The sequence below is a fragment of the Agelaius phoeniceus genome, chromosome 1, assembly GCF_051311805.1.
Source record: "Agelaius phoeniceus isolate bAgePho1 chromosome 1, bAgePho1.hap1, whole genome shotgun sequence".
NCBI classification, from domain to species: Eukaryota; Metazoa; Chordata; class Aves; order Passeriformes; family Icteridae; genus Agelaius; species Agelaius phoeniceus.
This window is the reverse complement of record NC_135265.1, coordinates 36,374,170-36,518,348: the sequence shown is the minus strand read 5'-3', so window position 1 is coordinate 36,518,348 and position 144,179 is coordinate 36,374,170. Positions and strand designations below refer to the sequence as shown.

Here is a 144,179-nt window from a genome sequence, read left to right as displayed (position 1 = left end):
CTCAGCCGCATGGCCACGCTGTATCCGTGTTGCCCGAGACAATTAGCAGGATCTCCTCCGGCATCGTGGGTAGGGGTTGAACCGTTTGCCTTTGTACTTCTTGGTTATTGCTGTTTTCTCTTAGTAAACTGTAATTCTTTCACTTATGTCTCTGCGCATTTGTCTCCCCTCATTGGTAGAGGGGAGAGGTTAAAACTCCGGGGAGGTAGTTTATCTTGGAGTCTCCACCCCAAAAACTGTCTCAAACTAAGACAGTGAGCAAACAACGGAAGATTCCAGTGATGTTAACAATAACACAATACAGAACATATTTTCTCTCAGAATTGATAATTTTGTCATTAATTCTGCTGAGGTGTGAATCTGTAGTAATTACATTTAGATCAGCAAATACCTAATGATAAACGACATTTATCACGGTACCTAATGATGTAAACAACATTTTTCAGCTACTACTAAGTCAATTGTGAAACTCTACCGTTCAGATATGCAAAGAACTGGAGTTTTCCAAAGTGTGATGAGATGATTATATTGCTCATATTCGCATACTTCTTTCTGTCTATCAGCTCTACAGCAAAAAATAGCAAGTTAAATGCCTGTTAAAATTTAATTGCTTTTCATTATTTTTCTTCTTTCAAAGCTAAGGAAGGAATACACATTACAGGTATCAAGGTCCTTAAATCCCTCTCCCATCCTCCCTTCTTAAAACATTTTCTTAGTAACTTTGAATATATAGCATTTCCTTGAACAAATCAGAAGTGTCTAAGATTTCTCATGTTTCATAACCTTTTGTAGCTAGTCCTAAGTAAAATTCTGACATTCTTACTTGATTCAATGTCAAATCCACAATTCAGTGGCTTTTCACCACTTCTTGGGTTGAAGTATGTTATTTTCACCAGCCTGGACACTTTTCAGTGTATGCTTTTTGCAGCTCAATCTTCAATTTATGCTCGGCTCTGATGTTACAAGGAGCTATTTAAGAAAAAGGTGTCAAGCGCAGTACAATCAGTTTAGTTACACTGAATGGTTGCTCTCAGGCCTAAACACTTGAGTTATCTCAGCCTGGTACCAGCTAGTACTCGTTCCACTGCCCAAGGCGTTTTTCTTTCTCAGCACCTGTGGCTGTGCTAACCTCCACCTATTGTATAGTTCTGTTCAGTCTACTGTGGCAGCCATGAGGGGATCCATCCTTTGAAAAACTAAGCACAACAAAACTAAGAACACTCAGATTCTTACACAAAGTTCCTGATTTCAAGCAGATCGTTAACACAATTCCAATTACGAAGTCAAGGATTGCCTGTGCAATGGAGGACACAAAGGAAACAGTGTAAACTATAACTCAGATGATTCAAAAGTTTTAGACAAACAAGAATTTTCTGAGCTGGTAACTGATGCTTCCCCAAATAAAGAAATAAAAAATTCATTTTGGAAACAAGGTTATAAGAGTTTTGTTTCTTTCCTCCCCCTGACAAAAAGCATTTCTTAACATTTGCTAAGTCCACTGCCACACCAACAGGAGACACCAGTCACAAGGCCTAATATAAATATCCTTGACATCAGTCATATTCAGGAAAGAAAGAAAATATCAAAAGCAGACAATAAAATAGAGACTTTCTTTAGAGAAACATAATTAAATTGTGGGGACACTTTATATACAAAGGCACTCAGAAGTATTGGAAACCTCCTTTGTTCTCTGACAGTCATACAACTCCAACAATGTATCTATAAATATCTATTAACATACTAATCTATAAAATTACCTTACTAAAGAAATTTCATTGTAGCAATTAAAGCTGACGGTGAGAAAATTTACTTCAGAACATTCAATGTTACCTACAGTAACTTTGTTAATTAAAGCATGTAAGAGGTCTAAACTGCTATTTATTTTTAAAATAAAATCAAGAACCTAAACTTAGAAACAGGGAAGGGCTAGTCATGTGATGTAAAATCAGAAAGCACAACATACCGACTATTTTTTTTTTAATCTTGTTCTAATTTTGTTTTCCCACCAATATATTATAAGATTTTTGAAAGAAAAGGAAAAAAATCATAATTAGAACTTCTGGCAAAGACTCTGAATGAAACATGACCTGATTTACAAGTAGTTTTGTATCCTATATATACATCTAGATCCAAATATACATGCCAGCAAAGACACTGCAAATGAAACTCACTCAAAAGTTAATTAATGCTTTTATACACATAGAACTGTTCCTGATTAATTCCATATGGGCCATTCTTAATACAGAAATGCCTCATTCCATTTTGGTTAAAACAAACTGATTTGTTCAGGAATGAGTCACTCCTAAATGCCATAACTCAGAATAATTTCTACACTGTTTTAATTACTTGTGACCAAACGGGATGAAAATACCCCCAATCAGTAGGCTTTAATTTCTAAATGTAGAGGTCCATCTGTAGGGATCTCCTTTTAAGCTTGTCTTAAATTAAGAATCTTATAAAAATATTAATATTTTTACTTTTAAAAATAGATACAGAAAAAAAAAGAAAATACACACTTGTGCAAAGACACACATGCCTTAAGTTTCTGAAGAATAGCTTTTAGATTTCAGGCTTCGTAAATATATCCCTCCTCTCACTTCATAAACGATTTGATCTTCCTTGAGGGTCAGAACTGTTTCACAGTCCACACTTGCATGGCAAAGACCCATCAGAAAAGGAGACACAGACGTTTACTATTCCTCCTCTTTGTTTCCTTTGATTCAAACACTTTTGAATACTTGAGAAGTTTTTTTGGCTGCCTTCTCAAATGAGGGACCACCAAATAATACCGTAATGGAAGGAGCTGCAGTTTTATTTTTATAACCCCTTACCTATTAGCTTTGTGAGAAATACCTCACAATGATAATCTTTATGGAGTCAATACCCTGTATATTTCTTACATTATTTAAATTTATTATTTTCACCCGGTAGAGGGAAGATTGAGAAGGATTTGGAAAAGGATTTGGAGAAGGATTTGGACAGGGGCATCTGTCAAGTCAAGTGCATTTTGGAATGCAGGCGGTTACTCCTAGCTTAGTGAGTACAAAACCTGCAATGGGCAAACCGTCCTCCTGAAGTGCACCAGGACGGTTGGAGCACTCGTGCTGCAGTGAGATGCAAATGCAGCAATTAGCACTGATGTGAGGCACTGATGGCTGGGGAGTTGTATTGAGCAGTTCCTCAGAGGAACAAAGACGGCAAATGTCCACTGCTGGTTTTCTTGCTTCATGGTTTCAGCACACAGTATGGATCAAGCACTAACAAGATAGAGAAGAAGCCTGTGACTTTTAGCCATATATGAAAACAGTCCTAATATGACAAGGATTTGTCCAAGGTTCAAAAAACAAGCAGACATCTGCAGACTATATGTTTTCTTTTTAGGGTTTCCCCATTTCATACAGTAGTGTTAAGAGTCTGGATATAGGATTGCAGGTCATTATTTCAATCATGTTAAATGCCTATGTGATTTTTTATCTGTGGTCAGGAATAATCTTAAAAAGGTCAGACCATTTAAAACATATACTGTAAATATAATTTTGATTTAGGATTTTGTATAAGAAAAAGTTTTAAAATACCTTAATCCCGCTCTGTTAAAAATGCCAATCACTTGTTTTAAAAATTTTTAAAAGTTTAATAGTAATAAAATGGTTATAAAAATAGTAATACAATTAGAGTAATAATAAGTTAGACAAATTAAATTAGGACAATATGAGACAATAAATACAAAGAGTTACGGACGTCCGGGTACCTTTTTCTGGGCAGCACGAGCCCGAAAAAGGACACCCGTTAACAAAGGATTAACCCTTAAAAGCAATAACCTGTTGCATATTCATACACTTCATACACGATGCATAAATTCCATTCAAACACAGGATTCTGTCTGGTCATTGTCAACTTCTTCCTCCGAATCCTAACAGCGCCTTCGAGAGAGAGAGAGACACGGGAAGAAGTTCGTTTCTTCTGATAAGAGGGCCATAAATTCTTCTCTGAAAGATTTAGGTGTCCTGTGGCTGCTATCTCGCTGCGAGTCCTTTCTTTTAAAAAAAAGTATCCTACATAGCATCGTTTCTACTTTAACAATTTTTATAACCTAAAACTATATCTAACACAGTACTTAAGAGAATTATTACAGCATTGCTTTCTAACACAACACATGTAATATTCATTTTAATATTGCAAAAAGCCAATCATAAAATACATGCATTTTTCACACTCTCTCAGTTCTATCCGTTTCAGAGAATAATTTTTATAAAAATGGAAAATGAGAAAAAACAGATAGTTGGGGTTTATTTAATTGAGTATAAAATGGAGACTGTGAAAAGTTGTTGCTTTTTCAGAAGGAAACAACTGAGTGAAAGATGGACTAAATCAGGGGCAAAGCAGAGAGCTGAGAGGTTTCTCTAAGCCATGTTTCTGTAAAGGCTGGCAACCCGCTCAAGAGTATACAGAAAAGCAATAAAGGGTCCTGCTTTTTACTCCTTTTTTTTCTATAGCAGATGGAAGGGTCATTGTCAGAAATAGGTTAGAAATCTCACAAAACTTGTAAAATAGTTGATAATTGTTAAGCATGTACTGTTAGTTTGGTTATTATACTGTAAAAGGGGTTAAAAGGGTAGTTATAAGAAATACGGTACTCCACGTACCATATTACACCGAAGTAAAGTGCATCACAACCCCCCCCCACACACACACACACACACAAAGCAAAACGAGCCAGCCTGAACAGAACCGTCATGTGCCAATCAAGCGCCTTAAACCTTCACGTAAATGAAGGATCCAAACAGAAACCAGTCCAAAGGGACAAAAACCAGGATAAACAGGGGCATCTGACCCAGCGAATCCGTGCCGCTCCATCTGGGACATCGCTGCTCAAGAAAGAAACCAGCGCCGGCGCTGCAGCATCCTCGACGGGACCGCTCCTGCTCGGCCCGCGGGCCCCCATGCTTTAAGCCTTTATTTTTTTTTTTAATAATAAATGCTGAAATCACTTTTAGTACCGGGAGTGTGGTCCCGTTTTTAACAGTAATGCTCTGCAAGGAAGTGACCAATATCAGACAGTATTTATTCTATTCGTTCTGGCTTCTACATTCTGTTTTTTCAACACAAGACACTAAGATGAAACACCCTGAAGGAAGGGACGTGGCTCCTGTCATTGCAAGTAATTTGAACTTGTAGCATGGCGAGGGAAAAAAGTTTTCAGGGTCTGTAAGTTTAGAGAAAAGGTAGAACTGCTAACAAACGAATTGTAAAGCAGACAGATATTAAAACTCCCAGTGCAGTAAAAAAACTCTTTTATTTTGCAAAAATTTGTTGTAATTCAGAGCAGTCCTGGAAGCATAGGATAGCAAGGTGAAATTGTTCATAAACATATTTTACTTTTATTATTAGTGTTGAATGAATGACATGGCTCTAGTTATAATGAGAAAAGCTTAAGCAACCAAGTACTTTTTCCATACAGTACCTTTTTGTCCTCTGGCCCTCAGTGTTAAATGCTCTTGTGCATGTGTTAAACCCAAGTTCAAAAAGAGACCAGAGAACTTTACAGGGAAAATAACTGCGTACCATCAAATACAGTCATGAAAGGGGCTCAGGACATGCTTTGGAGTCTGGCAAGCACAGGGAGAAGCTAAAAGTAAGAAAAATCACTCTATACCCGCCCTGTCTTCACATCCTTTCTCTGGGCACTCCTGGCTACTCTGAACAAAGACACTGAGCTGGAGGTACTTTTGATCTGAATCACGCACAGCTGTCTTTACATATTCCTGTGTATTTGTAGGAGTCATTCTTGTAGAATGTTTGGATGAAGAATATTACATACCTCTGCAACACACTGAAATTTTTCAGTCATGCCATAGTACAAACTGGAGTGTGGACCAGCTTTGCTACAGTAGTTAAAATTTTTCAGGTTAAATTTAAAGAACTTGTCTGAATTTAAATGCCTAAAGGCTAATCATAATTATTGATAGTGCTAAACATAGCCTTGACAACCTTGTACAATAATTTCATCAGTGTCCTGACTTAGGTTATAGATAAATTATGTATGGTTTAGCTCTTAAGTTTTCACTTAGATATTGACTGTATGAGTTAAATTTATTATCAGATGAATTAAAGTGTTCTAAAATAATGTAACTTCTAGAAAAAATAAGCTCCCAAATTCTACTAGTGAAAATTAAATAATTAATGTTGAAAATAATATTCCAGTTTTCATCCAAATCAAGGGGGGGGGGAGAGTAATTTTATTGGCATATTATATATGCAGAAATTGTGGTTTTTTTAATAGAAGTTACTTGTGTTGCACTACTTAGAGTCAGGGGAGAATATAAGGAAAACCATTCAGCAAATCAGTCACTACATTTTGAAGGATTTTATGGTACTAGTGAAAACACAGATTGTGTTTTGATTATGGATACTCTAGTGGTTTCAGTGCAAATTATAACAGTGTATATTTAAAAAAAAAAGTTAGATGTTCATCAGAACATTATGATACATCCTCTTAAATAGCTACTCTAATGCAAAGAGCAGCAAAGGAAACATCCAAAGTTTAACCGGATATAGAATGACCCCTTCAGGGCTTTAAAGCCACTGTGAAATGTATGTGGCACTCTCTCAGTATGAAGTAGGAAACTCAGAAAACAGATATTCAAATCCTCTTTGGTTACCCAGCATCTTTTTCTTAGGCAAGTTTGCTGTCTAAACATTGGGACCTTCTTCTCTTGTTCTTAATCTAATAGCTTGAATATCTCTTTCATATTCTCCTTTTCATATTTATGAATCTCCTAAGAGTAGTAAGCTGTTTTAACTTTACAGAAAGAGTCAATATTATTCACAAGAAAAGATTCCAAAATTGCAGAAAAGTTACGATAAATGCTACAAAAATTCAAATGCTACATGATACCCTTGCTATCCACTTTTAGGTCTACTTCTAGGAAGACTAAATCTAACCTGACTTTTAAAGCATGTAGTCCTGTACTTAGGAGTATTAAATTTCAAGATGCAACCTCTACTATCTGTAATCAGACTGGTAATTTTTCAGGACATATTTTGTAGAATTCTCACCCACTGCAGTCTATCAGATCCCAAGCCAGAGGCTCTCCCTGAATTATTCTGATTTACTAAATTAATTGATTTATCAATGTTCTAATTAAAGACAAAAAATTAAACAAAAAAAATTGGTGTATTAAAGTGGTAAGTACTACATGGTGCAGCAGAATATAAAATCTTTCTTCTTCTGCTACTTAGTGCATTTAACAAATAAATCTATTGAGCAACAACCATTCTAATAGCTGTATTAATAAAACAAGCTAAGACAAAAATTTCCTACTCCACTTCCTCCACTCCTTTTGAAGTTTGTGTATTGGCAGCAGAAAATAAATTACTTTTTCCTTTGTTTTAAGCAACAGATCTTCTCCAGTTTTAGAAGCTAGTACCTAGATAACGAAAACAGGATACAAGCCTGACCCAAACCCAGTACAAAAAGCTCGGAACAGCCTCACTTGTTGCCACCCTTAAGGTCAAATATGAATCCATTACACCAAAGTAAATACTATGTATTACTTTCCCCTCGTTGTTGGGGCCCATTTTCAAAGTCTCAGCCATTTCAAATAAGATCTGATAAAGTATTGTACAGCATGCCTTTCACTTAAGTAAGTGGGCATTTGCTGCATGAAAGCCCAGGCATATGCTTATCTTTAGATAATATTGCAACCCCACTAGATTTAACAAAATCTCTTCTATAGGTAACATAAACACATCTATTTGATCAGGGCTTTGTTATTGGTATTACCTAAACCAGCTCTGGGTCCCATGTAAACCCAGTAGAGCAGTCTACTGGAAAAGGTAAACACTTGGTAAACCGATTAAAAAAAATCTTATCATTAGAAGACATAAAATTTGATTGGAAAAACCATCTTATGTGTTAAATACACTCCATCAGTTTTGCTTGCTACTTCAATTTTTCATCCCTAACAAGGATTACTTGTATGTCTTTGCTCTAAGAATAACCAAAACAGAAACAAATTAAAACCATAAAACAAAACCCCAAAACTCAAACAAACAAAAAAGCAAAAAACCCAAACCATAAATTAAACATCTTATTAACCTAACCCAGTCAGAGGTTGAGTTAATTTTGGTGAGATGTCCATAAGATTCTACTCTCCCTGGAACTTTCTAAAATCAGTATATGTTCTAAACATTTGATTCTAGTGGTAAACAGCTATTTAAAACTAATTTCCAAATCCAATCTTATTCCTGTAGAATCAGGAGGGGCTCCAGAGAGGTTTCCTTCTAGAAAGGCCTTGGGCCACTGGTGATCAGACAGAAAGCTGGAATTCAGCACAGGCGGTCACAGGATGGAGACCGAGCTTTTGCCTCAAGACGTGTAAAGCCTCTTCAATAACACACCATTCTCAAAACCTCCATAAGGGAAGCACCAGCTCTTGTCAAACCGGCAGAAGCTGCTGCTGCTGTGCCGTGCACTCAACAGCAGCTTCCTGTGCAAAGATGACACAAATGATAGTCGCAGCCTAATTCGCTCCCCCCTCAAAAAAAAAAAAATCCAGAAAAGCCACGGCATTTTCGATCCTTTGTCTTCTAAAAGTCAGACACGAAGGGACAGGCGCCATGTGGCAGGGGGGTGGGGGGCGCACGACGAGTGCGAAGAGCGGAGGGAGGGTGTGGCCTCTTCTGTGCCATCCCCCAATGGGGCTATTTAAGGAGAACGGGATTACTTACCGCCGGCTTTTATCGACGTCGGCAATTCAGCTTCGCGAACAAGGAAGAGCGACCGTCTGCGCTTAGTTTTCTCGAAAAAGTTCATACGGGTTTTGTTTGAAAATCCTTATATTTTTTAAGTGTGTGAGCGCAGCCCCGGCTCCAGTGAGTGATGGTGAGTGAACGCCGAAGGGGAGGTGCGCTAGGGCGGTGGAATAGGGGTTGTTTGAACGCCGAGCTCCCGGGCGGGTTTCTGCTGGGTGATGTAGTGCCTTGAGGGGGGACCCCAGCGGGCAGCGGAGCAGAGAGTGGAGTAGTAACTTCTTCGGGTTGTTCTTGGGGTGAGAAACGGGAATGCCCTCAGCTGGAGCAGTGTCCCATTGTAACGCGGTGACGGCGCTGAAGCCCTGAGGGCTACTAGCATTATAACTGTCTTGAAGGCTTAAACACCTTACAAGGTGAGCGGTTAAGGTGAAGGAGGGAGTACCGCAATTGAAAGGCCGGGGGCTTCTGCAGGGGAATCTCTGGCTCGTACCTGTTGCCGATACGGTGTTTGCGTGGGGGGCGGCTTGGCGTCGGAACACGCTTCACACCCTCAAGCGGCCATTTTGTGACGGCGCTATTTTAGCGCCGTCCCGCACGGCTGGGCGGGCGCCCCGCCGCCTGCCCGTGGCAGTGTACCCGCTGCGCGTAGGCTCCGGCAGGACCCTTTGTCTGGGGCTTGTGACTAGCTTTCATTGTCCTGTGGCGCCAAACCTTCCTGCCCACGCCCCGTCGGCGCTGGGTAGCCGAGGTGTGAGGTAAAATGGCGGCGGCACCACGAGCGGCGCCTCGCCTGGCCGAGGTCCTACGTCTCCCCCTGCCGGAGCAGAGGCCCGGCGTCGCCCGGAGTGCCGCGGGTTCCTCGGCCCGCACCGGCGTGCTGCTTGCTCTTTGTTCTATGTGAGAAACGTGATTTGCGACTGTAGCGCTGAGGCTTCAAACACTATACGAGTAAGGTAGTGGGGCTTTTTTTTTTTTTTTTTTGTTTTGGTTTTTTTAAATTTTTTTTTTTAATACAGGAGAGGTTGTGCCTACCGTGTAGTGCTGGGCCGAGGGCTCCACTTAGTGCCCAGCGGGAAGGCTGCGGCGCCGGCCGCCTTCTTCCCTCAGGCACCCGCGCTGTCATGGAGACTGCGCTCAGTGGCCGCGCGGCGGGACGTGGGTCACGGGGTTTAAATGTTTCAATTAAAAAAAAAAAAAACAAAATAAAACTAATGCTTACTTTAAACGAAAAATGTGCTGAGGCCAGGGAGAAGCCTGAAAAATCAAGGGCTTGTGTGGCCAAAAATAAGTGAACGTTTTTCTCTCCTGGATGAGCGTAAAACTGAGTGATGTTTGTAACACACGTGGGCGGGTAGATAGGTATTTCCTCCACGTAGCCCAACAATCGTCCTTTTCCACCTTTTCTTTTGCCAAAATTCTTAACTAGTCTCCCGACTGCTGTTATACCAGTTTCCCCTCATCAATTTTAAGGTTCATGCTTCTGCTCATCAGTTTAAACTTCAATAATAGAGAGCAAACAGATTAATTTTATATTTTGATGAGAGAAGAAAAAAAAACGCCTGTTAATTCTGATAAGCTGAAAAACTGAATAAACCCCAATATTCGTGGCGTCTGGAAATTTGATTTCAGAGCTACTTCATGAGATAGACAAATTAGACTTCTTTTAGAGTAATTTTAAAGGGGTGAGTCACTTCAGCTGATGCTGTAGTTCCGGTATCATGGGCAGAATTTTCCACTTCAGAACTTTGACTGATTTAGGCTTTGGACACTGATTCAGCAGCAGTGTGAGGTCTTTGTGCATCGTCTATGTAGAACAGTCATTTGTGTAGTGCTATGTTGACAAAATTATTTAGGTTTAGATAAGACAGTAGTTTTTTGCATCGGCAAGTGTTTTCCATCATCATACTGAGGACTTGAAAAGTAGCTTTGGAGGGAGATTTTCTTTCTTTTTGTTCTAGAAGACTTTTACCCCACTGCATTTTTGATCTCCTTTTCAAGTTCTAGGAAATACATGTATCAATAAATCTTATTTTTCATATTGCCCAGCTTGCTAGAATGCTTAAGTAGTCTGTTTATTCTTTCTTTCAGGTACATAATGTGTGAGAGTGTTGAATAAGTTATTTTCTTTGCAATTCTGCATTATTAGTGTGAGACACGAGCACTGCACTTCCATGGTGGCCAAGGCCGTGTGTGACAGGTGTATACCAGCAGTATCTGTGGTTACCAGCAGTGTCTGTGGTTACCAGCTTCCTTCAGCTGGTTCTGGCACTTGCTGGGCTCCTCCCCTGAGAGCCGTTTCCTGTTTTAGGGCTGCCAGAGAACTTGCACAGCAAAGTGAATACCACTTCTAGCTTGGTTCACTGACACATCCAGAAAGAAAGAAGTAGAAGCAGCAGTTAGGTCAGCTTGAGGAGTTGCCATCTCAGATTTCAGTTCAAATGCCCTTTAGCTGGGTATGCAGCCAAATAAAAGCAGAATACCAGGTGGGTGAAAAACTGCTCACTTCATGTTAATCTTCCTCCCAGATTTTATAGAGCCAGTTTCATTTGAACTGAGAAGTGTTGGAACCAATGAATGGTCCATTTGTGCTATTGAAATTCCTTGTCACCTGCTATATCTATAGGAAGATGCAGGCATTCTGGTGTCTTCAAATGTAATCTAATTGACTAAAATAAATATTTCTGTTTAAATTTTTTAGGCAGCACATGTGGAGGCCCAGCGTTCAAGCACCACAGATGGCAGTGCCTATTCAGCAACAGTCAGTCAGGGCTATGTTTTACCAGAAGGAAAAATCATGCCCAACACAGTCTTTGTTGGTGGAATTGACATAAGGGTATGTATACACTTTTGTTTAAAATGGGTATAGGGTACATCAGTGGAGAATAAGTGGAAATTTTGCTCCTGTTTTAGTGTGGATTTTTAAATTTTTTTGTGGTGGTGGGGTTGTTTTTTTTTTTTTTCTTTGTGTGTGCATTTGCCAATCTAGAAGATATTGAAATGTCATGGGAGAATTCTGGAACGTGTCTTCCAAAACAAACTTTTAGTTCTTATGGTAGTGGAAAATGGGTTTAAAAAATGGTACTGCCTGCTTTAAATCAGTTCTAAGCAGTTGAATGTTTTTGAAGATGTTTAAGACCTTGTTTTCTTTTAGATGAATGAAGCAGAAATTCGGAGTGTCTTTGAACAATATGGTACTGTGAAGGAGGTGAAGGTCATCACTGACAGGACTGGTGTTTCGAAGGGGTGGGTAGAATATGAGTAGTTGTTTTAAGTTGCTGCTTATGTGGACAGCATTCTGTAATAGGTGATATGAGCATATGCTTAGCAACACACTTGACATCCTTAAGCCTTAATACTAGCTGCAGTCTTTTGTTATGGTGAGTTAAGACTGAAACCAGTAAATCTATACTGCCCCAAATTAAATAGTATAATCTTACAAAGAATAGCATTAATTTTTTGACTTCAACCTCTCTGTTCAGGGAAAAGAAGCTCACTGTCACTCAATCATTGAAAACAAAGCCTGACTCTGTGATGCTTACACAGCCAATTCTTTTGTAGGACTCTTCTGCTGGCTAGAGTAGTTAAAAATCAGGGGACAGTTCAGGATGATGAGGAGAATTAAGATGGCTTATTCAGGGCAATGACTCTGCCCTCTCCTGACACTTGTGAGTAAGTTCTAGAGTAAAACAGCCCAAACTTTTTTTGGGTGAAGACTAAGTATGTGAACGAAGTTGAAACAAGGAAATTCCCTTTGAATATATTGAGGAGTTCTGGATTACCATGGTGAAACCCTTAAATAAGAAGATGAAGGACCTTACCCTGTTGAGTTCTGGGGAGGCCATCCCAGTTTTGAGGCTATTCCTCCTGATGAGAAGGAGACAGTACCCTCTTGAAGTTCCTTCCAGAGAGAGTTTTTCTTAGATTCTATGCTTAGCTCCTACAGTGTCACGTCTTTTTTCAGCATATATAGCAATGGAAGAGCTGGAAATAAAATTCATTTTCTCATATCCCTTCCTAGTCTGCAAAGTGAACCCTGCTGTGCAGTTAGTGTATGTTACAAGTATTGATAATCATTTGACTTATTCCATTAGTGGGACACAATTGTTACTAAAATGCTCTGAAATGATCTTAATTGTGTAGACCAGATAAACTAGGAATGCAGTGAAATAAACTGAAAAACCTCTTCAAGAATTGCTTCCCTCCCACTGGCGTTACTGTTCCTATAATGCCTGCTTTCATCCAGACCTCTGTAGTAAATGCAAAATTTAAAGATAAGTCAGATCTTATTTAAATTTTTAACTTTCTGAGTTGCTAATATTAATAGCTGTACTCATTTTGAGTAGTTAAAATGGAAAAATAGGCCTTATTTCATGTTATTCTAAAATCTGGCATTTAGTTTCTTGCATCTGGCCTCAGTCATAAATTAATGTCCTAGTTGATAATTTGGATGTGCAGTATATAATGTACCTGGCATGTTGTTAACTGGTCTTGTTTCAAATAATTTGGCTTATAATCAAATGATACCAATTACTGAGTAGTCTGGTTCTTCCTTTTTAGGTATGGATTTGTGTCTTTCCTGGACAATGTGGATGTTCAAAAGATAGTTGAGGTAAGCTCAACTTTGTCCAAATGACTCTAAGAAGTTGAGGTATGAAGGTTAGAGACAAGTTTGTGGAAGCCAAGTTATGTACCCTGTAGAGTAAGTTAGGACACAAAAAGTCTAGGGCTGCCCAAAAGGTAAACTTTCTAAAATGTGTACTGGTGGTAAAATCTTTCTGTATTTGCTTAAATAAGAAGCAAGATTAGTTTTCAGCAGGTTAGTTTTTAGCCTGGTGTGGTCAAACATCTAATGTAATTTTGTTTCTGATTGCTGTCATTTATTTATGTGCTTTAAAGCCTTGAGTTGTTTGGCTGCTTGCTTTTGGTAGTGGATGATTGTAATAGAACCCTTTTGCTTATGGCAGAAATGTAGACATTTAGTTATTGGGATGTCTTGGTCTAAGATAATTAAAATGGGATGCTCTAAAATGAGTCATCTCTCCTTTAGATTAACCAATCCCTTTCCACCAATAAGGAGAAACAAATATGGATAGATATAAGTGAAAAAATAACAGTTTACTAATAAAGAAGGAAGTAGCAAGGGGCAAAAAAATAACACTAATAGTCACTAGTTACAAAGTTGCTGAAATCTCCTGGACTCCCAGGGACCAAAGAGGAGCTTGAAATGTTAGGGCGACACCTCCCCAAAATAGTGGCCTCTGCAGCTGACCAACCTTGTAGTTCCAAAGCCAAGGGGAAAATGGTGACAACCCTCCCCCTTCTTACCTTTTCATTGATGAATGCAGCTGGCACTCTTCAGCAGCTGGTACTTGGTCAAGGGCTGGAACTCACAGGAGGGATTTGCCTTCCTTGGCAGCCAGGCAAGGCAGCTGGGCTGGGGTAGCCCTGCCTTCACTTCTGCAGGGCTGCTCTGTGCTGGCTGCAGTCGTGGGATTCACCTTGAGCCAGTCCAAGATGCAGGAGAGAAACAAAAGAGGGGGAGAAAAACCCAGAGCAAAGCATCTGCCTTGAGTAAAGACCATGAGGCAAGAGAGAATGCTGTCTCTGCTTGAACTTTGAAAAGACTGGGGCACTTGCCCCACTCTGCCCTATGGTTGTGTTTTCTGGCTCCAGGGTCTTAGGAGACAGTAACAGTTTTGGGCACAGATAGATGAAATACAATAACATTTTGGGTTCCTAGGGCATAGGAGTAACAGTATCATGGAAGACAGTATTAATTTTTTTATTTATGTCTCAGTAGTTGAAATGTTTCTCTTGCAATATTTGTGCATTTGGATGCTACTTGGAGTGCAAGTATTTTTTAAGCCTCCTAGATTGTCCTGTGGCTGTTCCTGTGTGTAGTGGGTCTAAGTGCTGGCCAAACACCAGTGCATCCACTAGAATTATTTACTAATTTTCTGCTGTGAGATAAGGATAAGGAGGAGAGCAAAGCAGGCTCAAAACTTTAAAGGATGTAAAGAAAACTTCTTTAACAGGACTAAAAACAAAACAGAAATCAGAATAAACCTTCATAACACTTTTCCTACCCCCAAGTCTTCTGTCTTTTCCTACTGACAATGCTAAGAGACAAATGTGGTATTTTCAGTCAGTTTACCGCTTTTAAAATAATCTTTTCTTCAGTTTATTTAGGGAGAGGAGCCTCTGCTGCCATGTAAAGCAGACCAGGCCTGCAGGTGGTCATGGGATCTCTGCTGGGCAGCGGCTGCTCTGGCTGCATGGCTGCAATGCCGTGGTCAATTCCAGCTGCAGGGCTGCCTTTGTTCTTAGCTGCTGCCAGCAGGATGGCTCAGCAGCTCACAGCCAGAGCAGGGCCAGGCTGTGGCTGGAACTCCAACCACAGAATCTCCACCAGCCTGCCTGTGCGGCAGAGCGGGGCCAGGCCTGGTCCAGCCAGCGTTCAAAGGCTGGAAGCAAGAGAGTTTTTCCCAGGCTTTGTTCATTTTTAAATGTGGTTTCACAGAGGCATGTTCAGCTTTTTTTAAGTGGTTTAACAGGGTGTCAGTATTGAAAACTAGCCAGCTGATTGGTTTTATCAGGTCTGAAGAAAGCTGCCAAGGTCCTTTTTTGCTTAACTAAAAACCAAACTGCGTTAAACCATAACACAGTCACCGTATAGTTTTCCTGTAGCAAACACAGGAGATGAAGGGGTAGAACTCTTACAGACAGTTCTGATCTTTGGAGTTTGGTATTGGAGAAATTATAAATCTCAGCGCTTATAACCAGATCAGGTACTTGGTTCTGATAGACTTGGGCAGGTCACAAACCACTGACAAACCTTTTTATTTTCCCTCTTTCTCCCCAGCCTGAATACAGTGACTGTGAGAATAACATGTATTGAAATACTTGCCTCTTTAAAGTCTTTGCATCAGAAAACTCCTGTGTCTCTGGAGGATGAACAGTGTCTCATTTGCTTCTGAAGCTCTTAGATAGGGAAGTAGATCAGAAAGACAAATCCAGATAGATGTGCCAGGCATAAATGTAGTGTTTTGTGGTGTGCAGATGTGTTTACTGGCCATCCAGCTGTGTAAGTGGGAAGAGAATATGTTTGAATAAAGTGGAGAGTAATGAAACCGCAGCAGGACATCCTTGATCCTCACCAAAAGATTTTAAAAGCTTGCTGTTACTTGATGTGGTATGATGACAAAAATATACAGCGACTGCTGCATTGAGCAACAGACTTCATCTGAGAACACCTTTTTCTTTTTACTATGTATTACATTTATTATGCTACATCAGTGTGGAATGCTTGCTCTGAGGTAACAATTTCTGTGGAGACCTCTTGAGTAGCGTTGACATTTGAGCCATGCAGAGTACTGATTTTCTGTGTGTGCTCCAAAACTGGAGCCTGCAGTGTTCCTCTGTTAATATAGTACTTACTGATCTGAGTTTGTATACCAGAGGTCTTGGAAGACCCAGAGGTATATTGTGGGTTTTCTTTTCAGTGCACATTTCAGGTCTGCAGGCAGTACAAATACCTGCCATCTCAGGAAGAATGTTCAGGTAGAACCTGTTGTCTTTTGGAGGGGATTAAAGAAAGGAAGAAATTAACATGGGTGTTGTAGAGCTCAAATTGTATGCAAAGGTTACTGCACTAAATCACTTAAAGCCTTATCTGCACTGAGTGCTCAGTGTTTTCTGTAAATAAGCATGATAGAGCCTCTAACTAAAATTGCTCTTGGTGCCTGTGTTCATCTGCCTGTTCAACAAGGCCTTGTAGCCTTGTTCAGCCTGACAGTGTTTTTCTTCTGCTTAGGTCTGTAACTGCACTCTGGTCCAGCATCAATCTGTTTGCAGTTCAGATTGGAAAGTTGTCTTTCTTTAAGTTGGGAGGCCTGTCTCCTAGGACCTCTCATTGTTGAGGTGGAAAAGGTAGTTGCATGATTTTGGGCACAACAGGATTCCAGAATTAATTTTAAAATACCCAAAATCACCCAAGACACTTTTCCCTGAGAAAAATAAAACCAAAAAAGTCCACCTGTCAAATTTGTCTATTTGGTGCAATAACTAGGTTATTGCACCTTTTTTCACCCTCATATGTCTGTTGAATCATCTTCTCATGCTGATAGAAATTAGAATGAGCAAGATTTTTGTGATCATTGTATTTCTTCTTATTTTACAGGCAACAATACAGTTGCTGTTGCCTGTTCAAAGCACTTCTTTAGCAGAAATGGGAGAAAATTGCAAAACCACGTATTTTCTTCTGAAGCAGGCATTTCTGTAGAGTTGCATGTGATAGAGAATCTAGACAGACTGTCTGCATCCAACACTGACTTTATTGCTTGGTACTAAAATTGTGCTAATGTGGCTAAACCAAAAATCTTTCACTAGAAACCTGAGACTGTGGTCACTTTCCAATAGTACTCTCACCGAGACAGGAATAGTTAAGGCCTGTGTGTGTAAAGCAGCAGGGCTGACAGTCAGTGATACATAGTTGCAAATTTTAGTAGTGCATGTTACTATTAGGGCCAGTGATACATAATTTTGGAGGGTTGGTGAGTAGGCAGCTGAGCTGAGGGCACTGCAGGACAACTGAGGTAAAAGGCGCATGGTGTTGAGACAGGAGACTGGAGGCTGTTGAGCCTTTGAGAGTTGATGTACTGTGATGTAGAAGCAGAGCCCAGTCTCTTTAAAATCCTACAAACCTCTCACCTTGCTGATTCCCAGCTAACAGAGAATAACCTGTCTTTCAGTCACAAATCAACTTCCATGGTAAAAAGCTGAAACTGGGGCCAGCAATCAGAAAACAACAAAACTTAAGTAAGTATATCTAAGTAAATTTGTTCATATTGCAGGTATTATAATATAACAAGATTTTTTCTTAATTATACATAATTATCCTTGCAAATACTTTTTATCTGATGCAGTATGTATATTTCAGTTAAACCTGGGTTCTGACTTCTGTGACCTCACTTGTATGGTGTTGTTTTAATAAGAGGGAGGTTGGTAGCACAATACAATATAGTTCATATTGAGTTAAATTTGTGACTCAAAACCTTTAAGATTTTTTCCAGCTTGAATTCAGATTCCTAATGAAATACATGTAGTAATGTCTTAATACTATTTTTATCTGTTTCAAAACAAGATTCCTGCATGCATCCCAGACAAATAGTTCTTGGTCCTCCTCCACCACAGTTCCAGAGCGTGTGGGGTAATCAGGGTATGGAGACATATGTGCAGCCTCCAGCTGTCATGAACCCAGTAACACCCTATGTTCAGGTAGGTCTGCTCCTGACACTGGTTTTGAATCATAATTAAATATTTTTTGAAGGTGCAAGCACATACGACTTTTGGAGTATGTATTGAGATTCCAATCTGATTTTACCCACCTGTTATCATATAGCTTTCCCCAGTAAGAAGGACCCAACTTCAAACCATTTCAAAGGAATGCCAGCAACCTTGAAAATTTGATTCAGTGATGTTAACTCGTTATAAAACAAAAAGGAGATACCCTTTAAGAATGAGAGCTGTTGAAAGTGGAGGGAAGATTGAGTTATTACTGCCTATCACAGATGCAGTTCACAAATGAAATGTATCCAGATATTTAATGTGTTGCTGTCCTGCTTCAGAATAAACAATGAAATTTAAAATGTATTTTTGTAGACTAAGAGTGGGATAAGAAGTTATCTCAGGTACTTTTCTCCTAGCCAAACATATGGTTTGGTTTTAAACTGCTGTTGTGTTATAAGAGCACTGTGTTCCAGCATCAGCTGTTAATAGCTGCGCCCAGAACAGTATTGCAGATGAGCATTCATTTTGAGGTGTGGGTACAGTGCTTCTGGCCTGGGTATGAGTCCTGTGCTGTGTGAGTGAACCAGATCAGGCTCTCTTACTGCATTACTGTATGATGGGGCAGTACTGACTACAATCTGACCCTGTCTTGTATATCTTAAACAAAGAGGAAGAACAAACTTGCAGAAATACTTTCTTGCAAGGCAGAGAGCTTGATAATAGTATTCTTGCTGATTCTCTTTAGTTTATTAATTTAAGAGCATTAATTCTCTTAAAGGCTGGAATGTGCCTTTAACTATTCCCTGAAGAATCTCGTAAAGTTCCACGTTCACAGTGTCAGAATACTTTCAGGAAAGAAATACTTGGAAATCGTCTTAATTTGAGTACTTAGCTTCCTTTTCTCCTGAAAACTGATCCTTCAGATTGTACTCCATTATTTCATAGATGTCAGTCTGCTTCAGATCTACTTCTCAAAGTTTATGGCATGACTTGCACTTCTGAAATTACATAAAAGATCAGTTACAAGTGGAAATGGGATTTTTGGATTTATAAGAGTTTGAATCTCACTTTATAGATGTTATTAGTGCCTGAAGTACTGAAGCAAGCCCTGTGGGAAATCTAAGGGTTGCTTTTAAAAAGTGAGTCTAGTCTGCACAGGAATTGAAATAACAGTGTAACTTCTAAAAGTGTGCTCCTGGCTAATACCTCTACAAATATCATATTTGTATCTTGCTTCAAACTTGCAGGGTTTTTTTAAAAAAAAAAACCTTTCTTTGCAGCCCTATCCATACAGTTCATCACCAGCTGTGCTGCTAAAGCAGCAAGTTCCCATAGGATATCAACCTGCTTACAACTATCAGGTATGTCAAGTTTTACTAGAAGCAGAAAGGCTGTTGGATACCTGACTAAGCTGGAATGAAGTGTTAACTGGAGTCTGATCTTTGTGCTTCTCATTCTTTGGAATCTATCTTCCTTCAGTTCTTCACAGCTACCAAAGCAAAAACAAAATAGTGATGAAAACTGTTGAGTAAATTAGCACACTCTTTTCTTTTTATCGTTTCATTACTATTTTCTTAATTATACTGTGATAAAACAACTTTGAAATTAGAAAAAAGTACGTGAATTAGTACTTGTGGGAGGGAGCTTTGCATTTGTACATGCTGCTGTAGTGTAGGATGTTAGGAACTTGGAATCAGAGTCTTACCAGATGATACCATGTTTGATGTATATGGGTGGGGATGTGCTCTTGCACTATGAAAATGTCAGAGAAAGTGCTTAGTTCATAGTGGGGTTTGAACTCACAAATGAAGTGGGTGGCTAAGTCCTGTTACTGATGCTAAACTAGGAGTAACTGGAAGCAGCTAGAGGCTTGAGATCTGTTTTCAATGTAGGTATTTGGTTTCCCTTATTTTCCTAATATTTAGAAATATTTTAGAATTTTACTTTAACTTGGAGTGAGAAGGCAATAGTTGAATAAAGTAAGGTATCTTGCTGGATGTAAGACTATATTAATTAATTGTTTTGTTCAAAATCCAGACATGAAATGCTATAAACAATGTCTCATACAGAGCAGTTACTTGTCTGTGTTGGAAATTAATGAGTAAAAGGTGGTTCTTGTCTAATTTTTGTTTAAGGCTCAACCACAGTGGCTTGCTGGGGAGCCAAGAAATTATGTGATACCTCCAACTCCGGTAAGTCTACAAAGTTAGACTTCTGAAACTGTCTTCTTAATTAGCACATTGTTTTTACAGCTTGATACTTCAAAAAAAAAAAGTCTCTTGTCTGGATCTGTGTAATCTGGTCTACAGAAATCTGTAATTGCAGATAAGATTGTATGTAGTCGTTCAGAATTTCTACTGATGTAGTGCTTTTTTGAGTTACCTGGTGGAAGAGATCTGCCTGTTTTTGACACCAGAACTACATGTTCTAGTTACAGAACTCTGGAATTCTAAGTAAAATGGAGTTGGTTTTTCAGGAAAAGTTGAAGGAAAAGTAAGTTGACCTGATGTACAATTTTTTTAAGTTTAAAAAGTCTCCATGTTCTTTGCAAATACTGATGAATTTTTTGGCTCCTTCCAATATGTTTTAAAAAATTTCTCAGGCTACTACAAACTGTAGATGGTGCTGCTGGCCTCTGAAAAAAATTCTTGGTTTCTGTGACTTAATGCGAGTAATGCCTGTAAGAAAAAAGAAAAAAACCCCTCTGTTTGTTTACAATGTCAGAATTTAAACTTGCCCTCTGGGTATTTTTGTATATTTAGGTGTATTTATTGACTACAGTTTTGATTAAGTGTTTAAAAGCTGTAGTAAGTAATTTTCTCGTGAATGGTATTCTCTTCCTGAAAGTTGTCAGAAGTCATTGAACTATTGCTTACACTATTGGCTTGAAATAGGGTTTTTTTTAATAACATGCATGAATGTAGATACATTATACAGCCATAATGTATCACTTTACAATTCAATGGTAGCAGGCCAAAATGTTTTTAGAGTAAGTGTGCATGGGGGTTTAGTTGTTAAATGCTACAAGCTTGATTGTAGGAGCAGACAAGTTGTTCTAGAACTATCTCATTTAAGCAACTTTAAGTATCATTCTTAACTGTCTTAGTAAAACAGGTCATGACACAATATTTCCCCTACTCATGAAACTTAACAAAACTGTGAAGATTAAACTTGGCACAGTTTATGGATAGATGAGGTGACACCATAACCGCATGTTTTTCCAGTGTTACTGAAACATTGTAATACTTAAAACTCTGTAGGTGTATACTTCAGTGAACTATCATGGCTCTGAGGATCCAGGATTTATACAGATGGAATGTGCTGTTCCAGAGCCCATGCAGTTGCCTAGCAGCCCACAGAAGGTAACCGCTTTCTCAAAACTTTTAATATTCTTTATCATAAATGCCATGCCCAGAAATTTGCACATGAGGGTTATGTAGCTTTGTCAAGGGCCTTGGACAGGTATCCTAGAAATCAGGGTTATAGTTGCTCCTTTCAGCCTCCTGTTAAGTCCCATGTATCTGATTTCTGTGTACAACTTCAGAAGTCTCACGTTTCCTTGAAACTGTTAGTGCTTGTTTGCAGTGCTGAGGGCTGGATAAAGTGTATGTACTACCTGATTAAGTCTACTGACAAGGCTTTGCCTAATATGTGGATATTACAGGTACTAAAAAAGCAGATTCAATAGCACTGCCTGCTGTCTTAGGTTGAAGCTTAGGATGAAAATTACCAACTTAATTTTATTTTAAGCTTCAAATATCTATTTTTCTTACTGTTTTGTGGAAGATGGCTTCAATTTAGTGAACAGTTGGCTTTGAATTCAGTTTTCTAAGGGAGATATTTCATTTCTCTGCTGTCAGCCTCATCCACAAGAGAACTGGCATGTCACTGATCAGAATTGTTATGCTGTAACACTGAATGGGGATAATGATTTTGTAATTTTAGAAGATTGGGGGGGGGGGGACAAAAAAATTACAGGTATCTCAGGGAACACAAGGCAGTTGAGGAATCCTGATTTCCAAGTAAACCCTGTGACACCCTGACATTGCTAGCTAGTAATGCTTTAACTAAGAAAATAACCTATAACTATAGATGCACCTATAACTGTATTTCAGAAGTCCGTGGACAGGGGCATGCAAACAGTACTATCCTGTCTGTCTAATCCTGAGAACCAGCTGACAAATGACTTTGTATCACAAGACAGCAATGTAAAGGTATGTAGTGGAAGTAAAATTATATCCCTGAAACATAGGTGACCTTCAATGTGTTCACCTACAGGATACTGTAAAGATGAAGCAATTCAAATCTGTGGATGCCACTTGAAGTTTTTCTTCCTTGTACATGCTGTGAGATGTGTGGGTTTGGCTCTCTGTTGTTTCATGATGGAAAGAAATGCTGAAATTGGATTCAGTGTGTTTAATCAGGACAGCATAAAAAATTGCGGAACAGTCAACTAATGAACAATTAGAGCATAAGTCTGGCTAGTCATTTCTCAGTGACATGGCTGAAAGACTAGTTTGGACAGAGGATGCTGGGTTTAAACCTTGATAGTCTGTACAGTGAAATAGCTACTGTGGATGGTGGCTAGTTATGCTTTGTCTCTGCTTTAACCAATAAATCATAGTCCAGGTTGGTAAGCTGGTTTGTGTGGGTTTTTTTTGTTTGTTTGTTTGGGTTTTTTTTTGCTGTATGTGTTCCATCTTTGTAGATTTGCAATCTCTGATTACATTCCAAGTCATGTAATTCCAGGTTAATTTCTAAGACCTCGCTTCCTTTTTGCAAAACAACAGATATGTGAACTAGACAGGTGTACTCTGAAACAGGAATGCAGGAGCTGTGTTTTGTCAGTTTTGGAGAGGGGTGAATAGAGGACAGGGTGTCTGGAGATAGTTTTCATGAGACTTTGGTTCCTTTATTCTGATTAATTGAATTTTTTTCTTGTCCTCTTTTCTATCCCATCCCAGGAGGGTAAGACATACCACTTCAGAAAAGGAAAGACAGTACACAAAGCCATTTGATCAACAGAGACTTCAAAGTATCTAAATTAATTAACTAGATGGTACTACAGTTCAATTTAGCAATACGGAATGTAACATTTCTCAAAAGTTACTTCAAGTTATGTTTGTACTCCTGTTCTACGTGTTTTGATACTGTTGTTGTTGCTTGAGTTGTTTGAAGTTCAAAGTTGTAAGAGTTGACAAACTTCAGTGTTACTGTTTGTGTGCTTCCCCTGATAACTGACTGGAATGTTGGAGAGTTTATATGTTTCCTTTAGGTGGATTTTTCTCTGAGCTTTAAGGTACAGTTTGCATATTACAGTTGTTTTTCATTAACACATGGTTTTTTGTTAACTACCATTTGACTCACATTGACCAGTTAACTCCTGCAGTTTAAAAATGGAAGTAGTTATTTGCCCAAGAGAATGTATTTTAAGACTGAGCTTTTAAATCAATGCAAAGGAAGATGAGAAGTTATAACTGAGCTGAAGCTCTGTAAGTCCTGCTTGGCTTTAGACAACATAATCGATGTGATTATGTTCATTGATGATAGTCTATGTACCTGCAGTCTTGAGCATCACTATTATTTTTGGGTAAGTAATGAAGAGAATCCTAAAATTCCTCTATGTAACTTAAAATGCAAGAATGTTATCTGTATTGGACGCTCAGTCAGCCAATACAAGGTTTTTTACTTGAAAAATCTTAGCAATACCTGTATTTTAAACTTCTGAGAAAATACTGCACTTATATAAACCTTTGTTATGTGATGCAAACTGTTAATCAAAGAATATGTGTATGACTGTTTTAATAATCATGTAGATTTTAGGTGTGTATTGTGAAACAGTGAAATAAATTTTTACTTTGCCTTGGTTTCCTAAATTTCTGGTGTGACAAATCTAAATAATAACTTGTTAAAGCTGTTAAAAACTTACTGCTCTATGTGAAATTTCCAGTTACTATAAATCTGTAGTAACAAACCTTCATTTTGTGTAGATACTAGCTGAAGCTTCCAAAAAGTAGAACTGAGAAAAGAGAACAGTCTTTTTATATGTCAGGTCCTAGCTTGCTTATTTTCTTCTACTCAAACACCTCAATCTCTCCAGATAATAAAAGAAAAATATGCCTCTCTTGTTAAGGATGTATATACAGGGCTGTTTAGGACTGCCTGTTCAGCTTCAAATTTCCAGGAGATTTAGAGATGGAAATGGCTAGGCAGAGACTTAGCCAGACATACATGTTAGTGAAATATGTAGAAGGGAACTGGATGTATAAGGGAATATGGCTAGAGCAGATGTCCAAGGACTGCTTCTCAGGAGTGTTGTGGATAAAACTTTATTAAAGGAGGGTGGGGGAGAATGATGATAAATTTTTTTTCAGCCACTTTATGCAGCTTTGTACCGATGTTCTGATAGCATAAATTAACCTGGAAAAAGCAAAGCCCATACCAGTTTCTCTACTCACTGTTTCATGTTACTGAAGATAGTATTAAGTGTTCCCATGATACTGATTTGCCATGTTTTTTTCAGATTGCTCTTTTAAAAATAGTGGCTTGATTGTGCTTAACTTCTATGTTAGCAGCTGTTTTGCAAAGGTTTTTTTAGTATTGAATCAGGACCCTGTCCTTTCCAACTTTCAGTATCTAAACAGCCTGCATGTGGTTTCAAAGCTGTGATGTCAGTTTATTGATAAAACGTAGTTGTTTCTTTGCAAATGCAGATTTCTTTTTGGCTTGATTTACATTGGCTTGGTTGCCCCAGACCTTAGTTGAAGCTTTCTGCTGTAGCCCTTAGAAAATGCCAAGGGCCCTGTGCATAGCTGTCTCATTGAAGAGTTCCACTACCAAAAGAGGAGATTAAACCAAGATGCCTACATAGAGTACACATCTTCTGTTTATTTGACTGAGTGTTATGCACAAGACCATCTGGTGAGCAAGTTAATTGTACTTGAAATGGTACTAGATTGTTACAGGCATGCTGAGAGGTTCTATCACAAGGGAATAGCCAAGGCCTTACAAATATAATTTGTTTTTTCTTCCATTAGATCATGTGCTGGTTCTGCTAGCTGTTTACCTGTAGAGCGACCCATGCATTTTTATTGTTCTTTTGAAGTACCCTATAGCATGTAACATAAAGCATAACACAAAACCAATAAGTACATCTCTTTCCTGTTTCATTCAGAAAGTTGAAGCATCTGTTTAATATTGCTGTGATGGAAGGCATTTCCAAAATCAGTGCATGGTTGGAGGCTTTACAAATTTGTACCTTGCATTTTTGCAAAATTGCAAAATTTACAAATTTTACCTTGCATTCTCAAATCAAGTGGACCATGTTAGCTGTGAGCTAGCAGGCAGTAGTCAGTCCACGTGCATCTGCATTTGCTTGCACACAGTATGTACATTTTGTGAGAGACTCAAAAGCTTTGGGTGTACTTTAAATATTAAGACAGCTTTTTGTCAAAAGAAACAATTGTTTAGACAAGATGGAAAAATACAATGCTTGCATTTAATTGCTATTCTAGAGCTATGACACTTGGTTTGTTTTACTTCCTGCCTTAAGTACCCCAGTTTGCTGTTTGATGGCCTTTTCATATCTTTTTACACACTTAGCCACCTGACAGAATTATTCTTGGAATGAGACAGCCAGACAGATGGTATTCTTGGATCTCCATTAGAGTGATTGTCTGGCACAGATGCTAATTCCCTGTCAAAATGGAAATATTTTTTTCCTTCTAGGTATTTGTGTGCAAAACTATCTTAATCTGAAGGTGATGTGATCCTTTATTGCTATAAAGAAACAAAAGTGTTTTCCCTTTTGTATTTCACAGGGTTTTCTTTTGTATGCCTTACTGAAAGAGATTTTTTAAAGTCATCTAACGTATCTACACTCTATATTCCTTCTAGGAATTAGTTTCTAGAATTAGTTTCTAGTACTTTAGAAAAGATAAATTTAAGAGTTTTAATGTCTGCCACTTCTAATATTGCTGAGAAAGTTAAAAAAAGGTGATTCCAAGCTATTAAAAAATTGAGGCTTCTTCAGGTAGAGCATGCATCTTAAAAATCACTTAACTAGCTTTACAACTCAGAATCTTACTTCCTGCTTTGTTTCTGCTCTAAAATTTGGGCTGAAGCTTTGGAGACAAACTCATACTGTAAGTTCTTTTAAAGAAAAAGGCCCCAGCTGAGTTTAAAAAGGCCTCTGTGTTGTCCCAGTGACTGTTCAAACTTCAACTTAGGGGCTTGTTTGTGGGGATTTTGTATTATGTGGGGGTTTCTGTTTTGTTTTGGGTATTTGGGCGGGTTTTTTTTTCCCCCGAGTAGTGTGAATTTGTGTAGTGGGTGCTCAAGACAAGCATGAAAAGGGTTTCCTACTCCTTCACCTTAAGGTTGTGAGACTGTAGAAAGTATAGAAATGAGGGCAGGGTTTATATTTAAAAACGTTCCTGTAGAATATTGATGCTGCTAGTCCAAAAGCAATTACTATATGGATATTTAAAATCAGAAAAAAACTGTCTCAAAATTTCTAAACATGTAGTCAAATAAAGGTGCATGCTGTACTTAATACATTGCTGATTTAGTGGAATATTAGAAGTACTGCTTATAAGACAGTACTGATGTGTCAGCAGTACTTCTCTTCTTGGGATGTGTGTATCATGCCCTTTAAGCTTCTGTTCACCTTTTCCTGTAAGTAGGTGTCCAAATTTCAGGGTATTGTTTCAACTCCTTGGTGTTTATACTAGATGACCTTAAAAGATCCTTTCCAACCCAAACTGCTCTATGATCCTGTCAAGGAGTCTGCTTTCCCCTATCCCATCCAGAATCACTCTGGATTTATTCTTTGGAGGCTGTCTTAAATTTAAAAGAATGTTTTGCTGTGTGAGGCCCTTTTTTGTCTAGAACAAACCTAACCAAATCTCTTTTCCCCCATTATTTTTGCTCCTCTATGAAAGACTCTTCAGTGAACTTTTAAACTTCTTGTAAAGTCTTTCTAGAACAATTTAGGATTACACTCACTGATTTAAATAGAGGTTGTCTTCTTTTCCTGGGAAAGAATTCGTGCTTAGAACTGTAAATTAAATTGTGGATCATTTCATGGGATGGCTTGGGTTGGACAGGACCTCTAAAGGTCATCTAGTGAACCCTCCTGCAATGAGCAGGGATATATCTAACTAGGTCAAGTAATTCAGAGCCCTCTCCACTCTTACCATTAATGTTCCCAGGGATAGGACATCACCACTCCTGGACAACCTGTTCTGGTGTCTCATAGACCTCATGGAAGACGATGTCTTCATTCTGTCCGATATAAATCTGCCATCCTAGTTTAAAACCATTACTCTTTCTATCACAGCTTGCCCTACTAAAATGTCTTCATCTTTCTTACAGGTTTCCTTTAGTGTTGGAAGGCTCCAGTAATGTCTCCCTGGAGCATGCTCTGCCTGTCTTCATAGGAGAGCTGCTCCAGCCCTCTGATCATCTTTATGGCCCTTCTCTGGACCTGTTCCAACACATCCATGTCTTTCCTGTGCCCAGTACTCCAGGTGGAGTTCCACCAGAGTGGCAGAATTGCTTCCCTTGGGAGGAAAGGGGACAAACAACCCAGTGTTTTGGCCTGTAGCAGTTAATAGGGTCATGCTGATGAGTTATGCAGCCATTCAGTTCTTAGCATAAGCTGATTTTATTATTCCTGAGTGTAAGGAAGCAGTTAAATTATTAAAATGGGATTAGTGGCTCCTGTATATCACAAAAAGGTAAGTGATGCCTTCTATAAGACATATAAAGAGGATCCTACATACACATGGTAAAGTAGCCATGTGGAAATGTGTTCTGAGCACACACACTTCAATTTCTAGCCTTTAGGAGGACAGTGAGGCAGGGAATAGAATATGAATTGGTCAGAGGCCATACATGAAATCAGAATCATTTAGATTGGAAAGGATGTTTGAGATCATTGAGTTCAATCTGTTAACCTAACACTGCTGAGCCAAACAAGTCTCCCCAAGTGCCACGCTTTCTCAATACCTCTAGGAATAGTGACTGCATCACTTTTTTGGGCAGCCTGCTCCAACACTTGACAGCTCTTTTTCTGAAGAAATTTCTACTGAACATCAAAGGTGACCCTCCCTTGGCAAAATCTGAGACCCATTTCTTCTTGTCCTGTAACTTGTTACTTGGGAGAAGGGGTGGACCTCCAACTTGCGGTGTTGAGTGACAAGGTCTGCTCCAAGCTTCCTTTTCTCAAGGCTAAACAGCCCCATCTTCCTCAGCTGTTCCTCATCAGACTGGTGCTTCAGACTCCTCACCAGCTTTGTTGCTCTTCTCTGGACATGCTCTGGTGCTTCCTTTTTCCTCCAGTGAGGGGTCCAAAAGAACACAGTATTCAAGATGTGGCCTTACCAGAGGAGGGAGTTACAATTGCTTCCTGGGAGACAGTTGTCTCCCAGGAAGAGAGTACAGGGACACAATTGCTTCCTGGATCTGGCTATCATATTTTGTGATACAAGCCAGGATGCGGTTTGCCACCTGGGAACACTGCAGGCTCATGTTCAGGCAATCCTGTCTCACTCAGAGCCTAGCAGCTATTTTGGGACTGCTGTGGACCAGGGGAATCTGACTGTTTAATTAAAACAAAGCATTACAAAGGCCTGGGGTGGGTGTTGATGCAATGTGATTTCATCCCAGTGCCCAGAATGTCAAAGTGAAGAAGTTCAGTGAAGTGCAGTAGATGGTGGGAGTGACTTAGGATTTTCTTAAGAAGAGATTGTGGTTGCTAGTGGGGCTCAGCTGCAGACATTGCAGCTCCCTGTGGTCCCACCTGATGTCCTTATGGGTAACCCAATTTGCCCAGTGGCATGTCTTGTTCAGCATGGTGTCCAGCTGTAGGCTCTGTGGCTCTGAACCCCAGGGGCATCTTGGGGTAGAGGTGACCAGCACTGGGGTTGCCCAGGTGGTCCTTTTCTGGCAGCACAGTTTTCCAGACACTCTTCACCAAGCCTGTAGTGTTTCATGCAGTTGTGACTCAAGTGCAGGACCTGGCACTTGGTCTTGTTGAGTCTCATCAAATTGGCTCATCAATCCAGCCTGTCCAGGTCCCTCTGCAGACCTCCTTCCTGCCCTCCTGCAGATTAACACTCCTGCTCAAATTTGTGTGTTCCACAAGCTGGAGAGTGTACACTTGATCTTGTCCAAATCAGTGATAAAGACACTAAACAGAATTGGTCTGAATACTGAGCCCTTGGGAGCCCCATAAGTGACCATCTAGATTCAATTCCTGTTTGCCAGTATTCTCTGGGCCTGGTAGTCTTGAAGATTTTTACCTAGCAAAGCATCCACTTCTCCAAGCTGTGAGCAGCTGGTTTGCCCAGGAGAATGCAGGGGAGAACTATCAAAAGTTCTGCTAAAGTTTACTGAAGTCAGGGTGCTGAGTACCCCAAGAACAACTGGTGGAAATCTGAAGGTAGCTTCTTAACTTACTAGGGGAAAACCAGCTTGTTTTACAGTGCCTCATGGAACTGAGCAGCTCACATGTGATTTTCAGGTAGGTTTCAAGTCTGCTGCAGGTGATGTTTTCATTACAGCCATCAGAGGGCTCTCACATCGAGGCCTACATAACAGACTCTGTTTGTAGCTATGAAATGCCAAAGAGCAATTGCACTGATCAAGACATGTGCTCACTGTATATAGACAAAAAGCTTACAGTCTGAATAAGACTTCCCTTAATGTTGTTTATTAAATTTGTTTTGAGCAATTGTGTAGAATTGATATGCCTAAGAATATTGGGGGAGGAGAAGGAGGGGTGTGAAAGGGCACCTCCCAAAGTAGGTATTTTCCTTTCTGTTAAATGTTTCAATTGTGCTGATAAAAATTACCAATACAGCACTAAATGTTAGGAACATTAACTGAGATTGCTTACTTGCTACTCCTGATTTTACTAGAGAAAAAACTTGGTACTCCTTACTTTCACTAGAGTAGAGATCTTTATACATAATTAAGCAACCTACTTACTGAATCTCTTCTAGAGAAAAGTTTTGCAATGATGAGTTGTGGCTTAACCCTAGCTAGCAACCAAGTACCACACTGCTGCTTGCTCTCCAGTGGGATCAGGGAGGTAATTATTAGAATGGTAGCTAGAAAAACTGTGGGTTGAGGTAAAGGCCCTTGTAATAGAAAAAGCAAAAGCTTCACACACAGGCAAAGCAGAAAAAGGAATTAACTCACTTCTTCACATAAACAGGCAGGTGTTCAGCTATTTCCAGGCCAACAGGGGCCCATCAGTGTAACCGTGACTAGAGAAGACAAATGCCACCACTTCAAATGTCCCCCACTTCCCCTTCACTCCACTTTATAGACTCAGCATGAAGTCCTGTGGTCTGTAACATCCCTAACTGACCACATGTTCCCACTGTGTCTCCTTCCAGTTTCCCATGCACACTCAGTCTCTTTGCTAGCATGGCAGTACAAGAAGCAGACAAGGCCTTGGCTCAGTGTAAGCACTGCTCAGCAATAACATCTCTGTATTACCAGCACACTGTTGAGCACAAAACCAAAACATCCTCATGGTAGCCATTGTGAAGAAAACTAACTGCACACAGATCTTTATTGGTAAGGCACTTCCTGTAAATGCTAGATTCCATGTGTTTTTGACAGTGAAGTAAGTGTGTGGTCTCTGTTACAGTATTCATAAAACCTAAATTGCCAGTTGTGATTATGAGTGTTGCATTGGTTATTCCCTGATTTAGGAGAAAGACAGACACTGAAATTACATATTTTCTTAGGGGATCTGTGATAGTTTCATTAATTAAAAGTGCAATTGTGTTAACAGGTTTTAAATGTAGATTTTTCAAAGTAAGCTAAAAATGATAAATGGTGGTGAAGTTTCCAAAACGGTATTTTAGTGCTGTTGTTGCCCATTAGTAGATTGTGAATGTAGGGCTGATGAGCTTTGTTCTGCTGTGGTGTCCTGAACTCAGAAAGGTGCCCAGCAAACCTCAGAATGCCAGGCTTTAGAAGATGGGCAGCTTCTGTGCTGTGTGACAGCTCACATCAAAGCCTGCTTTTTGCACTGAGACAGTACTAAATGTGGCTGCTGGGCCGAAGGAAGCCTGGAAAGGGATTTTTTTTTACTTCCCATGCTATATGTAGCTTGACTGTATCTCTTCAGCTTTTAACAACAGCCTTTTAGGCAGTTGATTCCATGAAGATATACCTGTAAGAGTTTAGGAGCCTTGAGCTCCTGGTGAGTCAGTAAATTGAAATAAAAAAATAATCCTGGAACTGACACGTTAGCGAGTCCTTCTGTGTCCAGGGAAAGAATATCTTCTACGTTCCTGTGTAAATTCAGGGCCACTGCAGAAACATTTCACGTTCATTTCAGTTTCTCTTAGCTTGGTGGGGAATTGAAGCACATCAAGTTCTGAAAGGGCTCTAATTCATGCTTTATCAAACTCATAAGCAGGCCTTAAAATCAGGCTGGCACTAACTGCAAGCAAGAGTTCCTCCAGGCAAGTAAGGTTTGGTTAAAAAAGTGAGAAGTAGACTGTATTCATTCTTTAAAATAAGCTTTAAAACTGCTCTTTCAAAGAGCATTCTCAGAGAAATGAGACTAAAACATTTTTTACATTTTAAGCCTTGACTTCAGCCTTTGGTACTAGACTATTTGATCCATTTTTGAGAAACTATGCCTGAATATAACATAGATCAGTATGGTGACTGAGCTGGGTATAGATGAAGGTGTAGGAATTCTTAGAAGTTAAAGATACATGAGGAGTTCACTGGTTTTGTATTATTTCTTGTTCGCATTCTGCTTTGTAATACTTCAGTGTGATCTGTCTGGCTTGTGTCTGGTTTATAACCATCTCGGTTCTATTTCTGCCTGCTAATCTTCACACTGTGGTGGACCCAGCTGTGCAGTCCATCTCGTACGCAGAATGGTAGCAGTTGCCATGACAGCATATAGCTACCTACTGGTGGCAGAATAATAGCCGTGTGACTTCTTTGGGAAGTGTCACCAATGTCATTTAGTCGTCAGCCAGCAGGTGGGGCGTTAAGCTAACAAACCTGCCAAATACTGTCATTTATAAAACCTTTCTCTTGGGGAACACTGCAGTTTGTCCTTTTGACAATAAAGGCTGTCCATTGCAAAATGTTGCAATTCTTATTGTGGGCTAATTCATTTTTTTTGTTAAAAATATAGCTATAAGAAATGCAATAGAAGGCTCTGTAGATTGCCAGAAACCGTGTTATGAGTTGTAGTGGCTTTGGAAGAAATGTGGGGTTTGTGAGCAGGTTTGACACTAGCTCAAGTACGTCATCAGGACAGAGCTGGGCATTCCATAGGGAAGTTTGAAACACTGATGTGTTCCTTAGCTGAAAAAATCCAGCAGCTTATTCATAACTCTTTTCACTTCTTCTCTTTATTGTACAGTGCTTACAGATCAAATCCTTAAATGAACACAACAGTATTTCAAAGGATTATAAGGCCAAAAGGGTTTTGGTTTTCTCTTCTGCTTTCAGGTAAATCTAGTTTATTCTATAATGCCAAGAATTTGACAAATACAAACCAACAAAAAGAAAAGTCTGTAGAGCTACCTAAACTCAGTATATTTTGAATCTACTTATTTATCCACCTTCATTGTTTCCTTTTTTACAGAGGTGGTGTTGAAATGAGTAAGAACATAGACCACTTCTTTAAACTGGATACTCATTCTTAATCTCTCTGTTCTTGTAAATGGAGCACAGTAATTGCCAGTGGGAGGGAACTCAGATATGTGGTTTACCCTTCCTACCAGTGCTTGGTGTTACCTGCTGTTTTCAGTGTTTCCTAGGACCAGATTCCTCTAGGTTGGTTGGAAAAAGGGAAGTGGTTATCTGACAGAAATTGTGGATAACTTAATTTTCAGTTGCTATGTTTGCTTCCCCTAGGGAACTATGAGCTCTATGAAATGTTTGCTTTCTTGGATGACATTTTCCAATATAAATGACACTTTATGATAGGGTATTATGAAGCCAACAGTGAACAGAGTAAGAAAAAAAGATTTAGGGTTCACTTACATATTTGCTTACCTTATTACAGAAACACCACTAAAGAAGTGAAAAAATAATAAAATATTATTTTGCTGAGTTCCTACATTTGATAGATATTCTTAAATAGTCTTAGTTAAGAACTACTGTGTGTGTGTGTCCAGATCAATGTTTTTCTAGTTCAGTATTGTATGTCATTGTCATTATTGGAAACCTGTCTATAAATGGGAGAGTAAAAAGGAAAAAATAGATCCTTGAGAACATGGCCCAGCTTCTAGTAGCTTGTGTCTGAGGTTTTCATCTTGTCTTTTATTCTTCCTTTTGGTATATATTGAAGAGAGTAGCAAGGCAGGCTGTACTAAACTATTTTGCCACAATCTCATAAAATGCATTTATAAATAAAAAGAATAATATTTGCTGTATGAGTGCAATGTGTTTTCATCATTGCCTTTAAGACTTAGTGATGTTTTAACCTAAATAACAATCCATTAAATTTTTTAAGTAACAAGCCTGTTACTTAAAAAAAATTCAAAAGATGAAGCTAACTTCTTTCATAGACCATTAGGATTCTTTAACAGATTTTTTTGCCATACCCAGTGTTCTGAAAAGGGCTTGAATTCTGTACAGAAAAACCCAATCCTGTGATGGAACTGCCTAAATAAAAGGCAGTCATTAGTAAGAATATGTATTTATACCTGCAGGTCTCCAGAAGTATTCTTTCTTTGTTGTGAATATGGTAGTTTCAAATTCTGTGTGCATGCTGCCTAAGCATCCAAAAATATCCTCTGTGAAGAATTAGAAGCAGCTCCTTAGGCCTCAGGACAAGTTAAGTCAGGAAGGTTCTAGTCTATCTGGTGAAGTATTGACTGAATAAGGTTTTTGTAACAAATGTAAGGGACATTTGTAGCTAATGTCTGATTGTGTCCTGAAGCTTTGAGTTTTGGTGACAGATCCTGTTACAAGCTACCAAGGTGTTCTCAATCCAAGTGGCAGGGGGTCTGTGTTTTGGTAGGAGGTGAGGTATTACCTCAAACCAGCCTGCTTGGCTTTTAATGTGCAGCTTCAGAAACTATGAAATTCATGTTTCTGTGTTTGTTCCCTCACATATGTATAAGCTAAGGATGAAACAGAATTGTGTTAGTTATTCTGGAAAGAATGCTTTTCAATTGCAAAGCAGATGTCTCATACTTAATTGGAAACAGAATTCTATCTTAGGTTAAGGACAAGGGCAGTTAAGGGAATTGGTCAGTTAAGTGCCCCTGGCAAAACTGTGTGGGGAAAAAGACAGAATCTGTCTTTCCTCATACAACAGCAAGGTTTTTTTTACTTTTGTCTGAATTAAGTAACATGGAGAATTAAAATTCCATTCTGTTGACCTGTTAGGAAATGGAAGTTTCCTAACTTGATTTTTTGATACTACATGTAAGAAATCTTATTAATTACTCTTTCAACCTTTGCGTGCACTTCATACCTAGTGACAAAGAGAAGGTGGAGCTGGTGGGGAAAATGCATTGCTGTGACTAGTCACAAATGTACTGTATATGTTTCTTACTGTATTTTTTACCTGTCACAACAAGGATATACTTATACTATATATATTTATAATTTTAAGATCAAGGTTGAAACTTAATGGTTTTGTTTTTCACTCTTCCCCAAGTGCACTGCATGGTGAAGTAAGGTTTCTGAAGACTTGCAGCACATTTTTTCACCTTACTACTCCAGAAAACTGGAATAGTGGAGGAAACACCAACCTTTGCAGTTACGGAAAGTTAGTCAACTAAATTATTTATTAGTACAAGCGCACAGGTTTGTTTTGTGTCTGTATGTAAATGCTAATGAATACAGAGTCCACATTTGTCTTGTTTGAATGCTACTACTTTGTTAATTCATCATGTGCTCAAGCAGCTTCTTGTCATCACCATTGGCTTTCTGTCTTTGGTGTCAGAAAGTTCTGCATGCTGAAATCACTTTGTTAATGGAACTGCCTAGAATGATATGATTTTACAGTTTTCAAAATCTGAAAGTAATCCATAAGTACCCTGCTTATGATTTTCTCTTGAAAATTGACTCTCTTGGGAGCAGGCTTTTCTCTCCTGCACTGTTACTTCTAGTTGGATCTAGAATAGAAAGTGGCCTTTGGTACTTATTATCTCCACTGCTTCTTAGGAGTCTGGGTTAGATCGTGGTCCTTGTTCATATTCTGTCTTGGCAAACTTTATCCTATTAGGTATAATTGATCCAGTTACACAGAGATATCTGGAAACATTTTACTGTGGAGGGTGAAACACTGTTTAAATAACTTTTGATCTGAGAAGTTCTAAGAGAACATAGAGGTAGGATAGTTGAGGCCACAGTGATACTTTTGGTGTATAAAACAATGCACTTGGAATGCACAGTTCATGTGCAACTTCTGTGACTTCCTAACTTTGCAGAAGGGACTAATTCATTATAACTTACTTTTTTATTCATTTTTCAGACTGTTTAATTAAGTATTGAATTTTCTAGGACTGTATCTATGTAGAGTTTAGTCAGACGGTAATGAAGCAAACTCTTCCCACAAGTTATTACCAATCAGGATAGAATCAATTGCTCAGAACTATAAGATAGTGACCCACTCTTGTATTTTGCCTTGTTTAGCCACTGTTTGTGCTACTGGAAGAGCTGGACTGCTACAAATACCCATCTACAACTTCCTCAGGAAGGGAATTGGTGATGCAGGCATTGATCTCTTTTTCTCTGATGACAGTGACAGGGCCTGAGGGAATGGCATGAGGCTGAGTCAGGGGAGGTTTAGGTTGGAAAAGGTTCTTCTCTCCAGGGGTGATTGGGCACTGAAACAGGCTTCCCAGAGAAGTCCCCCAGCACCAAGCCTTGTCTGAGTTCAAGAAGTTTGGACAACACCCTTGGGCACATGGTGTGATTGCTGGGCCTGTCCTGTGCAGGACCAGGAGTTGGATTTTGATGACCCTAATGGGTTTTTCCAACTCAGGATATTCTATGATTCTATGAAATTCATGGAACACTACTTTTCTGGGGCATATCTTACCTTTCCATTTACTAGAAAGGTAATAGACTATTTAACACTTAGTAAAAATTGCATGAATTTTTGCATTATTTAAAGTGCCTGGTTCTCCAGGCCTTTTTCATATTAGTGAAATCTCTCAAATGAGAATCTCAGCTGACCTCATTAATACAGTTAGGCACCAGGTATCGGGTAGGTGGAAATTTACAACTTGGGAAATTCTAATTACTTTCCTTTATATGTGATTTAGCTTAATGCAATGGTAGAAGGGGAAAATGCAATGATTTGTTCATAGTGCTCTGTTAAACTACTGGAATGTTCAGAAACAGAAATAAGTATGAGTATGTATCTAACTCCTTATTGATGGTACTAAGTAATGTTTAATCTGGATATCCATAGAAAGGGAAAGGCACATACTTCAGCTCCTTCAGTAGTTCAGTGCTTCTTGTTAGCACAAGTCTTAGCCTTCTGCACTGGCTTGTAACTAGCTATCCTTTTATAGAGGGCTTTCACTTGCAGGTTTTTTGAGTGCCTGTGCAAGACAACCAGTTTGTGTTCTGTAATCTGAACAGGTCATAGCTTCTCTCATGCTTGTTAAGAGTAGCCCTTCTGACAAGGAAAATTTGGCCACTGTTCTCATCACATTGAGCAGGGGCAGCTTTAGTGCCAACTTGATAGAGCAATAAACCTCTCTCTCCCTCTCTCTCTCTCTGGATAATGGTCTTCTATATGCAGCCATTTGGGGGCATATCTCTCCTGTTTCTGAAGTTTCTTCTACAGCCTAATTCTGGATTTAACCTAAATTATTAATTAGATGAGAATGTGAAATCTGTGGTATTTGCCAGATGTGTACTAAAACAGTCAAGAAAGGCAGAATAAATAGAGATGAATTAAATAAATTGTCAGAAATTCTTAAATGTAGCCACAATTTTCCTCTTGCTCCTACAGAGGCATATCTTGTCAGTAATGATCATGTGAAAAATTACATCCACACTATGTTATATAACTATGTATAGGATTCAGAAATTTATGTCCATAAATGCATTTTAGGTTTCAAGACTATAGAAAGCAGCTTTCAGAAAGAGCTTCCAAGCAGAAAACTGATTATTAATTAAATCTAGCTTCTGCAGCTCCCTAGTAGTTGCTTTCAAATTAACAATAGAAACATTTAATAATAATAATTTTTTTAAAAAATTGCCCCGTGCCATTAAAATGCTGTAGTGGTAGAACTCATATTCAAGGTAGTCTCCTTGGGAAATAAAATGTGAGTTTTTTCAATAATTGGGCTAAAATTGTGAGCCAGTCTGAGTTGTAGACTGCCTCCCTGCTCTGGAACCCTGGAAAATCAAAAATAGCTGCTGCTTCTGAGCAAGGGTCAGATTGTGTGCTGCTGTGGGACAGAAAGGGTTACACCACCATCACCATTAGCAGCTGGGGGCTGGTCTGATTCTCTCTCCACCAGCAGTATAGACCTGACTTCTGCAGAGTTTTCTAATCTGTCCCACTTCTTCAGGCTGGGAAGCAGTTTTCCTGGTATTTCTGAGAAGTTATGGCATAGTTCTAATAACACCCAATGGCATTACTTCTTTGCCATAAAAAAAGAGTTCATCAAAAACTGAAATTTTACATTTCCACTCAAGCTTATCATCACCTCTGTGTCTGGAGTGCTTCAGTCTGTGGAAGACTCCAACGTTGAAAGCTACAAGACATTCAAGTTCTTGTGAGTGCAAGAATCTTGGAAAAACAAACTGGAACCAGACACAGGCCAGACAGTTACAGAGCCTTTCCTGGAGCTAGCAGGTGGCAGCTTGCTTGGCACTAAGGAATTGGGCAACACTGAAGGAATGCTTTTCCCTATCAAGCACACCAATTCGTCGCAATTGAGGAGGAAATGCAAGTGAGGGAATGATATATTTAGCATTGGTAAGACAGAGGTACTTTCTGCTACAGGACCCAAATACGAACTAGAAATCAAAAATGTGGTTTTTTAGCAAATAAGGAAAAAAGTCTGATCATTGAGTTATATTAAGATGTTTCATAGCAGTTTGCACTGGTGATCTGAAACTAACAGTAACAATAAATGAGGAAGGTATGTCAAATGTCTTGTCTACCTCAAATGGAGCCTAGTTTTTTCTGATTTTGCATTTTCTTTCATATTTTGTCTTGTTAATTAAAAATTCAGTATATCTTAAACTTTATTTTGCAGAGTGGTAGACAAATAAAATTAATTTTCTTTACTGATATTTTAGTATCTCTTTCTGATTAACAGAAGTCAGTCAGAAGTAACTTAAGTTTTGCTGAATCCTGTTCAATGTGATGATGCAGGTGTCTGTTGCTTTTTGACAGAGGAAACAAATTTTATCCTAAATGAGCTTTAAGCCTTTTTCACACAAGTGTGAAAACTAGAAAAATGGGATGTGGTTATTTTGAATGCTGGAGTCTAAGTTTGTAGTAAAAATAACAGCAACTGGCATTGTATTGTCATGCAAAAAAACCCAAAAAGACTTTACTTAGACCAGTGTGGATCTTTCCTAATTAGTTGTTCAAATAGTCCTTGGAGTAGTGAAGCAAGGAGTTTCCTAGTGGCATAACTAGAAACACCTTGCACAAGACAGAAATGCTGTGCATGTGTTTTCATGCTGCTTTTGCCTAGGCCAAAATAAACACAGACATTTGGCCAAGCAGAATTCTTAAATAGCCCACCAGTATCAATTTACACCTATGCTGAACTTGCCTTACTCAGCTGCACCCAGGACTGCAAAGTGCAAATAGAAATCGTGATCACTCCTGCTTGTGGTACAGTAGGTTGTAGAGCTCTGCACTGCTAAATGTGTGGATTTACCAGAGAGATTACACTGACTAGACACAGAAATAAAACATTTTAAAGCTCTTCTTAACTCCCAGGGCAAACTAATATTCCCTAATGGAGTGTCTAGGGGCAACGTCTTACTGTTGATTAAAGCAATAAGGTCCTTCAGTTAAATAGATGTTAGAGTAGTATTTTATACTTAATTAAGTAAGTAAATTGCTACTGCTTTGTAGTAGTTTATTGCTCTGCAGGGAGATGTATGTGTATACATATAGATATATATATTTTCACCACAACTCTGAAATCTGTCTAGGATCCTTGTTTAGGATTTTTTCAAGCTGATTAGATTTCTCATGGAAAGACTGTTGGCTGTTTTTGGAGTACCACTCCAAAAATGAAATACCTATTACAGATTAAGTTCTAAATTGTATCTTAACAGGTCTTTATCAAAATGGCTCTTAAGGACACAAATAACCCCAAAATATGTCAAAAGTGCATACTTAAAAAAAATAATTGAACACTACCAAGCCAGAATTGAATTCTGAAATTCTCACAGTGGTAATCTAAAAAGAATAGTTTAGATGTATATCATCTTTTTAGATTTTATGCTATGTTTCAGTTTGCATGAATTACATAATTTCAATATTGGGACACCTAAATAGGTGATAACAGAGGCATCTCATTCAGGTAATCAATCTGCTGCTTCTCTAATATGCTTTTGTAGTCAGAGGAAAACATGTTAGCATCAAAACACCTATGGAACCAACTTTCAATTCCAATTTTTTTTTTCTACTGAAAAGCACAGGACTGCCCTAATGGGTCGTGTATATAATGCTGGAGTAGAGGAATTCCAGGTTGAAATGGTGCATCAAAACACCTCCTACGTGATGGCTGTAAGTTCACAGTCATGTCTGATACATGACCATGAAGTGGGCAGTGGAAAAAATGGTTAGTACTTGCCTCAGTTTGTGCTTTGTGACCTGTTACAAACACTAATTTGAAACACTTTTCATCTGTACAGGACTGCTACTTCATAACAATCTACAGACATCCAGGAATGTTGGTTTTCTGGTTTCCTTTATGTATCCAAGAAGATTCTTCTTCTTTGCACCAGCAAAAGTCTTCAATGTTGTTGGACATTCTTTCAATTCAATCCCCAAGGTATAGATCTGCAATTTCTAAGGTGTTGGCATGGTCTGGTGCCTAGGATGTTCCTTCTGGAGCCATCTCTGTCCTGATGTGTTTACAATACAGGGAAAGCTGCACTTTCACTTCTCCCTACACACTTAGCAATCCTTCCCCATATGCTTTAACAGTGGTATTAGAAAAACAACTCAATTACATGGCACCCTGATGTGACTGCATGCTGCTTTCTCACGTGGTTGGAAAGCCAGAGAAACTAATGAGTGGAGGAAAAATGATAGAGGGCAAGGAAAGAGGAAAACCTGTGTGTATAATTAAAAGAAATGGAGAGGATAAAACCAAAACACACAGAAGGAAATAGAAAAAGGAGATGAGTAAAGCTCCCAGACAAAATGCATTGCTAGTGTTTGTTTCATAGTTTTGTGCTGGTAAACTAACTTGATTTCTTCATTTCCAATGTGTTGATGTTATGCTTTCGGCTACTGACTACTTGCTAATGGTGATGGTTATGCTTTAAGAGGACTTGAGGCCACTGAATAAATTTTTTTGTTCCCTGATGGCACTTGAGGGAAAAGTGGGGGGAGTACTTTCAAATAGATGTCATCCATCACAATACCAGCATTTAATAGAGAAATATTCTGCACTTAGGAAGGAATTAATGTGCCGATGTAGTGGTTTCTTTATATATTTTTACATAATTTAATTTCGTTTATGCACCTACACACTAGGGAGAGATTCTCAAGTGGACCAGGTGTAGCAAATGTATTTGTGCCTGCTGTGCACAAGGACTTCAAGTAGTTTCCATACTAGTCAAGGGTGTTTTAGGAGATGCTGAACAGGTTTCTGGCCTAATAAGGGAAAGTACAATGAAGGTGGTGCACAAAGTCCCAGACTTGGTTCATAAGCATGGCATTGGGAATGCATACATGTTTTTCTGGAGAGACAGGGAAGATGAGGGCAGAGGGTTGCCTCCTCTGTAAAATGAGCAGCTGGAGCGTATGGAGCTCTTGGACTGACAATCAGACTGGCTGAGAACGCTAAAGATCAGAGGGTTACAGTGGTGGATTACAGGCCAGCTGCTTTTGATGAAAGTTGATTAAAATAGCAGCTCTGTGACATCTATGGGTCACAGACACTGATTCTTGGGGAGGAGTGAAGCTTCCTGCCAGCTGGATGAGTAACATGGTGGGATGGAAACAATCCTGCAAACTTCAGGAAGCTTTCTTGGTAAATAGAAAGTTGTGTTGCACTAATGGATGTCCAGTAACGATGAAAAATTGTATAGGAATGTGAGAATGGCAACTCTGGCTGTAGTCATGGTCATACAATGGAGCTCAAGATCCTGAAGGGAGTGAGGATATCAAGTCTCTGGACTTCAGAGAGCAAACTTTGGCTTATTTGAGGAACTGGTAAATGGGAGGTAGTTTTGAAAAGTGAAGGGAGCCTAGGAAGGCAGGCAGATTTTAATGGAGCCTTTTCCTGATGCAAGAGTGACACATCCAAGTAGGAGGAAATGAATTGGGTTACCAGCTACGCTAAGTGGGGAACACCTGACTGAACTTCATGGTGAAAATATCAATGGTGGAAGCATGAACAGGTTATAGTGAAAGAGTTACAGAAATATCAAAGCCTGTAGGGAAGGGTGTAGACATACACAAGGGCTTGTGAAATCTGATGTTGCTCTCAGAAACCTTTGTTAACAGTAAGGGGCTGGATAAGGACCACAAAGAGGTGTTGAGTGTGAGCACAGGTAAGGCTTATGTACTCAGAGCTGCCTGTGCCTCAATGACCTGAACTGTTCACTTGGAGGCAAGATTGGAGCAAGCGAAGAGCTACCAGCAGTGGATGAGCGTCAAGAGAGGGATTCTTCTGAGAACCTGACCTGGACAAATCCAGCAGGGCTGGGGTTCTGGGCTGTGTCTAAGGGTGCTGAGAAGATCTGGCTGATGCCTTGAGAGCAGCTGCTCTCTGTGCCAGTAAGCCTTACCAAATGTTTGCTATCTTTGATAAAATGTAGGTATTTTCAGGCATGGGGATGGTAGGTGATGCCGTGGGAACTTCAGTAAGGTGCTAGGCACTGGCTCCTGTGCTATTTTTGTATGTGCTTAAGACTCTGTAATCTGGGTGGGTAAAAAGCTCATTGCATAGCTGGGGTCAGAAAGTTGCAGTTTAATGGGTTGCACTTTGCCTGGAGGACAGAAGCAAGTGGGATCCTCTTGTATTTTAACATGTCTTTCAAGGACCTGGAGGAGATGACAGGATCCACTGTTGCCATATTTGCACATAGCTGCATACTGAGGTATGATCAAGCAGCTTCAGGGCTGGGCTGCTGTCCAAAAGGAACTGGGCAGGTTCAAGAACAAGCCAGCATGAACTTCTGAAATTTAACAAGGACAAACATTCAGCCTTTGGGAAGGGAGGGTACTTTGCAGAGATTCAGACTTGGGACTGTCTGGGTAGCAGCTATGTTGCAAAGGCTGCAGGTTAGTAGGCAGTATGACCACAGCCAACAAAGATAACAGCATGCCAGTAGCTTGGAAAAAGTGACGATCCACAGCAATTTGGCACTCACTAAGGCTCTTGTAGACCACATACTGTGTCCAGGTATGTCATTCCCCTCTCAGAATCCAGTGCCAAGAAAGTTGTTGACAAGCTGGGACAAAGTCAGTGGCCAGCCAACAAGGCCAGGGATAGAGTATGTGTCCTACAAGGAGAGGCTGAGGGAGCTGAACTCAGTTGACCTGGAGCTGCTTGGAAGGGACAACATCTGGTCCAACCTCCCTGCTCAAGCAGGGTCATCCCAGAGCACATGGCACATGATTGAGTCCAGATGGTTTTTGAAAATCTGCAGTGAGGGAGACTCCACAACCTCTCTGAGCAATCTATTCCAGTGTGTGGTCACTTGCACAGTAAAGAAGTTCTTCTTCATATTCAGGTGGAACTTCCTGTTGCAACAGCTTCTGTCAATTGCCTCTTTTCCTAGCTGTTGGCATCACAAAGAAGAGCCTGGCTCCATCCTCTTCATACGCACCCTTTAGATATTTTATACATGTTAATGAGCTCCCCTCTCAGTTGCCTCTTCTTGAGGCTGAACAGGCCCAGCTCCCTCAGTCTTTTGTTGTAAGAAAGATTCCCCAGACCCCTGACCAACTTTTGAAAAGGAAATCTTGCGAAACAGAAAAGAAAGACTTACAAACACTCTGTAATGGAGATATGATCAAAGGAAATGCAATTGAAAAAATCCCCAAAAAACCAGAAATTTGGGACATTTAGTGACTACAAGAAAATGCACCAGGATTACATGAGGTGCAGTGCAAAGGACCAAAACATGCCAAAACTAACCTCACAGATGTTGCAAAAGCAGGGGAATATTGAAAAAGCATGGATACTGAAAAAAAAAATCTTTGCCAAAGTGAAAGCCATCAAAAGGCATGGGATGCCATGAAGTGCAGGGGCATGGACCAAAGCTTGCCAAAATTGATCCCCATTGAAATCACAAGATTTCATTTCCCTTCCCAAAAGGAAATCTGTCTGCTGGACCTGCTCCAGAAGTTCCCTGTCTGTCTTGTACTGAGGAGCCCAGAACTGATACAGCACTGCAGGTGTATCCCTAGGGCTGAGCAGAAGGGCAGCACCACCTCCCATGACCTTCTGGCAATGCTTTTCCTGATGCATCCCAGGATTCCCTTGGCCCTCTTTGCTTCACAGGCACACTGCTGGCTCATCGACAGCTTGTTGTCCCCCAGGACCCCCACGTCCTCCTCTGCAGGGCTGCTTTCCCGTAGGTTGGCTCCTGGCCCCAACTGGTGCGTGGGGTTATTCCTCCCCTGGTGCAGGACCCTGCATATGCCACTGTTGAATTTGAGATGGTTCTTCTCTACCCAACTCCCCAACCTATCGAGGTCCCTCTGAAAGGCCGCACAATGCTCCGATGTATCAGCCACTGCTCCCAGTTTGTTCATGAGCGATGACGGGGGAGTACAGGGGAGCTGGGTCGGGCCGGGCTGGGGGCTGAGGCGGGCAGTGCGTGAGGGACTTCCCGCCCCGGCCGGCGGGCGGAGCAATCCGCCTTTGGGCTGTGCCGCTGGAGCGGGCGGGAAGCGCGGCTGCCCGCTCCCTGCGCGCCTCGGGCTGGGCGCGGGGCTCTCGCCGCCGCTCGGAGGAAGAGGAAGTGGCCGCGGCCCCCCGGCCGGGCCGAGCGGGAGCGGAGCCGCCGCCCCGGGCTGCGCCGCGCAAACTTTGTGCCGGGCCGCGGGGCCGTGTGGCGGCGTGGCGCTGCCCCGGCACCTCCCCGTCGCGGAGCCGAGAGGGGAGCGGCCCCGGAGCGCGGCGGGCGGGCACGGGCGACAGCCGGAGTAGGAGGAGGAAACGCTGTCAGCGGGGCGGGCCGTCTCCGCCCGCCGGGCATCCTTCAGCACCACCGGGCTGCGCTTCGCCCGCTGCCTGCCCCAGGTACTGCCGCGCACCCCACCGGCTCGGCGGGCAAACTTGGTGAGGGGGCGGGAGGGGGTTGCTGCTGGGCAGGGTCTGCGCGCCGGAGCGGGGAAAGCCACTCCGGGGCTGCGACTCGTCGTGGTCCTCTGGCTCCCGAAGTTCGGAGCGGGGCGCGGGATGGCCGGCGTGCCCGGGTTCGGAGGGGCTGCTGGAGCCCGGCGAGGGGGGGCACTGCCTCCCGCCCGCTCCCCGGCCGGGTTTCCGGGCTGTGCCGCTGCTCCAGAGGGTCCGCTCGCTGCGGTCCTGCCCAGGGGCCGGAGCGGAGCCCGCCGGGAGGGCGGCGGGGCTGGCGGGCGGTGCCGTCCTGTCAGCCCGCGAGTGCGGAGACTGCCGGGCTCCGCCGGGCTGCCCGCGGCCGGGGCGAACCGGGGGCGGCATCGCCGGCAATCCCTTCCAGCCAGTGGGATGGTTATTGGCGTCCAGCCCCCCGGCGCGGTGAGGCAGAGCCGGGAGGGGAGGGAGCTCTGAGGGGAGCCGGGTGAGCGCCCGCCTGCCCGCCCAGCCCGGCGCCGCTCCTCACATGCCGGGCACCTGGAGGCGGCGGTGCCGTGCCATCGTGTGGCTGGCTGGGGTCTGGGATTTTACAGTCGCTGTTTTCCAATTTTATTGCTTTTTCAAGTTCTTGATGTTGTTTCAGCACGGTTTTCTTACAATGTAAAGCGGCAGTGGTTCAGCATTTTAATGTCTGAGTGTGAAATACATCTCTCTTCTCTCTGGTTTGTCTAAATTCTTGTCAAAACAGTCTCTTCTTACAGCCTGTGTATTTCTAGAAAAGGGGAATTTAGTTGAATGGACTTTACAGTTCTTCTTTGATACTTTCGGCTTAGTCAAATAATTAATGGGAGACATTTGTTCTCTATTACGCCTGAGCGTGCTTCCCTCCGGAGCGCTCCCGGCTCGGAGCGGAGAACGAGCTGAGCCAGAGGCTGCTGTGTGGCAGGACAGGGAGCGGTGCTGGAGTCCTGGTAGGGGTGGCTGTTGTGCTAAAGAGGATGCTGTATTTAAAATAATAAAAATATAACTATACCTGAAAGAGTGTTTTCAGCCAGAGTTTGGAAGCTGTGGTCTGATTGTATACTGCTTCAATTTTAATTCCCTTTAAAAAAATGTATTTATTTATTTATTTTGTAGGAGAATAACCTATCAAGCTGTAGCTGGCCTCTAGCTTACAGGGGGAGATCTTTTTAGACATCTGCTTTTATGTTTTATTTTTAATAAATCCAATCCATTTCAGGTCCTGGTATTGAATAACAAGTTAGTGGCAATAACCCTCTTTTTCACAATGGTAGTGGTCACATATGTGTATTTAATTTCTGTTTTTTCTAGGGAAAAAGTAAAGTCTCAGAATGAAGGGTTATTTTAGGAATCTAGCTTAACCTCAAGTAAGTTACATTAGACAAGGGGCTTTCCACCTCTTGAATGTTGGCATTCCCCGGTCTGAGAATGAAGCATGAAATGAGTATATACAGCTGTGATTAAATACCCTAAGGGAGTTCTGAGCTGTGGTACTGGGAAACATAAATACCATGTTGGGTATAATGAACTGGCCTCAGCCTCTGTGGTGGAAAAGCTGGGGTCACAGACTTGTGAAGAATTAAAATCAAAGTTGATGAAGTCTCTATTTGAAGTAAGTAAAAAATATTCAGATAACTACTGTTCCATCCCTAACTTCATGTGAGATCCCAGAGCTTCACACCTTGCACTAATGATCTACTTTACTTTTTACCTTCATCAGATGGCTGGGGTTGTACTCCTAAGCAAACTAGCAAAAGGCAGTAAACATAGGACTGTCAAGTCTGTAGTTTCGTGTTTTACCATGGTTTTACTCACAGTCATTAAGCAGCTGTGCATACATTGTAATATGCATCTGTTTCTTATGCCTGCTCTCTGTGGGTTCTGAGTGCTGTGGGGTTAACTTTAAAAGAAAGTTGGATTCATATCTAATTCCTGTGGATGCTTTTGTCAGGTTAATTCAGTCTTTATTTTTTAATCTGCTGTGATTTCTCTTTATGTTCTTGATAGTACTACTCTTTCTTAGCATCCTGGTAGTCTCCTGTTGTCGCATGGAGGCAACTTGCTTGAACATTTGCACATGGTATTTTGGCATAAATTTTACCTGTGCATTGTTCAGTGACATTAACACTTTGTTATCTTGACCAGAAATACACTGTCTAAAAGTATTTTGTAGAAAGATGTGGTATTATCTGAATCTTTTGCTTTACTGAAAGATGGTGTTGTGGTACGAGCAAGTGTTAAATATTTTGGATGAATGTTACAGGATGATGTGGGTGGTGTGGGAAGCAGGGGTCTCCCACCAACCTGCTGTTCCTCACATTGCCCCCACTGCTAGCACAAGGCTTGCCTTATTCCTCCACCACTTCTCCCTGATCCTGCTTGCTCCTCTTCCTCCCACCCTGTTGCTCACGTGCCCACACACACCCACACACCCCAGCTCTGTTTCCCTAGAGGAGTTTCAGTGTGGCTGGTGGCAGGGAGCACACAGAGGGTGGCCTGCTGACTTGCAGGCCCAGGGACAGCACAGGGCAAAGTAAGTGGGTTATGCAGGGCAGCAGAGTCGAGCCCAAGCTGGTGATGTGAATGCTGCAATGAGAACAATAGCACCTAATAAGAGTTTGTTGAAATCATGTTATCATCCTGGTGTGTTACTTGACATGCTGCATGCTAGTGCTGGGCTTTCTGTGTAACTTGTGTTTACAAGACCTGTCAGGGTAGTCTGTTCTAACTTTACTGAATCCATATCATAGTTATCCATGTATTACTTTGCTTTCTTCCTGAAGCTTAGAAACTATGGAAACTAGACCAGCAATTGTCTTAATTGGCCAAATTATGTTTTTCTCTGGTTTTTTTTTGTGTAGTCAGTACATTTTCTTGTCTCCCTGGGAGACAGTACCAAATCTGATGAAATAGTTTGGCTTTTAATTCTAGCAATAGGGGCTGCAATTCATCATGACAGGTCTTCCAGAGTTCTTGGTATGAATCCAGATTAGTCCTGATTTGTGTTCTGCTTCTGTTGAGTTGTGGTATCTTTGGCTTCCACCGCTTGCCTTGGCTTCTGGCACATTTCATTTTATGCTGGTGTTTCTTGATCCGAGACTGTTCCTCTGCTGAACTTTGTTCCTGTCTCTTAAGCTCTCTGCTTATTCTACATTTCCTTCTTTATTAGGTAATTCATCTCACTGTGTCTGGAAACCTTCTTATGAATTCTCTTGTCACTCCTTGGGTTCCTAGTTCTGCAGATACTCATATTGTAGTTTAAACATGTTCCAGACCTCCCCTGTACATCCTCCAGTTGCTCATTCCTGTTCATCTTACTAATGAATTCCTTAGTTTTTGAGATTTGCTCTTTGAAATTGAAAACCTTAACTGCAGATTTACTTGGGTTGCTCTGCAGTTTAATTTAAATCAAATCAATCATAAAGGATAAATCTGGGATTATTCTTTCACCAACCTTCCTAGAAGCTGAGATTTAGTTATCAGCCTCAAGTCTAAAATCCTGACAGCACTGGTCAAATTCATAGATATGTGGTGAAAAAAAAATTGGTCAGCTGTCACATCTGACAATAGATGGGACTGATTTATGGTAATTGTTCCTTGTATATATATGTTTTTCAGAATGTTTCAAATTGTTTGGTAAACATTAGTTACTTAAGCACAAATCCCTCCACACAAATAAATATTATTGCACTATTTATTGAAGATATGCTTACATATCTTCCTGCATGGTAATAATATTGGCAAAATGACTAAGTGGGTATCTCTTAGTAAGGAATTTCCCTCTTAGGTGGTGTAATCTCACAAAAAAACCTGTGCAGTGGTAAGGAAACCTGTGCAGGGTGGGAAAAATTAGGAGAAGTCAGAAGCATGGCTCTTTTTTGGGAACTGACAAAAGATCATCCTGGCGTCCTATTCTGCTTTCTTTGTTTACCTGTACACCCAGTTTGCCAGGTCTGGTGTTTTTAATTCTCTGCTTTGGTTATGCTGGTTTTTTTTGCCTTGTTATTCTTCCTCTGCTTCATTGCTTTAACTATGCTGGGAAAGGGACTTGACTATAATTTGCAAGCACTCTCAGGGTTTGTTTGGAGCTGAGTGGGGGACTAAACACTCTGGTGTTTCATAGACTGAGAAGGATGCAAGAATTAAGTGACCACATGCCAGCAAGTGAACTGAGCATGAAGTGCTTATTATTTTGAAAATGGAAAGGTCAGGATTACAGGAGTGAGGGTTTAAGAAAATAAGCATGTCTCATTACTGCACAACAAATGTGAAGTCCTGCAATTATTTGTAAATGCCTTCCAGCATCCCTGTGAGGTACCTAAGTATTACCCATGGAAGGAAGAATGAAGATGAAAGGTCTTAACCAAAATCAAGAGAGAAAACCTGTTAATACATTGCAGTTATCTTGTTTTCCAGCTGCTGCATTCATCAGTAAGAATACTATGTTCTATATTTTGTGCAAAGAACCTTAGCAGTAACATAGGATATGTATTTTAAAAAATAAATTCATTCATGATAAAGCCTGCAAAATACGTTCACTAGTTCTGGCCCATAAATGCTTTAAATATGTTAATGCAAGCAAGCTTGCTCTCACTAATTTTGCTTAAAAACAAGCTGACAAGCATTAATTTTCCATACAACATGTTTTCCTTGGATGCCATTGTAAGTACTAAAATTACCTTGTTCCTATTTCAGCTGGTAGTGTATTTCACTTACACGTTTGCTAGAATACTCAGTCTAATGCTGTATACTTAGCAGTTGATTCTGAGATTATAAGTACTTAAAATGATTGTTTTGGAATTATTTTCAAATCATCCCTCTAAGTAGTCATTGACATTATGCATTGATTAGTTGAAATAAACTATTTAGCCAATATGTACTTAGTTGATAAGCATCCCTTAAATTCCTTATTCTGGTAATCTATTCAAGCTTCCATTAGCCATGTGGTTCTGTTACATTTCAGTGCAATTTTCATTATTATTCCTTGGAGATAAATTGTTAAAGATTTTCATGAAAGGATGGATCAATAAATCAGAAGATTAGCCTCATTTATTCCCCATTATATCCCCCAGATGAAAATCAGATAGAAGGCAAGAGGTTTTTTGTTTTTCCTTCTTTTCTTTGTGCTCTTTTCCTTCTGAAAAGGAATCCTGGGGCCTGAATCACTGTTAATAAGAAAATAAGTTGTTAGCTACATGGTATTATTTTATCCTTTTTCTTTGCTAATTCTGAACTTGTTGTATTTTGTCTATTTTTGAACACACACTATCAACCCAAGAAAGTGAATTCAAGCTGCAAGAAAGTATTTTAGCAAAGCTGAGGTTCAGAAATCATCAGCTGAGAACTTGACACATCTCTAAAAGAGCTGTAAAAATTCCTATGATACATTCAAGATACATTCATTGTCGTGGATCACAGAGGTGATTAAAAGTGGAAATACTGCTGGCTTTTTTTTTTTTTTCTTTCTTTTGCTGGCTACAATTTGTTGTAATTTTTGAGGTTTTTTTCATGGCAGAGGCTGGTATTGGTTTCAGTAAGACTTATATTGAGGAGCGTTCAGGGTCAGGTCATTGGACATGCTGGGATGGGTTTCACCAGGTACAGGTACAGCACCTGTACCTCCAGATGCTCCCCAGAGCTCCTCTGCTCTTAAAGTACACAATGCAGGACAGTACTGGGGAGGAGGAGGTGGCAGCAAGGGGTTTATTCTGCAGTTTGTGAGTTGGGAGTTAGTTTGGGATGTACAAATCCTGGGTTAAAATTTGCATTCAGTTTGCAGAAGCAAGCTGCTCCTTTCCTAACCAGTGAAGGCCTTTGCTGGCCTTCACAAGAGAAACTTAGGAATTAATTGACTAGGCTTTGCTGTTGTTCTGCAAGTCAGCATACCTTCTATTCTTGATGCTTTGCAGAGTTAAAGTGAAGATGTAGACTAAAAAACTCCAATCTGTTGTGAGATTGGGGTTTCAGTTCTGGTTTTATCATCATGTGGCTGAACACGTGAACAGTTTTGAGATCAACAAGATCATAGACCACATGTAAGATTAATTTGCAATGTAAGTGAGTTTGTGGACAGAATTAGTTTTTCTGGCATATGTAATTGTAAAAGCCCATAGCTAAATCATAATTTTAGGGGTTAATGTTCTTCATTAAATGTTACTTTTCCAAGGTTTTTTTTCTAAGTATAGAACTTCTGAGTTGATAATTAATTTCTGCATTAATGAAAAAGAAAATGTTTATCTTAGAACCTACTGCAAAGCAAAAAGAATTTGAAAATTTGGCAGCGTCTTTGAAGGATTGTTTTTCAATTTGCTAAAAAGTGAATATTAGTGATAATATTTTTGTTTAATATGAATAAAAGTGGAATTCACATGTAGGTATAGAAAGCCAGGATAAATCTATGTAGTACAGTAACCTTAAGCATGTCTTAGAGCAAACTAATACACCTGAAAATGTGCATTGGAGTGAGTTTAGATTACTTTGAATGCATCAGTGATGAACATTTCTTACAGCAGTCTTTGATAACTGCAATGTAGAAAATTAAGAAGGGGAATAATGTCCTGTTGACAAGAAAATTTGTAAGTGAAAAGCAAGGAGATACTTTCAGATGATGGTGGGAAGACTGAACAGCACTAACTTTGCTGTGAATGAAAGGAAGAAGGTAATAACTGATATTAAAAGCCTTTGAAAGGTTGTAAAGCAAGCTGTCCCAGAAGGACATTTGTGGGATAACTTTGAGCAGAATCTGGTGATTGAGTGATGACTTGTCATACACACATCATCAGTATATTTGAGAAAACTTTTAAGGATTCCTACCTCTGTGGAATTATTTTCACACTTAGAGTTCTCTGTTAAAATAGGAACTTAATTTTTGAAGATTTGTTTTCTACTGCTGTAGCATGTGTATTCTAATTACTGTGGAAAAGATTGTGATGTTGTGAAACCTAATTTTTGTCCCCTGATTCCTCATTTTTTTCAAGTGGAAGCATCTTTTTTCATCATCTTTTTCCATATGCCTGCTTTAAGTAACACAACTGCCTATACTTAGCAAAATGTGAGGAAGCCTTTATCCTCAAGGATACTATTTGAAGTTTTAGCTAAACAGCACAAAGGTGAAAATCAGTCTTCTAGGAAGCAGTCACTCAGGGAATTAGTAACAAAAAAGTGTGTTTTCAGTGCATTCCCAAGTGGGCAGGTAGCTTGTGCTGAATGACTTGTGAGTTCTCTCTGTTCGCAGAAGTCGTTGCTCACATGGGTAGTGAGGGTGGAGGAGTTTTTCTCCAAAGGGCTGAGAAAATGTTTGCTGGAGAAGCACAGGAGAGTGTCTGTGGCTGCTGCTGGAAGTGCAGGCTTTTATTTTTTAATACTTTCGCCCCAGTTTGGGAAAGAATGCAAAACACTCTGCGATGTGAAATGCAGAGTCCCCAAGGCCTCCTTCTGCAGCCATCACTGTCTAAGAGTCCTGTGGATTTCAGACTATTTGTATAACTAAAGGTTGCAGGCACTGCAGCAGAATGACCTCTGAAATGAAATTTTTTTCCTTACAAAATGCTGTGTACTTATGATGTGTAAGAATTACTGGGCAATTGCTGAAACAAGAAATTTGGTACACTTGCTAAGACTTACTGCTATTTTAATTCATCCTTAGCACAAGAATGCTGCTAGATTTGTTCCATTATAGCTCATGGAAAAATACCTAGTGTCTTGTTAGGCTCATTAATATGCAACACATGTTTATGTATTAAAATAAATAACATTTTAGACTGAAACAAATAATATTGCACAGGCAAAAGAAGAAACTGCTGTAAATATGAAAGAATAATTTTTTAATGGTAATAGTTGTCATTACAAAAAAAAAAGGTGGAAAGTATTTTGGAACATAAAAAGATCATGAGGATTTTTAACCTTAAATTCCAAATTTAAAAAAATTGAATCTGCAAACCTCGATTTCATTGATAGAAATTGTTAAAGTAGTTTTTAGCTTTCCTTCAAAATAATCAAGGAAAGTTGTTTTCTGCTGGATGAATCCACCAAATATTGAAACTTCAGGAATACAAATATCACATCATTCTTTTTTCTCAATTCTAGAGGTCTTTGTAGCAAATGTTTTTTCTGCTTCCAGGTTCTATGTGATCAAATATTTACTGTATTACTTTTCTCAAGTTTGATGTGTTGTTCAGTCCTATTTTGATCAATTTATTAGGGACTTTGCAGGAAGATGTAGGTGTGCATTTATGGACTTTGCACATGATAAGAAGGTGGGTGGTATTGCTGAGCCCAGGAAAAACTTTCAGCTCTTTCTTCCAGGGGTGCTGGAGAATGGGGTGAGGCTATTACTGAGCAGTAGAAGCAAATAGGAATAGAGAAAACTTATGAGAGATGAGTTGGAAACTTCTCAGTTAGTTGTGTTGCATAAAAATAAGGAGAAACAGGTTCTTTGTCTGCTAGGAAGTTGACAGTAAACTGTGAATGTGATGATTCAGCTGTGAATGATGATTTTAGGTGCAGTAGGTGTATTATTTGCACTAGAGACAGGGAAGCATGAATGTTATTTTCATAAGCCTTGTTAAGATCTCATTTTGAGCATATGGCCCCCTGTGTTCATATAGAGAAATGAGAACAGTGATGCAAATGAGAGTGAGTGGGGTGATGAAGGGACCACACCACAGATCCTGTCTAGGAAATGGCAGAAAAGGCAGAATGCATTTATCATAGTAAAATATAGCAAGGGACTTGGGAAATATTAATAAGAATGATTTTGCAAGGAAGTATGAGGAAGGAACAAAATTTATAAAAGTTAAACCACAGTATAAGTAAAAATGTAGATAATTTTATGCAAGTGGTTTCCAAATACATTGGGGCTGTATATTTGCCTAACTTTGTAAGCTCTTGGGGGATGGAGCTGTGGCATAAGCTTACTAGCAGCTCTTTGGAGATGGTGAACCTGAGCAAGGTTTTCATTCTCTGCTTTAGGTTTATAAACTGTCAAGGTAAAGGCAGCTCTGATCTGTGCCTGAACTTTCTCAGGTGCTCACTGCTGTGTGTCACAGCTTGCAGGGAGGCTGTGGCACTGACCTTCCTGGTGCTCCATGCAGTGTGTTCACACTATATGGATCCCATGCCTTTGAGCATCTGGGGGGGCCTGTGGGAGCCACTCTCTCTAACTGGGTGTTTATTCTGCATTTCCCTCCCTGTTTTCAGAGCATGACTTTATCTGTGTAGGCAGTGGCAGGATGTTAGGTGGTTGTGATGAAAAACCTTAGGTGCCTACCTGATGTGTCTTCACACTTTTTGTTTTTGTACTTGATGCTGGTTGAAATAATTTGCCTGAGCCCCACCAGTGTTGTTGAGAGGAATTAGAGGGTTTGGATCACCTGAATATTTTCAGCAAGTAATTCTTCCATTCTTTCATACCCAGATGAGCTATAATGTGCAGGATATTGAGAAACATTTAATGTGTGGCAGGAATGGTTGTCAGGAATAATCCTTTAAAATGTTGTGGGCTGGCAGCTTATTAAAGAGAACTAGATTTATCTAATGCAGTTCTGTGGCCAGGTGCCTCTTCTGTTTTGAAGACAGATTCGTAAAGTGCCATTATCTCCTAAAAAAATGACGTGGGAGGAAGTGAGGGTGTTCTGTAAATGCAGGTAGTTCTCTGCAGAGAGAACTTGCTTTTTACATTAAATTACAAGGCTGGAAATTAATTTGAATATTACAGAGATCTGCGTAAAAGTTAATACTAGATGCTCTCTTAGTAACTGCATATATAGAAATTGTTACTAGGCTGACAACCTTAATATTAGCAAGTTATTTTGCATTTTCAGCTACTTTTTATAATGGAATGTGTGTCTTCCAGAGTGTATGATTGAATACATTTGAAAGTTGCAAAATACATACATTAAACTGTCGATTTTCCAATAAAATAATAGTATGTCTGAGGGTAGATATGAGTAGTATATTCTTCAGTTACAGCATTTATTTGATTATGTGATTTTATGTAGCTTGTAGGCAGCTTGCATTTAAAAATTAAAAATCACCCTAATGTACTAGTGAAAAAATGAAAACCAGAAGGAAAAACCTCAAAGTTAATCATGCTTATGCATTTTCCCTTTTCCCTACCTCTTTGTATCAGGAACTGCTGAAATGGGTTGTGGATTGAACAAATTAGAGAAGCATGATGAAAAACGACCTGGTAATATCTATTCAACTTTGAAGAGGCCCCAGGTAGAAACCAAAATAGATGTTTGCTATGAATATCGATTCTTGGACTTCACTACACTAAATGATAGTAAGTACATAATAATTTTCTTTAGATTTTTTTTCTCTATTAAAGTAGGTGTGTTAATTGGTCCATAATGTTTTTTGAATTGTAGTTATGTTCTTAAAATGTCTTCAATTTCTTTAAGTAAATGCCTTTTCTTCAGTCATAATGCTTCCATGCAGAGATCTAAGTGAGAATTTTGTGTTAATTTTTAGCCTTATAGCTAGTTACAGGGTATCAGATTTTAGGTTCTTTTACCCTTCCCCCATTATCTGGTTTGTTTTCTTTGATTTTTTTTTTTTTTAATGTTTTTACTCTGCAGTGGACCTTTGTTTCCTTAATTTGCATCTTGTCCAATTTTCATATGGTAAAGCAATTCAGGTCTGCAAGGTTATATACTTTGCTTTATTGCTCATTTTCCTTGCTCCCCTTGTGCCTCTGGGCTCTGTGAGAGGTATTTTGAGATGCTGAAGTTAATGTCTTCAGTTTTGATAGCTTGCCATAAATAACTCTTAGGCGGTTATAGATACTTACAGGTGCACCCATGTAGGTGGAAACAGGATAGTGGGAGACACTGAAGAACTAAAATATCAAAGGGGTGAAGATTCAATCTCACGCATTTTTTACCTTGTTTTTTTTCTTCAGTCTGAAGTAGTCTGGGTTTAATTCTTGTGGCAATCCATAGATATTCTGGTTTTTTCCTTGCTGATTGACGTCAAGCATCTCTGCCAGTATTGCTCACACCATTGCCTGTGCCCTCTTTCACTTCAGAATTAGCCTGTTCTACAAGCAATTACTCCTCACACCATTTGGGAATCTGAAGCTTGAGCAGAAGGCTGGGACCTGCTTCTTGCTATATATAAAACACCACAGTACCAAAATCTGCTAGAGCTGGCTGGCAGGACGCCAGGTTGAGCCTCTGTGCCCTGCAGTGTGCTGCAACTTCTCTTGTTTTGCAAGTCAGGTCAAAGGAGAAGCTGGAGCCTTGAGTCTGTCATGGTGTGAGACAAAGAGCTGCTGCTGGTTTGTCACTTGATGAGACACCTCATGCAGCTCAGCACGGCAGCCCAGAGTAGTGGGAATTGGTTGGGTCTTAAAACCTGCTGCAAGCAAACTTGAGTTTGAAAAAGGTGGAGTTTTAGCACAGGTGGTTGGACAGGACTGTGCTCTTGCAGGCAGTTGTGAGAGTCGAGAAATTTTGTCTTTGCAGACTTTGAGTGCCTGTCTTCTGTATTTGTGTTCTCTTATGTTTTTTGATACACTAATTGGGATGCACTGCTGTTATTGAGAGCACCAAGTAAATGGTAGAGGAATTTTTTTCATGTTTATGTATTGCAGTTGTTTCGACATTTATGTGTTTTTATTTCAAAGTGAACTGTTTATGTCCTTTGATAGTTTGACAGCTTTTACTGAGATGTATTGCAAGTTGTGTCATTAGCAAAAATGAATTAATATTGAGGACACACTTCTCTGGGCTTTTCTGGAATGTTCATCACTGTTCTGTCTGAGTGTCTCTTGAGCTTTAGCATGTGCATTATCCTGTTCTCTCATGAAGTCTCATCTTTGACACTGTGGAGGAGGAATCAGTACTTGTGGTAGCAATGTGGCATGCCTCATTGAAGGATGTCTGGTAAAAAGAGAAAAAGTTAAACCCAGGCTTTCTAAGTCTGGTTGAATACATAGGTTCATTGTAAAGCATACTTGTATATGTTTTTCTTACTCATCAGAGATTGTTATAATATGATTTTAGGAGGGATGGCTTTAAGGAGACTTAGTAGAAGCACTTCTATCAGATTCTTGGGCTTGCCAAATAGCATAAGCTCTCCAGCTCCACTGAGTTCTGCTTTGGCATGTTGTATCCCCATCACTCCAGTCTCTGAAGATGTCAGCAGATAGGCAGATGTGGGGGGATAGAGTGTTGTTCCTGCTCTTTTTCCTTAGTTACCACTTATGACTATGTGCTCTCAGGATTGGCAGTTCCCTCCCTGATCTAGTCATTGGCTATGTAAAGGCTCATGTTTCACTATGTAGTGTTATGACATTCCAGGCTTTTTGCATCATGAATGGTTCATTTTTGGTTTTGCTGAGAAATAACCTCTGCAGATAAACAGAGTTAACAATGAGTGTTTCACCTATATCTGTGTGAATTTGGAGGCTTCTAAGAATGAAATGCTCCTAGAGGTGTAAAAAAAAACCATTTGGATTGTGAAGTCTGTCTTCTGTGAATCTACTTTAGCTCTTCCAGTGTGTATCTATATTGTGACATCATTTTTTCCACAGGTTTTCTCCTTCACTGGGTTTTTGGAATAAGCCATGTTAAATTATGAGTGGCTACAGAGTATTTTATTGTATTCTTGTGCTAGGCCTTGTTTACAAAGCTAGTGAGCCTGGTAGCGCAGACGGGTACTCATTTTTCTCTGTAGCTTTTCTACAGCAATGATTGCTCTGATAACTATATCTCTCACAAGTCTTTAATGTTAATGGTGAAAAGGAGGTGATTATCTGCATGTTGCAGGTGGGAGTACTGCTAGAAGTTTTCCTAGCTCTTAGCATTTCTTCCTGTGTTCAAAAAGCAGCTCTTGTTGACTTGAAATATAAAGGTGGATACTGGTCATATTTGCAGTTTAGAACAGCGTGTATTTGCAATTTTGATACGCAGATAATGAGAGATCAGTTCCAGAATGTGGCATATGTTTAAAGTCCTCTTTGGCTGGCTGGTTTTTTGGGGTTTTTTTGTAAGTTTTTGCAGCTGTTTGTGGGGAAATCCTGCTCCCCTCTCTTGCCTCCTGTCAGCTCTGTGAATTAATTTAACTTGTATATCTGGCAGGTTATGCAGTTTTTCTGTTTGGTTATCCTCTGCCGTATGAGTGTCTTGTGGAAGGGTCTAAAGAATGCTGGAGTTGGTTGAAGTGAAGGGAGCATATTGTCAGGAAGAGAAATAGAACCTTCTTTAAATCAGCTCACACTCTTATGAACTCACAGAATCACTGAGTGAGCTTGGAAGGGACAACAGTGGGGTCATCTGGTCCAACCTCCCTACTTTAGCAAGGTCATCCCAGAGCACATGGCACATGATTGAGTCCAGATGGTTTTTGAAAATCTGCAGTGAGGGAGACTCCACAACCTCTCTGAGCAATCTATTCCAATGTGTGGTCACGTGCACAGTAAAGAAGTTCTTCCTCATATTCAGGTGGAACTTCCTGTGCCATTTCTGCCCATTGCCTCTTGACTTAGTTGTTGGCATTACGAAGAAGAGCCTGGCTCCATTCTCTTCACACCCACCCTTCAGATATTTTATGCATATTAATGAGCTCCCCTCTCAGTTGCCTCTTCTTGAGGCTGAACAGGCCCAGCTCCCTCAGTCTTTTGTTGTAAGAAAGATTCCCCAGACCCTTGACCAACTTTGTAGCTGTCTGCTGGACCTACTCCAGACGCTCCATGTATGTCTTGTACTGAGGAGCCCAGAACTGGATGCAGCACTCCAGATGTGGCCTCCCCAGGGCTGAGCAGAGGGGCAGCATCACCCCCCTCGACCTTCTGGCAATGCTCATTCCCTTAGCTTCACTCTCTTGAAAACAGGGATAAAACTGTCCTGACAATCATTTTTCTGGAACGTTAGCTAGAAACTTGCTTGCTGGCTGTCTTTGGTTACTGTTTATCTTCTGCCATGCACAACTAAAAAAGAATGTAAGAAAATATGCTCCTTTATTACATTTTTTTATTATTTTTTTAACTTTTGCCTTGCTTGGCCTGGATGCAGATGTATGTCCAGTGGAAAATGATGTTTGATCACTTATTTGAGAGCTGTGTAAATAATGCATAGATGCAAAAGACAGATTTAAGGTTGCAGGTGTAAGCTTCATTTTTATGTTGCTCAGTGTTAGAAACTGATTTACTTGAAAGTGAAGTGTCTATGGAAAGACTATCCAAGCTTTCAAGGAAAGCAGGCTATGAAGAGCCCATCAGTTTCCATTGTGTGCCTCAACACTGATAATCTGCATGGTTCTCCAGAATTGAAGTGGTTGGACTTGCCACTGTCCTTTACTTTTTGAAAAAGCATGTAAATTGCTATCAGCAAAGGGTTATCTAGTGTAGATTGGCACTTGAGGAGTAAGGGGCACTTTGCTACGACATTTCAGGCTTGAGGTGGGCATGCTTGTTTTGAGCTGTCTGCTTTATAAATCTGCTTATGAGCCTGATCTTTCTTGTTTATGTTAACGTGGCCTCTTCCAAGAAATCCATATCTGTCTTCTGTGTTGTCCCTTGACAGTGCCATTCTGTGTTCTATTCTTTAGTTATCTGTACTGTCCAAAGCTTATGGGCTGCTTTTCTCCCTCAGGTGGAACCACATCCGTTTTCACCTAAATTAAATTGATAAAATCATCACACATTTTTACTTGTGAAGAAGATATTACTATATTTGTGAATTGAGTGGCTCATTGCTGGTTCAGCAAAATGTCAGAAGTGCAGAGGAAGTTGTCTTCTCACTGCCCTAGAGACAATACTAATGTTAAGTTGCAATGACTGAATTTAAAACAATTAAAAACCCAAGGAAAATAAAAGAGTTGCAGCAAACCTTTTGCCACAAAGCTGGAAGAGACAAATTAGGGTCTACTCTATAATACTTCAGGCCTTTACTATAAAAAAACCTGAAACAACAAAAGATTGTATCACCTGCCCAAAAGCCAAAAATTGTTTCTATTTTTCATCCTTTGCCTTATAAAAAATGGGATGAAGAATGATCATCTTATATCTCTGCTATCTCCAAGTTTTACTGGAAATAAGAGGCAAGTGGTGAGCAAATCTCAGGAGGATATATGCTGGCAGATGGAATAGTCTTAAGCAACCATGTTTTTCAACAGTGCCTCTATGGGGTAAGCTGGTTTGTTTTGTTTTGGAATTTTGTTGGAAAGAGAAATATTTCAATAATCTGCATTCCTTCCTTGCTCTTATCTGATCTACTTGTTTTGGAAAACTGTCCTTGCTTAGACAGATCATACAGAAACTAAGCTAACTTATTCATCCTCTATTTCTTTTCTTTCACCTCTTTGGTTATGATGACCTTCTGAGAAAAAACAGGAATCTGATAGTAATTTCACTCTTCACTTCTCAGAATAGTGTGGAATTTTTTGGTGTTTAGGGGAATTTTTTTTTGACTGACTTGATTGGATTTTTTTTCTGTTTTGCTTTACATTCCTGTAGTATTTCATTGGCCTGATGAGTTACGATAGGTTTTGGCCTTGAATAAAGTTGGCATGAAGCATATGCTAGCCATGTGATGAGAATGGAATGGGGTATAAATTTTTTTTAAATGGGAAAAGGCTATACTCTGAACAAGCCATTTGTGCTGTAAAACCACTAAAATCCAGATGTTTTGAAGGAATGAAAAATACCAATACTACATGTCTCAAAGAAGTTTTTAAGTTATGATGTGAATACATGAACATATGGTTTTTATCCTGATTGTCAAGAATTTTGTCTCTTTAGTAAAAAAAAAACAACAAAAAAACCAAAAAACAAACAAAACAACAACAACAACAAAAAAAAAAAAAAAAAAACCCAAACCCAGAGAACAGCATGAAGGAAATTATTTAAAAGGAAAGTTATTAATTACATTCTAACATTCCCACTATATTTTTTGCTTGAATGTTGTAAGTGTTGTAGTCTAAGGACATGTATTTTACCAGGACAGTACTCCTAGTTTAATAAATTTGCTACATACATGAAACCTTCTTATTTGAGGCATTTTAGGGTGTGTGTGTGTATATATATATATCTATCTATATGTGTATGTGTATATATATATATATATATATATATATATATATATATATATAAAATTTGAAAGTGTATATATCTTTCAAGTTCTGACAAGCATATGGATACTTTACCATCATGTTTTGGAGACAGTTATAGTGCTTAAAAACCACTTACTACCATATTATTAAAACTGCTGTGGCTGGGCTTTTGATTTTTATTGATTTTTTTCCTAATACAAGACACAAATAATGTGCTAGTGGACCTTTATGGGGGCATTATTACATTAGAATCAATAGTTAAGAGTATATCCATACTGAAGTCTTTTATTTGAGATTAAATTTCAGTTTTGGCTTAAATTAATAGAAGTCCCCTCAGTTTTCTCCTTGGAGAAGGAAAGAAGTCTGATTCAGAATTTGAAGTGTCATGCACTGGAAATTGTGCAAGTAGAGGACAGAGAAGCATTTTTCCTGTAAAAAGTGTATGCATTTTTGGTGAGGAAGTTCTTTTTGGTGTAGAACATAGTACTTGTTGATTTCAATGCTTACCTTCTCTTCCTATCAGTAATTTTTACATTAAGCAGTTATTTGTGCCTGACTTCTGCTTTCTGTTTCACTTCACCATTCACCTGGGAAAAAACCCAAAACCCAAACATAAAAAATAAATAACTCCAAGCAAGTGGCTGTGTGACTGAAAAAAGAACAAAACCTGCAACTCTGCATTTGCAGGTGTGATTTGATTTAAGACTAGTAAAAGCAAATATTTCCCCATTGGCAAAGTTACCTAATTTTATTTTCATTTCTGTAAGCAGAAGAACATAAATTAAATTAGCATTTGAGTTTTGTATTTCAAGTTGACCAGGTCTGTTACCACCATTTAGTCCTCAGGAGTGATGAAATAAAATTAGCAGGGCAAAACATTGTTAGTTTATTTATGAGATGTGATAACTTGAACCAGACTGTGTATAGATTGCCTGTAACTGACTAAAACAATCCTTCAGAGCAGATTAATGTCTAGCAGGTTCAGAGCAGAAAGATGATGAGCAGGAGAGGCCAATGGATTACTGCTTTGTAGCCCAGATTCTGCTAATGCTTCCCCTTTCTTAAAGCTTTGTCCATGTGCATATCTCATTCAACTTAGTTTGATTATATGTGTGTGATCTAAAGAACCAGCATAAGGGTTTTGCTGGTTTGGAGCTTCTGTCCTTTCTGTTAATGCAAATATGAAGAAATGAATTTTTTTGGCTTGGTTTTCTGTTTCAAGTGAATTCCAGTCTGTGGCAATACAGAATCACAGAATATTCTGAGTTGGAGGGGACCTCCAAGGATCATTGTGTCCAACTCTTTAAATAAATGGCCCATGCAGGGATCAAATCCACAGCTTTGGCTTGCTCCAGCCAGCTGAGATAATTTCCAGTAACCCTTCAGGACTTGCCACTTTTAAGTCACAGCAAAATGAAATGTTCCTGCTGTAGCAGTTTATAAAACTCACTTGTGTGTCTCAGGCAATTTGCAATTTGACATAAAAGGAGCATTCCATATGTTGGGAGTTTAATAAATGCCATAAATTACATCATAAATGTAATTGCTGGAAAGAGTCATTAGATTTGAACTTTACTGTTTTTTAAATAAGGATGCACAACTGTGAGATGTATTTTAGTTTTTAAGTGGAAGCTCTGCTTTCCATAATTATTGGTTGTATCTAGATCCTTGTTGTGATAGACTGCATGCACTCACTTTTTCTTCTAACATATGTATATATATATATATATATGTTTTGTATCTGTACATTAGTGAGGTGTGCAATACACAGACACATATATATCATTGAGAGGAGTAATTCCTGGGGATATGAGTCTTCAATCACTTAAATTTTTCTTTATTTATACACTTAATTATACCAGAATGGAAAGTGCAAAGAGCTTTAGCTGAAGTCCTGTGATGACTGTGACAGAACTGGGAATAAGTCCGGGGTAGTCCACTGTGCTGGTGGCTAGATCATGGCCTTCAAAGCAAGAAGCTGATCAATGGTATGAATTAACTATTCTAGCCCAAATGTTAACAGCTACATATCTGCAGAAAAGCTGTACCATTCACATAATTATGAAAAATGAAAAAAAGCCTAAAGTTTGCTGACATTTCTTGTCCCCTCAAGATCCAGCTGAACTGTGACATCGCTATTTTGTGTTGGAATAATACATTATAGACTAGATGAAACCTTAGATACAATATGGTATGTATGTTAGAGAATGTAAGTATGATGTGTTTTGGAACTCTGTTTTCAACTTGTGCTTGGAAACAGTTTTGGTTTAGATGCTTTTATGGAATCCCAAGTACACCTAGTGATGTCATAGCCACGCTTTCTGTGTGGATTCTGCATCTGTATTTAGACAATGGGTGTGTGCAAACCAGAAATGGACTAGGGAGGAAAGGAACATCTGCAGGATGTTCTATTTATACATGTTTCACTTTGTCAAAAAATGTGTCACAATAGTCATGTGGGTACTAACTTTCTAGTCTGCACTCATTCTTAGAATGAAGATTGGATTCCTATAATACTCCATTCTTATCATGCAGTCATTCATTTTATCTACTCTGTGAGCTCAGGGTTCTTCTTAATGTAGTTAGTGAGTTCTTCCAAGAGATACATTCCATCATCACGTTTGCATGAATGCTGTAATTCACTCACATCATGGAAAAGTACAGATGCTGTCTAAAAAGAGTTCTCAACTTCTAAGAAACCTTTTCTTTCTCTCAGCAACTCAGGAACTGCACATGATCCTTTGAGTGACCGTGTCTTTTCTTTGGCCTCTGGCTTTGCACATTTTTCCAATCTTCATGTGGTTTTCATCCTCCTGATACTGTTCAAGAGCCAAGGGGCCAGATTTGGCAGTCTGCAAGGCTGGCAGACAGGCATTTCTCATGGAATGGTGAAGTTATTAAAGCCACAGCTTTTTTTTCTGTTTTCTCAGAAGCAAAACTTGCCCTGTGTTTAACTGGAGCAGGAGATCACACAGTAACTTCAAATAGTAAAAGTCTCATGGTTTTATTATGAGAGAGAAGTGATTAGGAGTCATTACTGTGGTAATCTGCTGAGTCTTTTTAGAACTTTTTGCTACAAATTCCTTGACATCATCCAGATAAAAGATAATATGCAAAATCTGTGCAGTATTGTAATGGAGTTCTTAATATATTTACAAAATAAATTATTGTTATTTGGCGAAGATCTCCTGCAAACAAAAGTTTAAAATTGGTTCATCCTGAGCGGAGTATAGCCCCTTTGAGAAAAAAGAAACTTTCGGTGTCAACTGCTCTTGACCTTGAGATAGTGAAAGCACCAAACAGATGTACATTGATTGTGCAGGATTTTAAAAAATGTTTGCATTTATATTCCTCATGTTCCAATGTGAAGAACAAAAAGCCTCTGTTCTGATGGAAATGGTGTCAACATTCAGCTGTTTCACACAGCCTACAACAGTGTCTTGGTGGGTCATGTCCAAGGGTCTACAGGACAGGCTGGTGTCAGGCTGTGCATTGTCTGAAGCCAGTAGTGGGGGCAAGAGGAGCAGACAGCCAGGTTGGGGCAGTTGCTTCTGGGAGTTTGCACTCACCATTAACTGTCTTTGAGGGTTTTACTTTGGACAAGTCATGTGTTCTGCTGTACACTGGGCATCCCACTGCATGTGTTTCAGAGCAGCCTGCAGGAAAGGTATCTGCAAAATGCTCCTGTCTGGCTTTGAGCCCTTCTGGGGGCTACTCCAGGACATGCTGGTTTGTCCCAGCATCCGTCTCACGCTTATGAGAGCTTATCTCTACTTGTCATTGTTCTGCCCAAGTGACACTTGTAAAGAGATTTCACATTCAGAAGCATGTCTGATTTCTGTTCTACATCTGTTCTGGGTTTGTTTTCTGTTAATGCATTTTCATACATGCTACCAGTGCAACTACTGCTTGATGATTTCCCTTGACTTCTTTTTGCCAATGGCAGCTGTGGCAGCTACTCTGTGAGCACACTCCAGATGGGCTGACTGCCTCCTGCTTCCTCCCTAGTGTTGTCTGAGGATGAAGACATGGACAGTGTTTTAACCTTCACAAGTTTTTGCTCTTCTGTGTGCTCTGCCCTACACCCATGGGGGAAGGTACCACGGGTGTGGGACGCAAAGTTGGACTGGTAGGGTTAGTGCTTGCCTCTCCACACTGGGGATGGTGTGGTAGGTCAGAATTTGCTGTTGTACAAGCTACTGCTGTGACTTTGCCATTGTTGGATGAAATTCTGGGAGTCCAAACCTGTGTTCACAGGTGGCTGTTGCCCTGTGTTGTCTGTCCCATGATTGCAGTACCTGTTGGTCAGTGGTTAGGCAGTTTGGGGAGGGAGGACAGCTTTGCAGTGTGATCCTGCAAATGCTATTACAAACACTGCTCTTGCAGAGAGGCACAGCAGAGCTCAGTGTCTAGAAGAGAGGAGATCCAGTTTTTTCCTGGTGGCATTTAGCTGTTTATCTCTTCTGTATGGGCATAGTTACTTTGTCTCTTGCCTGACCTTCAATGCCTATTTTGACTTTTTCTCCCTGTTGGCAGGTGCCTTTGGTTGCTGATTCAGTGGCCCTCAGGAATCATTACAGACTTGGGACTGAGTTTTTTGCTAAGGAAAAACATGGCTGAAAAGTAGCAGCAGCAGCAGCACACCATGTGGGAAAAGGGAGGGGTAAGAGTGAAACTTGTGCCCTTATCTTATGAGAAGTGATAAAGGAGGCAGAACTGACAAAAGGAATGGTGAGAAGGTCTGTCCTTCTGCTCCCCTAACTTGTAGAGAGGAGATAAAGGAGAAGGAAGGGGAATAGTACATTCTGATCAAGTCCTGCAGTATGGAGATCATCTCCCCCCTATTCTCAACAAGCAAACATGTATTTCTCCCTGGGAGAAGCATCTGCTCCTTCCCTGCTTTTCTTTCAGCTTAAAGAGGAAATGGCCTGCCAGTCCTCTTCCTAGGCTTTTGGCTGAAGCATCCTGTTCAGAGGACCGTGCCCTGTCAGCTGCTTGATAGGCTGTCAACACTCAGCTGACATGTCAGCTCGTATGAAGCTCCAAAGGGTCTTCACAGCCAGAATCCTTCAATCCTAGAAACTGCCTCCACACTCTTTCCCACAAAAAAAACCAAAAAAAAACCCCACCAAAAAAAAAAACAAACCCCGGCAATCAAGATATCTGTCAGCCTTGTGATGAGCTATAACATCCCTAGCCCAGGCTCTGTGCCATAGCATTCCTGGTGCTGTGCCCCAGACAACACAGACACTTTAGGCTTCTCCACTGAAGAAGTGGAGTGGAAGGCACAGCTGCAGCTAAACAGCAGTGGGGCAGAGAAAGGGTTCAAGTAACATATTGGCTAACTTTATTGTCAGACAAGATGAACATGGCCCAAAGTTACAAGTAAAGTGGTAAGAAAAACATGGAAGGAAAGTGGGATCTGGAACTCCAGGAGCAGGGACAAAGACAAGGAAAAAGGATGATGGGGTGCTGATATGGCCTGAACCAGAAACATTCCCCCAGGGACCAGCATGACCAGAGAATTAACTGGAACGAAATTAACTCAGCTTTGGTGCCTAGCATTGCACCTCCAGTCACGGAGAGAACGTGAGAGGTATGCACCTTGTCTGTGGGCTACATGTTGGAATGAGGGGAATAAAAGCAAGTCTTCCAACATCCTTCCATTGAATAGCAACAATTCAATAGCATTGAATTGTTGAGATGGGGAATAAAATCTTCCAACACACTTCCACCGAATAGCACCTCCCCTGGTACAAAATGAGGCCTCCATGCTCTGGCTATCTCTGCAGCAGATCACACAGAGAGCTGAGAAGAGTTCCAGGAGCAGGACCACGTTGGTGCTGCTGTCCCCCTGGTACAAAATGAGGCCTCCATGCTCTGGCTATCTCTGCAGCAGATCACACACAGAGCTGAGAAGAGTTCCAGGAGCAGGACCACGTTGGTGCTGCTGTTCCCCTAAGGGGGTATGGGACCAGTTGGCTTTTCATGAGTGCAGTAGGAAAGGGCACTGCCCTGAGGCCTCTGCCACCTATGTCTTCCAAAGAGGTAGAGCCAACCTGGCCTGGACCAGTTGTGGGTCGTGGACGTGGAGACCCCCAAACATTGTGTGTAATGCCATTGCTCTGTTCTCCTATGTTTGGATTGGGAAGGGATTTCACAGCAGCACCTCACTGTGTCTGGAAGCCTAAGAGGGAGGTGTTAGCTTGACACTTATTATGCCCTGCTCCCTTGATATGAGCGCTCATGCATGGTGGAAAGAGGAGAAAAGGTCTTCAGAAAGGAGTGGGCATGAGGAGAAAATAGAGCAGATGAAATAGGGAAAGAATATCAAGGGAGAAGAGTAGCAGAACACAAACTAAAAGAATTTGAGGGGTCATGAGTGACTGTAGAAATGGAGGGGGACAGATAGCATTTGACATGTTGAGCAGGAAGAGAAGACATGGCCTTGCATGAGTTTTCAGTATTCTGGGAGCTTTCCAGTGCCAGAGGGATGCCTTTTTGTTGTGTTGTATCATTGAAGCCCGGCAGGGACTGCGGCTGTCACTCTGACAAGATTTGCTATCAAGTTCTGCTTAAATAAAACCCATCCTATCATGCATGGGCAGGCACATGGTCTTTTACTGAAGAAGACAACGTACATTTCTGGATTCAGATCCCTTTGGGTCTTTCATGACAACTTCTTTTTTATTTTTTTCCTTCTTTTGAATCTCAGTGACAGGAAAAACGTCCTCTGAGTGTGTTAGACTTACTTCATTATTGAACAGGGGAAAGCTTACTTTAAACCTTAAAATGCTGTCATTTCTAGAAAAAATCAACAGTCAATTTAAATTTTGTTTAGAGAATAACCTGAGAACATTTATGTAGTTTTAATCTATCATGGAACTGCATAATTTCTCACTTTCTTTGCCCTGCTCTGTAAATACATAGAATTGTTGCTTTAGCAACAAGCATAATTGTGACTGCAGTTTTAATTAAGGTTGTGAATATTGTACTCAGCAAAATAATGTAGTTTGCAAACCTTAATTATTGTCTCAATCTTAACTGTTCTTCAGGTTAGTGTTCTCACAGCATGGGTTTTGTGTGTGAAAGCCTCACCTGCATTTTCTTTACCTTGACTTGGTATATGGAGAGGCATTGATCCAATGCCTGTGAAGGTGCTTTATCTGCTTCAGGCCTTTTTTACTGTTTTGTTTTTCAGTGCCTGTGTGTATGTGCACAGGTGACAGGTAGCCTAGTAAGTCTGTAGAAGATGTAAATATGCTGCCAAGCAAACATCTCACACTGGGCCTGGCATAAAACACCTTTTTGCCATAGTTGTCAGTTCAGTGCTGTATTGCAGGTGCCTGCTGGTTCATGGCTAGTTTGCAGCAGTGTCAGAACTCTTCAGTGCAGTCACTTGGTGAAATACCATTTGATCATTACTGTCTTGCAGCCATAACATATTACAAAGCTGATAAAGATTGATCCAGGCCTCCAGATTGTGGCCTTCTCTTTAAGCGATGAGGCAGCCTGAAAATATGTTCATTGCTTCTGTAGAGGACAAGAACTTATTAGCATTTGCCAAACTCTGTGCTAGTCTTGCTTCCAGTTCCCCAGCTAGCTCCTTTGGCACTTGTTCAGCTATCTTGGCAAAACCCTGGCACGTGTTGCATATTTTTGTCCCATGTTTTAAACAGTCTCAGTGACTTGCTTTTATCATACTGCAGTCATATAAGTGTGTAATTTCCTGGACTGAGAAGTGACACAATTACTACATGAAATTGCAGCCTGCTTTCTGTGAAACAACTTGCACACCCAGCAGACTCTTGGTTTGTGTACAGTAATGGTTTTGCAAATGAGTTGATATTTGTGACACGCTATACTGTGTGATAATCTTAGGAAAAGCAGGGGAATTTCCAAGATATGAGGTGGCACGTGAGAAGTTTCAGCTGAGTCCGATGCTTGCTCAGCAGCTGCTGTAGTGAGCTGGTGTGGCTCTTCTGATACGTGGTAACCCATGGACTGTGATAAGGTCTTGCACAGGAACTGCAAGCTTAAGGCTTCCCAGCCAACTGGTTTTTGCAAAACCTGCTCATTTCATATAAATGAAGCTTCTTTAGCTGAATTGTGCAGAACTCGCAACTTCTGTCTCCCCCCAAATAATCATCCTCTCAACTTGAGACTTGCAGTGATTAGCTACAGATTCTTCTTGAAAGAAACAGTCCTTTCAAGGGGAAGAGAATCTCATTAAGCCTTTGCTGTGAGCTGCAGCTCTTGATCAGCCCACGAAAGACAAGCTTGACAGTCATCAGGTGAGTTAAGAACTGCAAAAATATTATCTGTCTCTGTTAAACAGTCATCAGTTGAAAGAGTTCATCTCAGTCTGAGAATACAGAGGCTTTTGTGTACGATGTGGCACATAAAAAATTAAAGACATCAAGGATGTGAGAAGTCCTAAAGGTGCCACGCGTTTCCAAATGAATTGATAAAAGGCCTTAAATCTGAAAGAGAATGAGGTATGAGGTTTACAAATAAACAGGTGGAATTTTTGAGAAAGTTAGAGATAAGCCAGGACGTGGTTACTAGTGAAGTATAAATAAACAGCAGTCTACTGCTGTAGTTCCTCATTTGCTAAGCCCTTTGTGGTGTTCTTCTATTTGAACAATTGTTTCCTGAGTTTCTTAATAACAACTGGTAAAAGAATTGACAAATAGTCCAAAATTGCATGGGTTAATTCACAAGCAGTTATTGTACAGATTACTAGTAAGCAAAAAAAAAAAAAATTAGCATCTACTTCTATCTCAAATCACAAAACAAAAGAACAAAAAGAGAGTGACAGAATAAATGGTCTTTTGTTAAGTTATTGTTTCATAAAGTTTGGAACTGTGTCAGAATTGCCTTTTTTTTGTTTTGTTTTGTTTTTGTTGTTTATTTACTTAGGAATGCTCAGCTCAGATGCAGCATCTGTCTTTCTTTGCAGTCCATCTACCCTATTTTTCCAGCTGGGTTGAATGCCTTGATGAAGCCTTTCAAGTAATCAAATAGATAAAATTGGACATATTTTGTGGGATTATTTTCATTGTTCTTCACCACATGTTCAATGAATACAACACTTTTTAATTGTAACACTTTGTTGTCAAGCTGCACTCTTGCACTACTTGTTGTCATTGTTGTTTGTTTAGTTTGGTTTTTTTTTATTATAGTAAATTTTGGTGAAAAATTGGTCTTCTCATCAGCAGATACTTTCAGAGTACCCTTCCAGAAACATTGGTGGAAGCTCAGACTACTTTATCAGTGATATTTCATTATTAGCCAATAGCAGGTCTGGCCTTTTTTGACATAAGAGAAGTTAGAAATTCTATTTTGCAGAATCCACTTAGGACTGGGGAGAAGTGAAAGCGACTTTGACGTGGGCTGTCATATGATTAGAAGTTAGAGCCATGTGGGGCTGCCTGTGACCTCTCTTTGGGTTGCTTTATCAGGAGCAGCAAGAAGACAATATTAGCCAGGGCACAGAGGCACTGTGCTTTACACTTTTCCCCAGGTTTGCTTCTGAGGTATTTTCTGTGCAAGGAGGAGATGACAGGAATAACAGCCTGCAGTTCTGTTGTATGGAAACTGTGAATATGCGTTGTCACACCGCACTGTGCCACCTGTAAAGGTTATTTTATATTCCTTGTAAATAGAACTGTGAAAGTGACCTGCTCATTTGCCTTTGTATTCTATTATTTAATCAGTAAGAATGTGCATTTAAGAAACTAATTTTTGATGTTACTAACCCAAAAGAGATCCTATCCAGGGGGTAAGGCAAGTCTTAGATCTTAAGACTGTGTAATGCTTTTTAATTACCACCTTCATACCGTGAAAGTATTCTGTCCCTGTTGGACAGGACATCTGTTACATCTTTATTGCATATACTTACTACTTTGGTATTAGATTATATTTACTTCATTAATTTGTTCCTTAGCAGCTTTGAAGATAAGGTTTCTCTGCATCTTTCCTTTTAATTTCCAATAAATGTTGTAGTTGCAGCACTTTTTCTGAACGACTCTGAGAAATAAGGGTAAAACAATGCCTTCTCATAAACTTTTGGAGAAATATTGTGCTACTATTTGCAAACAAAATTGCAACAACAACCATTTTATTGCAAACTTAAAAAAATAAACTAAAAAAATATAATTGGCTATGGTTGTTCCATTGTAATGATGCTTGAATTTGTGGCCATTTTCCCATGACCCATATTAAGCAATGGATTTCCATGCTATCAGTATCACTGTGTGGGAATTCTTCACTTGAAAACAGAAACTGGCCACATTTTTCTGAAACGAGGGAGTAGGAGTTCAAATTCTGCAGAGTGACAGGAAAATTTGCTCTAAGCAAAAAAAGCAGGATTTTTTTGCCAAGAAAAGCTTTTTTCTTTAGTAAATCCATCACCCATGCTCTAGCAGACTTGCCTAAAAAAACAAAACAGTACTTTTGGGAAGTGCTTTGTTAACTTCTAACAGCCTTTTCCACTACTCTTTGGCTTTCTATCAAGCATTCTTGCCAAGTTGAAGTGATGTGGTGTGTTTGGCAGTGACATACTGCTTTTAGGTGCCAGTGGTGAACTATTGCTTGCTAGTAGTTTTCAATATTCTGTGAAAGCCTCATCACTGTTACATACACTGTTAGAGGTGTTACAGAAGGCAATATCCCATAATACCTTTTGCAGGATTTTCTTTCGAGGTCTTTATTTTTGAAGGAATTTTTTTTTTTTCAGAGGGTTTGTAGGTGGTAGTGTGATGGATTTTCTGTTTTGTTTCTGAACCGGTTTCCTAGGGAAACGAGAGTTAAAAAAGGCTCACAGTCTGTCTGTCTCATTCCTCCAAATAATTATAACTGCACAATTTCAAAGCAATTTGCGAGAAATTTAGGCTGCTCCTAGAGCTGTGGAAACTGGCAGTTGGGCAGAAGACTGAGACCTCTATTAATCAGGGAAAGGCAAGGAGAACCAAGATGTGCACTGGGAGCTCACTGGCCAGTGAGCTTGTGCGTTGCTCCAGTGTAGCCACATAATCACTGTTCCTCATCAGTTTGAGGAATCCAAGAGGTGGGAAGAAAAAAAAAACAACAAAGGAACATTTGAGGCTGTGGCAGCAAGGTTGAAGAGCAAAAGCTTCATTAGTGGGAATCACTCTCCATTAGCTAATGGAGAAAAACTTGAGTATTTGAGGGGGAATTTGTATAATAGCACAGGTAGCAAAAAGTCAGCAAGAAATATTTTATCTTGTACCGATCTTAATCAGATCTTTGATCACCCTTGTGTACTAACAGAGTCGGCAAATCCAAAAACGTATGGACAGGAAAATAGGTCCTCTTTGGAACCTCTTACCTCCTTTAACACTTGCCTAATTCATTGCAAAATGACCAATCCATTTGGTAATTCTGACTTTGTATCTTCTGGAATTAGTTTATCTGGTCACTCTAAAAATCATCAGTGGGGTGATACATGACTCTTCCACATGCCAAATTAATCAGGAACCATTGGGAATTTGCTTGATAGGGATTGCTGCTACCCTGTATTTTTGTATTTCCCATGCAAACCTTTGCATGTTAAGTCTGTCATGGGTTTCCTGTGATGACTTTGAATAACAAGGATTCAGACCTGCAAATTTTGCTGCAAATACCAGAACAGCTTCAGTTCCAGCTGGATGGCTCCCTTTGGTGCTGTGGGGTAGCTGAAATGTCCAAGTACAGCTCACCAGTGGCAGTGAGGGCAAGTCTCATGAGGGGGGTGACGTGACGTCTGCTGGGACAGTAAAATATTGATCTTGCTTTTGTAGACACAGACTCTTCACATGAAATTCAGATACCCTGACAGAGGTATTCTTACAATTAGCAGTGGTGCAAATATATTCTCATTATCAATACTTGAAAAAAAAGTAAATTAAAGTGTGGGGCAGGAGAGCTGAGAGGAATAGTAAATACTGTAGAATATTTTCCATTTGGTTTTTCATTGATATTTTCCATTTGTTTTTTCATTGCAGTTCCCCAAGCAGGCCTAGCAATTGGAAAATAAGCCAGATCTAATTTGCTTGTATTCCTTTTTAAAATTTGGTGTTTTCCTGGAAATTTTCATGGAGGTAAATAGCTCAGCATTGACTGTTTATAATCCAACAGGCTGTTGTGTTCTGAGTCTTGTGTCCACGGAAGTGTTCATCTTAAAATTACTGCGGGATAATGTGTTTTTAAAAAATCCAAATGCATTATAAGCTCTTTCCTCTGAAATTAATTTACCTGCCCCTGAATATCTCCTCTTTATACTGAATTAATACTTATTTAATCATGTAGCATTCTCTTACCCAACTTTCTTTTCAAAAATGACTAAACCTGGGGCCAAAATCTAATTGAGAGTATATCTTCAAGTAACACAAGTAACACTGCTTGCTTGGTTATACAACCTGTGTTACATTTCTGGCTGCTTTAATATTTATTTAATTTTACCAGTAAAGCTGAAAACAATTTAACAGACATCTGTGAAAAATCACAGCATTTTCTAAATAGGGGATTTTGATTTAATAGAGACCAAAAGAATAGTGAGAAGTTACACTATATGTTATCTTGCAAATGAAAAACATGTATCATTTGGAAGTGTCTTCTCTTTATCTAAAATATATAATATTTCAAGCTAGGAAAAAGATAGAAAGATGAAAGTCACTATGATGCTTAATCTAATTTAAAATATTAAGTGCTTTGTATCTTTGACTGCCTTTTGAAGAAAAGGAGTATCATTGATACAGTAAGAAATGAGAACATCTGAAACAAGGTTATATATGAACTTTAGAGACAGGATTAGGAAAAATCCCTTTCTAGATTTTAAAAAAACCAAGCCAACTTGGCACACAGTATCATTCTAAATAAGATTTTATAAGAAAGTCTAAAACATCTCTTGGAACAGAAGGGGAGAATGCATGTGAAGCACTGGCGATGTAAAATGACAAGAAACAGAAACCAGCAGGTAATATTTGAATAAAGCCTTCAAGCATTTCTTAAGCTGTCTGTCCTTTTCTGTATATATAATGCAAAGTGTTATGTATAAAATATATACAGGCATGACCTGCCAAGAGGATTTTGGTTTCCCTGGAGACTATCAGTTCTCAGTTGCAGGGGTTGGCTTGGGGAATAAAATCTATCTTGATAGATCCTAACCTTTCTTCCTGAGGTTATTGGATATGTCGGTAAATTTAAATCTTCGTGTTGAAGGCTGAATTTATAAAATTCAAATTTTTAAAATATTCTCTCCAGATTCCAGCTTTTTCTCCTGGCATATATTTATTGTATGAAGCAATTACCTTGTTTTTTGGGGGAAAAAAAGAAAACCTTGATGGTAATACTTTGGTGGAATACTTAGTTTTACCTTCTTTGGCTGTGCCAAGTCATTGATTTTAATCACAGTTATCAGTGTATCATGAAAAATGTGCATGAGATCATAGCAAGTGTATTCAGCCACAGTTACTACTTAGTTGACTTACTTCTCCTCCCTTTTCCTCAAATGTTTGAAATCCTCTTGTCATTTTTCAGTTTGGAAACTAGGCTTCAGTCAGATTTGTAGTTTATAACTACCTTGTGAGTATGAAAAGAAATCCCATGTAATGAATGCAAGCTACTTCTCCACAATCTCTGCTTGGTTAAAATTGAAAACAGTAATCTCAACGTTGTTCTCAGTTGGTTTGGATGGAAATACATGGATAGTTATATGTACCTTTCTGCTTTTGACCTCCTTAAAGAATCAGCACATGCAGCATTTTATTGACAATAGGATATAGTGATTTGGAAAGCTAAGAAATGCTAAAAATTCCATTTCAGAGGAGATTTTTCTCATCCAGCAAAGTATACCATAAAATGAATAAATTCTGCATAATTTGAAACTTAATAAAGTAGACAATTTTGTACTCATCTGAGGATATTATCTATGCTTTTTACAGTTTTTTTTCTTACTTCAATGCTGTTTTCTTACTGCTTGCTTTTTTGTAAAATTTGCAAAGGAACCAGTGTTACTTTATTATATTCTGCAGTTCTAAAATCCGAAATGAAAATTTGCCAGAAATATGGAAAGAACATTGAAGTGAAGCATAAAACAGAGAGGAGAAAAAGGAAAGGAAAAGGAGGGGTTATGACAGGGGGAAAAGACAGAATACATTTTAAAGAGTATGGGGGAGAATGAAGGTTAGGTAGACTGCAGAGTTAGCTGTGAAACTTGCCAGTATTCATTATTATTGCTGCTAAGAAAAATCACAGGTGCATTTGTTAGAGAGGGGTCAAAGCAAAAAAGATGCATCAGCCCTCCAGCTTTTACTATGCCACCAACTTGTAAGATATCAGAAGATCTCTTCAGTGAGTTGTACTATCTTTTGGTCATTGGGTAGCCCCCCTTTCCCTCCTTTTAAAGTATTTGATAACTGGCTGCTTGCTGTGAGACATGACTTGCTGCACTGCTGGTGGAAGTGATGGGATGTCCTGTTTCACTACTGCTTAAGCTGTTAAAGAGAACAGCAGTCAGTGTTAGACTTTGGCAGCTGAAGTATTGCCATCAACGGATTCATTTTGTGTCTCAACCAGATTTAGGAGAGGGAACCAGTCTTTGGGGGGCTGTGGGGGGGATGGGAATACATGTGAATCAGCATTCTGGTTCTTCCTGTAATTCAGAATTAAACCTTTCTCTCCTCTGTAGTTCAGTGTAATTCTCATCTTTAGGAACTTATGCAGATAACAAGTCTGTATGGATAAAATGTAACTTTGAACACCTCCTGTGTTTTGTTGGACATAATTGGCATTTCCTTGGTTTTGTGATATGTAAATCGCCTGCCTTTGTTGTCTCTGTGTTTGGTCTGGATCAATTTAGGAAGTAGAACCAAGGAGGAGGGAATGGCAAATAGAAAAGATAGCATTTTGAAGAGCTATTCAAGTGCAGAAGGGATAGGATTTCCTAGGTTTATTTCTGTGCGCGTTTAAAGGAGAAGTCCCTCCCCTTTTCCACCGTCTTTAATTTTTCTTTTTGCACAGTCATTAACCCTTTTAACCTCTAGTAGGTGGTCTTCTGTTTGCTCATTTTATATAATTCTGCCCACAGGCTAATGGGTATAAGCTGTGAGTTGTTTAAGAAGTGCTTGTTAATTTTTTTAGGTTGCTAAACTTCTGTTTAGTCATTGTTTTTAACTTAGTGGAGGAGATAGCCTGGGTATTTCCTTTTTTTTCTGAAACACCAGAAGTTAAGCCATCCTATGCATAACCACATCATTGTGGCAAACATACCCTGTTCTTAGGATACTTATCTTATACTTGAAAGACACAGAAATGAAACTTTGACTGGGCAACAAGCAAGGTAACTCACAGATGAAATGAGATTCGACAACACAATTGATCAGATAAGTTCATGTAGTCTCATTGCATCTGTGAGTTATCTTAGTACTTTGTCAGTTTGGCTAATGCATGTATCTACTGTTTACTAAAGGAAAGAAAAACATGTTGTGTATATCTGTGTGTACCTTCATACATGTATATGTACATTTCTGTGTATTTACATGCTTTCTAAAGGTGTATATGCAGTTTCACAGTCTTTCTGTGGATTTTCTTCCCTCTACCACTTTAAGATACAGTGCTTTGCTTTTGAATATCTTTAACTTCCATTATTACACTTTCACTAAAAGTAAATACTAGGAGCTTATTGAACAGACACCTTCATTTATGAAGCACTGATTGCTCTTGCATATTCATCCTTACTTTCTTTTATGGGGACATTTATTGTATTTGTCTTCAAGATTGAAAGAAAAACCACTGAGAATGTCATTTAGCATAACTGAAAAATCCATGAGTTATATTAACATCCAGTATCTTGCCTCTGTTAACAGTCTGAGGAGTAGTGCACCAATACTATCTATCTTCTCTTTGAAATTAAGGAACCTATGTATGCACCTCATGGAAGTTCAAGCTCTGTTCAAAAGGAAGAGAGACTGTAGTACAGCTTGTATAGTTGTTGCTCCAAAAGCTTGAGCTATTAGCTCATTGAATTCTAGAATTAGTGTGTTTCAGGTAATTCAAACCATGTTATAGTGTCACAAGTACCATATATTTTCTGCTAGGTGAGTTATACTGCTTTAACATCGGTTTGGTAGGTTTTAGTTGAGAAACAATTACTGGGAACTCATCACAAGACTTGCTAGAAATGTATTTACTGTTTTATGTTCTTTAAGTTACATTACTGGTAGGTTTGTCTTTATTTTCATTAGAAGTACTTTGATAGCTTTGTGTTGGTAGCAAGAAATTATTTGTGGGTTGAATGAGGGAAGAATAATTACAGTTAAGTGAGAGTAGCATGGTTGCATTGTTCTGGCCTACAAACAATTTGTGCTGCATGAAAGAGAGTTCCTTAGTGTTTGTAACAAAAATGAAAAATTTGCAATAAATGGCTTAATATTTTTGTGTGTGTGTGAGATTGACACTGAATGGAAATAGCCTTCTCTCAGGATGAATCTGTAAGTGTTTTGAGAATATTCAAGTACCAGTTTGCTGTCTTCCCTCCAGAGTAGTAAATTGGCCTTAGCAAGCCTGAATAGTTGGAAAGGATCATGATCTGGATTCCTTCAGCTGTTTCAAACTAACTGCTGAATAAGTCAGTGAAAAGTGCCTTAAAAACTTTCTTATTTATAGTACAGAGAGGGAGGGGATCTTTTCCAGTCTGTTCTGCATTATAAGAAAAAAGCCAACACTTCACAATAGGTTGTTACCCTGCACCTTCCTTCATTTAGATTCTGATGATCCCCAGCTCTCTGAGAGGTGCTGTGGTACCATTCAGCCCTCAGGGACTGCACAGAGAAACCCAGGGACTTTGGCAAACCAAAAGATGGCCTGACAGGATGGTCCTCCATTTAGCAGTCAGTGTTCAGCTTACCCAAACCAGCTGCTCCTAGTGACTGGTTTGTTTGTGTATCCTAGTTGTTGTGACTGTGCACCTTCTGTCAATGCAGTTCTACCCCTTCCATCAGGAAATCACAATTACAGTAATGCAGGTAATTCCAAAATTTCAGGTGGAGTGGAAATTCATAGAAACACTGAAAACAATGTGCTTATTTAACCACTCTGATCTTGTAAAACATGAATACATTACTTTTATTTCTGAACATTATCCAAATTAAAACCTTTGCTGCAGTTGATGTGTTCTTACTAAATGTTTTAAGGTAGGTGAAACTGCATCTTCTCAGGGTAAACTTTTTAATTAAATTTCTTTGGCTGGTCCTAATGCAGTGTTTTGCTCTTCTAGAAGTTAGTCTGCTGTAGATTTGATTTCTTTAAATTAGATTAAAATTGCTGGAAAGAAATTGATATTGAATTAAGGAACAGCAATCCTCATACTAAATAGAAGAAGCATGCTTGCCTTGCAATTCTACAAACGATCGGGGCTGTTACAAACAGTCATAAATGTGCTCATGAAAACATGTGTGAAAACATGGAAGACTTTCTGGACTTGAGTGCACTCCTACGTGTTCTTTGTAGTGCAGAAAAGAGATTTGGGTGCTTTGGAAGCACAGCAGCACAAAAATCATGCTGAGTAGGGAGGTGCATGGAGGTAGTGAGTAGGAGTGGCAAAGTATGTAGTGTGCCTTAACGTTTGCTTCTTTATAGCTCACAGGCTCATCCCTGCTCAGGGGCAACTATCTGGCTTTGAGCCCTCAGTGGGGGAGGGAGAGCTGCACTGAGGTCACCCCTGTGGCCCTTCTGTCAGGAACTTCCCTTTTCTGAGGAGGGCTCCATGGACCCTGGGCTCCCCTAGGGAGGAGACAGGCGGACATCATTCTTTCTGTGAGTGACCTGAAGCGTCTGTAGTTTGGTGGAAGGACCTGCAAGATTTGTGATGCTGGACAGAGGAGGTACAGGAGGAGCATGAGTGGGTGCATAGTTCACTGGCCTTGAGCAGGAATTGCTCACAGGAATGGCCATGGATTGGGAAACAGTCTCATCCTGCACTTCATAAAACAGTTGGACCTGTATTGAAGGGTCTGAGCCTGATAATACATGTTAGGCCTGGTCATACATACATGGAGTGCAAGTTTGTGCATGACAACAGGGTAAATGGTGCAGGTGACACCCCTGAGGGATGTGGTGCCATTCAGAGGGACCCTGGACAAGCTAAAGGAGTTGGCCCGTGTGAACCTCATGAGGTTAAAGGAGCCAAGTGCCAAGTCCCACACTTGGGTCAGTGCCACCCTGAGTACCAGCACGAGCTGGGGTGAAGGAATCGAGAGCAGCCTGCTGAGAAAGGCCTAGGGATATGGTGGTGGATGAAAAACTGGACATGACCTAGCAGTGTGTGTTCAAAGCATCCAAAGCAGAGTGGCCAGCAGGTCAAGGGAAGGGATTCTGCCCCTCTGCTGTACTCTGGTGAGACCCAAGCAGCAGTGCTGCATCCAGCTCTGGGGCCCCAGCACGGGAAAGACATGGACCTGGTGAAGCAGGTCCAGATGAGGTTCACAAAGCTGATCACAGGGCTGGAGTACCTCTCCTATGAGGAAAGACTGAGACAATTGAGCTTGTTCAGCCTGGAGGAGAGAAGGCCCCTGAGTGACTTTATTGTGGTCTTTCAGTACTTAAATAGGAGGCTTACAAGAAAGATGGAGACAAACTTTTTGATAGGGTGTGTTGCAGTAGGAGGAGGAGTGATGGTTTTAAGCTAAAAAGATAGATTTAGATTGTACTTAAGGAAGACAATTTTTACAGTGAGGATGGTGAACACTGGAATAGATTTTCCAGAGAGGTGGCAGATGCCCCAACCCTGGAAACATTTAGGGTCAGGTTGGATGGGACTCTGAGCAACTTGATCTAGTAGAACAGGTCCATAGGCCTTAAAGATCCAGATGATCTTTAAAGAGCCTTCAACCCAAACCCATTCAGTGATTTTATGAAATAGGAGTAATATGGATGCAGCTACAAGGTAACTGAGTTGCTACATCACTTAATAGTGGGATCACTTGCCAATCTGCCTTTGTTTCAGACACCATGATGTGTCACACCTTGAGCAAAGTGTTTTCTTCTGTACCTGGTATGGGCAGAGAATGTGTACAATCTATGTACACTCAGATTTGATCTTTGATTGTTTTAATGCAAAGGCAGAGGGACTGGAACTAGATGATCTTTCAAGTCCCTTCCAACCCAAACTATTTTGTGATTCTATGAAAAAGACTTATTTAATGTTCCATAATAAATTGAGGAACATTTAAAATGCAGATGAACATGAAAACTTTAAAAGGTAACAAGGAGTAGTTAAAAGGAGTCTCCATTATTTTTGTGGAACATTTTCACCTGTAATGTGAACTGTCATTAAGGGCTCCATCCACCTTTAGCAGCTGTGACTGAAATAAGAGCATAAAGGCTTAATCAGAAAAACATGTTGAAAAATGAAGACCAAAAAATGCCCAACACTTAATTGTTGGGGTAAGCAAATTAAGCTAATGTTACAGGGTAGTAGATAGACAGGATAATAGAAATTTAAAGTAGAACTTTATGCTTGCTCTTTTAAATAAAATATTAAGGATAGGTGCCAAGAAACCAAGACCCAAATTTGACCTCAGATTTGACCATTTCAGTAAAGAGAAATTAAATAAATGCCATTTTGGCATTTAACGTTTCAGCTTTTCTGGGGCATAGCTATCATTCACATATAATAGGAAATTAAAAAGTAATAAAGTTCATTTTATCTTTGTCTTAAATGTAAGTGTCAGGAAGAGGAAGTTGCTGTTTATCAAATAGAATAGAGTTAAAATCACGTAATTCTGTTGAGTATATATATTATATAAAGATGTCATGTACTTGATGATGGGTGTCATTAAGCATGGGCTAATAGGTAAATTGAGGGATTATTTATAAGACATACTATACCTTTCTTACTTTGCAGTGTTGGTTTACAGCATCTCAAAGGTAGCCAAATTATTGTTTTAATACACAAAAATCAAAGTACTTTTTATGGACGGTTGTTGTAAGTCTCTTAGTATTTGATCAGGAGGTATCTCCCTCATTAGTGTGAACTATAGCACAGTTGTCAGAGGTCACATGAGATGCTTCAGTTTGGAGCCAGTCAATGGCTGTATGTTCTCGGTGGTAGAAGCCCTGGATGATCCACTGGGAGGGAAAGAGGAGCTCCTTAACACAGGAAGAAGTCCTCTTCAAAATCTGTCTTCCCAGTCTTGTTTCTCAGCCTGCTCTTAGTCCCTCAGGATTCTGGTAATAGACTGTGCCTCCTTTCTCTTTTTCCCATAAATTGCTTTTTGGAGCTACAGAAATGACCACTTTCAAATACACATGAAAACCTGTAGATTTTTATGGAAATTCTCTCCTCTTATTGGTTTCTCTGTGGTAAGATCAAGGTAAGTGAGAATATCTGGTCAGGTTTTTCCATTAGCAGCAAAGAATGCACAAGTCCCTAGACCCAGGAAAGTCACCTTACAGATATCAGTTGTATAACACAAACTTTCTTTCTTTTTGAAGAGTCTGTAAAGTTGTAATTTTTTGTACGTATCAGGCAACAAACTAATTTGTCTGGTAATCCAGTCCAAAAGCAGCAAGTGCCACTATTTCCACCTTCAACTTTAACCTAAGTGAAGAATTTGGCTTCTTTCATTTACAAGTTTCTTACACACTCATCTAGATGATAAACAAAGGAATCTTCTGAGGCCTTATTGAAAAATACAACAATAAACGTGCAAATATGGACCAGAACCTAAAACTTAGAGCCAACTGCAGTTCAAGAGCAAAAAAGAGGCTGATAAAAGAAGTCAGCATTATGTTTTGGCAAAATAAAGGCTTATAAATACTGGTGTTATACAAGTTTTTATTTGGTTTTCCATTTGTTCTTTTACCGTACACAGGTCCCTGTTGTACACAATTTTAGTCTTCGTTTTGCTTCCAAAATGATATAGTTAGAATTCTCTTTAACAACTAAACCAAGCATTTTAATATATTTTACTGGAAATTGGGTAAGGCTTTCTGAAAATGCTAGCATTTTTCTAAGGTAAAGTAAGGAAACACTAGATTGACAACTGATTTGATAAATTAGATGTTTCCAAGTAGGCCAAACTTACAGGTATGCACTGTAGAGGAATTAGCTGAAGAAATAATTGAAATTTTATAATTTAAGATTGGAGACTGTTGAAGAATGAATACAACTCTAGCAAAATGTGATGTCCTTTTTTAACCTACACTGAAAGAGTTTTGTGAGATTGTTAACTCAACTTAATGCCCAGAAAGATACTGGAAAAAATGTTTTATGAAATACCCAGAGGATGATGTGTAGCAGGGATTTCTGGGGAGGAATCTGCACAACTCAAACCAGTTGGAGAGTAACAAGAAGGCACAGCACAGGTCTGTAGATCCAGAAAACTCATAGACCTTGTGGGCATCAGTTGTGTAACAGGAACTTGTCTTTCTGCTGTGAAGGATCTCTAGTCTGAGGAGAAATTAGCAATAGTTCAGTGTCAAACAAAAAAGATGTATTAGCTGTAAGGCTTAAGATTGTTCTGGTCAGAGTCTGTTAAAATTAATAGTTTCCATTAACTATTGCAGCAATGACTGCTGAATATATTTATTATAGTTTGCCAGTCTGAGAAGTGCTGTTCATACTGTGAGAGTCAGAATCCAGAATGGCCCTTGAGAACTAAAAGGAAAAATCCTAAAATTCACAAAGAACAGGAAAACTGGCCACTGTTAGTTATGGGGAGAAGAATTTCCTTTGTTTTTTTTCCCCTGGGATGATGTAAACTGACATAAGATGTATTAAGTGTTAGAGTTTTCCATTCTACAGAGCAGTGGTGAGGCTTGTGCTGGATCATTGTGGTCAAAATTAGGTACTATACTTGAAGAAAAATGTGGACCAGTTGAAGAGAATCAGGAGAGAACATCAAAAGTTACTTAGAAATGCAGAAGACAGGAGAACAGGAGCATTGAAAGGACTGAGTTTATACAGTATAAAGAGAGCAAGATTAAAGCATGAATGGTGTTAGGAGTTATGAAATGCTGTTGCAGAAAAGGAATACTCAAGTAGAGAAGTAGCAATCATGAATTTAAGAGAGGGAAATTTAGGCCACGTGCTAGGAAGGGGTTTTAAGTAGGAAGAATAGAGAAGTGCTGAAAAATGACTTAGGGGGCTTGTGGAATTTCCATTACTAAAGGTTTTTAAAAATAGATGAGAAAAACGGAGAAACAACTAAACTAGAACTGATCCTGCCTCTAGGTAGTAGGATGAGCTAGCTGAATGATCCCACCCATCTCTATTTTCTATTATGTTTCTTTTTTAATCAAGTTACATCCCAAGACTCCAATTACATTCCACACTTTTTCCTCATGTTTAGCTTTTAGGAGGAAGCAGCCAGTCTCCCATGTTAATGACTAGACTTTTTACCAATCTTACTCAAGCTATCCTCAGAAGAATCCTGATGCTACATACTTACTCCAGTTTTTGTAGGGGATGGTTAAAAATTGGAGCACTCTGACCAGAATTAACAGTGCTGAGTAGTGTTTAGTCATTCCATTATTTTATCCAAATAAACCCCTCATTTAGAAATTAATTACTTGCAGTGTAGTCAAAAATACTTGGAGTCTCTGAGTACAAGAGGAAAAATGGAATTCTCTAAAATCTGTTTCCCTATTTTTATCCCCAGTAGGCTCCAGTAAGTAATTGTTTGGTTTATTATTTATTATGCATTATTCATTGTGCCATATCTTTTTATGATTCTGAAGTGATTTGTATGCTGTTGTAGAAGGTAGAGCCCTATTGTCTGTCAATGTGCATGTTGCTTGGATCTCATTTTATTTGTTAAAATAATAAAAAATTCTACATCTTAAACTCCTGGTCAAAAAGTTCCATTATTCCCTTCTGGAATGTGGTCTTATATGAGGAAAAAACATACCAAGCACATCTATTCTATTATTATTTAAATTATTCCTTGGTATTATTTGGTTTGAATATTTATTAGTTTTTTGATAACCCCTTAAATTATTCATAAAGGCTAGCCATACGGTTTGATGGAAGAAGCAGTACAATGAAACCTTATTTTGCATTGCCTGCTTATTTCATACAAACTATTCTCCAGTGCTTTTTTTTTTAGCAAAGGCTTGCAAGGTGCTGGGAGCATTTGCTGCGTTTCTTTCAGCATCTCCTCCCTCCTGGTTTCAGTGGGAGGGAAGAGCACCCAGGACCTCACCACTCTGTATGCCCTGGTGTGGTTTAGATGACATAATAAATATCCTCCAAGCGAGATGGAAATGAAGAGGCAAAGGTCAGGAAAGAGAGATGTCGTTTCCCATAAAATAAGAAAAGTGTATGAGGAATTACTGATGTAGAGAAGAAGAGAATAAAAGATTGTTTTAGATGATTTATGGGATTTTCTTTTGAATCCCACAAGACTCCAAAGAAATAAGGGCAGTTGCTATACTGACTGAAATATCCATGTGTATGTCAAGTGTCTGACAGGAGTCAGCAACAAATACTTGACAGGATGGCATAAAACCTTGCAGTAAGCAGATTGGGGAAGGATTATTTTCATATACTGTGTCTCATCCTCACCTCTAATATGTATAGGTTTGCTTAAATCCTGAGGTATAAGATTTAGTGTTTATTCTAAAAGGTTTCTCATTGCTATAGGGATGCATCATTCAACGTTCCTATTATCAATATACCTACAAAAGTCTCTTCAGACATTTTGGCAGATACTTGGTCTCATCAGCATGTTGCATCAGTGATCTCTTAGTCTGATTTTGTGTAGATTGATGCTTCTTTTTATAGCTTTTGAATTTGACATGTTCTGCCTTCATTGACTCTTCTCTCTTGTTTTGTGTTTTTGACTCATGGCTCACTCTTCTTTACTTGCATTACTATGACAACTACTAAAACCTAGAATATCTTTTGACCAACTGCCTTGTTTTTATTAAATTCTTCGACTTATCTCTGCCAGACTGTGTGGTGGATTTGGCATTTTAATGTATCTGATTTCTTGCTTAATTGTGTGAGTCTCTTTTGTAATACAAGTACTTCGCCAAGACAGCCTGCTTAAAATATGAAATACAAAATGGGTCTCAGGAAAGGTCAGTTTTGGTGTTAATATTGTAGATCTGTATGAGGCTTACTTGACTCTGAAGAGCCTGGATTTTAAAATACATGATAGTCCAGTGTCGGATTACTGACCAATTTCTTTTTGTTTCCAGCTGAGCTGCCAGGATCATCTGCAATCAAGCTCTCCTCCTTGTATGATCTTCCAGCTCAGCTGGAAGAATTGTACCAGCAGGGCTTTGTCTTGGCTGCTGTCCACCCTTTTGTGCAACCAACTGATGAAAAAGAGAAAACTCCCCAGGAACAAATCTTCAGGGCTGTGCTTATCAAGAAAACAGAAAGGTAAAGCACTTCCAGTGAACTGGGATAAAAATAGACAATGTGATTTCCTGCTGAGTTTTGACCTACATCAGGAAATTATAGCAGAGTTTACTGTGCAAGACTTGATTTTTTTTTTTGTGGGCTTGAATAGGCTTAACATGTTCTTCATGTTTACAATTTGTCTGCAGTTTGGCAGGCGACTTGGAGAATAACAAGTTGAAATATGCTCTGTATTTTGGGATGTGTTGTCATGAGAGGCAAACAAACAAGCCCTATGCATGACAGTTTGTGAGGATGGTCTTGTTGGTACCCTTTAAAAATTTATTAGATTAAATTATGACAGGAGAATTGTTTGCTTAGAAAAGACATATTTTGTGTTTAGACGGTTACAGTTAATGCAACTAATTTGAGAACTGTAGTACTAACACATACTTCTTAAATTTATGCGTAGACTTTAGGCCCTTCTTTCCTCTAAACAGTACAAGTTTTAGTCAGTGCAAACTCCATAAATAAAAAGACTTCTTTCCTGCTTTGTGCACTTATTAAAATGTTTTAAGAATATTTTACATAAAGTCTGAATATGATAAAGAAACAGGAATTCTGTTCTTTTATTATTTAATATGATTTCCAAAAAAAAATCTATAGGATGTGCTGTTAAATAGCCCAGAAGAAAATTAAAATGTGGATATTTGTAAACATATGATTTTTGGTTAATGATTTAAAACCTGATTTAATATTGTCTGACCACTCCCAATTCTGCAGCTACCTATATTGTTGCAGCCATTCTCTTCAGTTTCCTACATCAGCTGCATTCCCCAGTCCAGCCCTTCTAACCATGACCAATTCTGAAGGCTGGCAGATAATTAAACCTCCATCTGGCAATCCTAGTCCCTCTCTTTGTGCTGATGCTTGAAGAAAAGGACATAGCTGGTTTATACTCCTATTTAAAAAGCAAACCATTCACCATTCAATTTGCTTCAGTTGATAGAGGCTATGGACAGAGTTGAAATTCAGCCTCTGACCTAAGGAAAAAGTTCTGCATTTTGTTAGCAAGTGTATGTAAGTGTTAGGTGTCACAGGAAATTTGAGCTTCTAAAATAACTCTTATTTTGCCTTGACTTGATTTTAGTTTTATTAATACAGAACTTCATGCTGGCTTGCCTGTTATTATTATTTAAATGGCTTCCAGTTTTATGGTTAAAGCATAGAATGTTTGGCTGAACAGTGGACTTGTTGAGTGAAGGTGGGCTGAGATTGCGTGGTTTTGGGGCCTTGTCTTCCCTGCCTACACATGCTTCGAGCAATGGAAGTGTTTACATGCATGAAAGTAATGTTAAGTAAGTCCTTAAGGACTTCTGTTGGTTAGGGGACTTGAGGGCTCAGCATCTTCTAGGTCTGAGCTCTGAAGGCGGGCCAGGAAAGAGCAGATTCCTTCTCAGTGATGTGGTCCTCAAGCCTGAGTGCTCAGTGTCACTGCTCTCACGCTGTGTCCAGTAGTTCACATCTGTGCAGAGTGATTGTGGAAGAGTACAAAATCTTAATTGCCTGCTCACTCACTTGGGTGCCAGTGTCACAGGCTTTAGACAGCTGTAAATGACTGTACAAAACTGAAGACAGTAGAGAGTCTTGAGCCAATTATATTTCTTTTTACAGTCACAGTCCATTTCTCTGCATTTTCTTATCTGTCATTTTTGACTGCCTAGGTGAAGCAGGAAAAAAACAAGTACCAGAAAGGGAAATTACATCAGTTTAATGTTTCATGTAGCTTAAATGTTCCTGAGTTTGGCTGAGAGTATGGAAGCAGCTTCTCCCATAGTGTGTGGGTGCAACAAGTATTTGCATTGCCAAGTGTGATAAGGAGAAGTGGGTGTTGCACAGATTTCGGATAACTATGGCCTGCATAGAGACCACCTGTATCTGAACTCCATGTTCATGTCATTCCACAAACAGCTGGGAACTAAAAATATGTAACAGTATGAAGAAAAAAGACATACTGTAATTGTTTTAATTAACCTTTCTCATTACACTGCTGATAATGATGAAATTGTATTTTTCCCCCTGAGGACTGTCAGGTGTCTTGTCATCTCAAGGCAGTCTCTGTATATCACAGTTAAATCATGGGTAGAAATTAGGTCTGCTTAGGCTAAGATCAGATGAATGTTTATTTCTGTCATAAGATTTTAGGAGTAAAAGTAGTCCAGCCACAGTTGTAGGATCACTGGTAACATCATTTATGCTGTGGAGTACAAATCTGTCCCTTTGGTGGTATGTTGTTCATGGAGAGCCAAGAGTTATAAAAACCACTGTACCTTGGTGTGGAGCCCATCCTTGGGGGCCTGGGCACTTCCTGCAGAACGCCTGAGGCTGCAGCTCTTTTCTCACTCCTGGTGTTTCATCCCAGGTGGCTCCAACACTGCACTTCATCTGTCTGTTGTCTAGCAGATACAGAGTGTGTTTTCCACCTTCCTTTTTTTGTTCTCTGAATGGAACAGAAATGAAATTGTTGTATTAGTGCCTACAGTAATGCCAATTCCGTCTATACAGAGACAGAACTGACTGCTTGAATTAGTATTTAGTCTAAGTGTTGCACCTTTCTGTGTCAGTTTTATGGTTTAAAATTAATACTGTTGATTTGTGCTTTGAGAACTTAGTTTTATAGCTCTGCCTCCCTAAAGGTAGGAAGAGGCTATGCCAGCTGCAGCAGATGATGGGTATCAGGAACATCATGCTGCTGCTGTCAGTGAGATTTGCAGTGCCTGAATTTGTTCAACAATAAAATGGAAAAGGTAGTGCTGAGGCATGTTGTACATTAGAATTCATGGAAATTACCTGTTAGTGTTATTTTATCCTATTTTGCCATTGTCATGTAGTGTGAAAATATTCCTAGTGAATTTGCAATGGCATTGTACATTAAGGTGACTTTTAAAGTCACTTTGATAGCTTTCTGTTTAATCTGGTATCACTGGCTTTGTTATCTTGGCTATGTAATCATTTGTGGTAAATATGGAAATAGGAGTCATTCCTGCTGTAGGACATTTGAAGAAACACATCCCTATCATATATGGAAGTTGTACATGTTGAAAATCAATGATTTTCCACCAAAAGTGTTTAGGAAAATATGGAATTAAGGGACAGATTTTTTTAAAAATCAACAATGCAATTGTTTGCAGTGCAAAAGGCATCACGTTCAATAAAGTAAGTGAAATAAATGTAGGGGTGTTTAACTCTTCAGAGGCACTGGGCATGAAGGAAGTTACCAAGTTGCTAAAAAACTTTGCCATTGCTGTCATAAATTTAATATAATAAATTTAAATATTTCTGTAGCATCTAATGGCATGGTGTACACTAAGCAGTTGATTGGAAAGTGGTTTGAAAGTCATGGAATATAGTCAGATAAAAGAACAATAAATTCAACGCTCATGAATATTTTATTTCCCCCTCTAAATTTCAGTGGACTTAACTAAAAGGCAGTTGTCTGTTCTATTGTCTGTGCTGAGTTCTGAGATATGTGGGTTTCTTAAGGAAGAAATCTTGAAGAATCCTATATCAGTTGTGTGAAGAAAATTCTTTGAGCCCAAGTTTTTGTAGATTTTTTTTCTGAATTTAGGGAAGGCCCCAAGAGTGGAGCGCAGGTGTGGCCTGCTGTTCACACTCCTGCTTGAGAAGAGTAGTTCACACTGATTTACACTTACAGTCTCAGGAAAGGGAATAAAAGCTGGTACCTGAAAAGTGTGAATGTGTGACAGTGGGTCTTTGCTGATGGAAGGAATGGGGGAAGGTCCATGTGTTTGGGAGGTTCTGGCTAAACAAGATGAGGAGAGTAACACATTCTTACATTCCCCCAGGAGCAGAAATCAGTAGTTCTTTGTGTCTGCAATAACCTTTTTCTCCTTGACCTTTTATTTCCACACTCACTGGCTTTTTTCTTTAACAATCTCTGTGCAGGTATTTTGGGTGCATTCTTATTTTGGACAGCTTGTGGCTGTGGCAGGTTATCTATTTCCTGCAGAGAAATTGCTAAGTCAGCCCCTGAACAAAATTACAACAAAACCATAGCACAAAGCAGCTTTAACTTGTTCCCAGCAACCTGTAGCGTGATACCCCTGTCTGATATCTTAAAGTTTCAAAATTCAGTGTCAGTTAAAATGTTTTGATGTCCAAGTGCTCAGCACTGGCAAGCAACCTCCATTCCCTTTTACCAGGAAAGGTACAGGGTTTGGGGCTCATAAACTGTCTGCTTATAATAGTTTTGACATGTCTGCAGATGCTTTATTTCACCATGATAGAGAAGCAGGGGATATAAATGGTATTCCAAAGAATTTCTCTCCATTGTTCCAGCTGTGTCTAAGGATGTACCATCTACAGGTTTTACCTTCAGTCAGTAAAGCAACCAACAGGGAAACATTGCTCTGCAGAAGTAGACTAAGTTTAATTTAATCATAATTTTTTAGAGTTTCTAAATGTTCTAAATTTCTGTTCTGACCTCAAACAGCTTTGCAGCTGTTTTCCCTTTCTGCAAAATAATGAGGTGTCAAGTGTTGTAGAGATTCATTTGATGAGATTATTCTAATTCTATTTCTGTAATTCCTGTGTCTGTTAGTCCTGACAAATTCAAACTATCATCAGTTGGATAACAACAACTCTATTTATCTGCAAAGGAATATGACAGACTGAGTTCAAAAGTTTAATAGTAAACAAAGATTTTTTACAGTTTCCTGATTTTGCTGGTATTTCTCTTTGGTGTTTTCACTTTGGTGAAAGTAGGTACTTTGCATAGATACAATATATTTTATTTTGAATAAAAATGTGTGTGTGTGTGTCTATTTGGTTTTCATGTAGGATTTAAGCTTGAAGATGAGAAATGTCTGAATTTACCTTCATGAGCATTAGGGATCAAACAGGTTTGTGTGCTAATGTAGTCTGTGTTGTTGCTCTCAGCAGGCTGATTTCAACTTAATGAAAAGATAATATTTATTCCATGCCCAAGAGTCAACAGATATCTTCCTTTAGCTCAAAGGACAATGGTTTGAGTTTTGAAGGCTTGTTATCTGTTACAAGTTCAAAGAAATACATATTTCCTCACAATAACTTCTAACAATGACCTGAAATAAATGTCCTTTCATCTGTATTCTGAAATTTATAAACACTGCACATTAAAGATGCCTGTGTATCAATACATGCCCAAACTTTTCTCAAGAAACTTTATATACTGTCATTTAAAAAAGTTTATAAATTTTACTAACAAATAATACTTATTCCAGTGATAAGATTTCCTATAGTAAAGAAAACGTTTAGGTAATAACATTAAAACAGTGTCACATGGGTTAGACTTGGCTCTTAGCATGCAGTATACCTGCTTCTATTTTTATAAAAAATGGTGTGGTTTTTGGCTGGGCATCATAAAACCTGTGGATTTTTAGTTGTTGGGTTCTTGGTTTTCAGATACTCTAATTTTGCTGGAAATTTAACCTGAAATTGTAGAGATACCATGTCAATCACTTTGGTGTGGTTTTATTATTTTTGTAATGTAGACCCGTTAGTTATGAATGTACAGTTCTATTTGAATGGTAGAGCTATTCTTGTGTAGTGGAAAATCTCAAAACTCTGCTCACATTCTTAGCATCATCTTAATGAGATAGTAATTTTAGAGCATCTCTGCAGTTTTACAAGTGTGTTTTGGCATGCTGAGCTCATGGGCATAGGGAACTTCAGGAAGATTAGGACCAAATGTTGGCTTCCTCAGTTCCTTCTTGTATCTGAAAAGGACTGGAAATCCAGTCTGTAAGGGACACCAAGTTGTCAGCTTTAATAGTTACTGTGTAAGTTACTGGTTTTCCACAGCTGGTTATGGTTTTTCTACCATGAAATGGTGCTTAACAGCAAACAGCTGTGCAGGAAATGACAACCTAGTGAAACAACCATTGTAACATATTTTTGGCCAGTGAACTTCCAATTATAAGTTAAAATCTTATTTATTCAATGTATAATCTTCTTGTTTAGTGGCACTAGAAACCCTGTTTAGGATTCAGGATGACATTTTTTGGAAGTCTGTGGTCCTGAGCCCTTTCCATATTGGTAAAATTTGGCAATGTTTGCGCCACCAGGCCTGTGAATGCTGACCCTCTGCTCAGCATCAGGTAGACTGAAATTCCACCTCAACTCTTTGCCACCCTATGATTAAGGTTGTCCATGGTGAGTTTACCTTCAGTGGCAGAAGAGCCCTTCTCCTTGTTAATGATAAACAACGTATAACAAAAAAAAAAAAAGAAAACCCAGGGTGTGTAAGTTGCAATGAAATTTTCTGGCAATCTCCAGGGCTAACCAGTGGTTGTTCTGTCCTGGGGTGGGAGGCAGGAGACTGCTCTTCCTCACTGCAGGGGAAATGCTGGTGTTGTTCACACTGTCCCTTGTGTTCCCTCTCAGGCATCCCAAAACATGTTACAGTGAGTACAGGGTGTTGTAGTGAGTCTGGATGTAGCAGCTTCTCCAGTTCATCCTGCCTTCCAGGAAGGGCACAGCATTAGTGTATCCAGGTGTGCTGCTTTCAGGGCTGGACCTTTTTTAATTAACCCAGCGATTTTTTTAATCAGAGGAATAAAGGTAATACAAAACACCCAAATGTTTGCAGGAGTGAAGGGAGGAAGATTCAGTTTTCCAACGAAGGAGAAGGAAATGAAGAACTTGATGACTGTGCATCCAGAAGAAAAGGAAGATCTTCAGAACTGCTGGAGCTTCCATATTTTTTTGACTAAACTGATCTCAGCATTTCTCTTTTCTCCTTTTTGTTGAGAAATATTTTATGATGGGAAAGTGAAAATCAACTTTACATAAACCACTGCTTTAATTTTAAAGTATTTTATATGTTGGACTCCCAGTAACATCCTGTGCTATAAAACTGGTAAGAGACTCCTGGGTATGGATTATTGGGTTATTTCTCACGATTGATATCAGTCCTTTTTCAGAAGAGAGCAGAGGAATGCAAGTGCACAAAACTGTGCTTTTTGGACTTTTTCTCTTGCTTCTGGGATCTTGATAGATGTACATTTTGTGGGGGTCCTATTTCATAGTTTCTAATGAAAGTGGTCCTAAAAGTAGTCCCATTAAATTAATAAAACTAAAACTTTATTAGTAACTGTTAATACAGAATTATTAACAGTTATAGCTGTTTTATTTTTTATAGCTGTATTTATTACAGTTAACCTGTACCTATAATTCTCTACTTCTCTATGGCTATACTAATAATATTCAAAGAGTTTTATGAGAGACTTTTATGATATTTATGGCATACTTTGTGATACACGTATGAAATGCACTGTTTATTGCATAGAGACTGGAAACAATTCCTTGCCCACGTAGCTTTGCTTGGAATATTGTTTTTGTGGTCTGTGACATCCACAGGTATTTATTATTTTCACATGAAATGGTATGGATCTTGTTCTGTTTGTTTGTTTTTGACAGAATAACAGGCTTTTAAAGCTTTCCTAAACAGATGAAAACTACCAGTATAAACAAAGACTTGCTTTTAACATATATAGACATAATTTACTTGAGAGCATGGAAAAATACTTATTGGAAATACAGAGTCCTTCTATTGGAAGATTTTAACTAAGGATTTTATGGCATTTAGTAGGATCTGTTAAGTGTGTTCTGTAAAATCATGTTCATAACAAAGTGCAATCATATTTGATGCCATTTCTTTCATGAGTCCTAGTGGAGAGGCAGCCCCCAAAGTGTTAGAGAAGGAATTGTCTCCAATTAAATATTTCCAAGCAGCAAGTATATTTTATAGTTAAGTGCTTCTTAAAGGAGTTAAACAGGACATTTTAAGCAGCTGCAGTAATAATCACTGTATTTTTTATGGATATAATCTGTATTTCAGATAACTCTTAGTCCTTTCAAAGCGGTTGGAAGCAGGTCCTCAAAAAATTGCACAAAATCAGAGCTCAGGGAGCTGTTCAGGGGGAGGAGAGGAATTAGGAGAGAATGGTTCAAGGCCAGCTTCTCTCTTCCTTATACCAGTCTATAAACTTTACCAATACAGGTTGAAACAGATTTATTTTTTCAGGTAGACAGGGGATTTAAACTTTAAAATGCAGTCTATCTCATTCTTTCAGAGGAATTAGAATAGTGAATTTTCATGTGGGTCACAGCAGTGCCAGAGTTATGAACAGCCTTTGCCAAATGGGTGGGCACATAAAATAGCATGACACATACTTAATTTCCTGGATTTGATATCTTGACTTTGAATTAGTCATATTCAGACTAAAAAAAAAAATAGTAGGTCTGGTTGCAAGTACAGTAGCAGGGAGGATTTCTAAAGTTTATTTTTATGTTCTTGAGTTCATCTGTGGCAGAAAATATGCACAGGATGGATTTTCTTATCTAGGACCTTAGAACAGCAAAAATGATTGTCTGCAGTACACGTGTTGTCCCTCTCAAAATGATTTTTTATTTTCTTGACAAAGTTGTTCTTGCTCTTAAGTTAATTGGTGTGTGTCTGTTGCAGAGGAGTTGTTCTGGAATACTGTTAGTCCCCCAATAATGACCTCTGTAAATTTTATAAAGACGTTTGGATAATTTTCATAAACACTTTAACTTTTATTTTAACACTTTGGTAAAATTTTTGTCCACAATGAAGTAGAGAATGGAACTGCAGGTTGTAAGAAGAAACTAGAAAAGAGGGAAAAAACAAATAGGGAAGGGTCTTCAGTGTTACCAAACAATGCACAGTCTGCTACCACCTGTTCAGGTATAAGTGAGAACAGAGGAATGAGGTGAGAGTGTAGCCTGTGTGAAAGTGGGAGGATCAAATGTAGCAGAAGTCTGCAGTATTGCCTAGGAAACACTGGCAGTTTGCAGTCAGCAGCCCACGCACCGCATGGCTCCAGGGAACTGCAAGTGTCTCGGGAAAGCCCCTGGGACCATCTGGAGCTGAAGCTTTGTGTCACACAGTCCCAGTCCCCAGAACAGGCCTTTTGCACAGGCTTGCTTTTGCAAGCATGGCAAGCCTGCCAAGCCCCTGTTTTGCTGTTTTGCTGCTTCCTCAGCACTCCCAGTTCAAACTTCTGTACCTTTCTTTCTGTCTTCTAGGTAGCCAGGCATCAAGCTGCTGCTGGCCAGGATTAGTTCTTCACTTAGAACTAGATCTTTTGATTCTCTGGGAAATGTTAGATAACTGCTTTGTTACTAATCCAAAGAATGACAAGCTTGCTTTTATTTTTAATGTTTTTCCATGTGTTCTTCTGAAAAACTGAGAAAGCGAGTGATTGTCTAGACATCCTCTATTGATCAGGTGTATCAGTTTCCTTTCATGGGAGGCAGGAGGAGATGAAAACTGCCTTCAGTAGCACTGCCTGCAGACTGTTTCTGAAGATCATTCAGTATAACTTCCAAAAAGTCCCTTGGCATATTTTGACCAATACCTTATTTCCACAGTGCTCATTTGTTCAGCAAATGCATATGGCAGATGCCATTTGCTTTGAATTATTTTAGGAGTTAGTTAGTCTCTTCTGAAAGACAAGGGGACTTCAGGCACTGCTTTACATTTCCCAAAAGCGAAACAAAAGGTAAGACTGAAGGTTAAGCTATTTTGATTAGCCCCTGATTTTAGATGTTGTCTTGGAATAGTTCTAGATAAGGAGAAGGGGTTTCTTTTAATTGCTGTCTGAAATGCATCTTATATCAGCTGCCCTGTGGGGCTTAGAGCATCTGTCAGACCATTGCATTGGAACCTTTTTGTGTATCCTGAGTTATTTATATCACCCGTGCAGCTCCTTGATGTTGGCTGTAGATGCCAGGCTGCCAAAGTGTTTCTTGGATAGAAAAAGAGATCTGGAAGTCCCTGAAGCATCCCACCATTGGTGTGATCTGCTCCCCTAGCATGTGGGTCACATACTGTAGCTGCCACTTGTCAGAACTGTATTGAGCTCAGTGGGGGGAATGTTTTGTCTGAACCAAAGTTTTGTCTGAAGTTTGGCTCTCGAGGAGAAACACTTATAAATGGGATATCTGGGTATCCAGCCGTAACAACAGAAATTGATTCTTCTTTTCTGTCTACCTCTTTAGGTCTTCAAAAGGTGACATCAATAGTGAAGGATATGTGTTGGAGGTAGAATGCTGCTCCTCTTTAAACCACCTTTCAGAGAAAAAGGAGATGCCTGATTTTATTAAGAAAGTGAGTAAAAAGAAAAGGGGGAGGACCCCCCAGAACACAGTATGCTTTTATTTGCACTATAATTACTGTTTCTAGTTCTGTCAGCTTGGCAGTAGGGATATGTATCACTTGGACCACCTGAAATACTGTACTAGAATTTGCTGTTTTGTAATTTAAAGTATCTGAACAGCAGTTATACTTCTTGAGAGAAAGAAGTTTGATCCTATTATTGTTAAAAAATTATTTGTAGTGTCACAGGAGAATGACCTCCAACAGATGATATCAATGTAGAAGATGGTTCTACAATATACATTTTATGTTGAAACAATATATATAGTTTCTGTTTTAGTGTCCAGATATCCTATTGGATAGTACTTTACCTAAAAGGCCTTTTACCCCCAGAATATTTAATTTTGTTTCAGTATCACATGGTGTTTGATAGAGCTGGTACTGGTAACCTAAATACTTTTGTGAAACAGAAGACTGTTGCTTTCAATTAAGTATTAAATACATACTAGGGAATTTGAAGAGAACACTGCAATTCTTTATCTATTGCCTTCTTTTTAAAATTATTTTTGACACTATAATATTCTGCCAGACTGGAAATTAGCAGGTTATGTCCATTTTAGTGAAAACAGATTCGCATTGTGCTTGTTTTAAATTCTGGAACATCTGTTGTGTCTTGTTGCATGTTATATAAACTAGCATTGAATAGTGTATTTATTTAGCCACAGGGTGTGAGTAGGATGCTCCCCTAGCTTTAGTCCATTTGCAGTGATAATAGTTAAGAAAATTTTAAGAATAAACTACAGCACAGGCGTTATGAGCTTGATGGGGACTCAGCTTGACAGACTGCGCTGATCTTCAATCTTCCATTTTTACTGTGAATTGTAGGAACTGGATTAAAAATAATGCAGCTGTAACTGTCTGATACTTAAATATATATAGATTTTGGTATCAGAACAAGCTGAAGTTTTCTGAACATATAATAGCATTCAAAAATGTGAACCCAAATTTTGTTTCAGGTCGAACTATGTCATTACACTACTATTCTGATGTTATCTTGGATTATTTCAATATATTCATACTGAGGAAAAACTGGTGTAGTTATTGTGTACCAGTTCCAACATGTTTGATTTTGTTCTTCAGTTCTTTGAGTCAGAGTAGAAAAATAGGCATAACTGTCACAACTGGTAGCAAAATTGTGCATCATTGAAACAGAAAATGTCTTTGCATTTGTAACTTCAGAAAGAGTATGGATAACATGAAAACAAAATGACAATCCAGGAGTCATCTTATTTCCATAAATATCCAATTCTGAGACTCTTTAGAATGCTTTTCTAGACATGGAAATGTTTCTGTTGATAGAAGCCATTTGATTATGGGGTTATGAAGATCCCTTTTTGAAAGATAATAATTTAAATTTTAATAGCTAGAATGTATATTTACAGTTTCTCTGTAGGTTGAGTATGTCGCTCATCCTCAGATGTTATTTGATGTAGAGAAATTTGAAGTTCTTTGAAGTTGTTGCTGTCAAGTGCATGCTGTGTCACTGTATCTGATTATGCACATTGTGAAAGTCTCAACACTTTTATGTAAATCTAACTCAGGAAACAAGACTTGTTTGGGAGTAGGAATTAATTGTCATATTAACTAATTTGTCTGAGCAACAAAAATAACCATTGCTTTTAAGGGCATATAAACCAGATATAAATCATGTTTACAAACAAAATAAATGGAAAAATAAAGGATGTTCTTCAAACAAAGTAGTAACAAAAAGCTGTTAGAGAAGGCATTTCCTTTCTTTAAAAAATGAACAGCCTTATAATTCTTCTCAAACTGTAGAATACAATTGAAGTTAATAGAATGTTTTAATTGAATAGAGAAATCCTTTATCTTTTCATAAGCTGTTCATAACAGAGCCTTTTAACAGTTTTAGTATCTTAGTGTATTGCCAATTACTGTATTAAAAAAAACCCAAACCAAATAGAATAGCCATATTTTCAAAATAGAATGAGAAGTCAAAATTTTCTCCCTGAGCTTACTAAAAAAATTCCTATACACCAAGAAAATTAATTTTATTAATTTTATTGTGCACTGCTGAGCAAGTATGACTTACCTTAAGTTTGAACACAGATGCAATTTTAATAAGTTTTCTGGATTGACTTCTTGTTGCATTGAAATTGTACTTAATATTGAATATTAACTGCTTCCTTCTGCAAACACAATAATATTTTACAATAGGTAATATGTGCTTTTCTTCTATAACTATATAATGTATAACAAGGAGGTTATTTCACCTGGAGAATGCTTCTTGCTCACCAAAACAAAGTGCCTCAGTACAATGTTGACTATAAAACATTTAGGAAATGCCATAGAAGACTCTCTGGTCAAACCTTTGTTCTGTTGCTGAGATCTTTCTGTGCTGCTGGACTTTATTCCAGTTCTCCACTCTCTCCGCTGCTTTTCTGCCACAGTTTCTGGCTATGGCAAGACAGGGAACATTTAAATATTGGGGACATGATGTTGCATAAAATACACTCTTCCTATACTTCAAAATCATGTCAACATCACCAGAGTGTGCTTGTTCCTTGGATATCAATGTGGATCTAGAGTGACTTAACCTGTCCTAAAGAGCTCAAACAGTCCCATGGTGTCTTTGATACATAATTTGTGGGCATGAAAGAAGTAACTAAACTGTTGTGTATATATTGTACTGCTGTATTGGTATTAACACTCCTGTCTTTTGCTCTCAGGCTAAACACAGATTAAAGATTTGCTCACCTGCTTTTTAATAAGCAAAGCTAACTTTTGAACTTTGATCACTGGGGCTCAGATCATTCTGAAATTGTTGAAAGTAGAGGTGTTACTTCTAAGATACCATATTTTGTAATATTTAGACTTATGTCTCATGTCAAATAGGGTAGCCTTTAATTTCTTCCTTAGTTGCTTTTTGTTTCTGTGTATCCTGTTACGATTTCTACATCTGAGAGTGTTCTCTGGAGTCTATGGAGACAAGTAAGGGAAGGAGGAGCTAGGCTGACGTCCCAAGTAAAGATTTATTTTGGACAGACAATCATATATGAATGCCAAATATATTTCTCATGACCTCTGTTTTCTGTATCAATCTGATACATGTCTAGAATCTACAATCTGGTACACATCTAGAACTGTAACAGGCAGAAAATTTTACTCTTATGTTCACATTTTTGCCATGATGGTGACAGGTTAAGAAATGGAGGATTCTTTCTGTACCATGTCTCCCAGTTTTAACTTCTTAAAATTTAGGAAGCACACTTTTGGATCCTTGGTTATCTCCTTAATAATGCACCATCAGAGGGAATTCTTGCACGGTATCTTTTTTTCAGTGTGACACCATTGCAGGATTCACACTTCTTGTCCCTGTGGAAGTAGGAAGCATGATAAGCACAGAAGAGCATGGTTTAAAAATGGTGCAGCTTAACTGAAATCCAAATGCAGGCATCTTCCATGTTTTTTGCTATACATGAATCTCTCCCTGCTAGTTTGTTTTTACTTGCTTTAGAAATGAGTCTAATTTCTTCCAGCAAACCTAAGGCAGTACAGATGAGTAATTGATTCTGCATTTTCAGAAGTGGACTGGTTCCACTTGTAACAGGACTGCCATTGAAACACCTTGATGATGCTTATTGTGCCATGGTATCTGCTGGATGGGACAGTGTGTGTCAAATCTGCTTTTTGCTGTTCCCTCTCTTGTGTCTTGGTCAAGTTCAGTGAGTACAAATCATTACCACTGGCTCCAAAGCTGCCAGTAACGTGTCACTCCCTTAACTGATCCTCAGAACAGGTTCTGTAGTCCAAAGCACCCCACAAATAATCTTGACTCCTGCAGATACAGTGGCTTTGCTGGTAAGTTTCTTGACATTTATTTTATTGCCTAGTAATAGCATTGCTGGGCCATGGAAGCGATGGTACCTCTCAGACATAAGTGAATGGGACTCCAAGGAGGAATCTGCCAAGAGAATACATTGCAGGGATGCTGCCACCCATGTACTTGATCTAGAGTTGGCCTCTGAAAGTGTGACCCCCAGCTCTCTCTGTTACAAAGGCAAGTTGAGCAGAGAATTGCACTATTTGGGAAGAAAGGCTGTACAACACTAACACTTGTGTGAAGAACTCTCATCCTGCATTGCTGAAAGGATCTACTGTATTTTAGCCCTCTAGACAGTTTTATGGAAAAGTAAATGTTACCAGGAGTAAAACTGGCATGAGGTATGCCATGAAAATGTTTCAAGTGTTAGTTTGTGCTCTGGAAATTAATATGCATTGCTAAACTGTAGTTGAATTCAGTGTGCTTCTGAGGGGCAAGACCTTCTTGGAGCAGTTTGATCCCCCTGCTGTTATCTGCCCTCTCTTCCTTGGAGGGAGCCTCAGGCAGGAGACTGGCTTAATGGCTGGATAAGGAACTGCTACACCTCCTGAAAAACTACAGGTCACTCTCACTGCACGTTTCTCTACTTTGGTGACTTAATTAAAATATCGACATCCTTCTTTTCTGCTCTTTTGATTTTTTTCCCTTCCATTGATCCATAGCTGTTTTGGAGTTTTCAGAATTCTGCTGTCTTAGTTCATGTGCATTGTTTTCTGGAGAGTCATCAGTGTTACAGTTCTAATTGGTGAAGAATTTCTGTGTTAGTGTTGCTCTTAAGAGACGGGTTAATTCTCCATCTTCTTTTAAGTTGCAAGATAGAAGCAGGCTTGAGGTATTTAGGAGGACCTTGGTTTCTCTTCTAAAATAACAGCTAAATACCTATGGAAATTTCCAAGAGCTTTTAAAATCTTTTCCATAAATGCTTCTAGTCAGGGGAGTGATTCACTTATTTTCTACATATTTACTCACATCAGAATGAAAATTTGTTTTGTGTGATCAAAACAAGGGGCTTCACATATCTGTATTTTGCATGAAAGCAATATGAAATGATTCTGAACTCTCAGCTTCTGAGTTTTTCAACTCTCTTCAGCATCTAATTAGGAAATGGCAAGAGGATGTGGAAGATGAGAAACATATCAATGTCTCCCTAATAATATGTATTTATATTATTTTTTTTTTTTTGGTTAACAGCATGACAAAGAACTGAGAAGACAAAGCTCTGCAATTTCCTAGAAAATAACTAATGTAAACATTATTGATATTATAATTTTTTTACTGATAATAATAATAAGAATAATAAAAATTCTGAGGTTCATATAGCTGTTCCAACATTTGTCATTTCTTGTCTCTTTCATTACTTATTCTTCATGTCTTAATCTTTAAATTTAGATTTATTTTTTGGAAGGAACAAAGAGATGCAGCTCATGGGTTCTTAGGAACACTGGTGTGTTGGTGGATTTCTTGACTCAGATGCTGCAGTCTTACAGGGCTCTCTTGTGTGAAGTCTGTGTTTGCTTTGTTGGTACCAGGGGCCCTTAGATGGTTATTGTAATCCTAAGCATTATTCTTTATTTTACACATGTTTTAGCTGGTCTGTTCAGAAGTTTACTGCAGGGTGTACAGTCAGAGCAGGTGGCAGTAAAAGAGAAAAGGGGAAAAAATTGAGTCTTTAATACTGCTCAGAGGTTTGTTATTCAAATAAATAAGCAATTCAGATTTATCTTTGTGGCTAAAAATGACCCTTCTAGAGTCTAGTTTATTACCTAGGATTATTTACCTAGATGTGACTTCAATCTCATCTAAAATAATTTCTGTCCTTAAAACAAACCCAAAAAATCCCACCACAAAACCTTCACTCTCCAGGGTATTTGCAAGAGAACAATACAATATTATTTCTTTAGTGCATTGTAATGAAAACCATTGCTGAGCACTTAGCTGACAGCTTTGTTTTCTGCATGTTTTCAGTGCAAACAGAGCCCCTATTTTTTTTTAAAGTATTTGGATGTTAGCTGTAGATATGGTCATGAAGTGGAACTTGAAACTCAACATCAATAGTTCAGCTGTTTGTAATCTGCTGTGATAATATTTATTAAAGTGCATTTTGTTAACATTTTCTTAGTGTATATATAACAAGAGATGGTAAAAAATAGCATATACTCTATTTTAAACAGCCTGGTGTGAAGGGAAACATCTGTTCCTGCTTAAGCTTCTTTCAACTTGTGTTCTTTTGACTAAGCCCTGTAAGAATGGTGTTGATATATATCTTCCATGGACATTGCAAAACTATTTTCAGGACTCTCCCAGGAGCCTGGTAGTGCTTTTATAATCCTTTGCCCCCATCAGCTTTTAAGTCATCCCCTTGCCCAAGATAAAAATAGATTATAAAGTATGTAGTTGATATTTTTAATGATCCTACTTCTGTCTGGTGGGAAAAAAAAAAACTTTTAAAATAACAATAATATGATAATGTTTTATACTGTGCTAAAATAAATTACCAGCAAATTGTTCAAATTGTAATTTTGGCTATGAGTAACAGATGGCTTGATGAAACAATGTGATTTTAAAGAAACACTCTTCAGTTGATATAAAAATAAAAGTAGTATTCCCTGCAAAGTAAATGTAAAGCCTGTAAGTTTGAGATTGAATTCCTACTTTTAAAAATACCACTGAACCTTTTTTTTTGGTTTGTTTTCACTGCCTAGAACAGAGACGGACTAAAATCACTCACATTGAATCACATTATTTCCAGTTACTCAAATGGATTTTAGCTACAACAATCAACTACACACATCTGTAAATCTATATTTTTCCCTTGCTTATGTTCACCAGTTAGTGTAGGAGTTACTCACTAAAGATTCCTGCACAGAACATGGTCTGCATTTTGAAAATGCCAGGTCTCTGTAGCAAGAGCTTGGGACAGAATTTCTACAGACTTATTTTTCAAGTGAATATCAAATATTTAGATTGAGTGAGCATAGCTGGCTGCTCTCTAGCAGTTATTCCCAAGTCTAAAACAAATTGTGGGGAATAAATCCTAAATTATATGAATAATTTCAAGACTTTTTTTCCGAGTTAGGGGAAGGGTGGGAGTGTGCAGGTATATAATATATATATTATGTGGCTTTTGGACAAATACCACACTCACTGAATCTTTGTAGCATGTGGCCAGCAATGTTCACTCTTTGCCTTCAGTGAAGGAACAGGTGCTAAAAGGTGAGGATTGAGAAGAATCAACACATCCAGGGGCACAGAGGATGAGACTGGTTTCCAGACCTGTCATCTAATGAAATATGCTGAAAGGAGCAAGTGTACTTGCTCTGTGCTGCACTGCATGTGTAGCATGGTTCTATTGTTCTGTATTGTTCTCAGGAGTGAATACCATGCGAGCCAGGGAGGAATTCCAAGCTGTTAATCTCACCCCTTTCTTGGCTTGAGTAGCAGATGTGTAGTTTGCTGTAGTTTAGTATCTCCTGCAGCACTGCCTTAAGATCCCACCTTCTGTTTCTTTCAGCACAGCAGTAAGTTGCAGTGGCTCCTCGCTTCAGTAGGTTTCTTCTCCCTGTGCTGTTTGTGGCCTTCAGTTCCCTTCTGCAGAGGCTGCTACCAAGGAACATGTTGTAAAACTGCAAAGCTTGCTTTCTTGTCCAGTGCCTTGTTCTCTATCTTGTTCTAGTTCTTGTGCCTCTGCCACAATTGCAGTGAGATCTTAAAATGGCAGATCAATGGTTTGGGATTATGGCAGCATTTTCCAAGGCATCCCTCCAGTATTTTATCCCTCATGGCCTATTTTGATGTAATTGACTGTGAAAATACTTGATAATTTGAAAACTTGAATGTAGACTGGGATTTCACTCTCTAAAAGCTACATTTATATTTGCTTCTATGTGTATGAATGTGAACTCAAATACAAAATTTGGTGAATGTGTAAACTGGAAAAGGTTAAAAATGCATGGGAAATACAGGCTTAAACAAAGGAGCATTCTAGTCAGAAAGGTTGCATGGTTTGGAAATCTGCAAGCAGTGAAACAGACCAGAGTAATAGGGTAGAAAAACTATGAGCAATTGATGCTTTGCTTAGCATTTGATTAGCATAATTTTTTTTTGTAATGTGTTATTAGAGATGCAAAAGTACCAAAGTTTCAAAAGTTTTGAGTCATATAGAAAGAACTAAATCCTCCTTTAAAACTAAGCTTAGTTGGTTTTAAAAGAAGCAGTAAACTCTTGATGACTGTTCCTGTCTTCTAAGGAAGGAGCATGTGAGACCTACGGAAAATGTAAGGGGCAGACTAAAAGCCTGTCTTAATTTTAAACATCTGTTTCCATAAATGAGCAAACTAGAAGGGGGATGTGCAGTGTTTATGATGAAACATGTTCTACTAAATACTAATGAAGGAGGACAGATTTGGAAGACTGTAGTCTTGAGCATACTTTTCCAGTTCCATCTCCTGGCACACAGTACATAGCATTCTCCTCAAACCACAAGATCGTGGTTTTTTGTATGAAGATCTGTGCAGCTGTCTGTTTCCAGAGGAGATTTGCTTGAATTCTAAGATGAAGGTAGAGAAATGCATTGATCTGGTTTCTGGTGCACATTATGACACCTAATGCCTTTAACATTGTTCTTTTAGAAACAGAAGCTAAATAAATAGACAGACAAGACATTTCTTTTACTGACTAAGACAGTTCATAATTGGTTTAAGTAGACAGCTCTGAGCAAAATTAACCAGCTATTGTTTCCTAGGCCATATGTTTGGCCATCAGTAGGATTAAGTAGCAGCCTTTCCCAAAGTTCACAGCAGAGCTAACTAAATGAATCTGACCATCAGAAAGTCAGTTCCTTGCTCCTGGAAAATGACCTTTCTCTAAGAGCATTTTTGATATGCGTGTTCTTCATAAATTGTTTCTGGATGTGTTCTTCATAAATTGTTTCTGGATTTCCACAAAATTCTTTCAGTACCTTGTTATATAATGAACCATCTAGCAAACCTACTAATGAAATGTTCACTGCCTAAACCTTGAAGGTGTTTTTTCCAGGTCTTTAGAAAGTGTAAGCCTTGAGACCATTTAGGACTGCTGTAAACTCAAGTGCCTTGATGACATTAGTAAAACTGCTTTTTCTCTAGACACAGCTCAAAAATGTCTCGCTCCTGGCCTTAAAGAGTTAAGAGAAATTCCTAACACTTACTAAATAATTTGTTTAAAATTATTGTCTGGGAGAGATCCTCATTATTAAATTGCTGTGTGTTGTTTCACATTTGTATTGATTTTGGTGGAATACTACTCTGAGCTCACTGGAAGTGTTTGATTTTCTGTGTGCTGTCCCACAGGGGTGTTATCAGCATCTCCTTGTAAGCAATTGCTGAAGCTGACAAAAGTGTATGATTCTGTTCAGCATGGGATCTATATCCTTGAGTTTCCATATTTATAAGAGTACCATCATGCTCACTGTCAATAGGAGATTATTATGGAGCTGACAATGGAGCAAGAAACACAGAATCATAATCACTTTATGGGCTGTACAATGGACTTGCCAAGTGTTTTTATTCAGAATAGATTTGAAAAGAGAACCTGTATGTGACTGTTCAAAATGAGCTTTTGAACACGGATTCTCACATGACTGTGAGAGCTACAGAGTAAAACAGGTACTTTCCAGAAAAGAGGATTTCATCATTCAGACGTGCTGTTGCCAGGTGTGGTTTTACAGATCTTTAATTTAGACTGTCAGCCATTTTCTAATTAGGATAGGGAGCCTTCAAGAGAACCAGAAATATTTAAAAAGATGGGACATAAATTGCTACATCAACGTAATATTTAGTGACATTGCTTTGTGCTGCTGATGGCTCCTTTTCTTCCAAATGCAGTATAAAAATAGAGGTCAGGCAGTTCTGAAATAAACAATAACACTTCCCAAATGCTAAGAATGTTAACACAAGTGCCCCAGCTAAAATTCAATTAAGGTAGTGACATCAGGGTTGGACACGGTGCTTGTTCCTATTCCTTCTAAAGTTCGTGGGAAATTTGATATTTATTTCTCAGACAGCGAAGGCTAAATCTGTCATTTTTTTCCCCTTGGGGAAAATGCCAGGTTTCTAATCAAGCAAATTATAGGGATGACATTAAATTGTTAAACTGCCTTGGCCCTCTGTACACATGAAATTTCACCCGTTCTTTAAGCAGATTCTATTTTTAAACGGCCATAAATCCAATTTGTTGCAAGCCAGTTGCAAATGAATTTGGATGTACCCACTTGGGGGTTTATCCAGATTGAAATAAATGAGTTAAGTTCTGCTTCTGTGGTTGAACAATAACGTCTTTTGTGATGGAGATCTGGTCTTGTGTTTGTGGTTAATATCATCCAAGCAGCACTTTATGAGGCAATGAAAATGTTTCTGTTCCCATCTGGGGAAAGAAGCAAAGAATTATTTTTTAAAAAATTTTGTTGGAATTTCCCTTTTCAAAATTTCCCAAGATGTAAAGGGCAAAAGTATATTGTATATTCGAGGTATAAAAATTGTCATAAAATAGTTGAAGTTTGTATTGATCTCCTAGCATAAGGGCATTCTAAATTTAGATTTTTATCTGATCTGAAAAGTGGTAGAGATGTAGTTGTTTTTATGTTTTTTCCTTTCATTTAGTCATACAATGCAGTGTAACAGACCTTTGTTAGTGCTCTACACTGGTGCATAAAGACAAGTAATTATGTTATTTATCTGATCTGGAATATGTCTTGGGTGACCCTGTCCAACTAGCATCACGCTCTTCCCATTCACTTCAGCTTTACCCCTTCTTTCTCTCATTCTTTGCCTTCTTTCTGATTCCCAGCACTGCATCTGCTGAGATATTTTCCCAGAAGGCTGTGACAGACATAACTGTCTGTGTGCTCCAGCACAGGATGCTGCAAGGGGGCCCAAAACCTGCAGGTGGCTTAGAGAAACAGTCCTTCTGTCCTGTGTTAACTCCTGGGCACAACCTCTCCAGTTACTGAGGTCTGGGTTAGGTTTTGTGGGGTTCTTTTGTTTGTTTGTTTGGTCAGTTGGATTAGTTTTTTTTTTTTTTTTTTTGTTTGGTTTTTGTTTTTTTTTTTTTTTTTTTAAGTTCATATATTCAATCTTTGAAATACAGGAAACAGAAAATGTGATTCTACTGGATAGCATGATTCAGTCTGGATGTGAGGGCAACTAAAATTTCTTAATATTTAAGCCCTCAGTAGGATTCTGAAAGACAAATTGCCTGTGTAGTTTGAATGTGTTCAGCCTTTACACTTTCTGATGAAAGCTAGCTTCTTCGTGGTTTTGTGAGAAATTGAAAGGAGAGACTGTGTCTGCTGATACATCACTTTCCTGTTCTGCAGTTTGCATCACACTTTTGATGTAGCATTTCCTGCTACATTTGCTTTCTTGAGAATAATGAGATGCTTGGTTCTGCCATATGTCGTTGGGAAATTTTGAACGATATGTTTAAATAAGATTTTGTGTTCTGTATTGTACAGTATTACAGTATTAACAGTAATTAATTACAGTATTAACTTTGTTGGGAAAGGGCCTTGAAGATAGAAAATCTTTTTTCCAACTTCCCTGCTAAGCTGTTTGGCCAGTACAGGTAAGACTGCAACTTGGTTTTCAGTTCCTCACGTTTCTGTTTTGAGAACAAGAGCCTCAAAAGAAACACCTCAGCTTCAGGTGCTCCTTAGAACAATCACAATTTTTTTGCATAAGCTGAGACTGTAAAACATTGCTACAGTATCTGTGAAAGCTGTTCTTTCTCCTCCCTGTCACAGCGTGGGAGTCTGATGTAGATTGACAAGCAGACTTTTGACCAGGAGCAGTAATATTACCACATATGTCCTGTCCTTAAACTCTCTAACAGTTGCATACTAGTTAGATTTCTATAATTAGCTGCCCTGCAACCTACTAAACAAATGTAGTGTTGTGTCTGTACATGAGTAATAAGAGATGAAATGAATGTGTAACTCTATCACTAACTATATAAAAAAGTATTAATCAAGTTACAATGGAGAGTCTGGACCATTGAGCACATTATAAATGCATCTGTCACTGATACTCAGTTAAACCGTCCTAAGCAAAGTAAAAGCTAACTTTCTTTGTAGACAGATACCCTTTTGGCCAGCATACTGCTAATGGTATTTCTATTGTCCTGTTTAGAAATGAGCTTTACTTAAGTCAGCATCCCATGTTTCCCAGGCTAAACACCTGTGAAGACCATTGCCTTGTTTCCTGGAGGCCTCTGTTTAAATTCCTGTGATCATGAAATGAGGAGTTAATTTAACATGGAAAATGTAATAGTGGTTTGAAAGAGGAAGTTCTTGTTGATTAGGCATCATCTGCAGGTTTGTGTGTTTGGAGCAGCAGCATGTTACCAGGAAGTAAATGATTCATTTAAAAAAAAAGCAACACAAAAAAAAACCCCCACCCCCCCCCCCCCCAAAAAAAAAAAAAAAACCCAACCCAAAAAAACCAAACAAAAAACCAAACCAAAAAAAGCATGTAGAGGAGATGCAGAGCTGAGCTTCCTCTTAAATTTGAAAAAGATACAAAATTCTTTCTTTTCACTTGCTACTGAAAAAAGTCCCATTGAACTGTTTTTCCTAAGTTCATGCTAACTTGAGCATAGGCAAAGAATTTAGACACTTTAACTCTTTGGAATTGTGTTATGCAGACAAAGTGAAATTATTTCTCCATTCTCCAGGCATTTATTTCTGAAATATTTATATGTATTTAGACTTTACATTATGTGAAGAGTATACATTAAATGGAAGCCTTTTCATTTTGGTGAATGATTTTGATAAATGAAGCAGTAGACACTCATATGTTTTCACAGAAATCTGTCTCGCACTTGCACTTCTCCTGGGTTTGAGGAGTGTGAGGCTGATGACTCCATAGTGCAGAATCTGCCTGAAAGAGATTTCTATTTCTGCTTCATCGCAAACCTTTGTTAGCAAATGCTGCCTTTATCTAATTGTCATTTCTACTAGCCCAATGCTTTTTTTTTCCTTAGGATCTTTTGTGATCTTATTCCTTAATTTTCCTCCTTTACCTGAAGTTTAAAGGATTAATGATAGTGCCTTTTAGTTTCCTTTTTTTTCTTCCTAGCTCATGTCACAATGCCTTTTTCTATTCTGAGTTCTGTATCTTCCCCAAAGTGCTGTATTAAAATAGCTTTGCTTTTATGCGCTCATTATGTGAAAGTTTGCCATTTGTGTCTCAATCCAAAATAGGACAAACAACAACTGTTGTTATAGAATTAATAAGCTTTTCCTTGCATAAATGTCATAATCACATACCTAATACAGTAGAAGATATAATAATAAGTCTCTGATTTCTTATGATCAACACAAAAATATTTTTGTAAGAAATACTACTTCTAGTATTTTATTATAAATTAGATTTTTCTCTTGAAGAGAAATATGTGGGCATTTTCTCTTCTTTCCTCCCCCCTCCCTTCACATTATATCAGATGGTTTGGGCAACTTTTCATCCTGCTTCTTTAGAATGTACCTTTTTATATAAATGCAACATGACAATTTCTAGTGCTAGTGGACAAAAGTAGCAAAATGACATGCTGGTTGCCTTAAAGGGTGTTATTTTCTGTGTTTCTATTTAGCTAAGACAGCTTGACAGTTAAAAATCTAATCTTCTTCAACTTGTAGATTCAAGATGCTGCAAGTCAAGGCTTGAAATTTGTTGGAATTATACCTCAGTACCATTCCCAAAAGAACTGCCTTGTCAGCGCCTCCCTGACACCTGCCAGTAACAACTCTGTGCAATCAAGAGATAATAAAAATGTTTCAAATCACCCCGAGGATCATGCTTCACCGGATGGCGAGAAAATAGACAGCACTGATGGATGCAGTGCTCCAACTCAGAGTGAGCAGAGTGCTGACCAGTGTGCCACATCCAGAGAGGGCTGTCGAGGTGAAGGACAGGCTACAGAAGAGCTGAATTCCAAGTCTGTGAAGGGAAGTGAAGAACAGTCTCAGCATGAGAACCTGAGTGTGAGAGAAGCAGCAGACAAGACGAATGGACTTGCAGAGAATGAAACGCCAGCACGATGTTTAAAACCACTTACTGGCAGTAAGTACTGCAGTGACCTCTTGTACATAAAAGCCAAGTTAAAATTGCCTCAATTACGTTCCCAGCTCCTTTGGGGGATGGGGATGCAGGGGGGACATTGCCACTGAGGTAGTGAAGAAAAGATGCCCCAAATGAGCCACTTAACCTGATTTCAGCATGGTTACTCAGTTCACAACAACTGAGCAGGAGTCAGATGGCAAAGGAAGAGATGATATAAGTGGGTGCACCTTTGTTGTGGTCCATATGTATGCCTGAGTGTGAAGACTTATTTTTGTCTGCTGTTCAGCTGAATTGGTTCATTTCTGTATTTGTTGCCATACCCTGAGAGCTATTGATCTTTGTCTCCTTTTTGTGTGTTTGAATAAAAAGCCCTGTTAATCTGCCTGACAAGCTTTTGCAGCCATAGAAGGAATAATTCACAAAGACTTATCACAGTTAGCCCCTTTGTAGAAGGTGAACAGATAGCTGGAATTAAACCACCTCAGGAGCAGCATGAATATATGTGATCTGGCCTCTAAAGTCTCCTAGTATCCTACAGTCAGTGTGGGGGTCAGTGCTCCAGTCAGAATTGTAATAACTGGAAAACAGCAGTTATTTTTGTTAATCTTTGCTAATTCATAATAAAATTTTTGTAATGGGGCTCATAACAATTTGGCTTCCAATTACTTTTTTTTTTCTTTTAGGATTTTACCCATATACTAGTTTTATTTCTTTCATTTCTTTGACAAAATTTTCCTCAGGTGGGCTTTCCACTTTTTAAATGTCATTTTATGCCATCAAAGACCACAAGTCTCAGCTGAGATCTAAAGTACCCTCCTTAAGGTGTTTGTTGCTCAAAGGTTACTTTCCATAGCAAGAACTGTAGTTCAAAATAGGATGTAGACCAGAGCAATTTAGAAAACTAAAAGGAAAAATATTCTTGCTCCTTTTCTAGTTTAAGCCTCAAAATACATTTCTTTTCTGTGTTTGTTAAAATCCAAGAAAACCATGTTTACACTCATTTCTCTCATTTCTCTTACTGCTTTCCTTAATTTCTTTACAGGCTACAAATCCATGCAGGGGGGATGTGGGTGGAATTTCTAAAGCTGGGTCTGTCCTTGACTTTAATTTATCCCTATTCTCTAAGACTTTTCATAGATTCCGTCAAACAATCCTATCCCTTTGGGAATTTCCTATATAGGACCCAGAATGACTTCGCATTGTACTCCCTGGATTATTGTCTGGTTTCCGTTGCAGTTTGGTGTAGTTAGCTTTTGGATCCAATTTGGATCACACTCTAGTAACCTTCCAGCATAATTTCTTCAGTTTTTGTTGGGCAAGGGGGCACCCAGATAGGGTCAAAGGTTACCTGTTGTTTGAGCAATCCCTTCTCTTCTACAGCCTTAGAGGTGGGTTGTCCCAACACTATAATTTTACGCATTAAACCTCTCTTAGTTTTATAGTTAACATTTTATTAGTTATCTGCAAGTCTAGCCAGATCAGTTCTCTCTTTTTTATATGCTATCTTTGAGAGAGTTAACTTAGCAAGTTTAATCATCTCTTTGATGCTATTCCTCTCCTTACTGAGCACTGAAATTCTTCTGCTACAAGTAATCACGTTCTTAATATTTCAGCATAATGTGAAGCTGATCACCAGCTGATCAGTCTTCCCAACTTTTGTCTGTAACACCCCAAGATTGCTACTGATTTGCCAGAAAATAGGGTTTATTTTAAAAAAGTATTTAGCTTCCTCAGGTATCTTTTTTTGAGTGCTTTTTAGCTTTATTTTTCATGCTTTTTTAAAATTGCTGTTGTACAAATACTTTCCAAGACAGAAGGTCTGAGAAGGCAGTTTTATGTGATAGCTCATCTAAAGTAGAATTTTTCCAAATCCTGTACAACACTGCTGATTTCTTTATTACTCTTGAATGAATTTTTGTTATTACAGCACTCCCTTTTCCTCCCATGGAAAATGTATTTCAGTTTTTTGGCACCAGTTCTCCATCCTTCCTTGGGAGTGTGAAGATTGAAAGCATCAGGTGATTGTTTTTTTTCCCTATGTATTGCATGGGAAGTTACCATTCTTGAACTGCTTCTCCCCTACATAAAACTTCAGTAAAAAAAAATTCCTTACTATTTGTGGGATCTCTAATATGTTCTTTATGTTAGGCTTTATACTATTCAAGTGTTATTTTTATGCTTCTTCAGTTGATTCCTGAATGTTTTGTAGTGCTCATTCACTTCCCCTGTTTTTAAAAGGCTTTTCAACACAATGTTGAATAATATTTGCCTGATAACAAGGCACAGATATTCCAATAGTATGTCCAAAAGTGCTGTGTTACTTAGAACCAAACTGAGGGATGTCTTTGGCCGTGCTTGAGGATTTGGGGTCACTGGTGAAAACTGTTCTCAGTAGTGATTTGGGTTAGACAACACCCTAGACCAGGTTGTCCAGGGGTGGGGCAGTCACAACTTCCCTAAGCAGTCTGTTCCAGGGCCTCACCACCCTTACCATGAAGAATTTCTCCCTAATATCTAATTTAACCCTGCCCTCTTTCAATCTGTAGCCATCACCCCATGTCCTATCACTACATGCCTGGTACAAAGTCTCTCTTCAGCTCTCTTGTAGGCTCCCTTCAGGTACTGGAATGTTGCTCTGAGGTCTTTCCAGACTGACCAGCCCAAATTTTCTCAGCCTTTCCTCATAGGAAAGGTGCCTCATTCCTCTAATCATCTTCATGGCTTCCTCTGGACCCATTGCAAATGTTCTTCCTGTGCTGGGAGCCCAGAGCTGGATGCAGTGCTCCAGGTGGGGTCTCACCAGAGCAGGGCAGAGCAGAGGGGCAGAATCCCCTCCCTGGCCCTGCTGGCTGCTCTGCTCTGGACACAGCCCAGGGTAGGGTTGGATCTCAGGGCTGTGAACACACATTGCTGGGTCATGTCCAGCTGCTCATATCAGTGTCTCAGTATGCACCAGAAAGATCTCCTTTTCAACAAAAGACTCTTCTGGGGGTCAAAATCAGAATGGTGAGAGAAGCATTCTGTGTGTGCTTTTCTGAGGTATCATAATTTCATTTTCTATTTCATTCTAAACAAGTGATGAACAGCAAGAGGATTCACATTAATGTTTATTCCTTTCTACTCTATTTAAAATATAGTTCATGTCTGAGATCTTTAGGTCTCTTTTCATGTTGGTTATGAGCTTGCCTGTTTCTGAGCATCTCCCTTCTGATACCTTTTTCAATTTACACACTGCTTCTTGCTCAGTGATGTTTGTTAGAGAGCAATCTTAGCATTTCTCTTGACATCTCTTTCTTTACTTTTGTTGAGGTTAGAACCTAATAGCTTGGAAACAAAAGGAGCTTATTGAATGAAGGGATTTCATGTCATGCCTTTACCTTTCATATTAATACATTTGGGGAGAATTTTTGGCATTTAGAAGTTAATAGAAATTCTACCATTTATTTCCATGTCCATTAATAAGTAAAATGATAATGTCCAAAATTTTTGTTGGTTATTTTAATTATGGTTATACCATTCTGAGAGGGATTTCTGCTTTTAAAGTTAATTCCAGTTTAGGGCTGTGAAAGCTCAGCTTTGCTGTCAGCAATGACTTTTTTTTCCTGTAAAAAACTGCTCCTAAAATATACTGGAGGAGACATGGAAAAGAGTCTAGAAGATGTGCTAATTTTTAAGACCCTTCACAATTCCATTTTTAAAATTCATTTGCTGTTGTGTTAATGTCTCACCTTGGCTCAGATCCAGAGTAAATCAACAAAGCAGCTACCAGAGTCTCAACATGAATGATTCATTGCATTTTCTTGAGATGAGACTGCCATTGGCTTTTTCCATGCTTTTGTGTTATCAAAACTGAGTTATTTAATACTTTAATGGCTGTGATCTACAGAATGCAGTTCCTTCTAAATTTGCAGTAAGATTTCATGTTTGAGCTGATGATTCCTATGGAGGAATGTTGCATCAGTATTCAGGTATTACTGTCTTTAAATGTTTTATTGTCAACAGTGAATCCATTGTGAGTAAGAAATACTGTAAAAGCAAGCAAAATACTGTATTGGGTCTTGAGAAAGTCCTGCTGGACTGCAGAAGTGTGTTGAGGAGATAACCACATCCCAAAGAATTTTTTGCTGTTGCACAATGTAATTAGGCAAGGACAAACAGTGAGTTCTGTATTGTTTTGGGTGAAATTTTATGATATGGTTGTTGCATTATTCCATTTTTTTACTCTTTGGTAGAAGCAGAGATCTTCGCTCTCTACAACAAGCCCCAAACTCCACAAAAATGCAGCCAGTATTACACAGTGACCATCCCTATGAGGATCTCCAGGAATGGGCAGACTGTCAACAGCTTAGAAGCAAACTGGCTGGAGCACATGACAGATCACTTCAGGAAAGGAGGCTCACTGGTCAATGCCATCTTCAGCCTTGGAATGGTAAATGGTATGGAAATTACAGAAAGCATTACGCTGTGATTATTTTCCTTTCTCCTCTAATGGAGGTCATTATCTTTGAAGAGAAGTTATTTGGGAGCTGCTTTAATGTAGACTTGGGGTAGATTTGTATTAGATCAACCTCTTTGTGAAATGGAATGAAAGTACAGAAAATATTTTGGCATTTGAATAAGGAAAACAGATTATGTATTGTATTTTTATAAACATACTGGAGATGATTTTGTAATTGCAGAAATATACAGAGTTAATAAACAGTACCAAGTAAAAAGAATTAAACTAATAAGATTGCAAAACAGATGACCTAAATAGAAGGGTGACTTTGCTGTCCAGCCAGACACTGCATCTGGCTCTGATTGCAGGCCAGTACAACTTGAGTTTTATCTGGCCAACAAGAAATCAGTTAATTCCAGTTCTCACAGAGACCCTTTCCACCTGGATGGCACACTGTTTTACAAAATTGTCTTCTGTGTTTGTTTCATCTTACCTGTGAGTGATGGGTAAAGGTCTGTTTTAATTTAAGGAGATTAAAAATCCTAGCTTTTTGCATGTTGTGGAAGAGTGGCAGTGGGTCCAGCATAGTACTGTAGCCAGTCTGTACCACACTCATGGCCATCATGGCTTTGAAGGCAAGCCTGTTGTACAGAGAAAAACTTGGGTGCATAGATCCAAGAGACGTAACCAAGAAGCCATGAGAGCAATTCAAGGGAAGTACTTGGACATAAAAATGTTGATGTTGCAGCTGGATTAATTTTATTGGAAAATTATGTGACTGGTATACTTCATGGTTAAAGTGCTTATGGCTGAATCATTCGCCTAATTTTGGTTTGTTTTGCATTTTTCAAAAGGACTGTGGTAACCCAGAGATTGCACATTCCTACCAAGATTAGTTGGTTAGTACATCAAAATTATAGGGGAGCTGCTTCCAGAGCATCTTCTTACTGTTGGTCTGAATTCCAGAACCCAGGATAAAAAACAGGAATATGACTCAGTTCTGGTAAAAGTCAATCAGGAAATTAACAGGCAATCCTAATTTTTCATTTTACAAACAAATAGCAAAAAAGGGAAGGTCTAAAGTTCAGCTGGTGGAATGCTTCCACACAGCTTCCTGGAAAGCCTTGTAATTGCTAGTTAACTTGCTTAAAAACAAATGGTCATTTACTTTATGTATATAAATTGCACAGAGGCAAAGCTAATTGGCTCTATCAGGCTCAGTTATCAGACTCAGTGGGTTTTTTTAATAAAATCTGCTTGTCAGTTCACTCTAAAATGTTTTAAACACAGCATTTTTCTGTTATTTAAACTTTTAGAGTTCATTTACATAGCAGAGCCCTGTGGGAGGTTCATATACTTGCATACCAGAGTGAGGAGTGCTGGATAACTGCCTGTGGACATAGATAAAGTAGGCTTGAATACTGGCAATAAAGTTTCAATGCAGACAGGACAACAAATTGTGTAAAAGTGGACAGATTCAGGATTAAATTAGATTAGTGATTGAAGAAGAACGATTAATGAACATTTTTATTAGCATTTCAGGGTTACAGGAGGAACAATTTTTGAAATCAAAAAGCTAAACAAGGTTTCTGAAGGTGTATTATGCTGTTAGTAGAACATTTACTAAGACTATCTCTAAGTTGCTACTAATTGCAGTTAAATGTTTTATCATTTAAATCCTAAGTTTTTTCTATGCTGCAGAGAAATGGAACAGCTTTGTCGCTCATATGCCAGTCTGTATGAAACAACACAGGGTAGGCACAAGAGGAGAAGTAGGGGTCTGAGGGCTTCTCAGCTCCTCACTTTTTTTCTAAACTTCTGTGGCAGCCTGTCCAGTTCTTCATATCTAGTTTTATTCACTGATTAATCCTCTTCCAAATTAAGGTAGTATCAGAATACTTTCTTTAGTTTGCTATATCACATTTCTTTGTTCTGGGGGCTGATTTTCTTTTTGGCTTAAAGTATGAATTCATTATTTTGCTTATTAGACTTAAAAGCAGGGTTATTATCTTCTTCTTTTCCCCCTTGTCCTTGGAATACCCAATGAAGTGAAGATTTCCAGATTGTCAGTAGTCATAAATCTGTTTCTTCCTTCTGCTAACAGTTTAATAATGAGTCTTCTTTAAAGGAGTTTTAAAGTTCACGGGTAACAATTGTTTCTTTTTGCTTATTGTACCAGATAATTATAAACAGAAAAATAACACAATTGCTGATCACAATATATAAACCATGCAGTGTTACACCATATATTAAATGTATTCAGATTTTGCTGGTAAGTTGGAAACAGTAGCCTGCTTGGTCCTTGAATGTTCTCATGTCGCAGATAATAGTTATTTATTTAAATTTGAACCTCAGTTACTTGCTAGTGTTTTTCATCCAGCTCTTGTAATTGATAATTCTGCCTGTAGTCCCTGGTGTAAACTGATCCTGCCTAGTGATCTAGAGTGACCATAGGAATTCACCCTTGCCCTCTTCTAGTGAGAATGGAGTCTGTAGCAGCAAGCTACAGATTAATACTAAATGGAAAGGAAGTAACAGGTGGGTCTTCTTCTTTCCTGTAACAGCAAGTCTCCAATCAGCGCTGTGAGAAGGCAGGAAGAGTCTCAAACCTCTTTAAGGTTATATTTTGATGTCTTAACAGAGTAATCACAAGCCTGTTCATCTGAAGTTGTTTTGAACTGCAGCTCTTTAAGTGCCTAGCATTTTTGTATTTGTTGTACCATTCTGTCTGTGAATTTTCCTTTCAAACCTAGAAAAAGGCAGCCAAAAAAAAACCAGCCAGAAAACACTGACAGTACTTAAACACAAAGCAAATGAAACAAAATGTGGCTTTCTTGGAAGAAGAAAGTAGTCAGGTTTTTAAGAGGGTCCGATTGATTGTCTCTGTCATCTGTCTCCGACGGAGATGAGCCGCCGATGCTTTGACCGATTATTGTCACCTTAGCCACAGAAGTACTGGGATTTTTATCATCCATATGGAATTATTTTCTTTGTGTGTGCTGAAGGTGAAAAGATTCAGAAGGGGGGAGGAATGCAAATAGGAAGCAAAGGCAGACATTCAGGTCACGTGCCCCATAAAGCCACAGAGAGCTAGTTTTCCTCATTGAGAGCAACAGCAGCCTAAAGGTTAGTTTGCCTCGATAAGGAGAATTTGTAGTTCAAAGACAACAGGAGGAAAATTGTCGCCTGCCAAGACAGCTGTCATGGTAAAGTAAGTAATCTTTTCCCATATACCTCCTGTAAATCAGAAGCAAGAACATCAGAATACATTTTTGTCAATCGAGCTACATCAAATATTTATACAACCCAGTGAAAATAGCTTTTTGTGCACAGTAGGAAACCTTAATAAAAGATGCAGTGGTAATGGAACATTTTCAGAGGAAGGACATTGATTGTAACCTCTACTTTTGTAGCCTTTTCTTTAAGAAAGAGTGAAAAGATTGGGAAATTCAAGAGTAGAAATTGGGAAGTGATACTACAAACAGCAAAGTCAAAATGTTTTGTTTTATTGGCATTTCTTACTGCACTATTGCAAATGGATGAATATTTGGAATTTCTGACAAATTCTAACTTAGGCTATGTTCCAGGAGCTGAATCTTGAAACAGGAGATTAACAAAGGAGACTACAACTACATCAGAATCAGGAAATATTTTATATAGCAAGCAGTGAAAACTGGAAAGACCAGCTTACCATCTAAACCTTTAGATGAGTGATCTTTGTAGGCAGGTTAGGTAACATCCAGCTGAATAAATGTATCTGTAAAGTCTGCCCTGCAGGAATCTGTGTATGAGTTGTCACCCTAAAGTGCCAATGTAATCAATGGAAATCTAGGCTTGGACTGATCTAGTCAGTAGGATTTGTGTTGTGATCAAACTCATCCTACATGAGGATATGCAAAAAAGATCAGGTACATCCAGATAAGACTGAGATACTTGGTGCTTCCTTTGCCTTAGTCTTCACAGACATGGGCAAAGGTTGCACCTATCTGTAAAAAAAAGGCCAAAAGGACAAACTAGGGACCCTACAGGATGATCAGCCTCAGTTTGTTTCTGGCTGGATCACTGAGTAGGTCCTCTGGGAACTTGTAGACACATGACAGTGATTTGGGACATTCAGCAGGGATTTAACAAGAGTAGAACATACTTGAAAATGATTGTCCTCTGTCATAAAATAACAATTTGTGGGTGAAGAGAAAGCAGTAGATGTCATTTTGGGTGAATTCATCAAGGAAGTTTGGCAGTGGCTCCCATGATATTTTTGTATCCAAGCTCGAACCATGCAGCCTAGGTGGGTAAAAATCTGGTTACATGGCTAGACTCAGAGGATCGTGGTTAATAGGTCACAGTTTACCTGGAGTAAAAAGTGGAGTACCACAGAGATCTCTCCTGGGGCTTGTTGTGTTTAACAATTTTATCAGTGATGCACAGGAGGCAATGAGGCTTGCTTTTGTCAAAATTGTGGATGATCCCATACTCAGGAGACAGCTGATGTGCCTCAGAACTGGACTGCTGTCCAGAGGAACCTGGGCAGGCTGGAAAAACATGACAGCAGGAGTTGTTTGAAATTCCATTAGGACAAATGTCCTGCCTCTGGGAAGGGAGAAGCCTTTTCACTAATCCAAGCTGGGGGCAGCTTGGCTAGGTAGCATCTCTGTTGAAAGGTCCAGGGGAATTTTAGTGGGCAGCAAGCTGAAGATGAACCAGCACTTGAGAAAGTTAGTTCAGCCTGGAGAAAGGACAGCTTTGGGGGACCTACCAGTGCCTGGCAGTGCCTATGAGAAGACAATCAAAAAGGTGGATCCAGCCCCTTGATTGTGGTGTGTGGTAAGAGGATTGGAAAAAAATATACATAAATTGAAATAAGGGAGGTCCCTTTTGGCTATGAAAAACCACTTTCTCATCATGAAAACAGTCACTCTCTGGAAAAGACTGCCCAGAAAGTTGTGCCGTCTCCATTCTTGGGGATTTTGAAGATGCAGCTGGATAAAGCCATGAGCAGTATGGTCTGCAGTTGTATTGAACCTGCTTTGAGCATGTGGTTGGACTGGAGACCTCCTGGAGGTCTCTATCCAGCTGAATTATTCTATGATTCTATGAAACTGTTGGATCAGGTGCATTTCATCTAGTGGACCAGCTCTAGAACATGTGACTGTCAGCTTAAGTTGCTCTTAGATCTAGAGCCCTGTGTGATAAAGGTACTGCAGACTCAGTGCATTTGGCTGTTTCTTTGCCCTTCCACACCTCTGTGTAAGAGATGCCCTGAAATTCCTGCTGATCCTGACAGCATAGGATTTTAAGGTTGTAAGTGCCTTTTCTTCAAAACATGACCCTGCTGGCTTTCTCTCTGCTGCATTCTCCTCTCCATTATTCTCAGCATCCCAAATGCAAAGGAATTAATGATCCAATTATTCTTTCCTGTGCCTCCCTTTTTCTCTGGAAGTGTAGTACATGACCTGTAAAAGGTAAAAGGTGTGAGATGTGAGAATTGGCAGGTGTGCATTCGTGACATGAATGTTTAAAAGACTGTGGCACAACTGGTAGAGAGAGGAGGTTGGATCTGCTTGGGAGGGAAATCTCAGTGATTGTCATCAACCAGTTTCTGTAGAGTTTTTCACCAGCATCACTCTGTTGAACAGACACTGTTCTTTGCATTTACAGCTGTCTTTCCATCATCATTTTCCCCTTCCAGTTTTCTCATTTTCCATGGGTTTCTTTACTAGCAAAAAACCCCATTAAAAATCAGTGGATTGTATGATTGATGGATGTAGCCTTCAGAAGCAGTCACTGTACTTCCAACAAGGAAGCAAAATCTTACAATCATTTAGGCTGGAAAGGACCTTGAGGATCAGGAGTTGGACCATAAACTCAGCACTGCCAAGTGAAGTTTCTGCTGCCTGTAGGGTCTCCCAAGCTCAGCTATTGTTTTCTAAAACATTGCATATGTGCCATCCTACTCACATATGTGGAAGCTGTGAATTGCATGAGTGGAATGTTCAGCAGAGTGAAACATAAAGGATGATTTACGAGTGAGTGCAAACACACGCCTGCTGATTGTGTTGTGATCGCTTATTAATTAGCTGGCAAACACGGGGCGGAGGAGAGCTCAAGCTGCAGTTGTGCCAACAGTGTGACACTGAATTTCATTAAGGGAATTCACAATACAGGAGCAGTGCACTGGTGCTGTATAAAGCTGCCCTGACGAGATCCGAATGTCTGTGTCTAGTAGGGATCTGCTTTCAGTCTTAGGTGCTCTCCTGTCATCCCTGCTTTGGAAAATTAAAGGACTGTTTGTACATTAGCATCCTGAAATAGATTTGGATATGGGTTTGGGTGTTGGAATGTGATATTTCACAGAAATTGAGTTAGTTCCCCCTTTGTAGTGTCAGGTCTAACAAAGTGCTGCTTTTGAATGAAATCCAGTAATTAAATTTGGACCCTTTGATATGTGGCAAGCGTGCTGTCCCTGTGTTTTCAAACCTGTAACCCAGCTACTTAGTGATCTGGCCTGTTATTTCACAACAAAAATGTCTGTTCTTCTCACTTGGGTGAGAGATCTGTCTGGATGACAGGAGTTACTGCTTTGTAGTCCAGCTCATCCACCTTGGAGCAATGTGTAATCCTGGCTTGCTGTAGTGCTGAGGAGTCTTCAGATCTCTTTATTTTAAATAGAGTTGCAGGAGACCTGCCTGTGAAAACAGTGTGAAAGTAGACAGAGTATTTTTCTTTCAGTCTCCCAATAGAATCTCAAGGATAATCCCTAGTAAGTGGTTTACAGCTTTTTTCCTTCACAAGTGAACAAAAAAAAAAAAAAACCTTTTAGTTTAGCGACAAGTATTTGCATCTCCTGACTTGCAACTTAATGACTTGACAGTAACAGCAGCAAAAGAGGATAAGGGACTGTGCAAACAGAAACAGAGAGGTTGTGCATTGACACCTGCAGCAGCAGTCTTGCTGCAGTGTGTGTGTGTAGACATAAGCCTCCAGATGTAGGAGTCTGGTCTGTTGTGGGCTTTGCCTGCAACAAATTTGTTATTTCCAGATAATAAATTGAATTTAGATCATATAATGACATTGGAAGATGTTGACTGAGATTGTGTCTGCAAGAGGTAAGAAGCCTCTTAATCCTCCTCCCTGCTTCCTTTGTGAAAATTGTTTTTGAGTTTGATATATGTTTTCTCTTGGAGGCAGCAATTCCTTCCTGCTGGCATTTCTTGACCTTGTAACATCCAGCAGGAAAGCAGGATGACCCTGATGAAACACCTAAGCAGGCTTATCCAGAAAACTCCCCTGTCAGTTCAAGAATCTGTCAGTTTGGCATGTGTGACTGCATTTCAAAAACATGTATTATACCAGTTTCAAAGAATATAGTGTTGCTAGAAATGTAAGGAAACTATCATGCAAAATACAACATTTGGGGAGGGGATAAGCAAGGTCTTTATAATCAGTCATACAGGGTAGATATATTGTTCATATTAGAAAGGCTGAAAAAGACGCTTTTTGACAATGTGAGAAGAGTTTTCTCTGTTTGTAAAGAGCACAGTCCTGCTTATTTACAGTTTCCCTAAAGATAATTCTGTTGTTCCATCAATCAGCTTATTTCAACAAAGAAAGATAAGGTTGGGTTTTTTTTTTTCAGTTGTTCTGTTTCTGTTCTGTCACGGAGCTGACAAAACCTAAGTTCTGGTGTATGGGAGTGATTGCTGGTTATGGAGTGTGTGGCTGAGTTAAAGGAGAAAGTGCTGCTCAAGTAACTTTAAGAGGATGTGTTGTCTGAAAAAAGGCTGAACGTGTAGGGAATGCAAATGAGAACAGAGAGGCACTAAACCAGATGGTCAAAATGCCTTCATAAATTGATTAAATAGTTATGAATGTATCTTTTCTTTCACACTATTCAGATATGCCAGATCATCCTTAGTCCGTGTAGATCGCTGTATCTGCAGTGGCTGATCCATATGAAGGGTTCTGTCTTGTGTGAATGAATATGTATAGTCACAAGAATTGATATCATAAATATCATAAAAGTAAATCAGTATACCTTCAAAACCCCTTGAAAATAACACGTTGACGTAATAAATGGTCTTTAGTGTGTTTACACCTTCAAGTAGGTGAGCAGTACTGCTGAACTGAGGACTGAATCACTTTTGCCTGTTCAGAATGGGAGAGCTATGGTTTCTGATGGCAAAGGAATAACAGACTGGACAGCAATGTGTGCCATTAGGGAGTAGGATTGCTCTTAAAACTGCTAGAGATACAAGTCTCATTCATTTAATAGAGCTAGAGTATCAGAGAGTGTCTATGAACTTCATAGTAACATCCTTGGAAGAATATGTTGTTAATAAATTCAGATGCCTCACTACACATGGAGTGTCTTCTATAAAGCTTACAGGAAACCCTGTGTTTTCACAGATTCTTTACATGGGACAACGGATGGAGTGTTTCTCTTCGAAGATTTTGCTGTGGAAGACAGTAAAACCACACAGGGCTATGATGCAATTGTGGTAGAGCAGTGGACTGTCTTGAAGGTATGTGTACAGTCTTTCTTCTTTGTCTTTTTTTTGTAAATCAAAGCACTCCAAGACTCTGAGACAGACTCTCATGTACTGACCTGTGCTGCAGCAGTACCAGCCAGGCAGCCAAAGTGAAGGGATGCGATGTTAACAGTAATGCCTGTTCACCACACTCTGGGTTTGTACAACACACTTCTATCTCACCCTTGTGTTTTTTTGGAGGGTAGGAAATGCAAATGACATTGAGCAATGAAAGTCAGGGCTATCTGTCTCAAAATTACAGATGTCTGCTGGATTAACTGCACAGAGGATCTCCATTGGTTGTCAGGGCAACATGATCACACAAGTCATTATAGCATCGCAGTTCTAAAGAAGGCAGCCCTTTAGGTAGGCAGGCTTAGCTGCAGCAGGAAGGCACGGAGAACTGCCTTGCCTCTGTATGCCCTCCTTCATATGCTGAAAAAACTGCATATTCTGGGTAGGCCCCTCTAGACAAACCACAACTTGGCCTTCTGCAGATCCAGGTGCCCACACAGATCAGTAGAAGCACTGCTTAGGCCAGATTGGTCAGTACCAGTCTTCCACAGCAAATTTTATACACACAATACTTCTGTGTTTGAAAAGCTGGGCTTAAAATTTTAAGTGACTTGAAACAAAAAGAACATGGGAGGTTGGGGGAAGAAGTAGCTACATAACTTTTAGGAGGTTTTTTTTGGTTCTGTCTGATGTTTGCTAGAAATAGATGCTGTGTATCTGTAAAGGCAATACCTGATCATTTCACTTGGAATGAATTGTAAAGGGTGTAAAATCCTTAGACAGATAATCCCTCATTTTGGCACACACATACCAGAAGAACAGATTAAGGGTAAATGGGACAGATGCTAGAGTAAGTGTGTAAAATTCCAGGAGACTAAGATTAAGAGCTTTGTTAGTAGATGATGGTTTTCTAGTGCAGCAAGAAATGGCCAAATAGTAACGGCTGCAAACAACTTGCAGAGTTGCAGAGTTAACAAGCTGTGTTAATAGCAGCTTTTCTTGTTGGTGATCTGTGTCTGAAAAATGATTCCTTTATTGCATTAAAATGCTATTCCATTTATGACAGACTTGACTGTAAATTCTTGTTCATTTTTAGGGTCAAATTTCATTGTTGCCACTCAGGAACGAGGTTTTGGGGTAGTAACAGATGGTTTCATGAGTGCATTAGGTCAGGACTGATCAAGAAGGCAAATGTTAAGAAGCATTAATGTTAACCATGTGTTTAAAACTGTTAGGAAATGAATAGAGGTTGAAACAGCAAGTATATACTACTTCCTACTACTGTGTAAGCTGTGTTTGACAGCACCTTATTTCAGAAGGCTGTGTTTGCTCAGTAATTGTTCAGAGAAGAGAGTGGGCATGGTCAGTGATACAGACAGCTTCCATATTAGGAAGACTTTACATGTGTGTCCTTCAGCCTGGAAAAGAGAAGAGTAGAGTAGGGTAGAGAGGTCCTAAAACATGGGAAAGGGGTGAATAGGGATTATTTGCCATCTCTTCCAGTGTAAGAACTAAATGCCAAATGGTGCTAGTCAGAGCCAGGTGCAAAGTAAACAAAAGAGAGAGATTTCAGATAATTATTTATGCAGCAGATCTGTGGAACTCCTTTATGGACAAGGTTGTGAGTCCAGGAAGTTTAGAGGATCTTGTGTTCATACAACCATTTTAATTCAGATCAGGAGTGCCTTTTTGAAGTGAACCCACTGATCCATCCTTAATATGCCTCACTTCACCTCACAGAATGGTCCCACAGTGCACAAACTGGATTTCTTTTGGTAGAAACAAAACCAGACATGCTAAGTACACAAAATATTTGGGGCATGCTTGACTTAATACATATTACTTTTCCTTAACCATCACTTAAAACCATGTTGGAAATAGCTTTCTGAGTTATAAATGGATTCCTGGCCAGAGCCAGTTTGGCTCTCAAACAACCAATCCAAGGTTCTCCATCTGAACAGGATATCATAACAAAGTTAGGCATAATGTGTGGGCACCAGACAGCTTCTGTGAGGCTACATGACAAGGATAATGGGGATCCTGTGTTGGCAGAGTGCTGACCAGAACACCAGGACTCAGCAGAAGAGTATTTTGTAGCAGCACCCTTTGAAGTGTTAGAGGCCTTAGGTGTGGAGTATCATTTGCTTTCAATTCTAGCAATTCCATGCTGGAGAGCACAGCTGGTCAACAGATTAAGGATTGAACCTCCCAATGCCATCTGGTGTGTCAGGAGATGCTGTACTGCTGCACACCATGTCTTTGTGAGGGCTAATGCCGAGAATCTCCTGTTCCAAACATAATATTTGGGATGTGCAATTTCAGAAACTGACTGATAGCGTATACAGAGCTTGATCAGATTATTCTCTGCTGTAATTAAAAATTTGGATACTGGCTTTCCCTGGCAGTTTTGCTCTTCTGAAATCAAGTGTGGCTGTTCTGTGGGCATTATGAAAATGTTCCCCACCAAGCTGAAAGAGGAAGAATAGGGGGAAGAAAAACCTTTCTGAAGGAAGAACGTTCAGGCATTAGGGAAGTCTTGCAAAGGTCTTACCTATTTGGAGAAAGAGCAGAGTTGGCCACTTTGGTTTTCTCCTCCTGCATTTTTACTAACTGCCAGAATATATCTTGCCTCATGCTTTCTGAGACATAATAGGTGTAGGTAGGTAAAGTCATGGAATCAGTGGAAGGACTGGAAGCTGGCATCTGTAGGCACGTGCACAGTGTCGTACCCAGAAGACCAAGTGTTAAACCTTGTTGGAATTTGCCTTTATTTACCATCAACATGGAATAATGCAGTGGCAGAGGAAGGGACTGTAAAATGGGGAAGGAGACAGAGTTCAGTGATGACAGAAGATGTCCAAGAGCCAGTAAAGGCTTCTTTCTGTTACGAGTTTTACAAAGTATAGTTGTTACAGACATAGTTATGGAGCAGGGGAATGACTCATTATGTAGAAGATTGGGGGTTTTTTGGTGTACATTCAGCTCTCATCTACATTAACATTTTCTATTTGTTATTTCCATTTCTGTCAAGGCAGTGGTAGAAGCCCTGATAGGTAGCACGACATAAATGAATATAATGGATCTTTATTTTAAATTTATGTCAGATTTGGTTATCTGGATGAGCTTTGGAGTTACTCAGATGTGGTCTAAACTGAATGTAAATTTATTGTGCTGTACTAATTAAGAAGAAGAAGAAACAAACAAAAGAATCCCAGCCACAGCAGAAGAAAGCTTTTTTAGAAAGGGCATCGATACATGTAGCATATATCGATGCCCTTTGGAAAGAAAACCTCTCTAAATGAAAAGGTAAAGGGTTGCTGTTTAACCATTAACACAAAAGAGAGGGGTTGGCACACCTCTTAGCAGGGAAAGTGCTGCCTTTTTAATTGCTAAGGCTAATAGAGAAAACAAGCTGAACAGTGTGATGCACTCAGTGTGTGTGTAAAATGTCAGTTTGTAGAGGATGTAAAGCTCGCAGCTGTCACAGTATGTGGTCCCGCCAAGCAGCAGACAGGATGTAATAGCTCTGAGTAATTTAACTCTTTCTTCTCAAAAGTAGAGCTGTGCTATCCTCTGCAAATGACCACAGGACTTGTTATGACAAAATACTGCACTCATCCTTATCACTTTAACTCTAAAAATGTCAGGACGTATTATTTCCACTGCAGTCTCTGAGATCTGGCCCTAAAACTTATTTGATGGTTTTAATTCTGCTTGTGTAGGCAAATGTGGGTAGACAGTTCTGATTAATCAGAGCCTGCATGATTTCCATCTCCCCAACTCTAAATCTGTCACCTTCCCTTACCCAAGACAAAATAGCTAATACTGTCTTTAAAATAGAATGCTAAAACATTTATTTTAGATTGCTGCATTGTTCTGCCTCTGAAGCTGTGTTCATTTTGAAAATATTGTCCTTAATTTACACGTATTTTCTCATTGAAAATCTTGAGCTGCTGATTCATCATTTTGTATTTGCTGCTACACCATACCTTTGGTGTACTGACATGAATTAAAATCTCAAATATATTGTGGTGTTGCCATTTCCCTGGCAGACTTGAATGGGGTCAGTCTCCATTGTAGACATGGTAAACCTTTTAAAGTGCGACATAACAAAAGATTTAAAAAATTATCTCTGCTGAGCCTAGGTTGCAAGTTGCCTTAATGTAAGCCTTGAAACAAATTCTCTGGAAATAAGGATTTGATTTGTCTGTAAATCTGATTTAGGTCATATGTCAGTTAAGCCATGTTCTGCTGTCTCTGGCCACGAGAGAAAGGCATGACCAGGTCAGCCAAGGAGCTGATGGCAATGGGCATGAAAAGCCCAGGGGAGTCATGTGTGTGACCCTCTTTACCACTCAAAGGACAGATGTGCTGCTTGGGCAGAAGATTTCAGCAGTGTCTGTAGCTGAATTCTTGTTGCTTTTTAAGAAGAGCTGAACAAAATCCTTTAGGAGCCTCTTATCTTCCAATAATTTGTTTTTATTAATTCTTGTTTCTTTCCTTTATATAACGAATGAAAGCCATTTATGATTAATGTAGTAACAGAATTTAACAATATGAACTTGGAGCGTCCCTGATAATTTCTTGTGGATCTGGTAGCATTGAACATCTAACAAGGTGAATGCTTCTTCCATGTGAGTAAGGGCACTTGAAGTAAAGAAACTGAAAATTCAGCACAGTATGGATTAAAAAATCCTTCCCAGCTGTCATGGTTTTCTAAGAATTGGTTCTCTGCTCACCCATAAACCTTCAAGAGAAAAACGAGCATCCTAGATCTAAACTTCCCACTTAAGAACAAGCTGAGAAGAAGTATTTCGGTCCTCTTTTATACTTGCTCTAAAACCATGCAGGGCACATGTTTCTTTTGCTCAGCAGCTGACTCCAGCCAGCAGCAGTGCCCTGGGTGGTGCATCTGTGTGAGCATGTTGAGGGGTGTGAGCGTGGCTGCAGGGACCCCAGAGGCCACACACAGAGCCACCCGTGGGCGAGGGGCAGCGCAGCGCTCGCCTTCCTGCTGTGGGAGCCACTGGCAGTGGAGGGTCCAGGCTTCAGCTGCAGTGCTTGCATGGAAATAGATCATTACTTGCATAACTGGGGAGTGCTGCACAAAGCCTTCTGGTGAAAGCCACATGTTGTTTGGGAATAAATTATAACCAAAGGGGATTGTGTCAGGGAGGCTGCCTGGGGATGATTAAGCTGCGTGTGTAGGGCACGCTGGAGTGTGTAAGTTCTCAGGTAGTGGTTTTCTGTGTTGTATTTTCCCCCCAGAGAATTGATGGATAAGCAGTAAAATCAATGTTCACCTTAAGGTACACTTCAAGTGTTGCAGGAATTGTGAAAATAAAAATGCCAGATTTATTGAAGAAACTGTACTGATGGATTGCTAGATCACGTTTATTTCTTGTGTTTCCTGGACAGTTACGTGGAGTTGTTTCATCATTTGTACATTGTCTGTGCAGTGGTGAGTTCAGCACGTCTTATGTGGCCTGTGTGAGTTCAGCACATCAGGATGTGGCCTGTGTGGAGAACCCTCTGTGTCAACACATTCATGTTGTCCAGCTTTTGCTGCATCTCTAAATTCCATATTGTGTTGCTGTGCAAATGTACTTCTGTGTTACAGGTGTAGGCAGTATCAGGAGCACTCTGATATTTCTGTTAGTTTATATACATGCCAGAAAATAGGATTTGCATCCATAGAAGTCACAGAGAGAAACAGGCATTGTGGGCACAGAAGGGTTTTTTGGTTGTTGTTTTAATTTTACCCTAGATGTGGAGCCAGCTGTGAATGGTGCTCAGCAGCCTGTGTGTGTACTGAAATTGTGACTGGATTTTCTGAATTACAGAAACACTGTCTTAACACAATGCTGCCTCATACAGTGTTACAGCCTTACTGTATTCTCCAAAATACTTCACATTGCAGGAACTCACATATATATTAGTAATTGTAAATAACTCTAAATTACATATGCCCAGAATATTGAGGGAAAAGCCTGCCTGTGGATTTATTTATTACTCTTTTTTTTTTCTATTACTTTTCCAGTGAGGTCCCCATTTGGCAGCTGCTCTTTGTTGGTCAGTGACCCACCTGCTTCCCAAAGCTAGTGGTGGTTTCCAAGGATGCAGGAGCCATCCCACAGCCCCCTGCTCCACAGCTAATGGATATGTAGCAAGTGTCTGCCAGCAAGATGCTCTGTGGTGTGTTACACATGGAGATTCAGGAGCAGCTCAATACTAGAGGAACAAAGTCCAACTTCTTTATTGCTGAAGCATTTGTGAAACTTCCCTTTTGCTTCCAATAAATGTTTTTCATGGTTCAATACTGTTACACTGTCAGCAGAAATTATCTCTTGGAAGAAGTCTGAAAAGGAAAAAGGCAGATAATTCACAAATTTAGAGCTTGAATTTAGTCCCCGTGTCAGCTGTGTTACTGCAAACATAAAACGTTTGCAGCACACTTTTACTGGGTCATGCTTGCACAGTCCAGGTATTTGATTTCTCTTATTGCATTTTCTTTCTTTTCCACTGCTTTTGCCACTTCCACTTCCTCCCTTCAGTGCCCAGGGACAGAAAAGCTTTGGCTTTGGCAGAGCTGGGGACTGGTAGCCAGCTTGGCTGGGGGTGCTTGGTGCCGCCCTCGTGGCACCCCTCTGGTTTTTGTAAGGAGCTGGGTTTGAATGCAGTGCCCATTTTCTGCAACAAACAGTAGGTTACACTTTCAAAGCAACTTGTTTTTTTTAACTTCCCATCCTCTTTGCCATCTGTCAGTAAATTTTGGTACACAGTCTGTTAGGATTTGCTGATAAAGGTTTTATTAAGATTTATTTAATGGGATTTTCAATCTACCACTCTTTAATCCATGCTGGAAAAAAATATTAAATAGTGACAATCCATAGCTGCCTTGTAACTAAATCACGTTCACTTAGCCCAGGAATAGCCCAGGAAAGAATGATTTCTGAAGAACTTCTGTCTCACAAGAGCTTAGTAGTTGTCTTGTTTATTATCTTGCTGTGGTTAAAATTGCCACAGTAGGGGGGGAAAAGAAAAAAAAAATTGTTAATGCAGTTGTTTGTGTGGCTTGCCCTAGATATTATTCTTATCATTTTTTCATCTTTTTTTTTTTCCCTCCTAATGAGCAGAAGCAACTGTGAAAGGAAAAAATGCTGGAAACAAACAATACAACTACAAATAAAAAGAATTCTTTTCATGTGATGCAAGTCAAGGGAAAATCCTAGCTCAATATGCTCTGGCTTCTTGACACTCAAGGTGTGATCAGAGATTACTTATCATCCACAGGAGAGTGGGAAGCAAGTTAATTAAAATTTTCCACCCTTTCAGTGAATGAAATGTCTCCCAGTTTGAGATGCATTGTTTGAACACTTCTTTTTCAGGAGAGCTCTGGCACGGTTTTTTTCTACTTCTTCTACTGGTGTTCAAATCCAATATTTGCTAGTTAGAAAAGAGCATTGCAGTTTTATTTGAGGGAATGGTGTGCTTGAAATTTCATTTCTATTGTCTCTAATAATAGTAGATAAAATAATTACTGTATTAAATGTAAAACGAATACAAGATTACTCTTTTCCTCTGCACCCATCCCCCAGTATGTTTGTTTAGAAGCATTTTTGCTTTAGAAAGCATTTAATATGACACCAATTAAAGGTCTGTATAACTGTGACTCCTGCTGGCACACAAATTCCAGCCGTAGGATAGAGTTACAGCCGATGATTCAGGAGGGGGAGGGAGAAATAATTTCATGTGGTCTTAAAAAAAACTTCAATTATCTGTATTTGCAAGTCAGGAGTTTGAAGCCCATGTGGATTAACCTGTTTATTTTGGAGTGACTCCTTCCTCTTGTCTGTCATCTTCAAACTCAGCCAATTATTGGGAATAGTCTATTCCCCAAGGACCTGGAGATGAGGTGTAGTGTCTGACTCCAGTGAAGGGGAGTTGGATGGAGTTGTTAAAGGGCTTGAGGAGCTCAGAGGAGGGAACACCTCTGCATCATGTACACACCTCCTGCCTCCAGACAGCCCAGCAGGCACACTGGGGTGTTGGGTACCAGCACATGGGAAAAATGAGACGTCATCTTTTTGTAACAACTCTGTAGAACTCTTTAAATAGGTTGATTTTTTTTTAAACTGCCAGATTTAAAAAAAAGAAAAAAAAAGTTTTTTAGGCCTAATTGACTTAAATTTATTTTCTGGTAACTTTACCCTTTTGAATGTGCTTCCCTTCTGTGCCACTGGGTTGGGAAATACACCATCATCTGCTGCAGATGATGCTTCATCCTGACAAGTCAGACAGGTCCAAAGCCAGCCCTGTCTCACTGCTCAGAGCCTGCAGGGACAGGGGGCTGTGGCAGGAGTGATGGCATGTCCCTGAAACAGTTTGGCTTCTACAGCAGCCAAATGAGCTCTGCGTGGTATTGATGTCCTTCCTCATTGCCATAATCTCCCTCTGATTTCTGACATTTGTTGCACATCCTGATGCAAGAAGAAGGTTCTTCCTGCTAATCACCCACCTCAGGCAATGAATTCAAAATAGAAATCCTCTTTACAACACAAGATGTTCCTCAGGGCACAGACAAGCTCTGCTGTGCCAGACTTTCCTGATCTGCTTCCCTCCTCTAAATGAGTGAGCTCCTTTTGGTTTTTCCTCTGCAAACACTGTTTGATGGAGGGAATGTTTTAGACAAGTCCTTTTATGTGGCACCTCATGAAGAGCTTGTGATGGTGGATGCTCTGACCTTACTCTTAATCATCATGTTGCATATTTTCATGTTTATTTTTTGCAGGCATTGTTGACCAATCTCATAAATCTCAGCATGTTATTAATACATCTTTTTGAGGCATTACAGCTGAAAGGCATCTAGATACATCATGATTTTTTTATTACCCTTGGACACTCTATTTTAAAAACTGGAAAGAGTGCACAAATAGCCCTCTTCCAGAGGGAAATGGGAGTCAAAGGAGAGAGACTCTGAATCTACCACAATCCCAGCTTCAGGATGAGTTTGACTGCTCCAGTGGACACAAGTTAAGGGCCATGTGGTATTGCCCCCCTCTTGCAGAGTGTCTCATTCCTCTCCCAGAGTCACAAATCCAGTTTGTACAGGGTGATGTTTTAATGTAGCACTTCCTCTCTAAGCCCCCACAAGCCTCTGTACAAAGTAACATTAGTAGTGTTCTCTTGCAGGCACTTTCTGGGGTAGAGATTTTAACATTTTCCTTTTAAGCAGGACTGATACAGCTTCTTCAGCTATTTGCACTTGTAGTCATGATCGGGTTTTTAATAGGTATAGTCAGGCAGCCATTCAGTTATAAAGATATAAGTGACCTAAATTACATTTGTTAGAAGAAAGGAACAGCTGAGATTGGAATTCACTAAAATACCTTGAAATAACTACAGAAGGATTTGGATTAGTTCTGATCAAATGACTATTTCATTACTGTGGAATAAATGGATTTTTTGGAGCTGCAAAACTATTGTGCCTTCCCCAGTGTTGCGAATTGGCAGTTAAAACTCCTTTCGCGCACGTGAAACCAGTATAAGTGCCTGAGCTTTTTGGCAAATGTAATTGTTATTCCAATCAAATTTAGTTATATTTGTAGAGACTAGTAGTTACCATTTGTCTTCTTTGTGTTTATTAAAATTAAAAAACAGTAAATATGCTGTAGCATCTATTCATTAAATTACTGCAGTCTTGGCAATTAGACACCTCACTGGAATAATCTTTGTTGAAACCACCAGTGGTTCTTTCTGTGTGGATTGCAAGGTCTGCCATTAGTTGAAAGGGAAAGAGCAAGGCTCTGCTGGGTAAATGTGCAGCAGGAGCCAGACTCCTGCACTGAAAGGCAAAGCTTTTCGTCTCGCCCACAGATTTCCTGATTCAAAATAGGAAGGCAGCAATGCTTATTTGTGAGCGATAAAAGGCACAGGCTCATACTTATGTTTTTTTGTTGCTGTTGTTCGCTATTTTCCTTTTGATCCATCATGGTAGAGTAACACGACTGATTTCAGTGCAGATATTCAGGGTTAACTGAAGCTTAGACAAGTGCAGAATCTGAGCAAAGCACTTCTGTCATTTTTTAACTACTTGAACATAATTTTTCTCGGGAGGAGATAATTGATAACATACAATGAATTTATCCTGTTCAGATCTGGAACGATCTAAAGCTAGATGGATGAGTCAGGCAGTGTAAGAACAAGATCACAGATGTTTACCATTTTAAACAAACCCCTTTAACAGTTTGGGATGTATGGGCGGTCGATCATTTGTCTCATGTTTTAGAACATTTTCCTTCCTGCCTAGCTGAACATAAAACATGACCCACTTTGGTGCAAAACCCCATTTTCCCTCTGAGAAAACACACACATATATTTTTTTCTTGGGGTTTGGTTTTTTTTTTTTTTGGAGTCAAGCTGAATGTGGCACTCCAAGTGCTAATGCCAACTGTTGCTTTTCCTTCCCCAGGGAGTTGAAGTGCAGACAGATTACGTTCCGCTGCTGAATTCCCTTGCCATGTACGGCTGGCAGCTGACGTGTGTGCTCCCCACTCCCATTGTGAAGACAAACAGGTAGGGAGGGGTGGGTGCTGCCTTTTGGCCAGGGAAGTTGCTGTACAGGCACCACAGTCTGCACAAGCAATTCCCTGTGCAGTCAGTGTGGGTTTCCTTGCACAGCCTGCTGCAGCTGTTCTCGGGGTTTTCCGCGCCTCACGAGCCACATGGGGCAGGAAGCACATGTCTGGTGGGCAGAAAGATGCAAGGTGGCAATGTGGTTTCTGCATGAATTTTCTGGGTGTTTCTGCAGCTCTGTAAACTCTGCTACGGTAAAATTCCTGCTCTGGCTCTTCCAGTAACATCCTTTAGAGCAAAGACAAAATGTGTGATAATGTTTGGAGTGAGATGTTGTCTAGCTGAAGAAAAGTAATTTTATTCTTAATAGATGTCTTTCTAATGCTGCTGATACAGTCTAGCTGAGCAGAACCCTGTGAGATTAGTGTGTCACTGCTCGAGTAGCCTTGTGTGCAGATATAATAATTCTGTGGTCTACTTTGCTATTATTTATATTCTGAGTTTTTAAATATAAATGCAAATCACTTAAAAATATTCTTCCTAACTGGTGAAAAACAATCATACCACTTGTTAATCATGAAGATGGTGCTTTCTGAATTTTCACTGGTCAGGAATATATTTATTTGTATATATACACCAATATAATCAGTTGTGATTTTTTTATCTTAATTAATATGCCCAGCTCTTTATGAGATTTGGATGAAGACTACTCCTACACATAAAAACCTACAAAGTAAAAGGCCATCTGTGTTGAGGGAGAAACTGTATTTAAGTTTTACATAAATATTCATTCATAAGAATGAATAGAAAATCAGAGTTATGATTTGTAATCCCTGACTCTTAAAAGATATACATAAAAATAAAAATTTCTTTCAGCTTTCTGTATCCTGCTAATACCTTGAGTAACAGAGGTCAGTGCAGAAGGGCACCCACCTGGTGGTTGTTCCTCCTGCCATGCTGCAGACCTACAGGGAGCACCCAGCCCCATTCCAGATCAGTGCCCCTGGAGGGAGGGAAGGAACACTCTGGTGTTGCTGAGACACCGGGGCACTGGAGCTCTTGGGTTTCTTCCTTTTTGTTCCAAACAATTTATTCTGTGTTTGCACACTAATGCTAAAACATTCCACAAAACTGTGTCATAGGCTGACAGGCTCTATCAGTCTGAACATTCCCCTCTCCCTGCCCCCCCAAATACCAGGCTGCTCAGAGACAACAGGGACAGGCAATGTGAGGATCATTCTTCATTTTGTTCTTCTTTGACCTGCAGAAATAAGTGACTGAGATGGATTTTCGCTTTGAATGATGCTGGATGTGAATTTAATTCATTCTCAGGAGTGTGCATTTGTTTCTTTTCAGGGAGGGGAATTTATCTACAAAGCAAATTGTATTTCTTCAGAGACCTTCTTTGCCCCAGAAAGCAAAGAAGAAAGAATCTAAGGTAAATAACCTTGAGTTTCTGGTTTCTTTGGGTTTTGCTGGTGGTATTTTTATATTGAAATTGATTTCCCTTAGAAACAAAATGGCCTATTCAATGTTTCTGTGATACAGTAGCAAGACAGAAGGAATGGAACTGTTCAAATGAAAGAAACAAAAAATGCTCAAATGATGTCAAAGCTCCTAGGTTTCATTCTCTGATGAACTCACAGCAGTGTAAGAAATATAGATTTTTCTTCATGTAAACCAGCCATATAACTCCATTTAGACCTAAAATTCTTTGATGTTCGGGGCCTGTAAGGTGGAACCAACACTATTTTCTCTCACCCATTTCCTGTATTTTCTGTTTAAACTGCTCTCTCATTCTGTCTCTCTCTCTCTCTCTCTGTTTTGGTAGAACCTGGCACAATGTAGGCCTGATCTTGGCAGGTGTTTCTGATGTGTGAATATTAATGGATTCTGCTGTAATTTAACCAAGACAAGCCTCTAGAATCCAGCTAAATTATCCAAAGGCATAGCTGACAGCTAATGATGTATGGATGTGGATGCATGTATGTATTCCCACATCCAGTTTTAAACACATAGCTGTGTGAACCCCTGCCCAAACCTGTCATGCCGTACAGCTGGAGAGAGAAATACAGGGACTGGAAACAGAAAGCGATTGCCTTCCTACAGTGGTCAAATTTGCCTTGCCCTTTCAGGATGCAAGGGATCAGAAAATCCAGATGAAGTATGGACAAGACCTCTGGAACCATGTGTCAGTAAGGTTGCTGACTAATGCAGCCTTGTTTTTGTTCTGGCTCTGTGGGCTTTGGTGCTGCCAGCCCAATGTCACCTGCAGGAGCGGGTGCTTGAGGCCATGCAGAGCTGAGCTGCAGCAGGAGATGGGAAATGCTGAGCAGAGCTGAGCACCAAGAGCATTTTACCCAACAGTTTAGATAATTGCAGGTAGCTTTCATCTATGAAGCCCTCACTGTTTTGGAGCCTGGTTCTGTGAAAGTTGTCTTTTTGATACAGTGCAGACCAGGGGAGTGTTTGAACTGACTGAAGCAGGAGAGAACTGCTGGGAGTGTGACTGATTTAGGATTTACCCTCTCTCATTAGCAAAGCTGGAGCCCAGAATACTGTGTGAACTTGTTACAAAGCCCACTTTCCTTGTTTTCTCTCTTTGTTTTCAGGTGATTAAAGGGATCTTGGGATGAGTGTTAGAGTGCCTGTATTTGGTCATTCTTTTCCTACCACTGTGTGTGGTTTTAGTGGAAGGGATGGGAGCCCATATGTGGTTGTTCATCCTCAAATAGAGAAAGAAATATGATGCTGATTTCTTGTATTATAATAACACATACATACCATCCAGATGACTTGAAACTTTGTTTAAGTTTTTTTCATTCCAGGTTATAAAAACTTACTTAACAATGTCTGGTTGACAAAACAAAGGACTCACTCGTTGGCATTGTTAAATATACAGGCATATTTGAGGGCAAGAATCACTACAGCACATTTTCATACCAAAGGTCAGGGAAGGATGACATACCTTGATTATAGTTCTGTAAAGGGATGTAGGACTGGTTCAACGTCCCTAAGTGGTTGTTGTGTCACATCAAAGATGCCAACCCAAGCATTTGATCAAAAGTTGTTGAATATTCTGCACGTACAACATCCAAGGCTCTCAGGGATTTTTTTAAACTTAAGCTAAGGCATGTTTAAAATGTTTATAGATAACCCTCAGAGGAGGGGAAATAGGATGATAACGTTAAAAGGATATTGCATTGATGGAAAATGTTCTGTCCTATCTTTGCACATCAATGAACTGCTGTTCAAGGTAGTCAGACAAACAGAAAAGGAAAAATGCAAGGAGTGGTACAACTTCTCTCTTTAGTGGAAAGTACTCCTATTACTGTAATATTCAATTAGTAATTGTGTTCATTCACTTTGTACAAAACTGATGCTTATTTCAGCAGAAACTGGCTGAATGCATTTTTGTGAAATAACGGTGTAAGTACCTGACTTGAGTACACATACACACACTCACAAAGCCTCCTACAGCTGGATCTTTATCACATTTAGGGCCCTGCTCTTACCTTCTGTCAATGAGAGCTTTGAGTTAAGTGGAGTAGTGGATGCCCAGCCACTTCTGCAAATCAAAGAGGAAAAAACTCAGGTGTCTGAATTTTAAGCAGCTGAGCTCTAGAACTGAGATGTTATCGTTCCTCTTTCTCTAAACTGCAGTGCTATTGAAGTGAAAGATAACTTCCTTTAAGTAAAACCGAGAAGAGTTTTGTGAAAGCCAGTTTCTTTCTTTTTTTTTCCCCTTCTGCTTTTGCACTAAGTTCTGGCTACCAGGAGGAAAGAACATTGTTCCAGCTTTGTAATCTAATAAGTTTTGAATGGCTTCTTGATTAAGGAATAAATAGCTAGATCAAAAATTTATGAATACAAAATCTTTTGGCCAACTTCAGCACAGACCCAGTTTCACTGGAGAAAATGGCTTTTTTGAACATGGCTGGGTTTGCTGAATGTCCTGATGAGATTATTTATGCCATCCAAATACTGGCTCCTAACCCATTCCTGAGCTTCCATCAGCAACTGACACTGCTGAAAAAATGGCTGTGCACATTCAGAGCAAGCTTGTGTAGGATGGCTTAGCTGTGGCTTGGAACCATAGAGCAAGTCCAGAAGAGGCCTTGAAGTTGGTAAGGGGACTGGAGCACCTCTCCTCTGAAGACAAGCTGAGAAAGTCCGGGCTGTTCAGCTTGGAGAAGAGAAGGTTGCATGGAGACCTCACAGCAGCCTTCCAGTATCTGAAGGGAGCCTGCAGGGAAGTTGCAAAGGGACTCTTTGCCAGAAAGTGTAGTGATAGGACAAGGGGTAATGGCTTCAAACTGAAAGAGGGAAGGTTTAGATTAGATGGTAGAAAGAAATTCTTTACTGTGAGGGTGGTAAGACACTGGCACAGGTTGCCCAGAGAAGTTGTGGGTGCCCCACCCCCTGACAGTGTTGAAGGTCAGGTTGGATGCAACTTGGAGCAAACATGGTCTTTAGGAGGAGTCTCTGCCCGTGGCAGGGTAGTTGGAACTAGATTACCTTTAAGGTCCTTCCAGTCCAAGCCATTCTATGATTCTACAACTCTGTGGTCTGGCTTTCCTTCCAGAAAGCTTGATTTATTTTTTGACAAATGAGGCAGATATAATAGTGACACATTTGTCACCCTTTATATATGTTATACCTGTCAAGTTAGTATTTCAAGGTACTGCTCGTTCCCTTTTTGTTTCTTAATAGTAGTTAAAGCAGTTCTGAAATGGTGGCTGTGGCAAGTCCTGTGGAAGTGCTGCAAGTAGCAGCCTCATGCTTTCTCATCAAATGACATTCCTACAGATGGTTCAGAATGTTTTACTGTTTGGGTATGGTCATGGGTGTGGTGTTAGTTCTGCTGTTAACCTGGTGAAAAACACTGGAATAATGCCATGGGATTGCTTCTTCTGTCTGCACTTAGCCAGCTTTGCATACCCTTCCCTTCCACACAGCGTAGAGAGGAACCTACCAGGCACAACAGCAGAAGCAGAAAGCATTGAGCTCTCCTTCCTTTCTGAAACAGAGATATCTGTGTGGGCAGAAATCATCTTATGCCATCTGATTTGGTCAGGCTACTTCTTTTTATCTTGGGGTTTTCTGGTCAAATTCAAATTTAGTTTTTGAATTAAAACTAACTCATCAAAACATGTTTACTCAGGAAAGTAAATGTCCGTGTGAGACTGCCTCTAATGGTCTTTAACATTTGGATCCCTTCTTTGTAGTTTCACTGGAGGTTCTCCAAAGAAGACATGCACAACAGAAAAATGAAGAATTCCACAAAGGCTAAATTAAGCACTAGGGAGAAGCAAAGGGCACAGGAGAAGCAGGAATTTGAAGTCACAGAGAACACGAGAAACTTAGAAGCACAAATCTCAAGAGCGGCCAAGCCTGATCCGGAGCAGCAGCTAGATGATGTCATAGACTTGGGAGAGGAGGTAGCCAGGACCGACAGCGGTGCCCCCCACGACGGGGCGTCAGCAGAGACGTGTCCTGCCAGCTGTGACACTGGTGACAGTGCTGGGCAGGCCTGCCCCAGCCTGAGTGTGCCCGGCTGCCCCGCGGGGGAGGCCGCGGAGGGCGGGGGCTGCGCGCCAGGGCCGGACGGCTGCAGTGGCACTGATGGGGCAGCGCTGGACGTGGACTGCTCCTGTGAATGAGAACGACTTTCAGGAACCCTGTGAGAGGCCGATACTTTGCCAAGATAAAAGAACAGATTTTGATAATCCCCACCACTAACTCCATTGCTCAACTCAGCATTTCTTTCGCATATCTTTGACTTACTTTGCTCCTTAGCACTCTGGTATCTTAATGTTTTGAGTATCTGCAGGGCCCAGATTTTTCAACTCACAGAAACTGCAAAATTCCTTTCACTGTACGTCGTGGGAAATGCTCTCCTGGAGCTTTACACTTTAAATTAAAAAGTAGGGAGGGACAGAAATCATACCTTTTTCCATGACCAACCTTAGCAAGCTAGCTTTGAGCCTGGGTCAGGGCAAGTGTTCCGTTCAGTCAGATTTTACTGTGTAGTACTTTCTTGTCCATGTAGCTTTTCTGGAGAAGTTATTGTGCCAGATGTTATTTTGTGACTAGGCTTGTAGTGTCATAAAAATGATATTTGGACTTCAAGAGGTTGAAACTGGGGTTGGAAAGCTTAGATAAGATGGCTGTTATCTATATCTTTCTCCAGGAGCACACTCACTGATGATACTCTCTTCTGAATTTTATTAACCCTTACAGATCTTTAAGCAATAAGCAAATCGTGTACCTGTTCAGGCACAGGGGGTAAGCAAACCCCCTGGTGAATTTGTGAGGTGGATGATTGCAGTACAGAATGCAATTTCCTATTTGGTCTTTGCCAATCAACAGTTCATTAGTAGCTGTGGGGGCTTCAGAAGACAGAAAAGCAGGAAACGAAAAGGCAGGTAAAAAGTACTTCTGTCAGTGGTTATCCTCACTGAAAAGGGAATTAGATGTTACCTCCTGACCTTTTCCAGGTGGTTTAGCACCACTTCCTCACTGTTACGAAATACCTTGTGGTAAAGAACTAAAATTGTACACAGTGGTCCGTGGCCAACAAATGTCAGTAAATGACCTTCCAAAATGAAAATACCTTAACAGACCATTTTCTGTGGTACAAGTAACCATGTTCTGGGACTGATACCTAAGGGAATTCTGTAAAATTACCAACATTTTTATGTTTCAAGCTACATAAAAATATTTACAAGTGAATGTACATGTAATATAGTTTCTGTGCCAATGTTCTCCAAGTACTTCAGTATTTTTACAAATGTAGGAAGGAGTGGTTTCTCTCTTCTTAACCACCTTCATCCTTATTTAGAAGTGGTCAAGTAATCTGATAACAAGATGAGAAAAACATTGTAAATTCCCCAGCTTTTGTTGTCTTAAAGCAAGAGGTAGAGCTCCGTGATTTGCTGTTTTTTCCCTTGACTGATTTGTGCTTGATAATTTTCCTTAGTCTTCAAATCAAAATGCTTTAAAAAGGACTATTGGAGCGGTCCACAACAGACTATGTTCTGTATCAGACATGCACCTAGAGTGGTTCAAAAGCACCTTTCATGCCTAAAAATTACTCAGTTGGCAGAACATTGCAGAGAAGGGAAAAATTACATAACTTAAATATTCATTTAATTGGGATGAAAGCACTCAAGTTTAAACCATTTGATTTCACACACACAAAGCACAGTGGTATAGTTTTGTCATTGATTAAAGAGTGTTATATTTTGAATTCAGCGGTTTAACCACAGGACTGTAAGTAACTTCAATTTCTGATGCTATTTTTCAATTGTTTCATTTGGTATTTTAAGATTACACTGGGGTTCCAATAGCCTCAAAAATAGGTTGCTGCAGTTGTTCTGCTTAAATACAAGGTCTCTGCTCTGTACAATTTTAAGTTCCTGTTTGCAGATTTTTTTAGCATAAGATCCTTTTACTGATGGTTTCTATCCCAAGGACCAGCTTTGTATTATCTTGTTTAAAAAGTCACAATATTTAATGAACGTTTTGCTAGTAGAAAGTGTTGTAGTAGAAAGACCTCTCCAAATACTTTTTAATAGAAAACGTTTATTGGATTGCAGTTTGACCTTGTTTAACTGAATCCCAACTGCTTACAAAACTAAAGAGAAATAAAGGTCATGAGGAGATTCCTTATTTGTGGTGTTTGCACAAATGCCAATTGTTCATCCCCAAAAGGAGGAACTCAATTCTCAAAGTGGTGATGAGGAGAAGCTCCTTACTACTGAATTAGCAGTAGTTACTGGTGCTGCAGAACTGGCTACTTGGTTTTCCTTTCCCAACAGAGCAGGGAAGAGCCTGTGGGGAAGTTGCACTTGTTTAAGTGAAGGCTTGATTTAAAACTGTTCCTGTACAAGCTGGGTTACGTTTGGGAGGAATTGAAGAGAACTTGAATGTTTTTTCACATTCAAAAGGGCAGCTGCTTTGGGGTTTATAATTTCATAATCAGTTCCAAGTTGTGATTTTGAATTACTCTGAGCTGGTTCAGCTGTCTGAAGTTGTGTGCATGCTTGCACCGTGCCCCCATCCCAAGGAGAGTGAGAGAGCCTAAATCATCTTTCAGACAGATGATCCAGATGTGATGAGGGCTGGGGAGGGCAGGTCTGTGGTGCAGCAGCAAGGCTCCACAGCTGTTACCTGCATTTTATTTCAGCTGCCTTTGCCATTTTGGGCTGGAAAAGCAGGACCACCAGAGTGGCCAGGTGATTGAAAGACAACAGTCAGCAAGTGGTCATCTGAACAAGCCACCAGCTGTTAGGCTGGAGAAGTTCAAAGGAGAAAATCCAGCTCAGGCATTGGAATGGGCTGCTCAGGGTGGTGGTGGTGAGGCAAATGGTGGAGGTGGAGTCACTGTCCCTGGAGGCATCACATCACTGGGTGAGGCAAATGAGGAATGTCAAAGAGGGGATGAATTAAATGAAAGATGGAAAAGGATTTTTAAATTGCAACAAAGAGTGGGGAGCAGGGGCAGAGGGGTACAACTATGATGGGCAGGGTGCCCAAACTCTTGAAGCATCATAATGAAAATAGGTATGTTAAGAGGGGTGAAGTGCACAAACGATGGGACTGGTACTTCAGCTTGCATTATGGCTTTGATTATTGGATCTGTGCACTTGAAAACAGTATATATGAAATAGCCCAAAGGAGCTTTAATATATGTATGGAAATGAAGCTAAGTATAAAACAATATACCCATTTCTCCCTAATTTGACTTCTCTGTCAGCCTCGATTTCTGAGGTGAACAGAGGAAGGAAGGGGCTCTGCATTTAGATAGATACCCTACTTTTTCTCTGTAGTTGCTGTGACTCTACATTTGCCTCAGGGAGCCAATTATAGGGCAGAAATGAAGCATCATCAGCCTTTCATGCAGGAATTTCATCCTCCCAGAACTGAAGAGTATAAGAAGAGCAGATACTAATTTCTTGCTGATAAATGTTTCTCAAAAGTATGAGAAATGCCAGCGAACGACACGCCTATGAATTGTAGTTGCAGGCACAATTCATATGTCTCTGAGGCTGTTAGTGAAGATGTGCCCTTGCCTTTAAAAGGTGATCCTTGCCAAAGCCTCCCTCCTCAGGAAGGTGCCTGTGGTGCTGGATGTGGCAGCTGACTCTAATCAGTACCTTACCTATGCACTGAAGGGGGAAAAAAGGCTTTTCCATTTTAAGTGCTTTCTGTTACTCACAAAAGCGCCCTACTAACTAAAATGATCTAATGATAACTGAATAGCCACTCTTTTTCCAGCTAATTGATGCAAGTACTATAGGAATATTTGATACTCATTGTACCGGATGAGCACACGGCAAACTGGTATAATACATGTCACAGGAAGAAGAGAAAGTCTAACAAGGCTGCAACACCAGGTAACTCACAAACCATGTTCTTAAGTTTAAATATGAATGTATAGATGGATACATGTCTCACTGCTCATCCCTTATTGCAAAAAAAAAAGTTTTCAGTCTATTTTTTCTCCTTCTACTTTTTCTCCATCAGCTCTTTAACTGATGGCACAAGTGTAAGAGGAATAAACATTTTCCACAATGACAAGATTCACCGAAATGATGAGAGTATTTCTCCAACTCAGTAGCAGCTGAACAGCAGGGGCTGCTCTCTCTAAATGTGATATTGGCCTGCACTGTTCCCACCAGTGCAGGCCAATATCACATTTATTGAATTGCTTGTAGACCATGTGTTTATATGGGTTAATGTTTCTGGGATGTTATTTTTATCTTCAATTACAGCAGAGTCAGATGCAATAACAGACTTTAAGGTGAAACTGACATCTCACTAAAAGACCAGGAAACTCTTTAGAAAGAGGCTTCCAAAGATTCTGAAGTGTCAACAGGAAAAGGCTGTGGAGGAAGGGGACGTCAACAACTTTTCTGATTTCTTGGCTTAGAAATGGCATTTATTACAAGGTAAGAAAGGACTTCTTGCTACAGTACCAGAGCTTACTACTATTTGGGGGGGCAGGGGGTATGACATAATTGTTCTTGCCCGTGTTTCGGGGCAGTGTTTGTGTGTGTTTCATCCTGCTCTCCGAGTGGGTGAGCCCACACAATTACCGAGATGTGTCCTTGCCCCACAGCACTCAGGCTGAGTGTAACAGGGGATGACAGAAGGAGGTTAGAGGGAAAAGAAGATGATGACAGAAGCAAAGGGTTTCAAAATGCCTTTTGTTAAATGGACATTTTGGTGCAGGTCTGAGGAAGGTTTGTGAAAGAGATGTAATTTGGGCTGCAGAAAGCCTCTGCATTAAGGGAAGAAAACAGTATACCAGTTTATAATTCATGACATGATTTAGAAGTCATAAGAAAAACAACATTTAAAGGCTTCTCAGAATCTTTTTATCATGACACTGTTAAAACACAGACGAGCCTAGTGCGTGGCTATTTTAGGGCACCAGTACTTCCTGATAGCAATGGATTGCACGTTCCTAGGAAAGCCCTGCTTCTTTCAAGCATCAAGCTCTGACATGTCAGCTGCGATCTCTGTGAACACAAAACCCCCTGGGTGTTATTTTTTGTGACGAGCACGCTGTCCTATTTACATTCTAGAGTGAACAAACAAGGAAGCATTCATTGAAATAGGGGTACTCAGAAGGAATCTTCCTCTCATTTGAGGAGGAGGGATTGGATGAGACATCCCCTCTGGGCCTGCAGTGGCTACACAGGGGGCCAGCAATGGCAGCTGGCAGTGGCACTGCATGGAACAGAAGCACAGACCTAAGCGTAGGCAGCAGAAGGCACAAACTTGGGGGCAAAGCCTCATCACAGTACTGTCCCCAAGAGGCAACTTTTAAAGGTCCATCAATCGGATTCACCCCTCCAGATGGAAAATTGAGCCTGTCCTTAAGTTCTGTGTGTGCTGAGTGGCAGCAGGTATGGCCTGTTCCCTTCAATACCTAGGAAGAACTGGCATTATTTCATTTGTTTATCAGCTCCTGACACAGTCCCAGCTGTGTGCTGCTCCTGCAAGGCCTGGCCTTTCCCAGCAGGGCTGCCTCTCTGCAGTCTGAGGATGAGGTGCACATGGATGTAAGCAGCCCCCAGGCTGTACAATGTACCAGACTGATAAAAAGAGGGTACAACTGGAGTATGCTGCAGCTGAAATGACTTCTTGGGAAAGAGCTACAGCTGGGCTTGAGGCCTTCTTAGCCAGCCACAGGGACATTATGCTTGAAAAACAAAGTGCTTCACACCAAGGCAAGTGCAGCAAGCTGGGAACTGGCTGGTGGTTCAGTGTCTCTGCAACCCCTATTTATGGCAGAGCAGGGAGACACTGATGGCAAGGAACGTGCTGCATTACCTAGACTGCTATGTCTGAAACATGTAACTGAAGGAAAGGAGCCACTAACAAAGGGAAGGCCTTATCCATTTGACATTTTTACTAATTCAATATGAATTTAGTATTTTTGATACTGTTCCTGACTGAGGTCTTCAAGTGTACAGGATGAATCTCTGCCACT

General features: G+C 39.5%; 2 protein-coding genes across 4 annotated transcripts; both read left to right on the top strand.

Annotated features, from left to right (window-relative positions):
• The first annotated feature begins 8,619 nt into the window (after positions 1 to 8,619).
• On the top strand, positions 8,620 to 23,123 carry DAZL (deleted in azoospermia like). The gene is made up of 13 exons (XM_077173230.1): positions 8,620 to 8,784; positions 9,226 to 9,502; positions 9,581 to 9,702; positions 11,453 to 11,587; positions 11,906 to 11,997; positions 13,312 to 13,363; positions 17,505 to 17,571; positions 17,897 to 18,030; positions 19,323 to 19,403; positions 20,178 to 20,234; positions 21,303 to 21,404; positions 22,158 to 22,256; positions 23,007 to 23,123. The coding sequence occupies exons 1-13, from the start codon at positions 8,620 to 8,622 to the stop codon at positions 23,058 to 23,060; spliced, it is 1,437 nt and encodes a 478-aa protein (XP_077029345.1). The 3' UTR covers positions 23,061 to 23,123.
• Positions 23,124 to 44,344: 21,221 nt separating this feature from the next.
• RFTN1 (raftlin, lipid raft linker 1) lies at positions 44,345 to 140,347 on the top strand. 3 transcript variants are annotated; one of them, XM_054647513.2, is made up of 10 exons: positions 44,345 to 44,477; positions 54,664 to 54,819; positions 84,798 to 84,984; positions 95,029 to 95,137; positions 108,694 to 109,117; positions 113,350 to 113,553; positions 121,962 to 122,077; positions 132,570 to 132,673; positions 134,030 to 134,111; positions 137,902 to 140,347. In XM_054647513.2, exons 2-10 carry the CDS (start codon positions 54,675 to 54,677, stop codon positions 138,334 to 138,336), a joined length of 1,806 nt encoding a protein of 601 aa, XP_054503488.2. In that variant the 5' UTR covers positions 44,345 to 44,477; positions 54,664 to 54,674; the 3' UTR covers positions 138,337 to 140,347. The 3 variants fall into 3 exon arrangements, with proteins under 3 accessions (XP_054503488.2, XP_077032605.1, XP_077032608.1); XM_077176490.1 differs by lacking the exon at positions 44,345 to 44,477 and adding an exon at positions 44,498 to 44,516; XM_077176493.1 differs by lacking the exons at positions 44,345 to 44,477; positions 54,664 to 54,819 and adding an exon at positions 84,556 to 84,677.
• The last annotated feature ends 3,832 nt before the right edge of the window (positions 140,348 to 144,179 follow it).

Excerpts from the sequence above, each read along its gene's own strand:
- DAZL (XM_077173230.1), top strand. The coding sequence starts at position 8,620 with ATGTGGCAGGGGGGTGGGGGGCGCACGACGAGTGCGAAGAGCGGAGGG. Across the intron at positions 9,703-11,452 it reads AGGCTTCAAACACTATACGA|GCAGCACATGTGGAGGCCCA; the intron begins GTAAGGTAGTGG and ends TAAATTTTTTAG. Across the intron at positions 20,235-21,302 it reads ATGTGATACCTCCAACTCCG|GTGTATACTTCAGTGAACTA; the intron begins GTAAGTCTACAA and ends AAAACTCTGTAG.
- RFTN1 (XM_054647513.2), top strand. The coding sequence starts at position 54,675 with ATGGGTTGTGGATTGAACAAATTAGAGAAGCATGATGAAAAACGACCT. Across the intron at positions 109,118-113,349 it reads TTTAAAACCACTTACTGGCA|AAGCAGAGATCTTCGCTCTC; the intron begins GTAAGTACTGCA and ends ACTCTTTGGTAG. Across the intron at positions 134,112-137,901 it reads CAAAGAAGAAAGAATCTAAG|TTTCACTGGAGGTTCTCCAA; the intron begins GTAAATAACCTT and ends CCTTCTTTGTAG.